At 45.9% G+C, this 144,179-nt stretch overlaps 1 long non-coding RNA gene across 1 annotated transcript; it reads right to left on the bottom strand.

Moving 5' to 3' along the window:
* Positions 1 to 30,316: 30,316 nt before the first annotated feature.
* On the bottom strand, positions 30,317 to 115,933 carry LOC146833858 (uncharacterized). Its single transcript, XR_014960277.1, has 3 exons — positions 115,896 to 115,933; positions 42,978 to 43,076; positions 30,317 to 30,334 (listed from the first exon to the last, which is right to left on the bottom strand). It is a non-coding gene; the product is annotated as an uncharacterized LOC146833858 (long non-coding RNA).
* Between the last annotated feature and the right edge of the window lie 28,246 nt (positions 115,934 to 144,179).

Consider the following 144,179-nt stretch of genomic DNA (forward strand, 5'->3'; position numbering starts at 1 on the left):
ATTAAGGATGAAATTTAGTCTCTTACCCTGTGACGGCGGCCTCCGGACTGACCTCCGCCTCGTGGATTCAGCAGAACATTTAATCAATGATGGCATCTGCTCACTGGTCTTATTGTACATATGTGAATATGTTTGGGCAGGGGTCCTTGACCTTCGGCAGCAGTCTGGATTGATAAACCAATCTCTCATATGTGGTTTACCAAAATGTTGTTTGGATATGAATTTATCTTGAAAAAATGAAAAGACAAGAGGCGTTTGGCAAAACAGGAACAAGTTGATCTTATTTAACGCAGCGGCCGGGAGAGCAGCAACAGAGTCCTGTTGAAGACTGTCTCGATGTACAAAGGTTTTGGCTGGCATTATATACAGTTCTTGAAGTACAATAAACCTATTACATGTTCTTGTAGAACATTTCAATCTGGGCCTAGTCATGAACCATAAATTCAGCCATCTGATAAGAGGGCACAGGTGACTATCGATTTTGTTGAGATGCAGTGTGGGCCAGTGTCTATGTGTCCAGATACCCGACATGGAGAGCGCGTGATCACTGTGTGTAGCATGCATATTGTGTTCTGATTGGCAGAGTGTTCCTAACTACATGGGCATCTGTGACTTTGTTGTCTTTTGGGTACGTGCACCTCTGGCCAAACGTGTTTCATTGGGGCCTATCTCCTTGGACCTTTTGTAGTGTAGCTAACTATCTGTGGGATCGATCTTGGTTTTCCCTATTGGCGCATTTGTTCTGGGGCTAAGTGTAACACCACCTGTGACCTATCTATTGATAGGCTTGGGTTTGGGTTACTGGGCATGTGTGACCACTTATCTCTGACTTAGGGTTGATGGGGAAGTCATCTCTGGTGCATTCAACAGTAAAGATGCAAGTTTGTTATTATGTGTACATATAACAAGGCAGTCTTTGATATCGTTTTAACCGACATTCTCATTATTATGCATATATGTGTCATGGCAGACATCAACTTTGTTTTTACCGGTATTGACATTGTTATGTGTACATAGATTATTGCGTACATTGACATTGCATTCACTGATATTAATAATTCAACATCCATTAAGTTTCCCTCCTTTTCCAATCAGTTAGAACCTTTTCTCATAATGGGCAGCCTAAGTGTTTTACACAGATCTCATAAGCCTTCAAATTGATGTGAGCAATTTGAGTGGCATTGATTTGCCTCCTGAAAGTCATTCTTGCTAGCAACTGCTGGTTACATTTTCTGATTTGGTGTGCCAAAGAGAAAGTTGATATGCTCAAGGAATGATTTTCTGACATGCTTTTGTGCTTTCTTTGGCTAGGCAAGGCTTTTCTCCGTGCACTGTGAAAGGTTACCGATCGGCTTTTCTTTGTTTACCGGATCACCTATCCTTGTTCAGATCCCTTGTGATATAGTTTCTAAGAGACTGACCTATATGTTCCTTTTGAGTATTACAGAAATCAGAGATACATACAGGGGGAGTGAGGAGTTTTGGAGGGAGTGGTGGAAGGGCAAATAAGACAGCTTAGTAGAAGACAAAAGTGGTCGTGGAGAATGAGAGCATGGGGTTGAATTGGGCTTGGTAGCAACTGGGGTGCACACAACACACCTCTTCAGAGATTCACATAGCATGTGAACGTCCACTTCCAGGGGAAATCAATTAGAGCCTGTTAGCATCGCTGAATTGCCTAACAACTACCGCTTGTAGGATTTTCCAGTACATGCAATTCATCACTCATGAGAGTGGTCCTGCACTTTTGTTTTGTTCCTTTTCCCTATGTCAGTTCCTTCAGTATGCCTTTCCTCTTGTGACATATTGTTTCCTCACTAACCAATTTGCCCCCACAACTGTAGCTTCTTCCTGGGGTTTATGGAACAATTTCTGGTTTTCCAACAGGCTTGTTACATCCCCCAACACTAAGAAACTAGTAAGCTATACAGTACTTAGCACTGTTTATGATCTTGCTGCGAAAAAAAGTCTTTAATGGATTGTTGGATTTACTATTTATTATGTGTTGATTTGCAATGTGGTTCAGCCAATCATATATTGCACCTTTTCCTGCTCACCTTTCTAGGTTTTATCAACTTTTTGAATGATCTCTTTTGTCAGACCCAACATTGTTAGAGTGGTATTCCTCCATACGTTTTGCTATCACCCCACTGTTTTTTGCTGAACTCCTTTTTGTTAGCATTAGGACTATGTGCACATTACCTATGCTAACCAGTGGGAAAGTACTTGTGCTCTCCACCCTAAACATGGAAAATTTGGCTTCCACCTAATTGGCACATTTATTTACTTTTAAGTCATTAGTAAATATTACTACATGCATCCAGGTCATGTAAATGAAATGCTATTAGTGGGCTACAGCACTCAGTGTGCCACCCACTTTTGTTTCAGCATTGTATAACATGTTTCAGGCCTGCTACTGCAGCATGTAGTGCATTTTTAACCTCCTATTTCTACCTCGCAAAAAATACTTTAGGCCTGAAAATGCAGCTTGTGAATGGGGTCCATTGTGTTTGGGTTATGAACCCTAATCTAATCAGCTGAGATGAGTTTATAAATATTAAGCAAGATTGCTATGACCCCTTTTAGTCTTCCTTTTGGTCCTCTTGTTGGCACCTTCAGGAACAGGGTGAAGCTGTGAACAATAATGTTGTCAGAGATCCATGCATCCTGAAGCACAAAAGTATCAGTCTTATGCCACATTCTGGAAACCATAGTAAAGCAGCGCCGGTCCCGAAGCCATTCCACATTTACACATTATAATGCTTCATACTGCTTCAAAGAAGTCTGTGCTGCATGGGGACATCTAAGATGGTGCATAGCCGTAAGCCATTAAGAAGAAGAAACTAGGGCTTCGGCGAAGTTGCAAAGTCTGCTGACTTGCAATTTTTTGATTTTTTGTAAACAAAAAGAACACAAGCTTTGCAAACTACATAGCTTGTGAGGCTTAAAAGATCAGCACATGTTTAGCATCCATTTGTGCTTGCAGGAAATTATCCCTGATTTCATGATGGTCTGCAAGCGGCAGCGGGTGGGGTGCCATCATTTGCCGCCGCCCCATCAGGGGCCCAACCCCTGGCATACACCTTAAGCCATTTACTTCCCTCTGCCAGTTATAGTGACCCATCCCTCTTCCAAGGTCCCCGTGTGTGAGCCCTTTTCCCCTTACGTCCTATCTGAGTGTATCGTAGAGCTCCAACATCCCGAGCTAAGACCCCATCTCACCTGTCCCCTGCCAAATCCACAGTCAAGCCTTAGTGTACACAACTGTTTTTCAGCCACAGGATGTTCAGCCCTTCACCGGTGAATGATCTTGTGGTGGGAAATAAGCCCAATTTCGCTGAAGAGCAGATGGTGAATCTTAAATTCAGTTAAGTCATGAAACTTGTACTTGCTTCCCTAAATAGTATTCCTACAGGTACCTTAATTTGGGGTTGAAAGTGAAGCTTTTACCGTCCTCTAGTACAAACTATAAAGGAATATGTGTGTTTTGGACGCACTCCACATAGATGGTTCATTTAACACCTTTAACATGGCTATTTCGATCCCTACCTCTTTTGCGGAGTCACTTCCTGTTGACAAATCTCCCAACATTTATATAGATCATTGCTTCTTTGAATCCAAAGTGTTGAGTTATTCAGATGAAATATGTTCCTTTAGTGAAAGATAGCTGGATTACTAAGGTTGGATATTAATTTCTGTAGTAGGGGATCTCTGTGTATAGTCATAATCTAGTGAATAGTCCCTCCCATGTGCGTGGACCCCGGAGCAATAAAAAATAATCTCTAAAAGGTGACAAATCATGCAGACCTGCATACACCTTTAAGAGAGAATTTAATTTAAAGACAGATAATGCAGCCTATACCCACAGGCTACACTGTCCAGTACTTCAACTAGAATTCCACCAACATCCACAAACAGCACTGCCTGTCTAGTTTTTCTCCACATAGGAAAAAACCCTGCCTCTACCAGCAAAAGCCTCTGGAATGATAGAGAGGAAGGAGTGGACAGACAAGCCCCATAGGCTGCCATTATGTGGCTTGGAACAGGATACTGTGCCTTTAAGAAAACTTTCCAGTTTTCCAGAACTTTCCCCAGTATCCCAAAATGCCCAGCAGGTCCCATTTACTTTCAGTTCTTTTTTCCGGCTCCTGCTAGCAGGACCCTGGAGCATTGAGCTCTCCCCTTTTCAAGGGTTTAATTGAGATTTTGGCAATTTTTGTCACTTTTTCTTGTGTTTAGTAACTGGTACTGTCAACATGCCTGGCTTGTTCGACAAGTGCCCGGAATGTGGTCGAAAGAAGGCTAAAACTGATCCACACGAGGTGTGCATAGGTTGCCTTCCCCAGTCCCACGTGCCTGAAAGCTGTACCATCTGCCACTCGTTCTCAGCCAGGACCCTGAGGGACAGAATGAAAATCAGGCTTCAAGTTCTGGAGGAACGAAGACTGAAGGCACCAGGTGGGTCTGGAGGGGCTGATTTGGCCCATACTGAGGCCTCTGGGGGGCTCCCCAGGGGCAGGAAGACCAGTAAGCGCTCCCACTCCCCGTCGACGTCGAGGGCGTCGACGGCGACGTCGAGGAGGATGACCACCGTCTGTTCGCCGTCCCCCCAGGGCTCTGGGGAGAAGCGGCGTCGACGATCGCCGTCGAGGGACCTGAATAGGCCGCCGTCGACTACATCGGCGTCGTCGGCGACGACGCCGTCGTCGGCTCCGTCCAGCGGTCGTCGTCGAGATGGGACCCGGCGTCGGCATTCGCCGTCGAGGGATCGCAGCTCGCCGTCGATGAAGAGGAGAAGGAGATCAACGTAGAGACACTTGAGGTCGCCGTCGAGGCGAAGGTCGCCGTCGAGGCACAGGTCGCCGTCGAGGCACAGGTCGCCGTCGAGGCACAGGTCGCCGTCGAGGCGCAGGTCGCCGTCGAGGCGACGATCGACGTCGAGGAGAAGATCGACGTCGAGGAGAAGATCGACAACGAGGAAGAGAGAGTCACCGGGATCGGTGTACTCGGTGGTGTATACGCCTCCTCGGATGCCTCCGTCGCCGCCTCCTCTCCCGCCTCCGCCCCCTCCTCCACCACCACCTCCACAAACACCTCCACCACCGCCACCTCCACCACCGCCACCTCGGCCGCGGACGCTGCCTCCGCCGCCCCAGCCTCTGTCGCTGCCACGCACCCCTGTGGTCGGTTTCCCTTCCACGGTACCCGACTCCGCCGCAGGGGACCCCGAAGCCACGACGCCCACGGTCGCCTGGACCAGCGAGACCGGCGGACAGGCCGAAGCCAAAGCGGTCGCGCTCCCGCTCTCACAGGAGGAGAAGATCACGGAGCCGTGGACGGTCCTCGTCGGACTCAAGACGACGCCGTAGGAGGTATAGGTCCAGGTCGCGCACGCGCTCCTCGGACAGAGACCTTTCCCCGACGCTGTCGGACTCCCCGGGGACGAGGGTGTCTCCGGTGGACGACTTGGTCTCGTTCCAAGAGGTGCTGTTGCGAGGGGCTGCAAAGTTGGGTATCACGGTGACGGTTCCAACACCCACGACGTCCGTGATATTCGAGACGCTTCATAAAAAACACCTGTCTCGCCCCCTACTGCCTCTTGTACCAGGACTGGTGGAACCCGCCTTGGAGCTGTTCCTTACTCCCGCGACGACGAAGGCCGCTCCTTCCAGGCTCATGAAAAAGTACAGGGCCCCGGAGTCGGATCCGTCATTTTTGAGAGTGGACCCGAAGCCGGATTCGGTGATCGTGACGGCGGCAAGAAAACAACATGCGACCGCCCCGTCCTCCACGGTTCCACCCGACAAAGAAAGCCGCTGGCTGGATTCTGCGGGCAGGAAGGTGTGTGGTACCGCCGCCACCACCATGAAGGCGGCGAGTGCAGGGGCTTTGTTGGGCCGTTACGACCGGGCCCTGTGGGAGTCCCTGCAGCAATATGCAGACCTCCTGCCACGGGACAAGAAGGAGGACTTCTTGGAGACGGTGCGCGAAGGCATGCTGGTGTCGAACCAAACGATCAGCGCAGCGGCGGACGTATCTTTATTGGCCGTCCACGCCTACTGTCATGGCGTCCACCAGCGGCGCCATTCGTGGTTGCGCCTGACGTCCCTCAAGCCGGAGGCGCAGCAAAGAGTGGCCAACCTGCCCTTCTCGGGGGAAACCCTGTTCGGGAAGCATGCGGACGATGAGATGGCCCGCATGAAGGCTGAGGCGGAAACCCTGACGGCCGTCGGGTTGGAGAAGGCCGAGAAAAAGAAGCGCCCGTTCCAAAGGAGGTTCGGGTCGTCGGGCAGAGGGCGTGGGCAGGGCTCGGGACAGCAGCAGCCACAACAGCAGCAGTTCCGCAAGCCCTTCCAGAAGCGCCAGAGGGGTAGAGGAGGCCAGCAGGCTACTACCACAACCAAGGGCCCTGCCGGGTCTCGGCCCTGAGCGGTTACTTCCCCCTCAACCGTTACCCACTCCAGTGGGGGAAAGCATTCAATTTTTTCCGGCAGAGTGGAGAAAAATTACTCAGGACAAGTGGGTGCTGAATATTGTTTGCAATGGATACAGTCTTCGGTTTATCAGCCCGCCTCCAGCGATTCCGCCGGTCAGCTCTCGATTCCAGCTGAGGGAGCTCCAGGCGGAGGCAGACATCTTGTTGAGAAAAAAGGCGGTAGAAGAGGTACCTCTGTCTCAAAGGGGAAGAGGTCTGTACTCTCGGTTCTTCCTCGTTCGCAAGAAGGACAAGAACGAGTTCAGGCCCATTCTGGATTTGCGGCAGGCAAACAAATGGATTCGCAGAGAGAAGTTCCGCATGCTTTCGTTGCACCAGATTTACCCTCAGCTGCAACAGGGAGACTGGCTCTGTGCCATAGATCTACAGGATGCGTACTTCCATGTGCCCATAGCGAGGAAGCACAGGAAGTTCCTGCGATTCCAAGTCGGCGCCAATCACTATCAATACACAGTACTGCCATTCGGGCTAAAATCTGCGCCCAGGACCTTTTCGAAGTGCATGGCGGTGGTGGCGGCACACCTGCGGAGGAACAAGGTGTTTGTCTACCCGTATCTGGACGATTGGCTGATCAAGGCATCATCCTTCGCGGAAGCGCAAGAACACTTCCGATGGACGTGCGAGCTCTTGCACAAGCTGGGGTTACACGTCAACATGTCCAAGTCGGTCACGACTCCGGTCCAGTGCATACAGTACCTGGGGGCCTCCATCGATACGCGGTCAGCAAGCGTGTCTCCTTCGGAGGAGAGACGGTTATCACTCCTTCGGAAGGCTCAGGACCTCAGGACTGCTCCATCGACGACAGTGAGGAAGGTGTCGTCTCTACTGGGATCAATGGCCTCCTGTATCTTCCTCACGCTCGGCTACACATGAGACCACTGCAGGAGTGTTTGGAGGGTCAGTGGGATCAGAGGACAGGCTCTTGGGACGACAAGATACGTCTGTCGCTGCATGCTCTTCAGTCTCTGAAGTGGTGGTGTTCGGCGGAAAACCTCCTCAAGGGGGTTCCCTTCCACAAGGACATTCCCACGACGAGTGTCGTGACGGATGCGTCTCTCCAGGGCTGGGGAGCGCATTCCGGGGACTTGCAGATTCAGGGAAAGTGGTCTGCTTTGGAATCGACGTACCACATCAATTTCCTGCAACTCAGATCTGTCTTCCTGGCACTGAAGGCCTTCCTTCCGTCCTTCCAGACCAACTCGCTGCTGATACAGACGGACAATACAACCACGATGTATTATCTCAACAAGCAGGGGGGGTCGAGATCGCGCACTCTGTCGCAGGAGGCGCAGGCGATCTGGCGCTGGCTGCTGGCCAGAGGACTGACGATTACGGCCACGCATCTGCCAGGAGTGCAGAATGCTCAGGCGGACGCCTTGAGCAGGCTGATTCAGGAAAACCACGAATGGGTCATAAACGACGAAGTACTAGGAGAAGTCTTCGCAAGGTGGGGGACTCCAGACGTAGATCTGTTCGCCACCGCCGAAAACAGCAAATGCCGAGACTTCGCATCCAGGTACTACCAGCGGGGGACGCTGGGGAATGCGCTATGGATCGATTGGTCGAACAGCTTTCTGTACGCTTTTGCACCCATTCCCCTGATTCCGGCGGTGCTCATCAAGTTGTCCCAGTCCAGGGCGCGGATGATCCTGATCGCCCCGGAGTGGCCCAGGCAGTGGTGGTTCACGGACCTTCTTCACCGGTCTCTCCTTCCTCACATGCGGTTGCCGTGCAGGCCGGACCTTCTCACGAAGTTCGGGGGGTGGATGGTGCACCCCAACCTCTCGTCTTTGAGTTTGGCGGCATGGCTCCTGAAATAGTGCAATATGGCCATCTGAATCTACCAGACGATTGTATGGACATTCTGAAGGAGTCTAAGCGACCTTCCACTAGAACATCCTATGCTTACAAGTGGAAGAGGTTCTGTATCTGGTGTAAGTCCAAGAACTTTGATCCGACAACATGTAAGGAAGATGTCATCCTTCCATACCTTTTACATCTGGCGCAGTCTGGCCTTAATTTCCATTCCATTAAGGTTCATCTGGCTGCTTTGACTGCTTACAGGAAATGCCCTTCACAGACTTCCTTCTTTCAGATCCCTGTGGTCAAGGATTTTTTGGAAGGCTTGAAGAAAGTGTTTCCTCCCGTCAGACTTCCCTCGCCTTCCTGGGACTTGAATGTGGTGCTGTCCAGACTGATGAAGGAGCCTTTTGAACCCATTCACAAGGCTTCATTGCAGCACCTATCCTTGAAGGCGGCGTTCCTAGTGGCCATTACATCGGCCCGCAGGGTGAGTGAACTTCAGGCATTATGTTGTCAAGAACCTTATACTGTATTTCATGCTGCTAAGGTTGTGATGCGTACTCACCCTAAATTTCTTCCTAAGGTTATCTCTGATTTTCATGTCAACCAGACCATAACTTTACCTACGTTCTTTCAGAATCCCTCTTCGCCAGCGGAAAGGTCTCTCCATTCCCTGGATGTTCGGAGGGTGTTGAAATTTTATCTGGATAAGACCAAGGATATTCGTAGGTCTGACCAATTGTTTGTTAATTATGGCTCAGTCAGGACTGGTCTTGCGACCTCTAAGCAGTCCATTTCTCGGTGGATTGTGTTCTGCATACAATTGTGTTATCAAAAGGCTAATAAGACCTTAGGGGGTAAACCTAAGGCTCATTCCACCAGGGGCAAAGCTGCCACGACGGCTTTGCTGCGTAATGTTCCGATTGCGGAAATCTGTAAGGCGGCCACTTGGAAGTCGGTCCATACCTTTGCTGCGCATTACTGTCTGGACACGGATGCCAGGGCAGATGCTCAGGTTGGGCAGGCTTCGCTGCGAAATTTGTTCGCACAGTAGTGGTAGTGTCTTGTGTTCTCTCCACCGCTTTTGTTGTGTGGGGATGGGCTTGCCATTCTATTCACTAGATTATGACTATACACAGAGATCCCCTACTACAGAAGGAGTAGTTTCTTTTCTGTAACTCCAGTTCTGTAGTAGGGGTATCTCTGTTATAGTCATAAGCGCCCGCCCTCCTCCCCGGTGGAGAGATACTTATTCATATGTAGAATGCTACAGGTCTGGCGTGCTACGCCTTCAAAAAGAACTGAAAGTAAATGGGACCTGCTGGGCATTCTGGGATACTGGGGAAAGTTCTGGAAAACTGGAAAGTTTTCTTAAAGGCACAGTATCCTGTTCCAAGCCACATAATGGCAGCCTATGGGGCTTGTCTGTCCACTCCTTCCTCTCTATCATTCCAGAGGCTTTTGCTGGTAGAGGCAGGGTTTTTTCCTATGTGGAGAAAAACTAGACAGGCAGTGCTGTTTGTGGATGTTGGTGGAATTCTAGTTGAAGTACTGGACAGTGTAGCCTGTGGGTATAGGCTGCATTATCTGTCTTTAAATTAAATTCTCTCTTAAAGGTGTATGCAGGTCTGCATGATTTGTCACCTTTTAGAGATTATTTTTTATTGCTCCAGGGTCCACGCACATGGGCGGGACTATTCACTAGATTATGACTATAACAGAGATACCCCTACTACAGAACTGGAGTTACAGAAAAGAAACTACTCCATCTCATTCTATCGTGTGCTCCATATTCACTTGCCTTGCTAATTTTGTACTCCATGTAATGCTCTAGATTGACAAGAGGATCCTGGATGACATGAATCGTCGCAATCCGAAGTACCCTTACAAAGATACTGTTGAAAGCCTACTGAAGTTCATCAGAAACATGGGGGCTCACTACCAGGAAAAAAAAGAAAAGTAAGCAATGAGCGTGTGTTTGCGATAAACTTACCCAACCCTCTGACAATTTGTGGTGTTGGGTGGATGGAATTTACTTTGATTGTGTATTTCTATGATTATCAGTACAACTGGAGGTGTGAAGTCAGGAGATGACTTCAGTACACTTTTTCTCCAGCAGTTCAAGTTAAGATTTGTTTCATGGTGACTAGTCATAAGATTTTCCTATATGAGCACCATCATGGACACGTGGTGCACAAATACTATTGCTCCTGTCCTAATCCGAAATTCGTTTATTTGCCGAAGGACAGCAGTACATGCTTCAAGCAATCAGTACATCACGAACGTACAGTGTGTTCAGTCATGTCTTAATACATCTCAGTAGAACAAAACACTATGAAAATGGGCCTTCAGATTCTAATCTTTTGACCCACCCTATATGTCTTTTAGACATGGAGGTAAAACTCTAAACAGTGATCCACAATCTGAAAAAGCATGGGCAGGAGACCTCAATGCGCCATCCAGATTTAGCAAATGAGACACATAAGCTTCTGAACACTGTATGTGAACGTGGTGATCCAGCGGGTTACCAACCGTAGGTAGCATATACTCACCTGGGCCCATAAACACACATTCACATTGGCTAGTATATACCGCTGGGGTCAAATTTATAATGCCTTTTTATGAGAATCATTAGTTACCTGTAATATTTTAACTAATCTTTCATTGATCAAAAGGCTCTTTCCTCTGGTCCATGGACCTATTAGTTGGAAATAGTTGATGGTGAAATGAAATTTAGATTTTATATTTCTTACCATATTTGAAATAACCACAGACTTGGGAGAATTTTTTTAATGTGTATCTAGTTAATTCATGTGAGCCAAAACAAGAATACAGTACGTACTCCATTTCTCCAAGGAGGAAAAAGTCATTAATGTCAATAATCAGTCACCTAAATTAGAATGAAATTTCACAGTGACAGTATTTCAGAAAGGAGAGGATAGAGAGAGCAGTACAATGACATACTACACAGATATATATTTACCTAGGATGGTGTGGAAACCAACCCCTTGGCCAAGGAGCTGGAAGGCTCCCCTGGGAAAGATCAGGTGACAAAGACTTCAGGGCAGGTTTCAGGACAAGATTCAGGACAGGATAGATGACCTGTTCCAGATCCGACACCTGTGTCGCACCCCTCTCTGGCACTATCTTCCTCCTCGATTCTTCTGTGATCTTCTTCTAATTATTTGCCTTATTTCACTCCTCGGGGGCATATTTGCAACAGGCAGCGATAATTATCGCTGACCTTGTATACCGCATTTTTTTCTATCGCTGGAATATTTCGCCAGGCTAGCGTTGTATTAACAACGCTTAGCGCCATGGTGATGTATATTCCAGCGATAGCGCCCTTTTCCATGGAACATCGCTGGTTTTCCAGCGATGTTCCATGTAAAATGGCGATATGCTTGATGATACGACCCTGTGGTCCTATCACATGAATCCACCTCCAATGTTAGGTATGCCTTAGTCAGGAATTTAACAGACGTTAAATTCCTGCGTTAAGGCATACTTAGCGCGATTAAAATAATCGCTTCCCCACATTGTAAATATCGCGAAGCTGCCTTCCCGATATTTACCCATGTTGTTTCCACAGACACGCCTACTTTACATCTCATTAGCGATGCGAAGTTAGGCGTGCTGGAAACGGGAGCAAAATCAGCAAAACACACAATAGCGTATCTTTGCTGATAAGGCGATAAAATTATCGCCGCTTTTCGGCCGAAAACGGACGCAAAAGCGGCGATAATTTTTTTGCGCCGCATTGTTAATATGCCCCTCGGTTCTTCCGCAATGTTCTTCTAACTAATTGGCTTAAAATTGTAAGTCTGCAAGTTGATTCTTCTTCAGCATTCGTTCAGCTCTCGGACAACATCCCAGTCTCTCAGCATTCTGTTCTTGCTGCGATTAACTGACTAACTAAACTACCTCAATTATACCTTTCTATGCTCATGTACCACCCATTAATGTTTCAACTTTATGCAATTTCTAATTCTGATTGGACAGGCAAGGGGGGATGATCATCACACCATGCTAAGTTTTAATAATTTTCTTTGGTTCTCTGTTTATTTTTCCCACCACTTAATTCGTATTCCCAAGCTTTATTTCCCACCCGCATTTCACATCTTTATCAATATAAATGAATACATACCAGTTGTCTGTAGAGTATACAGGATGTCCAACAGGGTCCCAGGACATGTTACAACGATGGCCTTGGACGGGTTTCAAAAGACGACATCACGGCTTCCCGGCTTGTTAATACTGCGCCTGCGTAAAAGTCACGTGTAGCGCAGGCTTCACTCTCTCTCAGAGGCCCAAATACGAACTAGAAGTGAGGTCAGAAAGAAACATATTAATTTCAGAATAAAATGATTTCACTGTATACCACCTATCTCTACTCTAATCCCATTTACTTATAATAGCTCTCCCCGCATTAGCATTTAGTAAAAAAAAGCTTATTTTAGTTTCAGGAAAGCAGATGCTTAGCATGTGAGCTTTCAAGCAGCCACTTTTAGAGCAACTGCGCAGGTGCAGAAATTTCGGAATCTCCACTCCGGAGTTGTCTGTGATGCAGCCTGACCATATACTCTTAAGTGCATTATAACTAAACGGTAAATGCTAACTTTGGAATGGCTGCACGGAAACATGTCGAGTTTGGTGTCAAACACCTTGGAATCATACCCCCCACACCAGTAACTGGTGTGGGAGTATGATCTCACCCTTCTAGAGGGAGAGACAGGCCAGGACCGGTTTACCTGGTACCTGCTAACAGAGCCCTGGCATCACAAAATGGATGCTGCCAGCCACAGACACAAGTCTGGCCTCCTGCTGCAGACCGAAACTCCGGCAGGGGAGGCCTGGACAATAGGTTTCCTGTCACAGGGAGGTGTTACCAACTCCCAGACAGGCCTTAGTGGATTAGGGCTGGGTGGCAGCACTCCAAGAGTGCTTTCAAGTCTGTACTGGGGGCACATTTGGTGTCCCTGTGCATAGTCCAGTTCAAACCGGTTGCAGGGGCTTCCAGCCCCTGCTCTTGCATGAAACTGGACAAAGGAAATGGGTGTAGCCACCCCTCTTTCCTGACCCTCCCATAGGTGGGTCCCCAGAGTATGTCCAACCCCTTCCTTGGGAATAAGAAAGGAATCCCTGGCTACAGGACTTTAGATTACACTTGGACGAAACTCTGATACAGAAATCCCGGAACTTCGACGATCTACACGACTAGATGACTGAAGAATCTCCCTTGGAGTAAAGGTGTTACTCCCCTGCTTGGCAGGCACCAAATACGCATCTGTCCGGTCCGCATCTCCGAAGCTCCCGCCGGACGCCGAAGAAGTTGCAACACTGGAGGTGGGTTTCCATACTTCCCAGAGGGTGACCCGAGTCCCCAGCAAACCTGAGACCCGTAACCCTCGTGGGTACCATGGAACCGGAACCCCGGATACGTGCGCATTTGCAAGTGCATCAGCTTCTCAACGTCCTTTGAGACTGTGCATTGGGTTACTTGTAGCCCAGACCCCGAACACCTTTTTCACCGAAGATTGCTGGCCTACACTCCACGAGTGTTCCGTGAGCCCACCCTTTGTGTTTTTGCTCGAGGCTCCTTCGCAATCCCTGGTCCGTTGACTGGTTGGTCCCTTTGAAGGCAACTCTTACTTTAATTGGGCTTCCCTGGTTGCTCCAGACGTGCCCTGACTCTCCATTGCTTGGGGAGTCCCCAGAACCTTGCTAGTCCTCACCGAAGCATCTTTCCTCTTCCTGCGTGGGTTGCTGTTGCCAAGGCTTGTTGTGTCCAGTCCGGGCACTGATGCTGCAGCACTCGACATCCTTTGTGGGACAGCTCATGTCCAGCTCCTGGTTGTCCTCGACACCTCCTGGTCCTCGTGGCTGAAGAGGCAAGCTTCCCCTCTTCACACCTGAAGCACCCAACATCGGTGGGCATTCGACTATCGTGCCCCTGGTCACTGGCAAGTGACCCAGACTCTGTCCCCTCTGCTTTCAGGTTTTTCACATCTTTGATCCAGGCTTGCATCGCTTCAAACACTTCTCATCTTCCCTGCACAGCCCTTTTCAGCAAGCTGCCATTGAAAACGACGACGGGACGCGACACCATTTGACACCTATGTACCCGGCTTCCCTGGGTGAGGTAACACGAGTACTCCGGTGCTCCCGTGGGTGTTGGCCCTAGAACCATCTAAGTCCAAAAGGGTTTGTTCCTAGTCCACTCCTAAGTGTCCATAAACTTTAAAATTCTAACCGCCACTTTCCCCATAGAAGCTAACCGGAGCTCGCGGCTTTGTTCTCACACTGCACACGTCCCCCATGGGTCCCCTGTGTCACTACCTTTTGTGGTTCCTTGGGGCCCCAGTGATTCTACAGGCTCTAGGCCTTGTGTCTAGTCAAGTCGTGGTTCTTATACCATGTTCTTAATATATGGTTTGGTTCGCCCCTGGGGCCTATCATATATTGTGCTAATTTACTGTGATATTTGAAGTGTAACATATATGCTTTTGCCTCTGGCCTCATAAAGAGACTAGTAGGGTGTGTTTAGAAATAAATACATATATTTATATATATACCTGTGGTGGTCTCCTTTCATTTAGCCACTCAAGAGATTATAGACTGGTAAAACAAGCTGCTTTACTTTCCTTCAAGACTTAGCCTGAAGGCTGCTCTCCATAGCTACCACTAGGATAGCTTTTAATAAAGGTTGTCTTTAACCTATCATCAATAAGGGGTTGTTTGGACTGGTGCAAGGTGCCCACTATAACTAGTGGACAGCATATTCCAGGCCAACTTCTCACAGTGGCAAGCTCATATGTTAAAATCCATAGGTTATGAAGTAAAACATAAGCTAAATAAGTGCCCAGAGAGATGATGAGGAGCAGAGACAAATGGATGGAGAATGGTCAAATCTGCCACTCGTTACAGGGCATTGCAACTCAGATTCAAAGTAGATACCATTTGCAGTTGTTCTGAAGGGTTTTTACAGAAACTTAAATTGAAGGTGCAGAGGTCATTCCTTAAATTTAATTCACTTTATTTGTTGCTTATGCTCTACTTATGGATGCTCAGTTTAATACATTGTTTAAGCTAGTGGGTGATGTTTAATAAATGTTGATACATCAATATTCTTTCAGCAAAATATAAAATGGGTAACAAAACAGTATCCTTTTAGGGTAACTCTCTTCATGACATACCCGGTTAAGACTTATGATCACTGACAGATGGGATCTTAGGGTAATCAGATGCCATGAGCTAGGGGCAAGGGATTTTAGTACCTAAGGGCCTGATTCACAAAGTTAACTCACCCTTTTGATAAAGTTTACACTTTGGAGTAAGTTTACTACTTTCTGTATTCACAAATTTCGAGTGTAAACTTACTACAAAAGCATAAGTTGCATGTCTCCACCCCCACACAAGCGAGCAATTGGCTTACTCGTGTGGGTGGGTGATTTCCCTTCCTAAAAATCTCCCTAAATGCCTTTTCCTCCTCCCTTATCATATCCCCTTTTGTAGTAAGTCTGTCAGTTTTCCCACACACTCCCTTCAGTCCCACCTACATTTACTACTAAAACGTATACTTACGTGTGCTGAGTTCCCTGCTGCGACTGCAGAGTCTCTGCATTCTTAAGTATAAGCAACGCAGAGTCTTAAAATCTGCACATAGTTTGTGAATTGCAACTTGTAGTACGTTTTGTAGTACTGCAAAACATACTACAAAGTGCAGTTTGTGTATCAGGCCTTAAGTCTTCAAGATTCACCTGCACATGTCCCTTCCATTCATCTAATCTTCACTAATGTTCTCCTTTGTTGAGCTTGGTCATATCTCTCATTCATGTATGCAAGCAGTCATACAATCTTTGCTCGTTATTTAGGGTTTTGAGAATGTCTTTGTCGCTGTTCATCACAGTCCCTCTCTCCCCTTTCAGCATAAAGGAGATCATGAAAGACCCCGGTGAATACTTCCTGAATTTGTTTCCGGATCTGACCCTGTACATCTATGAAAACATACGAGTCTTGGAAGACAAGAAACGTTTGCTGGACCCCTATGGGATTTCCCTACCGACATAAGCAACACCAGAAGAACATAGACTATTAGTAACTAACAACATGATATGAAAAGCTTCTTTCAAAATGTAGGTGTTATTTACTCCTGGTTATTTATCGGTAAGTCAGGAGAAAACCACACATACTCACCAAAAATATTTCTTAATCAAGTCAAAATTCTTTGCACATTGCTTAATCTTCCCCTGATGAGCCTGCAGTCCAGTATGGGAATTTTTGTGTACAGGAATGCTAAACAGCATTTTAGACTGCCTTGTGCCTTGAATCTCAGAGAGTAAAATAATATATTGATACCCAAAGAAGCTGGCACACCATACTGTCTGCGGCCTGCTGATGCTATAAATAGTACATTTGGCGGCAAAAATAGTAAACACTCCCTCCAGAGGCCCACCAGATCAACACACCAATGTTTTCAGGTACCAACTTATTTTTAGATTTTGAAGGGAAATTTCGAGAGGAGGGGGTTCTGGACATTTTGATTACAAGTCATTGTTATCTGGGGTGTGGGTTCAGTTGGTTTAAAGAATGCAAAAATTAACTATAGCTCCCAGAATGCATTAGATTGTCATATGAAAGCCTAGGGCTGAAAATGAGTTGCCCTGGACACATGGAGCGAAGAGGACAGCTTTAGGTGGAGGTGGGATTTGCCTATTTTGCTTTCGAGGAACCTGTGTGTGGGGGTGTGTGTGTCTGTGTGTGCGTGTGTGTGTTCTGTGTGCATAGATATCACTGCACCTGTATATGCATTGTTGTGTGTGTGAGAAATAGAGAAAGAAATGGCTTTCACTCCCTTTGCTGTATCTGCTCTGTGCGGGTGGAATGCTTGATTGCTGCTGCACATGCTGTTCCTGGTCTGTTTGTGGAGGAAACTTGTGCTGCGATTGCATTTCGAAAGCTGCCCATGTGTGACGGCAGTGTTTGTCTTTTAATGCTTCTTTACTCGCTAAAGACTTTATTTCTATTGATGTCTCAGCAGAAGTTTACGGAAGCCGTCTTAGTTAAGATTACAGTTATCATAAATCTTGAAAGACTCAGCAATTCTGCATCGGGTCACAGAAAATCCAGAGCGATTTACATTAACAGACGTTTGGTGGTAGTCAAAAGCAAATACATGTGGTAATGAAATGTAGGGTATTTCCTGTTCCATCACAAAGTTCACATAGTTTCTTGAACTGTTAACCTAGGGATAATACACATCTCCTTACTACGGTAATGTTATCGCCACACTTTGGTTTTATCTTTGCTTTTAGTGTGCAAGTTTAGAGGGGGGTTAAGGGGGGTCTCAGTCCTGTACATGCTGGGAAAGTGAAGGGAAGCTTTTCAGACCTTGGTCAGGAGATCGGAAAGCAAACAGTGGTTACTGGGTCCCCCTGTGGTGGCTGATGTCCTGGGGTATGCTCTACTATGGTTCTGCAAACTGGGATAAGTACAACTGTCTCCACATTTGACTCTCATGATAGCAAAGGTGAGAAATCCAAGTCTTCTCAGGGAGGTAGAGTGGGACACAAGAGCTCAGAAGTCAACCAACAGACACAATAAAGGTACTGCCCAGTCAAGTGCTTATTGTTTTGTGAAAGAAGGGGTTTTAATCTTACAACAAAATTAAATATTACACGGGGAGCCCATCATCGCGCCACAGAAAGCCTTGCTGCTCAGGGGACTTGAAGCCCCAGCCTGCCTTGCAGCAGGAACTGCCGCCAACGACCCCTGACCACGCCCAGAGGCGCATAAATAGTGCTCGGGGCTCCCACAATGCGGAACCTGCACTGGCGTGCCCGGGCAAAGCCCAGCCAAGGGCGGGCCTGTCTGTGCCCGTCAGAGCCAGTGGGAGGCTGGGCTGGGCCTACCCTCTTGGTCTTGCGGTCCATGTGCGAGCTCCCTGGCAATGTGATCCGATCCTAAGAAGATTAACAGAGTTTCTTCTGCATAGTAAGGTTTTTTTCCTTGCTTGTGGCTGTGACTCTTTAATTGCAAAATACCACCCTGTAAAATGGCTAAAGGGAAGCAACAGGGGAATAGGGAGGAGACACCCAAGGTCCTCCAAAATTCCACACTTGATTGCGTCCTGACAAAGGCTGCTCCAGCTATAGACACAGAAATTCTGGCAGTCGAAATATGGCTATCCCTCACTACTCTGAATCAAGATCTAGTACACAGTGGGGTGTTTGTGGACACTGATCCTGGTAACTCTGAACGCACACAAATACCAGCTGAACCACCAGTTGAACCCCCACTACCTACCCTGATGTATTTTCCCCCACATCATGTCTCTTCATCATCTGGCTCGCCTGTCAAAAGGAAGAAAATCTGAAACACTTGGAGCCCTTAGCGGGTGCAAAGTCCAGGTCTAAGAAAAAGCTGCAGGAACCAACACAAGGGACTAATAGTATTCATTCTGTACCAGCCACCGTGCAAGAACCTCAATCTGCTTCTGCAGTTACCTTAGCCCCATCTCTGCAAGACCTAGACTCTTTGGGCCAGATGTACGACCGTGGAAATAGCGCCTTGCACATGGCGAGTTTTTTTTGTCTCGCAATTTGCAAGGAGCTATTTTCAATGTACAACAGTGTATTTCACACTGTTAGCAATTCCCAATGGGGTTGCAAATTGAGAGGCTCATGAATATTAATGAGCCTCTCGCAATTTGCGACCCCATTGGGAATGGCAGGCCCTCCCAGGTATGGTGGCCTGCTGGGCTCAGCAGACCACCATGTCTGGGACTGCTTTTAAATATTACAGTTTTTTTTAATGCAGACCGTTTTTCCTAAAAAAAACATTTTGAACCGTTTCGTTACATTTTTTAAGGGCAGGCAGTGGTCCCTGGGACCACTGCCTACCCATAAAAAATATTTTCCTCTGGGGGACCCCTTCCCTTTTACGAGTGCATTACCACCCTCTTGAAGAGGGTGGTAATTTGCTATGTTTGCCCCCACAATTAAGGACCCAAAATATTCTTACATAGAGTTGCGCTCGCTATTAGGAAGGGAACGCCCCTTCCTTATAGTGAGTCGCAAAAAATTGCGACTCACAAAATAGGGTTTGTACATGCCCCATGCTGTTTTTGCATGCACAAACGGGTTCGCGAACCTGTGTGCGCATGCAAAAATGGTCATGCATCTGGCCCTTTATAAGATCGGTTTGAAAGATTATTATGTAATAATCTTTCACCTATATTGTATAGTTTTGACAAGCTCGAAGACAATGTGGGAAATTTAATGAAATCTGTTGCATGTCTTCTGGATGGGGCAGGAAAAGATAGAGCATCACACCCTGTTTGCCCCATCCTGGGGGAAACATATGATCCTAAAGGTCTCAATAATAGGATGGGGAACCACAATAATAAAACCCAACAATTAGTCCCTGTAGACACCCTAGGGATCCCTGGGTCTGTTTTGGGGAAAAATCAATCGAGAAATGGAGCACTGAAGCAAACTAATCAATCAGTTGTGAGCGAACAGGTCGGTGGTAGATCTAGGTCTAAAACTCAGAGCCCCAAAACTAATGCATAGGGTAATGGACCTTCGAGACAACTTTTTTGTCAGACAAAAGATGTGGCATATACACATAATCCATTAACTGAGCTAAGACTGGATCTTTCACCTGATTGCTGTTCATATATTGCAATCTTAACTAATGTTACCCTGCTTAAGGGCAGTTCACAAGAAACCACTGGCCAATTGAAAAATAAAGTATGTTATTGGCTATTCCAAAACACAGAGTACGGAAATTCCAGTTATCATGACATTCTGTTGGCGAGAAGAGTAAGCTGGGTTGGTCCTCTATGTAAGTCCCCTCATGGAGATTGCATTGTGATAAATTGCTGAAACCCTGATCTCGCAGGGACTTTAATCAGGAGCGTGAGAAATCAATCCAGATGGGGCCCTGAATATGGGATAGGCATAAGGCTGCTAGGTTTCTTCTACAGACATCTTAAACCCAGTGGCCCAGTCACTTCACAAAACGCCCGAGTAACACGGTATGAGCCCGAGTAACACAGTATGAGCGGATGAAGAAGGAGCAATACACCTTTGTAACTAGCAATAGATATGAAGCATTAACAGAATCGGATGAACTGGATTGACTAAAGTCTAGTAATTTTGTTTCTTTGGGAGCCAAGGTACACCTTAGGCCGACAATTCTGTGGATGATCAAACATCTTTCAGCCCCAAAGGATTAGTGAATTGCATCCCTGCTAGCCCACCTGAGATTAATGCCTCTACCATAGACCCACCAAGAGATACCCTCCAAATAAGACACCCACCGCAGGGAAGTCCAATCGCTGATTCGCAGTTGAATATCATATCCTGGAATATTGCAGGGATACGGTCTAAACTTAATGATCCAGAGTTGGGTAAATTAGTGGATAATTGCCACATCTGTCTGTTTAAAGAAACATGGTCAACAGAACGGATCAACAGGGTGGGTTTTGCCCCATTTAGTCTAGAAGCAAGACAGTTATCATTTGGTAGACCTGCAGGTGGGATGTTGATCTGGGTAAAGACGACTCTTGCTTGCAAAATTAGGCGCCTAGACATAGACTCACAGGAGATCCTTGGTATTGCTTTGGTCTCATTTAAAGGGGATATCCATGTTAGGATAATTAATATATATAATCGGTTCAAAAGCCCCCATGAGCCCTCTGAAACTATGACAACACTCATAAACTTCCTTGAAACCGCTAAAAATGAGTACCCCCTTATTATAGCAGGTGACTTTAACACAACGTATGAGCCTGTAGAGTATGCTCAGGAAATAGTTCAGGAGGAAGAAGAAGCTAGAGGTATCAAAAGGCTTCAGATCCCAACTCTTAAAAGATGTACCAACGTTGGGCAGCAAGTTCTGTCGTTCATTCTTGCATATGGGTTGCGTGCATGTAATGGGAGGACACACTCAGATACTAACACAGATTACACCTTTAAGAGGGGGAACGCCAAAAGCAGAATTGATTTTATTATGGTAGACCTTGATCTTTGACCGCAAGTTAGTGATATGACTATCCTCAATCGTGAGGGTAGTGACCATAGTGCATTGCTCTTAAATCTCTCTGGGCTCCCTGTTTTGCAGCCCCAGGCAAATCAAGTGAAGGCACCTGTTGTAACGACCAACAACAACAGGAGAGTCAAGTGGGCAAATGTAGGTACTGATGGCAAGTTCCACCCTAAAATTTACAAAGAGGTGGCTCAGACTTTAGTGAACATGAGCAATCCTTACATAAATGATGATACTATTCTGGTCAGCTATCAAGATTTGTCGAACGACTTATCGCCTTATTTTAACAGTCAGGGAAGGTCACTTTCGTTCAAACGTAATAACGCCCCAGGGTACAACGAGGAATGCAGGCAAGCAATATTAGAACTATGGTGGCAGTAAAAGTAGGGATACGGCCTGACATTAATAATAAAAGGAAGCTATATTAGAGCGCACAAGTAGAGGCCAAGCGGAGCTGGGTGATAGAACATTGGCGTATCGTAGTGGAGGCATCCAGGCAAAATGATTGTCGGTTATTCTGGCATCTTTTCTCTAAAGGGGTAACTCACCAGGTAAGTGAAGAAGATTTGTACATTCAGCCACACATTTGGGAAGAGTACTTTCAGGCATTATACTCTGAGAAGGATTGTGAGCTTGCGGGTGGCATAGTGGAGCCAGCCGGGGTCAGCAATGAAGTGCTGGACGCTAAAGAGGTAGTTAGTTTCTCTCTAATGGAGACTATGAATGCAATTAGCTCACTACAAACCGGGAAAGCCCCTGGGCTAGGTAGACTACAGGGAGATCTATATAAATCTGAACCTAAAATATGGGGCCCCTTGCTTCACTCAGTTTTTAATGCCATTGCACATGGAGGAGATATTCCGGCAACCTGGAAGGGTGCCGAAATAATCCCAATATTAAAAAAGGGGAAATTATAGGCCCATCAGCCTTATAGATGTGTCCCAGAAAGTCTTCAACTAAATGATTTTATCACACCTCCATAATTGGATAGAGGACAATAGCATACTCTCACATTTACAGGCAAGGTTTAGAGCCTCCACAAGCACCCTAGATCAGGTGTTTTGTTTTCTTTTGCTTATATGGAAAGAGGTTAAGCTTAAGAAGGGCCATCTTTATGTTGTGTTTGTGGACCTCAAAACGGCATTCAATTCCATTGACCATGATGGAGCGCTAAAACCCAGGTAACGGGGAAAAGAGCGAGACCCTTACCAATATCCTCCCTGCGTCACACTAGCTCATTCACACATGCAATCATTGGTAGCGCCCATAACACCAACACTCATACTTCACTGATCCACATACACGCAGGAGGAATGAATGGTTCAAGCGCTGGACATGAGAGGAACACCTTATAACCAATAGGAAGGAAAAGTTATATACACATCTATACATTAATACCCTTTCGCCTACAGATCTCAATCCTAATCATCAAGACACTCCTCTCACCTGGTCAATGGACCAAATAGTTGGATTGGTTGATGGCGATTTTAGAACCAGCTAAAACACATTTTAAGATTTTGATTTTACCATTCTCAATAATCCCACAAACACATTTCTTGTTAATCAATATCTGTTTATCTAAAATTTCATAAATGTTAAATTCGCATCTGGAAAGTTTATATTGAGCTTTCATATAAATCGCAGAACATCATATTTACCTAATCTGGCTATCTGAAGTCCTCTAAATCAGCATACGCAAATCTGTCGTCATTCGTCAAAGCAGATCAGAGTTCAAAGTTCTTGGCTCAGCATGCTACAGTCTCAAAGATCGACCAAAGACCAGAGACGTGCGAGCATCTGTCAATGCCCATAGAGTTTAGGCAAAGTTCGCAGTCGTCAAAGAATTGGGCAGCATCCGGATCATCAGGGATTCAGGGAAATGCAGCAGTCACCCTAGTAGTAGAGTTCAAGTAGCGTCACCGTCTTCGCCAAAGCAGAAGTCCATCGTCAGTCGATAGCTAACCCGTCAGTCCCTCTCTATTCTACCAGCGATTTTTATAATAAAATCAAAGTAAGAAGATACATTTTCATCAATTTTGTATGGTCGTAATTGGTTGGTTGAGATCGTCCGATGAATTTTTAGCACAGTACAGGGGGTGAGGTCACACGTTCAGTCCATTCTGGTTTTTTGTAAAAGTCTATTGTATTGTGCCTTGGCCGTCGTCCCACTGTGGCCTTGTTATAGTACAGTGGGTTACAGGTCATGAAGAGGCTGTAAGCGTCTTTGTCGCTCCTGCGCACTTCGCTCCGCGCCTCGTGTGACAGTGGCCACTTCGTCGTGTCGTGTCAGCGGCCATGTTAAGTTTAGGCCCACATGTTAACTTAAGCGAAACAAACACAAAAAGTAATTAATGCATAGAAATAATGAATCTAATGTTAACCCCTTACTAATCCCTCTATGTGTTTGTATTTATCTAGCGTATAGCGACATTTAAAGCATTTATATTCACTCTTTTGGTCGTCCTTCTCGAGCACCATTACAAGACATCACAAAAGCAACATTTATCATGCAGTATTCTACTTACTACATATACTACTGTTAGTATGCGTACAGATTTTAGTCATAAAGGTTATTTAGCCATGCAAAATGCAAATCCCACATGTAATTCGTATATTAATAATGTTGATTTAATACACATGCAAACTCATTTAGTAATATTATAATTAATAGATTATATAATTAGTCTATTCATGAAGAATGGGGGGGGTATACAAAATTTTGCACTACCCGCTCCATCAACCGCATTAGGCTCTGGACTGTTCTGAGGGACTTGGGACTCTCCCCAGGCCTACTCCAACTTTTAATTTGTTTACATCATGATAATTACACTAAAGTCAGGTGGAACCCCGATGGAAGCTTGACCAATAATATACAGATCAAGAAAAGAGTGTACCAGGGGTGTGTGTTGGCCCCAACTATGTTTATCGTGTACATGAATGAGCTCATAAGAGATTTGTATGACTGTGGAGGTGACACGCTCAAATTGGGAGGCAAGCTAATACCGTCCCCTTTATTTGCTGACGACACGTTGCTTATATCAAAAACCCCAATGGGCATTCTTAATGTTTCAAACAAATTTGCCACAGCTTGTAAAATCCGGGGCCTTAATATCAATTCCTTGAAAACAAAGTTCATGGTTTTTAATCCTTACAAATCCAATAAGGGGAAAGTGAGGCTCAACGCTCAATTAGTAGAACAGGTCAAGGACTTTGAGTACTTGGGCGTCAGAATTAGTGACAACCTGGCATGGTCTCTCCAAATCTAGAAAAGTGTCTTGACCCTTCAGCACGTGGATTGTGCAATTGTAAATAGAGTCAAACGTTCAGCTTTTCACCCAATCTCTCCCACACTAGAAATTCATAGGGCCAAAGGTTTGGGCGCGGCTCTTATGAGGCTGAATTGTGGGGTCTTGAGTATATTAACCAACTAGAAGTTACTGAAAATAAATTTTTAAGAGCCCTTTTAAATCTCCCAAAGAACACACCCATATTACCCTTACGCCTCGATCTTGGTTTAAAGTCCATTTCCCATTTTGCTGTCTTGAAGTACCTATGTTTTGGATAAGACTTTGGACTAGCAATACCCAAGTACCAGTAAAGGATGCTGTGGAGGAACTATTAATCCTCCAAAGGAAATCCGATCTCTTGCCATTGTTTAAAAAAGTTAAAGAGTGGTTCTTTAAGTTGGGTCTGGGGAATATGTGGGACGACCCGCAGTCTATTACCAAAAAAATTATACCACAGCTAATAATAATGTACTGGAACTTTATTGATCTTTCTGGCACTGAGTCCAGGTCACTTGGCACTTTAACCATAAGTTTTCGAAATGTAAAAAGCTGTATTAACTTTGATACTTACATGGACGATGTTGAACCACCCCAAGCACGAGCGCTTTACATACAATTAAGATTCAGCACCTCACCCCTGAATGCTATGAGAAGTAGGTAGGCGAACACTAATATAACCCCTATGTGTCTGTCCTGTAACTACCCTATAGACACCATTGAACACTGTGTGTTTTTTTTGTCCTATATATACTAATCTGAGGAAAACATGGATCATTCCTGCATGTCGTCTGTTGTCATGCTCTTGTCCTTCAGATGCTCTTCGTGTATTTAGCTCTGATATGACCAAATAGCTTTTTTTTACTATATCTAGATATCTTCTCTATGCCTGGTGGCAGAGGTCTAAAGTGTCCACTTAAGCTCCTCTACAGGTGTTGTGGATACCCATAGAGAAGTCTCAGACTGAGGGCCGAGTGCAAACAACGATGTAGGATAAATGTTATAGCTCCCCTTCTTTTAAATTGATTTTAGTAATTTTATATTTCTAAAAACGCAAATCTTTTTAATTCATGAACTTGTGCTAAATTTATAAATCCTACTTTTGGATGTCACATATGACTGTTTGAATGTTGTTTAATTTTTAACATTTTGTATGTATTTTTTATTGATGAAATTATTATGCATTTATTGAGTTTTTTTGTCTTGTGTATGATCATGATATTGATCGAATAAATAAATAAAAAATATAAATATACTACTACTTTTTGATAGGATTCACAATTACAGGGTTCTAAACTCAGCTGCCGTCTTTAGTATAGTGATGCAGCTCCTCTAAGTACCCTCCTCCGGTTCTAGGAGCTGTCTAAAATCTACTGTTCAACAGGATGAAGTGGGAAAGGCATTAATTAGGCATAGGTGCAGATAACTTCTGTTTACCCTAGAGGTTAGAGGTGCAACTCAGTTCAACAGTTCTCATCCTAGATGTTCATTTGGGCAAAAAGTCCTAAGTCCTCATGCCCCATTCCTCAGTGCACCTTTAGCCAGTTTTTTCAGTTCACAGACTACGCTCCGCCTTACATACTCAGTGATTGTTGCAGCTCTAGTTGTTTGGCAGGACCAGCTAGCACTCCCACTCTGCACAGCTGTAACATCTAAGTGCAGGTGCCTCTCTAGCTGCCTTCCTTCAGAAAAAGAATTTCTAGAGGGTTTCCGCATAGCAGGTCCTGAGCAGCGTCACAACTTCTTTGGCATTTGCAGTGTGGCCAAGTGCAGGAAGGCGCCCAGACAGAGTTGCCTCAGAGCTGATTAGTCAATGGTGATGAGTCTTCAGTAGGTGCAGCCTCCAAGCCTAATTTATTATTGGCAAGAAACGTACAACATAGACAGATTTATTTTGAGTTGTAACTTTGCTTCTTAACATATTTGCTTGCATTTCTTACGGCTTCCATTGGATTTAGCAACCTTTTAACAAATGTGTGTACTGTACTTAAATTATGTACTTAATCCCGTGACATTTTTTTATTGAATGAGTTATTCATGTGCTTTTATTATTTGCCTGTCAAATCGAATAAAGTTTATGATTGATTCATTGAATAATTGTTCCTCCTTTTATCAGCAACGCTGAGCCTCTTATCCAGCATTGGTAGTGGCGGTACCAGTTCTCAAATCCTCTGTGGACTGCTAGTGGTGCTCTTATTTGCAATATCTTGGCTACTCCTGCTTCCCTCTCTGTGTTCCACACATTGGGAGCTTACTGTGCCTCTTCTCCTGCACCTTTTCTCCTCCTGCAGGGCCAGGTACTCTACTTCCTTCTTTCAGCACACAGACAGGCTTCTAGGCAGTAGGTAGTCTGTCATCTCCTCCAGCAGAAAGTCAGACTTCAGGTGATATGCCCTCAGTTCTCGGAGACTGACTGTCATGCAGACACCACCACTGGTCGCATAGTAGTTCTTTGAGTTCTCTTTGGATCACTCTTTTCCTTGGCCATGAAGAACTTGGAACAGGAAAAAAGTAATGTGGTGTTCAGGTTGCTCATTGAATACAGCGGCAAAAACAACTGTTGATGGACAGAATGCAGAACAATGTCATACATTCACCCCAGTACAGAGATCTGGGCCTAAATCCATCGTTTTTTTGCTCACCATGCCATTCCAGTTTGAACCCAGCCATATGCAAATCAGTCTTGACCCTGTGCCTCATGGGAACAGTCCAGCCCGAACTGCCAAGCCAGGTCCTCCCTGGACTGGAAACAAGCATCCTAGGACCGGTTTCGGAGTTTCACCCCTCTTCAGCCAGGATAGCTTGATTCCAGTGGCATAGAGAGCACAGGACTCACGTCTGAGCATACCCGTCCCACTCGGGGTGACAAATGCAAAAACAACAGTTGATGGACAGAATGCAGAACAATGTCATACATTCCCCCCAGTACAGACCACTGCTCATTGAATACAGCCTTTATGCTAGGTGGAGGCTTTACAGTAGCCATGGGACTGGCTCAATGCAGGAACTTCCAAACTAAGGGCACAATGGATGTGAGATCTCGGTATTTGGCTGCTATCAGCCTTCCTGTAGCAGAGACAGACAAAAGGGCAGGCTTGCCTAGAAGCTTCCTCACCTTGAACAACATAAACTGTAGCCCCACCCCTTACTCTACCATCTACCAAATGGAGATGCTCAGGAAAAAATATTCTGCAGCCTTTTTACCAACAAGGTCCTCATTGAATTTCCAGAGGTAGCGCTGGCTCCATCCTCCTCGCTTCACTGTCTGGATCTCCAACTTCCGGCCACAGGAATGCAAGCAATTCATTTCCACTGTTAGAGGAAGCTATGTTTATCATCCTTCCTCTTGCCCCATGCTAAACCAGGGGCATGCAAACTGGATCCCACTTGGACCCACTGCCACTTCACTGCAGCCTCCGTCTACACCAGATTGTGTAAAAAGCAAGCTGAGAGTCCTTCCAGCTGATTCCTGCATGGCGAGTGTTAGTGGGCAATTGGCGGGGACACAGGCAGGGATATCACCATCTGTGTGGCTGTAAGTCAGCCTCTGCCTGCCAAGTAACTGGCAACTTGGAGGAGGAAAGTGGACCTGTTTCAGAGGGATGCTACAACCTTCTTTTGCTGAGGTTTCAATTGTGGGCTACGTGTCTTCCACTGACCTCTGGGTGTCCTCTAATTTCTTGTTTATCAGGGTCTGGCCTGACACGCTCAAATTCCAACACTACATTCTATCTCTCAGTAAAAGAGGTACTTAAAGGAGGTCGAACAGGGGCTGGTGACAGGAGGAAAGTGAGATGGAGTGAAAGGGAAAAGAGGACATACTCAGAGGATATGATAAGTACAATGTTACACAAGACACAGCAGCTGAAACACCATCGATTCAATGCAGTTGTGATAGAGACATCCATGCCATGTGAAAACACCCCATATTTTATTTTATGATTTCGAAAAGTACTGTCAGAGTCACAAAAAATGAAGAAGCAAATCTCCTGTGTGGCTGGCTGAAGGGAAACAAGGCTGGCTTGTCACTTTGGCACAGAAGCAGCACTCCGGTTTCCTGTCGCTGAGTGTTTCGGTCGTTGATCAAGAGGGCTGCAAAGAGAGGGCGAAATGCGATATGATGTCAATTAGACAGAACATTGCAAGAATCTTCTGTACAATCTACTTTACCAGGTCCAAGGCTACTAAGCCTATACTAACATGAAACTAATACCTATTCCTGTATTGTCATACAAAGCAATTCTTGGAAGACTAGTCTTATTTGAATTATATCCTTTCTTTATAACCCGCCCACTTATGCAAGTTTTTCCCCATACTGGCTTTGCCCGTGCACAGATTTCTCCTGATTGCTGCAGAAGGAATCTATGACCGGAGACACTGGTTTGGGAGTTGTCTGATGCAACTGGGAAGCAGCTGTGCAGGGCTCTATCTCCCACCAGGATACCACTCTGCCCAACTTGTGATTGAGATCTGAAAGGCGACAGCTTCTTGACTGCTTTAGTAAAGTACCAGGACCGTAAGGATGGTACTTTTCAGAGTCCTGCCATTCATGATGAGCTTTGCAAGGAGTGCAACTACTCTAGAGGGCCAGTTTTAGCTGGAAGACGCTTTAGTAATTTGGGTCTGTAGTGTTAGCAGAGGTGGAAGTGTACCTTCTTTGAACTCCCCCATATAATTCTCTTAGAGCTGCCCTGCAGCATGTGCAAAGGAAGTGGTCTCCCAAAGTAATGCCTGGCAGCCTCTGCTGGGGGAGGGAGGGCACCAACAAGACAGTTTCTGATAAGTAGTTTCAGCTAGGCAAAGAAGGCAGCTCCTGCAGTGGTGTATGACAATCTTAATATAAGATAAATATTCCTCTCTTTAGTTTCCTGTTATTTCAAGAAAGGAAGGAACATAGTACTGTGTGCACAGCCCACCCACTTATTCAGTGAAAGTAAAATACTTCATGTTCCACTCCTCTGAAGCATCAGCCCTGGAAGAGTGATATGTCACTGCTTGTTGTGTAGCACCTGAAGAATGGTTACCAGAATCAGAAGTAGGATACTTGCACTTGTACCCCATAAAATGATCAGGGTCAAAGTACAAGGAGCACTTCTTGCTGTCCCTTAGTCTCAGTATTATAAGGCTGATACCACTTGTTCTGCCCTGCCGCTTCCGCATCTGAAGACTCATGACTCCATAGCACTGAAATTCCCTGTTAGCAACGGATGGACAACTTGTCGCCAGGACTGACTTCTATGCAGCACTGGAAGGATGGCAGATTTCAATTTTCATACCCTAACCCCAAATATTAACCCCAAAATGCATGGAGGCTCTTGTGATAATTTCATTGAAGACAACAAAGTCTGAAGGATATGTATTTGGTCAAAAAATTGGAAATGGGTACCTTTCCCTGAGAATGTGCTCTCTAAGATCCAGGGTAAAGATGCTGAGAGCAATATGTGTATTACCTATGTCTGAAGTGGGTTTTGGATAATATGAGTAAGAACCTGAGTTGCGCAGTGAAGCAATAGACTGTTTGACTTGACCTCCCTTGGTACTACCATGAGGTGCTAGATCCATATGGAAGACAGCTCCCCTTAGTACAACCCTACTGGTGAGCCTTAGGACTAGGGTAGTTCTTTGGCATACCTTGGTGGATCCGGTACACAGATAAAAGATGGTTGTTTCTTCCCTGAGATGAGGCTGGTCTGAGTAGCTGAAACAGAGAGCAAAGATCAGGCACATCAGTTGGATTCTGGCTGAAAAAAGATGTTATCTGTCACTGTCTTCACACTGTGTTGTGGGAGGTCCTCTTTACTGTTGCGTAATCAATGGATCAATGGGTCACAAACCCTAAATATTATACAAACATTAACCCACCACTGCACAGCCTTATCAAATAAGAATTGGAGAGATGTGTGAGATCATGCAGAAACAAACTGAAGGCATTATGGACTAAACTTAACAAGGGCATCTCAGTGTCACAATTTTATGACATCTACATTATAATTATAAACTTACCGATGATTCCAGAATTTCGAACCAATATATGCTTATTTTGCCTAATTAATGTTTCTTTCACCAACTGATCCGAAAGTTATACAGGTTAATTGGTGCATCCTCATGCTGGCGACAATGTGGCGCTGTTAAACTGCCAAGGGATGTGGATGTGTGTTGCTATAAGGACTGCTACCCCTGCAAATAAGGATCTTGTGCCACAACCATAACGCCACTGCTGAAGTCTAGCATAAGGTAGATGAACATATGAAGTTGTATAAGTTACACAGCCCAGCCTTTACTGGCAGTTCTGAACAGGAAACATGTATGTTGGAAGGACTGCGCCTAAAAATGAATGAACTTCTGACATAAATTGTCCAACAGCCATAAGACGATGTGCCATCTGTCAAATATTTCAGTTGGCAAAACCAACTGTGGTTCCACCATTGGAAGCATTGAAATTTGCCCACCTCTAGGATCACTGAATGTAGCAGGTGACCCACAAGATTGGTGGGGGGAGCTCTAGCGATTTCCAGTGGGACCCCTGCTCTGCCAAACTCTAAATGGGGCCCTAAGTCTCTTACTCTGCTGGTAAGAAACTGTTCCTAGAGTGAAATCACCAACATTCTTTTGATAGAGTGATGGGTTTTCAGTGGTTAGAAGTGTTTCAACTGTATATGCACAGGCAGTAGACCTTGGAGATCAAGGCCTTACATCAGAATCCACATCTTGGTGCAATATGACCACTCCAAGCTCCATGAGACTGTCAGTCTAGTGTTTAAGACCACAAACGTCCGGCACATCGGAATATGAAACTCATCAATTCAATTCATCTTTTGACTTTATATTTGCATCCATCCAAAATCTGCTAAGAGCTTCTGCTTAAGAAACCACTCTCTCGATCCTTATTAGGGCCACGCATGCAGACGGAATGAGTCCCTGTAATGCTCAGGAGACCCCCACATTTAGCAGAGGAATAATTGTTTGCTGACCATGGCGTATTGCATTATACTTCTTTACGTTTATGTAAATGAGGTCCCATTCTTTTCCAAATGATACAACACTAGTATGGTCTACCAATATTACCCATACAATCATTCTTACGAAGTATCTAAACCATCATACACTTTGGCTTTGGTTTGCTACACACCGAGAAGCAGAGAGGTCCAGAGGTGAAAGGTATTATTTATCGCTATGATGGTCCAGCACTTCTCTGGTCATAGGATCTGCATAAATGGCTTGCCATCACCCTCCCTCATTAGAGCCATCCTGATCACAATGTGCTCTGATTGCCCATCTGCTTCCGTCTGAGTAACAAACTGTCAAAACTAACTAAGTGAAACTAGTGTAACATTCACATAAAAAGACAGCAGGTACCTCTGACTGACTATATTTGCCTTAAAAAATCATAAATGGATTGAGAGTTGGTGCTGTGCTATGTGCTCCCCTGAGTTAGAAACAGCGAGAAACTTCCTTTCATCACTACTCTCATCATTTTGCACATGAATAGAAAATATGGTGGTCTTGCAACTGGACTGTCCTGTGAAATGTATTGGACAAAAGACAATCTACTTTACTGTGTATGTGACCTGCCATTGGCTGTATAAAACATGATATCATGACATTGGCTTAAAAGATTTTCTGCAGAGTTTGCCAATACCAATTCTTTTTGTCTGAGAAAGATTTTGGACTTAAGAGCTTATGAACACAACTGGTCTTTGTTCCACTCTTAATATGACCTAGAAATACCTCCATTTCACGAAAAATTAGCATACAGCTTATGAAGAACATAAATGGCCGACAATTGTATGTGAGGGTATTTTCTCCCCAGCTTGGTTTAACCACGTTCCAGCAATTGTTTGTCAAGACCCTCATAATGGATAACCTATAGAATACAAATAAAACCCTCTTAAATTGAAAGTTTTATATTACATTTGTGGAACTGAGTGTTTTGTAAGGTACAGGGATTACCAATACTATTAGGCCAGTACCAATGAGGCCTTTAAGTCTTACCATCATAAAACAGTACTGAAATATGGACTGACTTTGTGGTTAAGCATACAATGAGGAATCTAGACCAGAGCTCCTAAACTTTGTTTTTGCCATTTAATCAGTAAATCTTTTATAAATGGGACTCCTCTCCTGAACAGAAAGAAATCTGAGCCCACTTTCCTTCTATCAGACCATCCTGAAAATATCTGAAGTAAAAATTGCTAGCTCAAATAGTTAAAAATCAGGCCATGAGGGGCTATAACTGTTCCGGGAGATGACTGCAAAATCTTCAGATAAGCAAATACTGTATGATTTAGCTTCATGGTTAACACCAGTGAAAATTAATATAGCAGACTCAGACCATTAACCTGTGCAGAATACCTAGGTGCTGCAACCCATTGCTGCATCCTTTAACTCAACATATAGTAGTTTATGAGATACATTGCCCCCTGCCTTCATTTTAACAATACTGAAAGACACTGAGGAGTGCAATGACCATATAGGAACGAGGTCAAACTCTGAGTTCCTTTATAATGTTGTGTGATTTATAATATCTATTTAATGTATGTTAGAGAGTATTTTATTCCTTATGATAACTGATCACATAATTATCCTTTTCACAAAAGCTTCAATCCTTGGTATCTTGGGTCTTCATGCAAAAAATATATTAAGGTTAAAGACATAAAGAACTAAAGCAAAATCCGTACTGTGAAATGAAACATACCAAAAAGAAGATAGTAGTTTGTTTCAAAAGCATACTGCAGTCAGTTTAATGTAAATCAGAATGATTACTTACACAAAGAGATTCTTTCTTTCCTGGAATGATCTGTGCGCAAAAGATAGACAGATTGCCATATCTCCTTTCTGTTGATCACTGCTCATTTTAGACAAACAGATCTTAGCATAGGAAGGAAAAGCCAGCTCTGCTCTTCTTGTTTAAAATGCAGCTACACTGATGCTACACGACTGATCCTTTACCCTGGCTGCTGGCTCTGAGATGCTGGCATTATAGCGTCACAACAATAACTACAATAAGTTAGTACACTTAAACAGCAGTGTCATTTTCTTTCTACAGGTGACTAGAGAAGTCACAACTATATTGTAATTAGGAAATTCTAGACAAGTTTTTATAGTGAGGTTGCAGGCTGCCATGCATTATAAACATATGATGAATGGACAGAAGGAATGTTGGTATGCTTGGCTACATCTGTCTCTATTTTCATATCTACACTATAATAGTAATCTGAGTAGATTGCTTTGGGCTGGCAGTAGAACGATGAAATAAACAGTTAACTTACTTGGCACTTAGAGGTACAGTCCCTTCAATTCTTCTTAATAAGTAGCAATAGTCAACTATCAATAATCGTATTATATAAGAAAGTACTCCTTCCATACAGTATAAGGATATTGCAAATCACCGAGGAACTACATTACCGTAAAGAGGACCAAGGTCAAAGACTGAGTTCCTTTATAAGGTTATGGAACTCCAAGTTAACTTGCAATATCCTTGTCATGTACGCCCTGGTTTACTTCATCTCATATAATACATGGTCACACCATCACCTTTCTAACAAACAACTTAAAAACCTTGGTATGTAGCTTTTTCATTTCAAAGAGCGAGTATGTTTGCAAACATGAAGAATAAAAATAAAACCTTTAGTGAATAATTAAGCACATTAAATTCCTGTGAGATATTTGTGGCAAACAGATATTAGAAACTGTGAAATACAAGCCAGGTTTTTAAAAATTTAAGCTATTGAAATAGAGAAGAAGAAAAGTAATATACTGTTTTCAAGTTTTACTAGCCGCCCTAAACCTCTTGACATACTCCCTGAAACCTGTTGAAAGCCCTGCTATAACCCCAGCACTGGGCGCAGCCAAACAGATCTTACTTCCCTGCTGGGGTTCTGAAGAGATCTCAACACACCTCAATTAGCTACACAAACTTTGGGAATTGGAGAGACTAGAGAAGTTGATGGCGGTGGAGACCCATACACTATCCTTGATTGAAAAGACCTGGGGGCCATGCACCCGGTAACTGTCAGATGAATGCAGAGAATTGAAATGCCTTTCATACTGACAGGTTCTCTGACTGACACATTCAGATGGTGAGCCCATCTAAACTAGCTATTTGTGGTCGTTTCAGTCACTCACACTTCGCCCTACTCCCATCCTATGACTGGTGTCCTGTTCCCTCTTCGGGTAGTCAACGCATCCACCTACCCTTCTCACATCCTATCCCGTTTGTTTCCCCTCTGTTCTGCTGGTTCGCCATGCCCAAATGCTATTGGTTAATCAATGCTTCCCCACTGGTCATTGGATGGAGGTGAGCTGATTGTTGTGTCTTGTGCTAAATAATAATAAAAGAGATCTTAAACTTAAAAAATGTCACAAACTACCAGTGGCATGAGCTGGACTTCTCTCCTCCCAAAGGCCACCTCAGCAGAGCTACAGGGCCTTCTGAGAGAGCAAGAGAAAATAACAAGCATTTGCAATGCAATAGGTATCGCTTTCACGCAGGTTTGAGCTTTTGACATTGCAAATAAAAATGCCTTTAATTTTTGTTTAAAAAACATAAATAAAAGGCATTGTCATTTACAATGCCAATAGCTTAAACTCGCGTAAATGCGAGACCTATTGCATAGCAAATGCTCGTTTTGATAGTTGCTGCCTAGATTTTAGATACCTACATTGCTCAAAAAGAACTTAGCCAAATGCTGAACACTTCAGGTATGCCAAAAAAATAAAAACACCTGGTCGCTAAAACAAACCTACTCTCATACCTCATTGGTTATGAACAAAGCTCCTTCTGCCATGTAACGACCTGATAATCTCTCCCCCTAGGTTCCTACCTGGGAAATCTAGAACAATGAATGGGAGCTACTACAATTCTCCTGAACAGTAACATTCACTTATGGTGACTCATAAGGCTAGCCCCTTTCAAACCATTGTACAGTAGCAACAGGCTTCTTCTCTTGACCCTTCTTTGAGAAGTCAGTCTCACTTTCCAACCATACTTGGATGATAAGCTTAGAGAGGAGTCTTTTTGGGATGAAAATCTTGAACTCTAAAATTCATACAAAGCTGGTTTGAATGAAACATCTCAAGACCAAAGCCCTTCATCTAAGAGCCCATCTCTAATGAAATCATGGTCTTTTCCACAACATGCCAAGACACTGGGCTCAACTTAACTAGTGCCCTTCTCTAGCTAGGTGGATATCATGACCACGCACATCATCTTCCACTTAAGGCAACCCAGATTACCCCCAAACTATACAGACACTCCAAGATAAATGCCCCAAGGTTGACACTGTAACTCAGACACAAGTAGACTTGCAAATATCTACAACGTCAACCTCCTTGAACAACATCCACACTAAAACAATCACTTGGGCTCTGTAAAATGAGAAAATATAAAAATTGCCAGTATATCAATATATCAGTTGCCACCACACCCCGGGACACGATATCACCACCACTATATATATGGGGGGATTACGTCATGTTTAATTAAGTTACTGCTCCTCTATTTCTTAATTAACACTTATCCTTTACTTATTTATATTACTTACATTTATAATGTAATGTCCCACAGTGCAACAGTGGAGATTTAGCGTCCCAAGAGCAGTGCACTTTATATACTCCATATGTTAAATATTATCTGCCAGACTGAAAATTGTCTGCCCCAGATTCCAAAACACAAAGCTGATGGAGGAATCCGGCACAATAGCAGGCCCACAGACAAATTTCAGGCATTTTTATTAATTTATTCTCCATTGTTCTATAGCGTTTCTGGACCAGAAAGGCGTTAGTAAGGTTTACATGTTTTAATAATAACTTTCAGATGTAAAGTACTACTGGGTTTCTCTACAACGACAAAATGCAACCGGACTGCCTAGCAAAAAGGGAAACAAAGGAACGAGCAAATAAATAAAACACTTGTTGCTGATAAGGTGAGGTCACTAAATGTACAGCCTTGTGCGTGAGACAGCAAATTTTAAACTGTATTCTGGCGTGTATTGGGAGACATTAAAGTTATTTTGGCACCGGTGAAATGTCAAATCTTCTATTTGTTTTAAATGTGACAGGCTATAGATTGAAAAACTGTCCCGATCAGGGCAAGCGATGACTAAGGAACGCCAGCTAAGACGGTCAAAGTAATCGATAAATGACTACCACATGAGCAGAATTTTTAAGTTTTCAGGGCTAAAAACAGGTTATGAGTCTTCCAGTACATGTTAGCAGAAGAATCAGAGGATGGTGGAAGGTGTTTGAGACCAGTGGCTCATTGAACATAAACAGGAAGGCCAAGGAGTCTACCCAGTTCCCAGGTGACTAGCTCACTCATTTTTTTATTTTACAAAGTTTTATATAGCGCAAACTTGACCCGAATCAGGTATCAGAGGCTTTACATAGCACCAGTTGCATTACATGAGGACACATTCATTTTTGTTAGGCACAGGGAGATTAAGCGATTTACTCAGAGTCACAGGATGTTCAGCGTCATTGCCGAGACTCGAACCCAGTTCCTCAGATTCGAGGTCAACCGCCCTAGCAGTTAGGCCAACTATTCTCCCAAAGACTCATGTCTTAAACTTACCAACAAGTTTAAAGTCTAAACCAGGAACACCACTTGTATTTAGCCTAATATGGAATTGTAGACTATAACTCCTCAGAAAATGTCTAAAGGGTCGTGTCTCACACAGCCCTAGGGAGAAAATATCCAACCAAACTATTTAGAGATAATTTCTTCCTGCTTGGGCCTCTACCAACCACATCAATGGCCTGCAGGAACAGATAATGCCCGCAACCAATGGGCAGCGGTCAGCTCCTCTCTCTAGTCCCCCTTCTTTACTCCCCTAGCTATCTATCTTTGCTTGTGCAAGGCACACGCTACTCCCCTCAAGCAGGTCTTTAGTTATCACCGGCACAAATCCCTAACTGGAAAAAGCTAAATAGATCAATAACATTGGAGTCTCATATGCCCAAACAGCAACAGTCTTCTTCACACCTTTGTCGCTGCATCAATTCAAACAAGATCATACTACAGACACAGATACCAGATCAAAATCAGCCTATAAGTGAACAACACATCACTTCCAAGTGAATGCTTTGCTTCTGCAGTGCAATTGTGTTCCCCACAATAAGATAAGCTTGCTGGATTCATGAGGAAATTACAACTGATAACACACTCACTGATCCAGGAAATCCAAATTAAGTAGCTGTGAAGAAGGTTCAAGGCAAGTAACATCAACTTGAAAACCCCAGACTGCACCATTGTCCACACACTTTGATTGGCACTGCCCACTTGACAATCCGGACCCGGCCTCTGGTTTCCCACCTCCCAAACTGTTTGCATCTGCTGACCAGCACAGCAAATGACAGCAGCACCATGACCCACTTTCTGCATGGCCAGCAGCACTACCACCATTAGCCTCACCCACAGACTAGTCAAACTGGCATCTGGTTGCTCAAATTTTAGCACCGCTCAAATCTAGACTAATCCAGTATCAGGCTGTGGTCCCACCTAATGTCTAATGTTATTAGTCAGTATAGAGTCAAAAGTAGTCTTTTACTGTACAGATCTCAATAAGGGGGTTAAAATATTTTGTATGCTCTTATCCTCCTGAACAGTTTAGTGCTCCTCAATACCAGCATAAAACCCCTTCACCCCAATGCTGTGAACATTTACATATCACACCATAATTTTTTTTTATTAAAAGTGGTGCAATTTTAGATTACATGTCACTCAACCCTAAGGAAACACCATTCACCATTGAAAAAAAGTATATGCAATCAGGTGCGACACATCAAAGTGACAAATAAAAAGAGCATACATTCAATTAGGCCAATACTATCAATTTAATGTTTCGAAAAGTTGTTTTTTGCCTTCAGAACCTACTAAAGGTACGAAATAAGCTACAAATTCCAAACAGTTCCTGTACAACATGAGAAACATATCACGAGTCCTGCAACCTGCCCTCACTAGTCATAAGGCACGTTTTCTCCTCCCATTGCCATATCATAATACAATATTGACAGTGTATACAACTGAGAATACGCATGGAAATGCCCCCCTACATTCAAAGATAGAAATGCAGCCAACCTCCAACGATGAGAAACTGACTCAGCTATGCAAACATTCAAACCTTTGACACAACTAACACACAGATTACAGCAGTGACTGGTCTACCCAACACAGAAGAGTAACTTAGATGATGTGATGGATTCCTGCACAACAAATACGGTAAGAGGAGTTTTTAACGACATAAAATATATGGTGCAAATGAAGATATGGAAAAGAATAATGCCATGTATCAATGGCAAGGCAATCAAACACCACGAGCCAGGCACACCAAGGATGAAAAAATTAAAAAAGTAAAACACCAAACGGCTTTTCGGTCACAAAAAGAGAATACCGGCGATGTCGACTCAGCCTTCCCATCCTTTGCAGTTTAGTTAACTGAGCAGTAATAGTAAAACCTATTATTTGTAGGGCTTAAAAACGAAAAAAAAAATACAAGAAGGAACTTAAAAAGGTTAATTAAGGTATTTGGATATCCGATCCATGGTCATTCAACCTTCCTCACATTTCCGCTAAAGTTCTATCACACCCTTTTCCACTCACTTCTCAAACCCATACACACACACACATATATGCTCACACCTATTCACACTCATCTCCTGTTGATTATCTCAGCCTCACCCAGACTTTCACTCGGAATTCACGGCTGGCAGTCAATTTCAAATCTGACATCCACTCTCACATCTGATATCCAGCCTCACAAATGACAATCAGACTCACAACCGATATGTCAACCTCTCATTTTTAATCCACTCCCTTCTTATCCCAACAACATTATAGTATTTATTTCGCACTTTTTGCGGGCCTGTGGACTGGTGAGACAACTACGAGAGGCAAGTACTTCTCATTTTCACATGCAAATACCTAATTCAATGAATGTGCATCCAAACTTTCAGAAGGAGCTTTCAAAATAGGAATGGAATATGCGAGCCCCTGCAACAAGCTGTTGCCTTCGAAAGCCACAGAAGGATGTCCGGCTTAGCTTGACCTGTGACTGACTGAGCCACGGTAGCCTGTGCTATGTTACATTTTAGAAATAAAGCACTAGTTAAACATTTTGTGGAAATAAACACTAACTTCTCCTTTTTCCATTGAGAGCACAATTACAATTTTAGAAAAATAAACAGCAGGGTAATAAGGTGTGTCTTTTTCTGTGTCATTGAAGACTATAAAAATGTTGTTACTTTTTAAATAATCTTTAACAAATCCCACCTTCATCTTCTAGTTGCGAAGCTAAAAATCTCACACACAAAGCAATTTACTATAAGAGACGGTTTGTATATATACTTAAGTAATGATTATTTATTCACACGCCATCCTGCTTTGTCAGTCAGTCAATTTACAAGGTCAGAAAAAAAGGCACATTAATTAAGAGACAGTTATCGTCTTTAAGTTGCAAGTTTCTTTTTACTTGCAGATCTAAATCAGCTCGTAAATAAAACAAGCCCGGCGGTCGGGGGAGCGTGGCGCGCGCGCGCTTGGGGTCGTGTGCGTCTGCGCTTCTCAGAAGCGCGTCCACAGACCCCAATCGCAGCACGCACCCCGGTCTGTCTCCCTTGAGAGGTATCACGGTAACAATAGTTCTCGTTGGCGGCAGCGCTTCGCGCTGCAACGCCAGCGAGACCTAAAAAGGACTGCCAAAAGAGTGGGAGATAACCATCTGATTTAACACTCAGATGCTGATATTCACCATTCTTCCTTAAGCAAGTCTCCATTCTCCAACATTGGCAGGAGCATGTGCTCTACTGTATAAGCATCTCATTTAGAAATATTACCTCCACCATCATTGAAGACGAGCTGAAATGTCAGTCACTCCTACTTTTCATGGCGTTCTCTGTAACAAACCTGGTCTCCAGGGTTCAAGATCAGAACATATGAGACATATTCCATGCGTTTTAGGTCTATTGTGGGGCTGTACAAGGGAGTTTTGGTCAGGAATGAGGAATTCCTTCTCAGCTATGTATCATTGTTAGACCTGGCACCCTTGACCATGGTTTCCCTGACCTTTTGCCTTCAGACCTTCTGATGTTGCTGACTTTGTTTTTGCTGGCCTTAGGGTTCTGTGCAATTTACCATTGCTGACCAGTGCTAAAGTGCATGTGCTATTTTCCTAAAACGTGGTAACATTGGTTTATCCACACTTGACATATTTCATTTACTGATAACTCCCTCTTAAAGTGCACTAAATGTTCCCAGGGTCTGTAAATTAAATGCTACTAGTGGGCATGCAGCATTGGTTGTGCCACCCGCTTAAGTAGTCCTTTAAACATGTGTCAGGCCTGCCATTGTAGAGTCGGTGTGTGCAGTTTTAAACCTCAATGTCGACCTGGCTAGTTAAACCTCTTGCTAGGTTCAAAACATTTTTTTTAATACACATCAGTCACCTCTAAGGTAGGCCTTGGACAGCCCAAGGGCAGAGTGCAATATATTTAAAAAGTAGGACATGTACTTTTAAGTTTTACATGTCCTAGTAGTAAAAAATTCTTACATTTGTTTTTTCACTACTGCAAGGTCTATCTCTCTCATAGGATAGCATTTGTGTTACCTTATTATGGTTTTTAAGTGTCATTTCCTTGGGAAGAGATAGGAACCATCAAGTTTGGTGGCTCTGGAATCACAATTTAAAATCACAACTTTTGGGGAAGTCGGATTTTAAATTGCAATTCTGAAACTTCCAATTTTAGAAAGTTGGCATTGTCTTACTTTAGCCATTTGGTGACTGCTGCCTGTCTTGGCTTACATGTCTGGGGTGGATGACAGCTGGGTTTTGTGTGTTCCTCCTAGATAGCCACATAAAATGGGAGGTTAGATGTGACCAGAGAGGCCATCCTGGCAGGATAGGAGGGAGGAGCTGGGCACAGCCTCACTCACACCTGAATAGACTATGTCATGTCCTCACACAAAGTGCTGCATAACCCCCTGTGGTGAGCCAGCACTGGAAGGACAGGGACTCAGTGCACTTTAAAAGCATGTCTTTGAAGTCTCCCCTCCCTCCCTGTATAATTACTGCATCTCTGACACCACCACTTCAGTATACTTCTGGACCTGTGGATATTCTGCCACTAAAAATGACTGCTATACTTCTGAAAGGACTGCAACTCTACTGGACTGCTACTCTGTAGGCGCTGCTGCTGTGCTGACCTACAGCCCTCTTGTCCGAAGAAGAAGAACTGGACCTGGAACCATCTTAAACCCAGGAACCTAGAATGGCTCAAAGGGCTAATGTGCTGGCCTCCTGATCTGAGCTTCAGAGATGCAAAAGGCTCTCCACTGACTTGTCTTCAATGATCTTCTGACCCCCAAGAGGCACCTATAAGGTGCTGGTCCCTTGGAAGTGGTCTTTTTGCTCTTTAAGTTAAGCTTGTGGGCTCTTTGCTAACGTGAAGGGGCCCATCTGCTCTGGAACCTTTTTGCTTGCCCGCAAGCGGCGGCAAGTTCATCTCTTCACGTGGCAAGTATTGCTGCTTGCAACTGCAGGGCTCCAGCCCATCCGTCTGTGATGCCCAGCTGGCTCTTTACAGCCCGCCGACAATCGCCAGCGATGCTCTCCTCGCTCCCGCTGAAGTTCTTCCCTGCAAATGGGAATCTTAACATAAAACATGAGTAGGTGAACTTTCAGCTGGACTAATCTGGGACTGTATCTGACCCACGTTCCATCGTGGTCAGCCTGAACTTTTGGATTTGACCCAGTTTAGCATGACCAGATATCCCCGGTTGGTGCTTTATGCTTTTAAAAGCTATTTTACAGTTTAATCTTTAAAAATTCATAACTTCGGTTCTACTTATTGGATGTTTGTGTTGTTTTGGTCTTGGTTTATTTATACAATTAGGCTCTATTTTTCTAACTTAGTGTAGAGTATATTTGTGTGTTTTTGTTCCTCTGTTTTACTGTTTGAAATGTTGCACATATACTTTACACATTGCTTTTAATGTTATGCCTGACTACTCTGTGCCTAGCTACCAGAGGGTAAACACAGGTTAATTTAGGGTGTGTTTGTTACTTACCCTGACTAGGATTGTGGTTGCTGTTTGACCAGGGCTCACACCCCAATTATCCAAAAACCCTATTTCTAACAATCATGTATTAGTATTCTCCAACGAGGTGCTAGGTCGCTGTTGCTTGATTAAAACTAGGTCAGATATAATAGTCTGATTCAATGTATTGAATGGTCTCTCCTCTCACCCCTTTTCCTCTTCTCCCAAGCCCTAGCCTACCTGTATCAAGGCAGTATGCCTGTATAGGGCTTGCCTGTATTGGTTCAGGTGTTTTTTGTCATGCACTTACTTGTGGTCTTCTGGTCATCGTCCTTTGGTGTCAGTGACTTATGAGGTAGAAGCAGTTCAATCCCCCGCGTCAGAGTGAAGCGAATAATAGGGTATTCTTCTGTTAGGGAAAGAAGAGTGAGAATGAGCATAATACCCTCCAGAAAATCAATGCAGCAGCAACTCCCTAATCATAACTATCTGTGCATTTTGCATGTTTGTGATAAATGAATTTCTAGTTTATAATAAAACCACACAATTTATTCGGTTTTTGCATAAAACCATAAAATTCAGATAAAACTAAATATATAAAAAGGTCTCACAGTAGACAAATCTGCTTAGTGACATCAAATACTATTTAAATAGATAATAATGTATATTTAAAAAAAAGATGAGACAAGAATCCTACACAGTCGGGATATGGCCTAACAATGGATATGAAAACACATTCCAACCAATCCTTGTAAGCCACTGACATTTAATCACAACAGGCTCCAAGCCTGACAGGTGCTTTAAAAAAATTAAGAACATAAAAATCAGTGGTGTCAGATAATATTTGTAAAAAGGTGAAGGCAGGTCGAACCTGCCTGAACTCAAGCTTTTTCAGAAAGGGGACAATAAAAGTATTCCTGGGTACCTCGTTATATTTACAAAACATTATAAAATGTCCTGTGGAGACTTCCCGTCGCAGCAACAGGATCGTAGTTTCTGACCCATACTAAACCTGCATTGCTGTGTCAAAAGGAGGTTAAAGAGATCAAAACGGAACCTAGTCAATAAAAATAGGTCGTAGACACTTAGAGGCCCCAAAAGACAGGGTTCAGTAGATTGCAGTTTTCAGGATAACAAATCTATGTACACTAGGCTTTATTAGCTCCTGATCTTCTCTGTCTAAGGTCCTCTGTCTAAAAAAGGACTCCCTTGCTCAGCCCAGGTCTTTCCTGCTGGCTAACTCTGGGTTGGAAAATAAGTAAGCTCTTCCCAAGCTCAAGAAACAGCCCTTTATATATTTGAGCCATGGGATGTGGTGGGCTTGGTCAAGGGCCATACAATCCTTCAGGAGCAGTTTGTTTGAAGTTGTTCCCTGACTCAGCCAGATCTTTTTGATTTCAAAAGAATTTTATTATTTTAAGGGAGCAAAAGGACATAAGATACAAGCAAAAGTGATACAATTGATATTAGACAGGGATAAATAATATGATAAAATAAAAATAAATAAGAAGAAAAAACAACATTAACAATCATTAATCTGCAGATATCATATAAATAAATTAAGTAAGGAAGACAAAATTGATACTCTGCAGAAGTAATTATCAAAAGTATCACCATCAACTAGCAAAATAGGGATGAGAGGAAGAGAGAAAGGAGAGAAGAAAGAACGGAGAAAGTAGGAAAGAGATGAAGAAAGAGAAAGAAAGACAGAAAGGAGTGAAGGAAGAGGAGAAGATTTCCAAAGGATTCATCCGACACACAAGACAACAGTGACCAAGCAACATTAACCAGAGAAATCAAAAGGATATTGATCCACCAACCCCTTTGAAACCAAGTCCATGTATGTATCTAAGGCTTTCCAAACACCAGCAGATATAGAAGGAGAGAGATGAGCATGATCCACTGACGTGTGAGCACTTCGTAAACAGGAAACCCAAGCCCACCAAGTATGGTAAGAAACTGAAGAGAACGATTTCCACTCCATGAGAATTACTTTGACTGCAATAGTCAATAAAAGATCCAGCAATTGTAATTCCATGGAATCTAAAGGCAAAGGGACCTGGGCCGCCAACGGACCTAAAAGAATTAATGGAAAAGAGAGTTGAAACTCAATATTAAAGATAATCATGAGGTGTTTGTGAATTAAATCCCAAAAGGGTTGAAGAAGGGAACAATCAAAGAACATATGTTGAAAATCGCCTGGTAAGAGACCACAACTCCAACACAGATTATCTTCCTTGAGATTTATCGCATACAAACGAATGGGAGTCCAGTGAAAAAGATTAATAGAGAAAAACTTAGACTGCATTAATGAGGGGGCGATTTTGTTACGAAGAGAAAGTTTAGCAATATCTTGCCATGTGTCTGAAGAGATATGATCGGTAACACTATGATCAAAATGATGTAGCCATTTTTGCTGTGCGACAGTGTGAGAAGGAAGTATAGAGGATGATAAGAATTTGTAAATCCTAGACGCTACATGGCCAGTTCTGATCCATAATTGAAAAAGTGTAATCGTCGGGGAGGAAGGATGAAGGTGCACTTTAGCAAGTGCTACCTTTATCTTAAGAAAGGTATAAAAGTCTAAGTTAGATAAAGAGAATTGTTGAGCTAGGGAGGAGAAAGGGAAAGGGTCATTATTGGAGTCATAAAGATGTTTAACAAGTGAGATACCTTTCCCAGCCCAATAAGACATCAATTCTGAATCAATATTAATTTTGATTTTAGAATTCCGCCAAATAGATGACCATCTAGTTTTATGCAATGGAATTACCACTTTCTTATCAACCTTACAAACTGCAGCAATAGTGTCTAAAATAATAGACCGAGAGAATGGAATAGAAAGGGTATTTGTGGTTAAAAAAGAGGCAGTCGGCAGAGCGACTCAGCCAGATCTTTAACCACAAAATCAGAGGGCGAAAGGCCAACAGGTCAGAGAGGTAGGACACCCCCAGCTCTTCATGGACCGCTAGGTTTGAGGTTCCCTGGGGCACACATAAAAAGCGTTTTAGGAAGCTATTTTCAACCACTTGGAGTACTTCCTGGGCGGTATAGTCCCAGATTTCAATACCATAGGAGATTTTAGCGATACACTTTGCCTGATAACATAGTCAAAATAAAATTAATAATTATTTAATGTAATAAAAATTATGCAAAATATACCGTTAGTAATTCATTTTTGCAGAATGCAATATTTTACATATGCAGCAACATTGCACTGTGCCCAACTGCCCACTTTTATGAAATGAAAAAACAAATGCTGGGATATTTCTTCAAACATAGAAGTAGGACTATAATTTTGCACCAACACTGAGAAACATAAATACTAAATTGAAAGCACTCACCAACATGGAAAATACAGGCAATAAGGTATTAAGGGGATATTATATGCAGCTTGCAAACAAGTATCATCTTTGTTAAACTGCTTTCTTCTAGTGGCTGCTTGCTAACTCTACACTAAAACAAATGTACACATGCCTCCCTTTGTGTTCAGTTGACACTTTCTGAAAACTGCAAAATTTACTGAATCTTGCTAGGGCAGATGTTGGAAAACTCGGATAGTCCAGCAAATGTGGGAATCCTGGTCACCCTACATTTTGCCCATGCTTTAAAAAGTCAGTGAAGCTGGAATTCATAGTATAACCTTATATGAATTAGGGGAATTACAGCCTTGGTCTCCATGTAAAGTGGGATCATCATACATTTTATATTTGAATGCAGCCCCTAGGGTTCAGGTGATATAAAGTAGATGAACCTCATTAAACAATGTGATGTCAACGACTTAGGGAAAGTGGATGTCCCAGGTCCTGCTTTACCATCCCAGCTAATATGCAGTCTTTGATCCAGACAGATGAATACCCATAATGCAACCCTATGTCAAGCCAAAAAGAACCAAGAGACACTCCTCATTAATTAGAGCGGTGCCTGACGGAAGCTGATGGTATCATGATGTCCAAAATTTTGGTAACCTACAAAGAGCCATTTGCTGGGGTCAGTCATAACCAAACCCTCAATACCTTCCTCCCAGGCAGAGACTATGTATTGAATCACCTCTGTGGTGGTGCCATTGCCATCCCAAATAATGATGACCTAGAAGCAGGCCAGGTCGATGGGGAAGGCACTTCCAGATCTTCGATTACAAGGGCTGAGTGACTATGAGCTATGTGCAGGGCCTCTACGGGATCCTGGACCACTACTACTACTACTGTGTGGGAGGTTTACCAGTACACAGACAGGACACTCTGGGGCATATTTACAAGCCCCTAACGCCACCAGAGTGTCTCTTTTTCTGATTCTCAGGTGGCGTTACTCCCAACCCAATATTTACAAGGGGCTGTTAAGCCCCTTAACTTGGCTTAAAGCCACCTTGCAAATATGACCCTTACGGCAGCAGTCTGCTCCCGAAAAGGAGTGGGCAGTGGGTGTTGCTGTGGGCATTCCACCGCAACTCCCATTTCTTATTGACACTGCCCCATATTTACAAGTTATGGGGCAGCACCAAAAAAAGGCCAGGAGATACCTGCTCTTAAATAGGCGATACAAGGACAAATGTTTTATTTCTCCTCGTATTTTGATCTTTTCAGAAAATCACCTGTATAGATCATGTATGTGCAGGAAGATGTCTCTTCCTACACATAAACAATCACCCCTGCAGTGCAGGCACCCTTGCAACATGGCGCAAGGGGGCCTGCGCTGGCGCTAGGCAGCCTTTTTAGCGCCAGCACTAGGGGAAACGCAGGGGTGCACCATATTTTTGTAAATAAAGTACCTCCCTGCGTTTAAACTATGAAGGAATGCGGCGTTAGCAATTTTGGAGTAACACAGTGCTCTGGCATTTTTTTGTAAGTATCCCCCTCTGTTTTATAAAGGCCGACAGAATGTTCCTTGTATGGCGAGAGCAAAATTGGGTGGGCAGCAAATGAAAACGCAGAAGCCAGACAAGTCATCAACTTCCGCATTGTCATGAGGAGGCAGGCCTACATCAAATTACAAACTGGGCAGCCTCCGGTAGCGAATTAATGCAGAGCAGACCACCCATGTCAAACAGGATGACTTTAGAAGCCATCCTTGGGTCATTGGATGATCATCCAACTACATCAAAAGCTTAGAAACTTGTACCTGATAGTTTGAGAATGACATGGAAATGACTATCTGATGACTTCACAAGGTTCAGTTGTTCCTGATGATTTCAGGATGACTGAAAATGAGTATCTGATCACTTTATACGATGAGTTGCTCTTGATGATGTGAGAATGATTAGGTGATTTCTTCAGAAGCATATCCAACATTTTGGTTTCATTTTTGTCGTGAAAAACTTGATTATTGGATGATTTCATAGTTGTTTGCTGCTTCTTGCACAGTTAATACATTAAGGTGCCGATTCCGATCCTGGAAAACCCGGGTACGAATGGTCGTACGGAGCGTTTTCTCCGTACGACTCGTACCCGGGAAATCCTCCTTACAAACCAGCAAGTACGATTCATACAGAAATACCATTTCCGTACGATTCGTACAAAACTACGTGCGGCTAAAAAATACCCACAATTCCGATCCGGGACATCGCGTATGTGACGTGCGGACGGAGTCAGACAGCGTTTTACGGACCAGCAAGTACGATTCGTGCCTACGTCACTCCACGCGGCTCATTTTTTACGGCAGCCAAAAACTCCCGGTAAATTGAGGACAACGTGAAGAAGGAGCACCTGTATGCGACGGACAGCCATGGACCCCATCCTACGTGTAATCCCGGCCCTCCTAGCCTACGACCTGGTGCACAGAAACCGACGCAGACGCCGCAGAAGGTCAGAACAACACCCATGGTCAAAGGGGGGGGCAAGGGGCATGCAACTTAACCCCTACCCAAATTATACCACATATATCATGTACATACAGTACCTCCAGAGTCTGGTCACTTCGGGGGGCGTGTCCACCAAGCCCTGCGTCCCGCCACAATGTAAGTGGACGTGGACGCGTCCCGTCACCACAACAATGGTGGTACGGCCCGTACCCACGCCCTCAGAGCGTCGGTACGGGTCGTACCACGCGTACCCCTATGTCACCCCAACAATGGTGGTCCGGCCCGTACTCACCCCCTCAGAGCGTGGGTATGGGCCGTACCCCTATGTCACCCCAACAATGGTGGTACGGCCCGTACACACACTCTGGGGGCGTGGGTACGGCCCGTACCACCATTGTTGGGGTGACGTAGGGGTACGGCCCGTACCCACGCTCTGAGGGCGTGGGTACAGGTCGTACCACGTGTACCCCTACGTCACCCCAGCAATGGAGGTACGGCCTGTACTCACGCCCTCAGAGCGTGGGTACGGGCCGTACCCCTACGTCACCCCAACAATGGTGGTACGGCCCGTACACACACTCTGGGGGCGTGGGTACGGCCCGTACCACCATTGTTGGGGTGACGTAGGGGTACGGCCCGTACCCACGCTCTGAGGGCGTGGGTACAGGTCGTACCACGCGTACCCCTACGTCACCCCAACAATGGTGGTACGGCCCGTACCCACACGTGGGTATGGGCCGTACCCCTATGTCACCCCAACAATGGTGTTACGGGCCGTACCCACGCCCTCAGAGCGTGTGTACGGGCCGTACCCCTACGTCACCCCAACAATGGTGGTACGGGACGTACCCACGCCCTCAGAGCGTGGGTACGGCCCGTACCCCTACGCCACCCCAACAATGGTGGTATGGCCCGTGCACACGCTCTGGGGTCGTGGGTACGGCCCGTACCACCATTGTTGGGGTGACGTAGGGGTACGACCCGTACACAAGCTCTGAGGGCGTGTGTATGACCCGTAACACCATTGTTGGGGTGACGTAGGGGTACAGCCCGTACCCATGCGTGGGCATGGGCCGTACCACCATTGTTGGGGTGACGTAGGGGTACGGCCCGTACCCACGCTCTGAGGGCATGGGTACGGGTCATACCACACGTACCCCTATGTCACCCCAACAATGGTGGTACGGCCCATACCCACGCCCTCAGAGCGTGGGTACGGGCCATACCCCTACATCACCCCAACATTGGTGGTACGGCCCGTACACACGCCCTCAGAGCGTGTGTACGGGCCGTACCACCATTGTTGGGGTGACGTAGGGGTACGGCCCGTACCCACGCCCTCAGAGCGTGTGTACGGCCCGTACTACCATAGTTGTGGTGATGTAGGGGTACGGACCGTACCCACGCTCTGAGAGCGTGGGTACGGACCGCATCAAGTGTTCCCCTAGGGCACCAGTACATTAGTGATACAAGACGTACACACGCCACAAATGTTGTCATAGGGCCTGGTGCAGCATCTAACCAGTATATTGGGGTGTGTGTATGACCAGGAGAGCAGTGTACTGCACCAAGGGTGCAGGCGGGTGGGTGGGTGTCTGCCTAGGATTCACATCAGTGGACAGAGACATGTGAGGGGTGGGTGCCTATCACTTCCAGCAGTCGACAGAGATATGTGAGGGGTGGGTGCATATCACTCCCAGCAGTGCCCAGACATGTGAGGGGTGGGTGCCTATTACTCCCAGCAGTGGACATAAACATGTGAGGGTTGGGTGCCTATCACTCCCAGCAGTGGACAGAGACATGGGGGTGGGTGCAGAGGACTCCCAGCAGTGGACAGAGACATGGGGGTGGGTGCAGAGGAGTCCCAGCAGTGCCCAGACATATGAGGGGTGGGTGCATATCACTCCCAGCAGTGCCCAGACATGTGAGGGGTGGGTGCCTATCACTCCCAGCAGTGGACATAAACATGTTAGGGGTGGGTGCCTATCACTCCCAGCAGTGGACAGAGACATGGGGGTGGGTGCAGAGGACTCCCAGCAGTGGACAGAGACATGGGGGTGGGTGCAGAGGACTCCCAGCAGTGCCCAGACATATGAGGGGTGGGTGCATATCACTCCCAGCAGTGCCCAGACATATGAGGGGTGGGTGCATATCACTCCCAGCAGTGCCCAGACAAATGCGGCGTGGGTGCACATAACTCCCAGCAGTGCCCAGACATATGAGGGGTGGGTGCCTATCACTCCCGGCAGTGGACAGAGACATGGGGGTGGGTGCAGAGGAATACCAGCAGTGGACAGAGACATGTGAGGGGTGGGTGCCTATCACTCCCAGCAGTGCCCAGACATATGAGGGGTGGGTGCCTATCACTCCCAGCAGTGCCCAGACATATTAGGGGTGGGTGCCTATCACTCCCAGCAGCGCCCAGACATATTAAGGGGTGGGTGCATATCACTCCCAGCAGTGCCCAGACATATGAGGGGTGGGTGCATATCACTCCCAGCAGTGGACATAAACATGTGAGGGGTGGGTGCCTATCACTCCCAGCAGTGGACAGAGACATGGGGGTGGGTGCAGAGGAATACCAGCAGTGGACAGAGACATGGGGGTGGGTGCAGAGGACTCCCAAGCAGTGCCCAGACATATGAGGGGTGGGTGCATATCACTCCCAGCAGTGCCCAGACATATGAGGGGTGTGTGCCTATCACTCCCAGCAGTGGACAGAGACATGGGGGTGGGTGCAGAGGAATACCAGCAGTGGACAGAGACATGTGAGGGGTGGGTACATCATCCTCAGATGACCACAACTCCATGGGTGTATGAACGCATCCCCAATGTGGGACTATGTTGAGAGTGCCATAACAACACATCACTGACAGCAGTGTCCCACTCCCATGAGGATGGATGTCCTTCCCCCACTGCATGACACACCACATGTGTGTGTGTGATGACAAATGACACATGCATACCACCCCTGGCGTATGCAGCACAATACACACACTGAGATCATGCCACAAGACTGTATAGTCATGTTAAAGCCTACTAAACTAAGAGAGCCAAAGGGAACACACACTGTCACGCACATTCCAGGACTGATAAGAATGTACAGGTGCTGGGACAGCCACCAGGTTGTTGTCTCCCATGGAAGGAATAGGGTGGAGTTCCCACAGATACAATGGCCACAATTGTGAGTCAGGTGCCCAAATACCCTGCAGAACAAGTAACATATGTGTGCTAGGCGGGGAGTACACACATGCATAGTGCGTAAAAGGGACCATTTCTACATGAAGGCATGGCAACATACTCTATACACAAGTACAGTGACTACCAAGGATGGCACAGACGATGCAGGCGGAGACATTGCTCAGCAGGCATGGCCATAGTTGAAGGGATCCGTCACCCACCAAGGAAATGTAGACACAGGTCAGCACAACAATTGTGCAACTCCCTGCAGGGAAGATGTCAGGTGCCACAGAGGAAGGAACACTCCTTGGGACAATGTCTCCAAACACAAAGAGCATACACGACCAAAGAATCTTTGCAGAGACCTTGTGATGGCACGCAGATACCAGGGTCCACCCCATGAGCAGCAGACTACAACATTTCCCAGACACCTAACACATTATCACCACCCCAACTCAGGGAGCATCAGCACCAACATCAATACCAGAAAAGCAATAGTGTTCAAAGGAAAAACAAAATGCTTCATTCAGCATGAAATTAAAACGTATAAAAGGACACTATTTACAAAGGCCATAGGCCAGTCCAGATGCGAAGTCCTGGGGGGGGGGAAACATGGCCACGTGTCTCCCCTAGCTTGCCTGCACATTAGACACTTCATGTTCATCCACTGGGGGGGGGGGGCATCATGTGGGGAAGGCCCAGGCACCGCAGGGACAGGAGGGGGAAGGGTAGGTGTTGTGGGTGCAGGGACGGATGACTCCACCACAGGGGGTGGGGCAGCGGCAAAGGTGGTGGATAGTAGGGCGCTGCACACTTCCGCAAGCTCGTCCAGCGTCTCCCCTGCACGCGAAGAAACCACAGGCCCCATGGAGGGGGGGTTGGAAGGATGTGTTGCAGCACTACTGGGGGAGGTTGTGGACGGGGGGGGGACTCAACTCCCCTATCCGTGGAGTGCCTTGCCCGTTTGCGGGCTGGTGAACCAGTGGGGCTGAGGCCCAGCACAGCCAAGTAGGTCTCCTTCTCAGATTGTGGGGCAGGGGAGCTGAGGGGAGTGACATTGGAGGGACTGGGGCGTGAGGAATGCGGACTCCGACTGTGGCTGCGTGTCTGCCTGTGTGCCCCAGACCCAGTGGGTGTGCCTTCTTCCCCCTGAGTGTGCGTGACAGGAGGTGTGCGCTTGCCCTTCCGTGTTGGTGTGCTGCATGTGTCTGGTGGGGTGCGTGCCTGGGAATGTCTGGGTGTGCTTGGGACTGGCATGGGAGTGGGAAGTGTGGATGGTGCAGGGGTAGGGGGGGACGAAGCGCTGCAGGAGACTCACTGCTGCCGTCAGTGACGAGTCCATGGACCTCAGCAACATCCGTTGGTCAGACATCGCTGATGACATGCCCTCCATGTACGACACCATCTGTGTCAGCAGTCTGGTGTGGCCATGGAGGACACTCAGCAGCGATGTCTGGCCAACCTGCAACTGCCGCTGAATGTCCACAGACTCGTCAATGAGGGCAGCAGGGGAGACAGGGGCAGGGGGTGCAGTGCCTGGCACGAAGGGGACATGTTGTTGCCCTACACGGACAGAAGGGACCAGAGCAACTGGGAGGGCGGTGATGGGAATGGAGGGGCGGTGACAGATGTAGTGCTGCTGCCAGCTGTTGGAGCAGCCTCCGCCCCCTCTGGGAGTTCAGCCTCGGACCAGTCAGCGTCGTAGTCGGTGTTGGTACTAGACAGGTCCTCCGCCTGACTCCCCTCGCCCTCCGTGCCACTTGCTGCGCCAGACTCGCCAGCACTGGTGGCACCGGTGCTGGATCCCTCCTCCACGTCTGTGCAGGTGTCTCCCTCGGTGTCCCCCGATGATGCTGTGGGCAAGGTGAAGAGACAGAAAATAATCAGACACCTGTATACATATGACACATGAGTCCAAACAAAATAGGTCACAGTGCATATCATGAAAAGCATCATGAGTAACATCTAGAATACTCCACACATATGTAAGCCCTGCACTCCCCAGTTGGTTGACCCATCATGCCACTTGGAAACAATGAAAATCAGGACACAACAGCAAATAACTTCATATCCAATTAGACAGAGGATATGGTGTCTGGGAATTGTTGAGCACAGCCAGACAATGAAGGCATGCCACCTCTTGTTCACTGTGAAAGAAACAGTATTGGTGCACCCAAGGGCAAATAACAGACGCCAATGCTGAAGGTGTCCCCACACTCAGAGACCTGTGAGTAATTTGGAAAGCCAAAAGAAATACATTGTGAACCCTTGGGAATCACAACACTTTACACAATCGACGTGTTTGGAATGTGTGTATGTGCCACTTTTTGATCAGAACACACATGTGCCTGTATAACAGAAGTCACACAAGGAGGTGCACAGAAAACTACATTTACACAGTCATTGTATGAGCTGGCAGCCCAAATCAAATAATCCACTGTAAAGAAGAAATGGGGTATTAGTAAGTATATATACATGGCACCATGGTGGTCTGGATGACTTGACACTCGTAAGTTGGTATCATCAACAACCAAGGACTTACCCAAATGCAACCACACAGTGGGAACATGTATATGTATAATCTCTAAACAAATATTTTTCAAAACTGTGCCTTTGTTTTTAATGTGCCAGCGTGTCCCAGAAAAGTGTAAAGGTCGTGTCTAGTGCACTTCCTTGGGAGACATCTGTCATGCAGGCACATTATTGTCATTCACCACAAAACATCAAAGTCATGCATATCAACTATTGAGACATGTTGACAACTGTAGTGAGTGCCAACGTACAAGACTTCTTGACTAACAACTTGAATCATGCCACCTGTCACATGGCCATCCGTACCATCATGACACATTTGGCAACACATCTGACCCACTACCTGTCATGTGGAGTGACACACATGTCCAAACACAGGACAATGCATTAGCTAATGGCCCTGCAATTGTGTCAGAACAAGGAGCACCTGCACTGAGGAGACACCCTCATGGGAACCAAGATTGTCCACACAGATGTCAGCACACACAGACCAAACTACGTAGCATCTGGACCACACACCATTGCCAATAATGGATGAGCAGGAACCATGTCTTTTAACTTTTGACACATGCTGCAAAGCACAAACATTAAACCCTGCACAACATGACTGGGTCACTGCATGTTGAGTGTCTGTTCAGACAATTATCACACACAGGTCAGAACTGGCAAGGAGACATAAGGTTTGGACATGTAGGCCTTGCCCGCACAAACCCCCCCTACCTGAGACAATGTGATTGAGACAGAGCAAGTACTTACACCTCTTAATCTGGGTTTACTAAAATGTGCATCAAGAACTCCTAAATGTACTCAACATCACCTCGTGAGGCTGACCACACATATTAGTGACAAACAACCATCATCAGATAGTTGTACATAGACACACAGACACTGGCCAGAGTGAGTATGCACGAGCCAAATGGGGTCACCCTGTACAGTGGACACATGTAGCACACTTTACGTAAATACAAATGAGGCCAGGGAACAATGCCACAGAGGCCAACCTATGCTGAACACACCGAGAATGTCCACAGTGTTGGATGACACACATGATTCCTAGGAAAAGGTGTCTGAGGGGACTGTAGTGGGCACACTGCTCGATGGTCCTGGAATGATCTGACTGTAACAGGAGCAACCGTCCTGGCACTATGCATATCTCCCACTCATGCACATCATGTCTGAGGCCACAACATCGGTCATGCATGCTGCAAGTCTGTTCATTTTAAGCCTCACACTCCTATGTTGAGACTCAGCATCAGTGCCAACAATTATGGACCCCCAAATTACTGAACAGGACAGGGCACAGGCAAGGTACCAACACATATCACAGACCACCCACACACATGATGCAGCAAGCATTGTGCACTTGGATTAACTGGCAGCCTATATGACCATGTGCAAGAGTGATTACACACAGACCAGGGAACACATGTCAAGGAGGGGAAGGGAGGTAGAACAGCCCCGGTTGACTTGGGGCAACAGGATATGCACTGCACATATAAGCCCTGGCAGTGTATCCATGTGACTGAGCAGTTCCTAAAGCTGATGACACACAACAAACACACATGTACCTACCCCCTCCTTGCTTCTGTCCCTCCTGTAACCGCCTATCCATGTCAGGGAAGACCACCGCCAGGACACGCTTCATCTGGTGGGTCAGTCGTCGGTGCCCGCCGTGGGGGCGTGGAGGTGAGTCCCCCAGCAGGACCCGGGCGATCCTCCTGGTCCAGCACCGGATGTCCTTCCAGCGTTTCCTCACTTGGGGTAGGCGCCGACAGCGACCCTCCACCGACATCACGGCCCTGACGGCCCGCTTCCAAATTCTCCCCTTCTCTTAGGCGGTTACCTGTGAGGATGACAAAGTGAGACAACATCACTACACCTGCTCCATGTCACAGAGACACACATTTGAACATCTTTGCTTTTTTGAACAGGGCATAGTATGCTGCCAACTAATAGCACCTTTGTCATAGGGACATTAGCCTCTGGGGAAGCCCCAATGCACTACATGGCATTGAAAGTACACAGGTGGCATGAGGGGTGCGACACACTCCCTGATCATGGCTCACACTGTGCATCACAAGCAACACAAGGCTGATGGACAGCACCTCAAAGCAGTCTCATGCCCCAGGCCACTGACGTAACCTCAGCAGAGTAGACAGACACACACAGGCACAGATCAATCACCTGCCATTGGCAACAGCGGATACAAACCTCAGTCTGCACATGTGCCACTTGCCTGGTGGGTGTCACAGGTGTGGGGCTAGCTCAGCACGTCAGACACACAGCACAGCTTCCTTCTCACATCAGATGGGTAGAGCATTTGCCTCCTCCATGCAGGTGTGGTGCAACACTCCACATAGACACTCACCCACATGACAAGGAACATTCACACACATCAATGTCCAGGGGGCGTACACATCATTTGGACACTCTCACCACAGCTCCTCTCAACTCACACACATCTGTGGGTACAGTCACCTGTCACACCGGGGGGATCACTGAATCACATTAGAACTATAGAACAAAAATGCCCAAGAGGATTAGCCAGGCTGAATGTGCCATGCACCATGCATTGATAGTCACAGTAAGCACAATGCAAGTGAGGAGTGCAGACATGAACTACATCATGCTCTGCATGAGAGACATAAGGCATCCCCTCCCCCCGGGACCCACTCTAAACAACATTGCATGTCTGTCACACCTGGACACAATGCCAGAAGTGACAGTCACAAAAATGGTGCACAGTCAAAGCTAGTGGAGTCAGCACTCACCTGCTCCCCTGGTCTTCCATACAGGCTGGGGTGCTGTGGGAGGATGACGTCCAGCAACGCCTCATTCTCCTCCTGGGTGAATGGCTGGGCCCTCTCCACAGACCTGGACATGGTGACAGAGGAAGCAATGACAGCACCAGTGGTGTCCAATGACGTGTTGTGCAGGCAAGTGCCCTCTCATGGGTTCTGGCTGCCTTATATCTGCCTTGCTGGGCTGTTTCATTTACAGGAGTACAGAGTGATTGGTCAGACTCATTTGCATCCTACGTTTCCTCCAATCCCTTTAAACATACACCAGTGAGTGCCTTTGCATGGTTCAAAATTTGAGCATCATGTCAAGTCAACAACCACTTTGCAACATTGTATATTGTCTCCAACCGACTTTTGCTGGCCACCTGATGACAAAATTTGAACAGGAAACTCGGTCTCCATGACAACCAGCATGCATTTAGGCCATAATACTTGTCCCTCATGTGTCCCCTATGTAATTTTACAATCCACACACACGTACCCCTACGGCACCAGTTGCACAGTGCGTTTGACACATACGTGTACAAACTGGCCGTACACGTACGTGTACGACCAGTGTGTACACGTACGTGTACAACCTGGGTATACACGTATGTGTACGACCAGTGTGTACACGTTCGTGTACTAGTACACGTACGTGTACACACTGGTCGTACACGTACGTGTACACACTGGTCGTACACGTACGTGTACCACCAGTGTGTACACGTACGTGTACGACCAGTGTGTACACATACGTGTACTACCGTTGTACATGTACACACTGGTCATACACGTACGTGTGTACGGTCCTTACACACACGCGTACTCCTACGCCAACACCAATATAGTGATACGTACCGTACACATGCCCTCAGAGCGTGTGTACGGTGCGTTTCACATCTTCCACTGGTGATAGGAGGTGCACAGGACAGGAATGGAGGTCTCAGACTCGCACAAGGCTGTACATCAAGTCATTGTCAGTGCAGTCCTTCTTGTGCAGGGCCTATGTGTGTCAGGCAGTGATATGGCACATGTCTCCTCATGTTTTTGCACAATAGATGTGTGATGACCTGTGTACAGATGGCATGTGTGATGGGACACTAGGTGGCACACTTCCCCTTCACATTTTGCACATGTGTGCATGTAGTACAAACGTGTCAAACACTGCATCACTGGTATGGCACAGTCACCAACACCCGCAACTGTCCCCTGATGCCAGGGACACTGACACCTGACATCTCACTACCAGCGTGGCCCGATGTGACTATGTTGTGTGTGTCATGTGTTCCCATCAGCTTGCTGTTGGTGTTCTGTCAACTGCATCTGCTGTTGCTGCATCCAACATGTGTCTGTGCGTAGATGGCCATGGCACACATATACGCACACCATGCCACATGTGGATTCACACGTTGCGTGTGTCTGTATGCTTCGAACATGTTATTTTGACATGAGGACATATCTGCGTCGTCTCCATGTCTGTGTTTTCTTTTTTCACGTGTACCCCTTCATCACAATGTGTGTGAGCTGCTAATTTTTAATGACATGTGCCCTGTGCGTCTAGCTTGCCGCCAGCTGTCTGTATGAGATGACATCCTTCAAATGCAGATATGTGGATGTATATCACTCCTGTGATGTCTCTGGCTGTTCACTTACACTGGCCCACAGCTTGTTTCAGTGCATGTAATGTGGAACTTGACAATCAACGGTTGTAGCAGGTTCTTCGTAGGAGTCTCATCTGGCTGGCATTCGTGTCCTGTATGTATTGCACAGACCAGACTCTGTATTTCGCAGATGTGTATTAGCTGTTGAACATGTGCTCAGTTTATTGACATTGGTGTTGTGATGTACTCACTCTTCGTTATTCCTTCCAAATTTCTGCAGGGCACCGCCTCTCCCCCGACCAATGCCAGACTTGGGTGCCATGAGGGAACGTGACTGCATAAGACGCTACCGCTTCTCGCAAGAGTTGATTGAGCACTTGACCGCCCGGCTGGAACCACACCTCCAACCGCTACACAGGTATCCTACTGCACTGACCCCCAAGATGAAGGTGATGGCAGCCCTACATTTTTTTGCCACCGGTACGTTTCAATTCACCATAGCTGATGTGGGTGGCGGTGAGCAGTCTAAATATCGAGTTTTAAATTTCGAACTACAAGTATATCGAGTTGTAAATATCGTAGGTAAAGAATATCGAAGTCAAGAATATCTATGGACAGAATATCGACCCCAAGGTAAGTATTATCGAAGTTAATAATATCGAAGTCATTAATATAGATGTAAGTAATATCGTAATCAAAAATTTCGATGTCAAGAATATCGATATTTTATTAGTGTAATGTATTTTAATATGTATTTTATTTGTATGTTAAAGATTATTGTAATGTATTTTAATACATTTAAAAATAAATGTTTAGAGATTAATAATTATTTAAAATATAATTTAGCGTTTTAGTATCAGAGCGGGTTGTGGGTTTATAGGGGAATAGGGTGGGAAGTAATTTAATTATAATTAATTAATTAATATGTATTGTTTAATTGGTATTTATGATTAATTAATTGTTAATTAATTACTAATTGTTAATTAAATATATTAATTGATTAATTAATTGTTAATTATTAATTGTAAATTAATTTTATTAATTGGTTAATTATATAAGTTATAATTAGTTTAATATTAATATTTATTTATTGGTATTGTTAATTAATTAATTATTAATTACTAATTAATTGGTGATTTAATTTTATTAAGTGATTAATTGATGATTAAATTAATTATGTGAATTTTTATGTGTAGTGGGTTGTGGATTTATAGGGGAATAGGGTGGGATGTAATTAAACTCAAATAATTACTGATAATTTTTATTTATTTGTAATTAATAATAATTAATTATTAATTGGTATTTAATTGTTATTAGTACGTTAAATATAGTAAATATAAATAATTTATTATTCCATGTTATTTGTTGTTATTGCTAATCAATGTATTGTTAATTAATAATTAATTTGTGAATAATTGTAATTTGGTAGTTAATATGTATAAATTTGTAAATAATAAGTATATTAATTATAAAGAATGTATTATTAATTGTAAATAATAGATAAACTGATATTTAAATGTATTGTGTATTTTGTATGTGTAGTGTGTTGTGTGTTAAAGGGGGAATAGTGTGGGATGTAATTTAAAGTTATTTATATAAATATTTATTTTAAATAATTGGTATTTAATAATACATATTTTGCAAATTAATTATTAATATGCTATTTTTTTATAACTAATTATTTAATTGGTTATTATGTTTATAGAATCCCTATGCTATCCAGTGCTTTCCCAACTGTTTTACTATCTGGAGTTGGAATAGTAATTTTTAACCCTACGCTATCCAGCGCTTTCCCTACTGTTTCACTTACTGGAGTGGGAATAGTAATTTGTACCCCTACGCTATCCAGCGTTTTCACTACTGTTGCACTCTCTGGAGTGGGAATAGTAATTTTTACTCCTACGCTATCCAACGCTTTCCCTTCTGTTGGACTCACTGGAGTGGGAATAGTAATTTTTACCCTTACGCTATCCAACGCTTTCCCTACTATTGCACTCTCTGGAGTTGGAATAGTAATTTTTACCCCTACGCTATCCAACGCTTTCCCTACTGTTTCACTTACTGGAGTGGGAATAGTAATTTGTACCCCTACGCTATCCAACGCTTTCCCTACTGTTGCACTCTCTGGAGTTGGAATAGTAATTTTTACCCCTACGCTATCCAGCGCTTTTCCTACTGTTGCACTCTCTGGAGTTGGAATAGTAATTTTTACCCCTACGCTATCCAGTGCTTTCCCTACTGTTTCACTTACTGGAGTGGGAATAGTAATTTTTACCCCTACGCTATCCAGCGCTTTTCCTACTGTTTCACTTACTGGAGTGGGAATAGTAATTTGTACCCCTACGCTATCCAGCGTTTTCACTACTGTTGCACTCTCTGGAGTGGGAATAGTAATTTTTACCCCTACGCTATCCAACGCTTTCCCTACTGTTGGACTCACTGGAGTGGGAATAGTAATTTTTACTCCTACGCTATCCAACGTTTTCCCTACTATTGCACTCTCTGGAGTTGGAATAGTAATTCTTTTCCCTACGCTATCCAACACTTTCCCTACTGTTGCACTCTCTGGAGTGGGAATAGTAATTTTTACCCTTACGCTATCCAACGCTTTCCCTACTATTGCACTCTCTGGAGTTGGAATAGTAATTTTTACCCCTACGCTATCCAACGCTTTCCCTACTGTTGCACTCTTTGGAGTTGGAATAGTAATTTTTACCCCTACGCTATCCAGCGCTTTCCCTACTGTTTCACTTACTGGAGTGGGAATAGTAATTTGTACCCCTACGCTATCCAACGCTTTCCCTACTGTTGCACTCTCTGGAGTTGGAATAGTAATTTTTACCCCTATGCTATCCAACGCTTTCCCTACTGTTGCACTCTTTGGAGTTGGAATAGTAATTTTTACACCTACGCTATCCAACGCTTTCCCTACTGTTGCACTCTTTGGAGTTGGAATAGTAATTTTTACCCCTACGCTATCCAGCGCTTTCCCTACTGTTTCACTTACTGGAGTGGGAATAGTAATTTGTACCCCTACGCTATCCAGCGCTTTTCCTACTGTTGCACTCTCTGGAGTTGGAATAGTAATTTTTACCTTTACGCTATCCAACGCTTTCCCTACTATTGCACTCTCTGGAGTTGGAATAGTAATTTTATTCCCACGCTATCCAACGCTTTCCCTACTGTTGCACTCTTTGGAGTTGGAATAGTAATTTTTACCCCTACGCTATCCAGCGCTTTTCCTACTGTTGCACTCTCTGGAGTTGGAATAGTAATTTTTACCTTTACGCTATCCAACGCTTTCCCTACTATTGCACTCTCTGGAGTTGGAATAGTAATTTTAACCCTACGCTATCCAACGCTTTCCCTACTGTTGCACTCTTTGGAGTTGGAATAGTAATTTTTACCCCTACGGTATCCAACATTTTCCTTACTGTTGTTTTTGTTGGAGTTGGACTAGTAGTTTTATTGTGTCTGATATTTCATATGTTTTGTATTATTTTTGCTATTGTAATATATCATTAATAATAAAAATGATTCACATTAAAAATATTGATTATTATTTGCTATATGTAATTATTAAATATTTATTAATGTTATTATTTTATGTGTATAGATGTATTGGTAATTTTTAAAAACATTTAATAATTCATACGTTACAGAAATTATTAGTAAAATTAATTATTAAGTAAGTATATATATTATATATTATATGTATATGTTTAATTAAAGTTTTATTAAATAATATATATTAATTATACATTTTAAATATTATACAATATATTTAATTATGTTTATTTAATTTCTAAGTATAATTTGGTTTATTTTACATATATTTTTAAAGTAAAAGAAAAACTATATTTTTAATAACGATATTTTTGACATCGATATTTAATTTTCGATATTTTTGTACTTACCATGTTGTAGATAGGATGTCGATATTCTTGACATCGATATTTTTGTTGCGATATATTTGTAGGTCGATTTTCTGTCTGTCGAAATTATGTCATACAACCGTGGGTGGCATGTCCCAGACCATGTTCAGCCGTGTCCTGCATGATGTTATAGAAGCCGTGTTGGAGCACCTGGATGAATTCATCCATTTTCCAACTCGTTAGCAGTTGACAGGTGTCAAGGGTGAGTTCTATGCCCTGGGAGGGATGCCCCATGTAATTGGGTCCATTGATGGGACACGTGGCTTTGGTACCACCACAGGCACAGGAGGTAGCCTATCGAAACCGAAAACATTATCCCTCCATTAATGCCCTTGTGGTGTGTCTACCTAACATGCTGATTTCCCATGTCTGTGCACGTTTTCCAGGCTCAGCACACGATGCCTACATCATGAGGCGTAGCAGGGTGCCAGAAATGATGCTGCGGCTGCACAACAAACGAGCATGTCTTGTTGGTGGGTATACTCTGTTTGTCCTGTATTTAGTGGTATCTTTGTATCTTACTGCATCTCCTGACCCACTTCTTTACATGATGTTTCCATGTAGGGGACTCTGGCTATCCCAACATGCCATGGCTGATGACGCCTCTCCGCAACCCCAGAACAGCTGCAGATCACCGTTACAACAACACCCATGGGCAGACCAGACGAGTGATTGAGAGGACGTTTGGCCTCCTGAAGAGCCGATTCCGGTGCCTTCACAAGACAGGCGAATCCCTCCCATATGCACCGGTGAAGGTCTGCAAAATCTTCATCGTCTGCTGCATGCTGCACAACATGGCAGTGGAGAAAGCTGTGCCACTCATCCTGGATCCGGATGAGCAGGATCATCCACCTGTGGAGGATGAAGGGCTTGGTCACGAGGCAAGTGAGGAGGAGGAGGAGGAGGAGGACATCCGGAGTCAGCTCATACGCAACTTCTTCTCATAATGGTGAGTCCCTGGGTCTGAGTGTGCATGCTTTGAGCCTTGTGTGGCATGTCTTGTGATGTGTGTGTCCAGCTGACTGTATGCTAAGTGACTTAGAGGTGTGTTCTGATGTGTCACTCGAGTGATGATGTCATTCCACACATTGTAGCTGAGACAGTAAATTTAAAACTAGCATGGTGACATTATTCCTGTAGAGTCAATGACCATGCATGCGGTTGACTATCTTTTCAGTGACTTCTTATGTGTCTGTCATCCCCAGGAAGTTGTGCATGCTGTCTGCTCGTGGCATCGTTGGGCTCCTGCTATTCCTCATGAGTATTGCAACGTGTGCTGAATCAGCGTTACATGCATGGACATGGTGAAAAGTCTCCTTTGGGTAGGATTGTAGCAAGGCATTTTGGGTGTGGTAGTTGTTTGGAATGTGTGGGCACTGCTCCTGTGCATGTTTTGTTACTATGCATACATGTCGACTCACCATGGGGCACCTGACATGCAGCATGACTCCCATTAATTGATAGTCACCCTACGTGAAAGTCATCTGTAATGGGATAGTGGATTGTGAGGAAGGCATCAATGTGTGTGAAACTTCCCTCTGAAACATACGGGAGGCTACGGGTGGACATAGTGTGGGACATCCCCATAAGAGGCTCAATGGGGAATTGCAGCCTCTCCGTGTGCAGCAGGGGTTGTTTGGCTCACCCCCTTCACTTGTGTGCCAGTTCAATGGATTTACAGCATCTGTGGTGTGAAGGGTGTGTCCAGTGTAGGTCCCACATGTTCAGCCAAATGACCTGTGAGTCTGTTCAAATTGATGCATTTCCCTTAGTGTGGGCCTGAGTAATAAAGGTGTTCCTCACCCTCCAAGGTGCCTCATCTCTGTCAAAGCAGGTCTCTTGCCACTGTGCATGCGGCATCTCTGGCATAGTTGTCAAAGATTGTGCATCTGAGTCTATGTGTAGATTAGCAACATGCATGCTGTTCTTCATGGATTAGAATCTCTATTGTGCATGAAGTCCATGGTTGTTTATGTATTTGGGCATGTTGGTCCCCACAACAGGCCCTCAACACCTGCTGAGGGTGTGTTTCCTGTGCGCAGCTCGGCCTTCAGTTTCCTCATCCGGTGTCAGTCATCTTTGGTGATTGTGCATCCATTGTCTCTGGGTGTGCCATGGAAAACCGGACACTCCTTCCTTTACATACGCCTGTTGCAGTTGGCCTTTCTGACATCCTTGTCTTTGTGTGCAACTTGTGGCATATTTTCCAGGACATGCCGCCTGCTGCTGCAGCCCCTGCAGCAAGGGCACACAGAGTTTCCGGATTTGGCAACACACACGCCTCAAAGATGCTCCTCCCTTCCTCCCTCCACCCATTCATTTGGCTGTCATCAGCTTGTCTGTGCCACTGTTGCGGCCACGCGGTGCCAAAGGCTGGACCGTCTGCACATGCAATGTGCACATTGCACGACCCTCATGTCCTTGCATGACCCACATCACACTACAGTCTGATGTTGCAGCCACCCTCCATGCAATGTCCATCCGCATATCTACCGCCTGCTCTCAGGCATACACTAAGCGCACACACAACACCTTTGCATGATGAGTGTGCAACTCTGACTGCCTACACAACGCTGCCATGCCTTCCAGGCCCTGTCACACCAACCAGGTCATGTCCCTCCTACTCCCCACCGGCTCTGTACCCCAGCATGGCCATGTGCGTGGGACTCAAGGCTTCTGCATGTAGTATGGTGTCGTCATCTGAGAAACACATGGCACAGGTATCATCTCTCAGCGTGTCAATCTACAATGTGTCCAGGACCCCCCTCACCACCATCACATGCGCACAGCACCTCATCATCAGCTCGTATGCCATTGACAGCCAGTGCTCCTCACCCTCACCAAAGACGCCGGCATTGCCAGTTCCAATAATCAAGAATGCAAGAGATCCATTGATGAATGGCTGAACATCAGCCACCTGAGCCTGGACTTGTACAGGACTGAGGTAATCATCTGTGGATTGTCCCCTTACAGCTGGGTCAACTGCTTGTGTCCCACCTGCAAGAGCCCTGCACAAGCACCCAGTGGGCACGCACACAAGATGGTGTGCATCATGTATTGCTCGCTCACATTTGCCATGGTAATCACCAGCATCTGTACCTCAGGCTGCAACACCCTCTGCATTATGCACATGATCCACAGATAGATCCACTCCAAGGAAAGACAGACCATCCCCCAGGTCCACAACAAAATCCGTGTCAAATACTGCCCTGCCCTCTACGGAGCAAGTACATCCAAAGTCCCGGGAAACTAGTACACATCCAGGGTGCATCTGCACACCTCAGCTTCAACATCCCGCGCCCCAGCCACATCACTGTCCAGCAGAGATAGCTGCAATGGATCACTGTGTGCTGCAGGATGACCTTCAGACTCCCCACCCACACTCAGGAGGCAGGCCACAACCCCAACCCAAAACCAACCTTGTACCACTGTCATCCGAGACCCCGTTGGGCCATCTCCGTGCATCCAACCTTGCCCTGGCCACCATTCTTCACATCCACCGTACTCCAGCATGCAGGACATAGTTCTCCCACCTGGGAAAACATACCTGGGACTCCCTCCCCGGGAACCTCCACATGAGCCATGACCTCTTCGCCTTAATGATACTCTTCCAAATAGGTCTGTCCGCACAGTATTGCAAGCCCACCCTCAGCAGCTTGAGGCCATCACAGGTGAGTATTGTGCTCCATGTCTGCATTGAATGATACATTGTTACCCATGTGTGTCCTGTACCAGTCTCAGATCCCAGGGTATGGATGGGTGGAGTTAGTTCAACACTCAGGCATAGTTAGACATTTACACACACATATGTTGTGGACTAATGCAAAATGACGGCAACATCTCATAATACGAAATTAATCTTTTTATTTGCGGTGGGGTACGTGTTTTGGTAGATAAAATAAGGTGCTCTATCGGGTGCATGGAATCCAAGGTTCACAGGGGGAGATGGTATCCTTGGCATTAGAAGTCATCAGAGTCCAGACCACAGTGTTGGTCATCATTGGTCAGACTGTGACCAGCAAGTCCATGTGGCAGAGAATGTCATTGGATGTGGTGCTGCTGTTGCGTCAGAGGGCCAGGTGCCAGGCCAGGTGACCTGGGAGATGTGGATGGTCCGCTGCCTCTCACGGTCTTTTCCGTGGACGACCCACCTTCCTCCGGGGACCCTCAGATGCAGACCTTGACGATGCTTGGGACACTCCGTCGGACGAATCCTCCTCCTCCTCCTCCCTCCCTGTGGCTGGTGCTGGTCTGCGCCTGGTGTCACAGGAAGGGTTGCCCATGTTGTCGGCGATCCGACGGAGTGAATGGCTTATGTCCCTTTGCACCGCCAGGAGCTCACCCAGTCTTGCCTCCATCCGTCCTTGGTGTTGTTGTTGACTGGCATGTTGCTCGGCCTGCAGGTTCTTCATCTCGTCGAGGGTCCCCTTCATCTCTGTGAGGCTCCTGGTGTCACGCCGGTATGTGTCCAGGATGTGGCGTATGTGTGACATACCGGTTCCCTCAGCTGGCTGGTCAGGTTCGCGCCTCCGCCTGCCTCCACTCCCACCACCCCTGCCCACATGAGCCTGCCATGCCGTTGTGGGCACATCGGGTCTACGGGACCCCTGAGGGATGGCATTTGCGGGGTTGCCTGCCTCCTCCTGGGTGCCCGGAGAACCTTGTCCCTCCTGGTCAGACTGGCTCTGTTGTTCAGTGCGAGCAGGGCTCCTGGGTGTCTCCTGGGATGTGGCAGGAATGGGGGTGGTGGTTGGCACAGATGTACCTGAAGCAGGTGCTGCATGGGCTTGGGCACCAGAGGGTCCAGGTTGGTCGGGGTCATCCACGGAGTGGTGAGAGTCGTCGCTGCCGGTGGGATCATCTTCACGCGGAGCCTGGGACTGTGATTGTTCCCCCCCCATTGTTGGGGGGAGATCCATGACGTTGCCCTGTGTGTGAGAGAGAGACAATGTCAATGCTGTTTCATGCGACATCCATGTTACATACATATTCAAGTTGGCACCGTTCCTCCAGGTAGTTGGATGTGCCTAGCATTCCTCTCAATGTCCACTTGTGGATAGGTATGTTGCGGGGACAGATTGATATGTTCTCCTGAGTGTTTCACCTGTAGAATTGTGGCTAGGATGCTTATTTGGCTATGGATTGATCTTGTTGTGTCACATGTCCATTGTGAGAGTGGATGACTCCGTTGCCTGCCCCAGGGGTGTGTGCTTGTGTAAGGGGGGGGGGGGGTTGTGACCGGGCCTGCTGTTGTGTGTAGTGTGATTTGTCATTGGGTCTCCCAGGTTATGTGTCTGTCCCCTCATGGTGCATGCTGGCATGACAGTGAGTGTGAGTTCCTGTGCTAGATATCTGAGCTAGTGGAGTTGGTGTTTGAGTGTACAGTGGTCACAGGAGGGCCTTGTGCTGCCTACAGCAGGCCCAAGTGTCAGCTACCTTGTCAGTACTTTGCCAGTCCCTGTGCCTTGGGCATAGTGCATGGGCATGTACCTAGGCCATATGGGCTGAGGGCATTGGTGTCTGCTTCTGAGTGTCACAATGTGTTTTGTGAGGCCCACCCTCCCAGCATCCCGGATATCCAGTCTTGGGTTTGTGGTTCGTGCAGCCTGGGACATGGCATGGCCTTGCTTTGTGAATGGGGCATGTACATGTTAGTGGCATGAGCGTGCTTTTTGAGTGTGGTTGTGTCCAGTGAGGGCTTGGGGGTAGTTGCGTGCATTTGGTGTATTTGGGGTGTGGATGCCATTGCCCCCATGTTACGTAAGTAGTTTGTGTACTCACCAGGCTCTGCGACTCCTTCGACTCCGTGTACTCCCACCGGCGGCAGCAGGGCCATCACCTTCTCCTCCCAGGGATGGTAATGCACGGGTCTGCGGGGCAGCCCACCTCCAGTGATGTTGCTCTGGGCGTATTCCTCGTTCATTTTCCACTTGACTGCCCTGCGCAGATCATACCACCTGGCTTGGCATTCATGCCTGGCCCTTCGGATGGGCGCAACAGCATTCACCTTATCGACGATCCTCTGCCACAGGTTAGTTTTTTGGGCTATGTTGGTCTGTCTGACCAATGTTCCAAAGAGCTGTGGCTCGACTCTGATGACTTCGTTGACAAGGAGGTCCAGCTCCACCCTTGTGAACTTTGGATTCTTGTCTGTGGGCATGGTGTGGGGTGTGGGTGTGGGTGTGGATGGTTGTGGGTGTGTGGGTGTGAATGTGACGGTGTGTGTGTGAATGTGAAGAGGGGGTGTTTATGAAGGAGGTTGTGTGAAGGTGTGTAAGTTAAGGTGTAGTTAAGGTGTAAGTAAGGTGCAGTTGTGTGTCTGTGGGGTCTGGCAGCAGTGGGTCTGTTGCAAAGGCTCATGGGTTGTGTGTGTGGGCCCTTTTTATTGGTCCATTTGTGGGTGTGGCTGGGTTTGAATTTTTGTTGGGTGTGTTATAAGAGGTGGTTGTGATTTTGGGCCTCTGTTTGCCTGTTTGGATGTGCCAGGTCAGTCACTGAGATGTATTTTGTCATGTAGACGTGTTTTGTGGTGTTGTGCGAGTCGAATTGACCCTCCTTGTGCTGTTTTACAGTGTCCTGGTTCTGTACGAGTCTTTTTCGCGTAGGTAAGGTCCGTACATACGCGATGCTGGGTGAGGGTGCTGGGGTACGGTTTTGGGGTATGGGGCGTACAGGTACGGGGCTGGGGTATGGACCTGGGGTGCGGCACGTACAGGCACTACGGTCCTGGGGTACGGTGCGTACAGGTACGGGGCTGGGATACGGGCCTGGGGTGCGGCGCGTACAGGTGGGGAGCTGGGGTACGGGCCTGGGGTACGGTGCGTACAGGTATGGGGCTGGGGTGCGCGCCTGGGGTGCGGCGCATACAGGTGGGGGGCTGGGGTACGGGCCTAGGGTACGGTGCGTACAGGTATGGGGCTGGGGTACACGCCTGGGGTGCGGCACGTACAGGTGGGGGGGCTGCGGTACGGGCCTGGGGCACGGTGCGTACAGGTACGGGCCTGGGGTACGGGCCTGGGGTGCGGCGCGTACAGGCACTACGGTCCTGGGGTACGGTGCGTACAGGTACGGGGCTAGGATACAGGCCTGGGGTGCGGTGCGTACAGGTGGGGAGCTGGGGTACGGGCCTGGGGTACGGTTCGTACAAGTACGGGGCTGGGAGACGGGCCTGGGGTGCGGCGCGTACAGGTGCGGGGCTGGGGTATGGGCCTGGGGTACGGTGCATACAGGTGCGGGGCTGGGAGACGGGCCTGGGGTGCGGCACGTACAGGTGCGGGCTGAGGTCCGGTCCTGGGGTACGGTGCGTACATGTACGGGGCTGGGGTGCGTGCCTGGGGTGCGGCACGTACAGGTGGGGGTTTGGGGTACGGGCCTCGGGTACGGCGCGTACATGTGCGGGGCTGGGGTACAGTCCTGGGGTATGGTGCGGAGGGGGGGTACGGTGCTGACATACGGGGGTACGGTGCTGACATATGCGGGGGGAGGGGGTGCTGTACGACTCGTATCCGGGCACAAGTTTACCCGTGTACATGTGTGCTACTGCGTTCCCTCCGTACGGGGCCGTTTACATGCGGTTGTGTATTCGGACGGGCGGTACGGATCGTACTTGCACGCTCGGACTTCTGTTTTACGATTTGCACATAAAAATGTCCGGCTCCCTCTCGTACACTTTTCCCGACGCTATTCGTATGTATTTTTAACGTACGAATCGTACTTCGCCGGTTGTAGGGCACTTGTACAAATCGTACGTAAAAATATACGGATACAAGTCGTACGCAAAAAATTTTTAACGGATCGGAATCGCCACAAGAGTGTTAAAGAAGTCTTCTTATATGTGCAAATAAACATGGCATGTGCTTCAAAGAAAAATGTGTAAAATAAATCACTTATTGATATATTTATTGTTTTTAAATTTTCATTTACAATAATTGGTAAAAACAAATATCTTGTTTAAAAATGCTCCAAACATTATATTAATGATAAAGCAGTTGGTCCACTTTAAGCAGTGCAGCTGAAATTAAGAGGTAAAGGAGCATGAATTTATGCAGCAGGACAGACAATTATCTAGGAGGGCAATACAACTTTTGCAAACTAGGATTGCAAATTATGCACCACATTCTGAAGCATTTTGCAATAGTGACATTTTCACTAAGGGCATGTAACGTTACAAATTCAGGGGATTTGCAACTCTGGATTTCTTTTGAACGTCGCCAAATGTGATGCTATAAGGTAATAACATGATGCGACAAGGTAAAAAACATGTTTTATCTTCAGCAGGAAGCATTCTTGCTTCTGCAAGGTTTGCCGGGGGGGCGTGGGGGGGCTGCTTGGAAGTGACAACCACATTGTGGAAAATCCCACAGGAGAGAGAAAGTGTCAATCAATTACGTTCTTGTTTTTTCTTATTTTATGGCAGCTGCGATTAGCCAGCAGTTGTATCACTTTGTCCAGGGTGACTCTCAAGGTGAACTCTTTTTGTTTTGTTTTGTACGTGAGGATGACCAGTACTCTTCACCCTCTGATTCATTTGAAGGGCTCAACTGTTTGGAGTGATTGCAGTACTGGCTGGAGTGCTCACTCGGATGGCTGGCAAAGACAATTTATTGGTCTTGTCTAGTTTTCAAAGAAAGTGATCTTCAGTGATTGGTGTTTTTGAGTGTATATTTACATGGATTTTTGAGTGGTATAATGTCCAGACGAGTGGAAGAGAAGGTGTATGGGCAAGCGTTTACAAAGTTAATAATTTGGATAAATAAAAAGCATATGGATGTATGAATGGGTGTGTAAAGAATGGGTATGAAAGAGAATGAGTTGGGATCTGAACTGCATGGATGTCTATGAATGAGAAGAGTTACAACAAACAAATGATGGACGGAATGCTGACAATGCAGACATTCTCCCCCAGTCAAGAGATCTGGGTTAAATCCATCGTTCTTTTGCCCACTACGCCACCCCAGTTTAGACATGGCCATATGCAAATCAGTCTTGACCCTGTGCCTCATGGGAACAGTCCAGCCCGAACTGCCAAGCCATGTCTTCCCTGGACCGGAATCAAGCATCCTAGGACCGGTTTCTGGCTATCAGCCGTCATCAGCCAGGATAGCATAACTCCAGTGGCGTAGTGAGCACGGGTCCCACGTCTGGGAATACCCATCCTACTTAGGGCGAAAAGGGTTACAACAAACAAATGATGGACGGAATGCTGACAATGCAGACATTCTCCCCCAGTCAAGAGATCTGGGTTAAATCCATCGTTCTTTTGCCCACTACGCCACCCCAGTTTAGACATGGCCATATGCAAATCAGTCTTGACCCTGTGCCTCATGGGAACAGTCCAGCCCGAACTGCCAAGCCATGTCTTCCCTGGACCGGAATCAAGCATCCTAGGACCGGTTTCTGGCTATCAGCCGTCATCAGCCAGGATAGCATAACTCCAGTGGCGTAGTGAGCACGGGTCCCACGTCTGGGAATACCCATCCTACTTAGGGCGAAAAGAGTTACAACAAACAAATGATGGACGGAATGCTGACAATGCAGACATTCTCCCCCAGTCAAGAGATCTGGGTTAAATCCATCGTTCTTTTGCCCACTACGCCACCCCAGTTTAGACATGGCCATATGCAAATCAGTCTTGACCCTGTGCCTCATGGGAACAGTCCAGCCCGAACTGCCAAGCCATGTCTTCCCTGGACCGGAATCAAGCATCCTAGGACCGGTTTCTGGCTATCAGCCGTCATCAGCCAGGATAGCATAACTCCAGTGGCGTAGTGAGCACGGGTCCCACGTCTGGGAATACCCATCCTACTTAGGGCGAAAAGAGTTACAACAAACAAATGATGGACGGAATGCTGACAATGCAGACATTCTCCCCCAGTCAAGAGATCTGGGTTAAATCCATCGTTCTTTTGCCCACTACGCCACCCCAGTTTAGACATGGCCATATGCAAATCAGTCTTGACCCTGTGCCTCATGGGAACAGTCCAGCCCGAACTGCCAAGCCATGTCTTCCCTGGACCGGAATCAAGCATCCTAGGACCGGTTTCTGGCTATCAGCCGTCATCAGCCAGGATAGCATAACTCCAGTGGCGTAGTGAGCACGGGTCCCACGTCTGGGAATACCCATCCTACTTAGGGCGAAAAGAGTTACAACAAACAAATGATGGACGGAATGCTGACAATGCAGACATTCTCCCCCAGTCAAGAGATCTGGGTTAAATCCATCGTTCTTTTGCCCACTACGCCACCCCAGTTTAGACATGGCCATATGCAAATCAGTCTTGACCCTGTGCCTCATGGGAACAGTCCAGCCCGAACTGCCAAGCCATGTCTTCCCTGGACCGGAATCAAGCATCCTAGGACCGGTTTCTGGCTATCAGCCGTCATCAGCCAGGATAGCATAACTCCAGTGGCGTAGTGAGCACGGGTCCCACGTCTGGGAATACCCATCCTACTTAGGGCGAAAAGGGTTACAACAAACAAATGATGGACGGAATGCTGACAATGCAGACATTCTCCCCCAGTCAAGAGATCTGGGTTAAATCCATCGTTCTTTTGCCCACTACGCCACCCCAGTTTAGACATGGCCATATGCAAATCAGTCTTGACCCTGTGCCTCATGGGAACAGTCCAGCCCGAACTGCCAAGCCATGTCTTCCCTGGACCGGAATCAAGCATCCTAGGACCGGTTTCTGGCTATCAGCCGTCATCAGCCAGGATAGCATAACTCCAGTGGCGTAGTGAGCACGGGTCCCACGTCTGGGAATACCCATCCTACTTAGGGCGAAAAGAGTTACAACAAACAAATGATGGACGGAATGCTGACAATGCAGACATTCTCCCCCAGTCAAGAGATCTGGGTTAAATCCATCGTTCTTGTGCCCACTACGCCACCCCAGTTTAGACATGGCCATATGCAAATCAGTCTTGACCCTGTGCCTCATGGGAACAGTCCAGCCCGAACTGCCAAGCCATGTCTTCCCTGGACCGGAATCAAGCATCCTAGGACCGGTTTCTGGCTATCAGCCGTCATCAGCCAGGATAGCATAACTCCAGTGGCGTAGTGAGCACGGGTCCCACGTCTGGGAATACCCATCCTACTTAGGGCGAAAAGAGTTACAACAAACAAATGATGGACGGAATGCTGACAATGCAGACATTCTCCCCCAGTCAAGAGATCTGGGTTAAATCCATCGTTCTTTTGCCCACTACGCCACCCCAGTTTAGACATGGCCATATGCAAATCAGTCTTGACCCTGTGCCTCATGGGAACAGTCCAGCCCGAACTGCCAAGCCATGTCTTCCCTGGACCGGAATCAAGCATCCTAGGACCGGTTTCTGGCTATCAGCCGTCATCAGCCAGGATAGCATAACTCCAGTGGCGTAGTGAGCACGGGTCCCACGTCTGGGAATACCCATCCTACTTAGGGCGAAAAGAGTTACAACAAACAAATGATGGACGGAATGCTGACAATGCAGACATTCTCCCCCAGTCAAGAGATCTGGGTTAAATCCATCGTTCTTTTGCCCACTACGCCACCCCAGTTTAGACATGGCCATATGCAAATCAGTCTTGACCCTGTGCCTCATGGGAACAGTCCAGCCCGAACTGCCAAGCCATGTCTTCCCTGGACCGGAATCAAGCATCCTAGGACCGGTTTCTGGCTATCAGCCGTCATCAGCCAGGATAGCATAACTCCAGTGGCGTAGTGAGCACGGGTCCCACGTCTGGGAATACCCATCCTACTTAGGGCGAAAAGGGTTACAACAAACAAATGATGGATGGAATGCTGACAATGCAGACATTCTCCCCCAGTCAAGAGATCTGGGTTAAATCCATCGTTCTTTTGCCCACTACGCCACCCCAGTTTAGACATGGCCATATGCAAATCAGTCTTGACCCTGTGCCTCATGGGAACAGTCCAGCCCGAACTGCCAAGCCATGTCTTCCCTGGACCGGAATCAAGCATCCTAGGACCGGTTTCTGGCTATCAGCCGTCATCAGCCAGGATAGCATAACTCCAGTGGCGTAGTGAGCACGGGTCCCACGTCTGGGAATACCCATCCTACTTAGGGCGAAAAGAGTTACAACAAACAAATGATGGACGGAATGCTGACAATGCAGACATTCTCCCCCAGTCAAGAGATCTGGGTTAAATCCATCGTTCTTTTGCCCACTACGCCACCCCAGTTTAGACATGGCCATATGCAAATCAGTCTTGACCCTGTGCCTCATGGGAACAGTCCAGCCCGAACTGCCAAGCCATGTCTTCCCTGGACCGGAATCAAGCATCCTAGGACCGGTTTCTGGCTATCAGCCGTCATCAGCCAGGATAGCATAACTCCAGTGGCGTAGTGAGCACGGGTCCCACGTCTGGGAATACCCATCCTACTTAGGGCGAAAAGAATGAGACGCAGGTGCACATGGCCGTAGGTGGGGTGGGGTTTTAACTGGGATGTGATAGATTGATGGAAGTAATCGTAAAATGATCAGGCATACTAAAAGGGCATTGTTAGATAAGAAATTACCATTTTCTGTAACTCATAATCAATAAGGTGCAAATGGTATCTTGCCTAGAGGACAATGCTCCTGTAAAGGAAAGTAATGGGCTTTAAGGAGCATCTGATCATTCTGAATATTAGTAATGTAGCAAATGTACCATGGGCCCTAATGCAAGCAAGATAAAAGATAGGCATATATACGCGTATGGTGGGCCCCCAGGCACCACACCCTTTAGACCTGGTGCAACTGCAGCTGATGCGCTGAGAGCTGCTGCCTGATGCAAATATTCTGTGGGATTTGATCTGTCATTTGTTCTGGGATGATTGCTGCAAAGCTGTATCTCTGTTATGAGTATGTTTGTCGGGTACTGTATTTAGGCATGATACTTTCCTTATAATGACATTGATCGGTTGTTTTGTGTGTTTGTGCGATATTAGTTAATTAATGATTAATTACATAGATTAAAGGTTTATTCCCTGTTTTAGGCCGTGATAATATTGCAACAATGAATCGGATTCCAAATGCGTCACAGATGGAAAACAGTGGGAGAGAGAACGCAGGGGCTTTAAAGAACTTGCAAGAATTAAATAAAGGTACAGTGAGTGGTGGATTAGAGGCACGAGGTGGAATCATACTATCAGCCTTGGTAGTCGGCACCTCAGCCTTTGAACAAAGGGCCCTGGCACTTTATTTTTCAAATTAAACACTGGCTACTATCAAAATATGTTTGACTGGCAATCATTTGAAATACAGATGCAGACAATAAAAGAGCTCCCTGATAATTAAAGTGATCTCTGCGCTATTTTACTGTATGTTCTATCTGATAGTGACTTCTAGTTGCAGATTTCAAACCTTAGATGTTCCCCCAGGTGTCAGTCTGGATCCAGAGATTTTTTTTTAACAGTGCCCCTGAGCACAATGAGGTGGCGTCAGTTGACTCCGAGTGCATCATCGGCATTGTGCGCGCCGGACATGACGTTGCGAGTCCTATATATGCGCCAACCCTGTGCACTAATGTCAGTTCTTTTCTTTCCATGCCAGTCAATGCTGATCAGAAGAAGAGCTACCCCTCGGTCACTTTTCGAATGGCCTTTCTTAGACTTTTGTCGACGATGTTTGAGTGTCTACAGCCCTGGTGCATCGAGGATTTCTTCTCGTAAGACCGGGTTCAAGCCCTGTGGATCCTGTCAGTGGGAGAAAACCATGACTGATCAGCGCCTCATGTGCATTTGGTGTTTAGAACGTAACCACAACCCAAAGTCTTGATCTGATTGCCGGACCATGAATCCCAAAGCTTTGAGGGAGTTGTCCAAAAAGCTCCTGGCTGCCTTGTGATCGGTTCTGCGTCACTCCCGCTCTCGGTCGAGAGAAAGGTCCCAAGAACGTTCGCAAAATGCCCCTTCATCTTCATCCCACTCCAAGTCCTCGGGACGATCAGGTAAGTCAAGGCACAAGAAGAAGTCAAAGAAGCACAAGCATTCTTCGGCTTCACCCCTTCCATCGCTGATGCAATAAGGGAAGGAGAACATCAGCACTGTTGACCTCCATCCTCGGAACCTGCGCCTGGGTCGGCTCCATGCCTCCTCGATTTTCTGGGAGCCGGAGTGACCCCTGCTTAACACATAGTTTTATGAGAACATTCACCTCATCTTTGGGCAGTCCAACTCCGCTGGATTGCCTTTGGGCCCCACAGGGTCAGGAGGGACCCCATTGGGTTCTGCGCTGGTGGCTTCGGCCACAGCCTTGGCTCCAGGTGGTATCCTTGGATCCGTTCCTGGATCCGAACCAGTTTCAGTCATACCATCTCAACCTTTCCTGACACCGATTCCAACGTTGACGCTCCCACCGCTGCCTGTGTCCTCATTCGGCATCGACCCCATCCTTGTGACTCTGCCACAGAGCCAGATCGGTGTAGCGCGACGTTGACTCAGAATTTGGCAGGCGCCTTGGCACTCTGTCGGATCTTGACCCTTATTCTTATGGTTTGGAGTATGAATGTATGACGTTACAACGCATACATTTACAACGCATGCCTTTACAACGCAGTTTTTACATCGCAACATCCTTTACAATGCATACCACTACAACGAATTATTTTAAACTACTTTTACAATGCATTCCATTACATCGCATTATACCTTTACAACGCATAGCATTACAATGCATACCATTACATTGCATTTAAGGTAAGCGTTGGATAGTGTAGGGGTAAAAATGACCATTCTAACTCCAGGGGGTGCAACTGTAGGGTAAGTGTTGGATAGTGTAGGGGTAAAAATTATTATTCTAACTCCAGGGGGTGCAACAGTAGTGTAAGTGTTGGATAGTGTAGGGGTACTACACGTTGTAATGGTATGCATTGTAATGACATGCGATGTAATGCCTGCTTTGTAGTGACATGCGATGTAGTGTCATGCGTTGTAGTGACATGCAATGTAATGGATGCGTTGTAGTGACATGCGTTGTAAAGGATGTTGCGATGTAATGACTGCGTTGTAAATGTAGTGCGATGTAATGGTTGCGTTGTGAAGGTTGTTTCCCTTGGAGTACGGCGATGGATGGGAGGGGGTCGCTGTACCCTTTAGAATGCAAGCTCCAAGACCCTATGGACTGGTGGATGGACCTCGGTGAGGCCAGTGGTCTGGATACTTCCTCTGACACTGGCATGCTTTCTCCCACTTCTGTGGCTATGGAGGAGGGAGCGTCACATTCAATGGTGGTGCGAACAGCGGCCGAGGTCCTTAGTCTCAAGCTACCTTCGGTGGCAGTCAAGACTAACCTACTGACAGTGGTGGTTTAGCCTGGGGCTTCATCCTCTGAACCTCTTTTTCCCTTTAATGAAGTCCTTACTGATGTCCTACTGGGTCCCTGGTCCAAACCCAACACAGGGACTCCTGTGAACAGGACAATCACCCGCCTGCCGCCATAGACCTGCTCAAAGTGACCCAGCGTTTCTGACGCAACTCCCCACTCCTGAGAACTTGGTTATCCATGCCTCTATGTCCCATGGCGCATTCCCTTCCACACCCCCAGCTAGGGAATCCAAGAGGTTGGGCCAACTTTGGAAGCAGACGCTTTCTTTCTCCAGCTGGTCATTGCTGTCCTTGAACACCACATGCCTTTTGGGACGTTATACCCATACTATATGGGACATGGTTGTGCAAGTGCTGCCACAGGTCCCGGATGAGGCCAGGCCATTCTCTCCCAGGCTGTTGCTAATGGGAGAGATGGATCAAAGTTCACGTTCAGATCTGTGCTGGACACAACTGACTTACTGGGCAGAGCGGTTCCATCAATGGTGGCCTTGAGGCGCCACGCCTGGTTGAGGATCTCTGGCTTTTCAGGTAATGTCCAATCTACCCTTATGGACATGCTCTTTGATGGCACCCGTCTCTTCCGAGACAAGGCAGACTTGGCGCTCGAGCACTTCAAGGATTCCAAAGCTACAACTAGGTACTTGGGCCTTTTAGCTACCCCTCGTCCCCTTCAGTCTGCTTTTGCCCCATTCATGGCTACGGAAGGGGCACCACACCACGTCTGTTCTACCCCAGCCACCGCACCATGCATGCTGCCCATCCTCTGTGTGGGCGGGGATGTGGGATCCACCGTCCTCAGGGAGCCAGCGGTCTGGCCAGTCCACTGCGCCCCCTGCAGCTGCCTCCAAACCTTCCTAGTCTGATGCTTCCCCACTAGGGACGAGTCAGAGGCAGGATTCGCCATCACCTGCTCCACTGGCAGTCCATCACACCAGACAGTTCGGTTTTACAGATCGTACGAAGGGGCTACTCCCTCCCCTTTGAGGCTGACCCTACATCCATGCCACCATCCTGCGATGATGGCAAATCATTTGGCACTTCTCCGCGAGGATGTTCTGGCTCTCTTGGCCAAGGGAGCAATAGAGAGGGTTCCGGTGCCAGAAGAAGGTTGTGGTTGTTATTCCTACTACTTTCTGGTACCCAAAAAAGGCAAGGACCAGCGCCCTATCCTAGACCTTCGGTCTCTCAATCCCTTCCTAAAAAAAGAAGTTCAAAATGTGAACTCTGGCTCAGGAGACTGGATGGTACATTGGAATTGCAGAAGGCCTATTTTCATATCCCCGTCCTGGCTGACCACAGGTGTTACTTGCAGTTCACGGTGGGCCACTAGCACTTTCAGTTCATTGTGCTCCCATTTGACCTTACCAGTGCCCCTCAGGTGTTCACCAAGCTGATGGTGGTGGTTGCAGCTCATCTGCACAGGTTAAGGGGTTTCAGTCTTCCCCTACCTCAACGATAGGCTGTTGAAGGAGGGCTCACCCCAAATGGTCCAGCTTCAGACTATGGTGGACCTCCAGCATTTCCTGGAATTCACTATAATACTATAAACAAGCTGTTCGATACACAGTGGAGTTTCGGTCTTATCCTCACAACGGTGAGTTCAGGATATTCAGGCTATGATACCGATGTTTCAGCCTCTCCTGGATTTTGGTTAGAATGACTCTGAGGCTGCTGGACCTCATGGCCTCCTGCATCCTGTTGGTGAATCATGCAGGAAAGCATATGCGTGCTCTGCAATGGGACCTAAAATTCCATGGGAATCTCTCCGACATGGTCCAGATCTCAGAGGGAACTGTGCAAGATCTGAAGTAAAGAGTAACAAACTGCAATTGGGTCAGAGGCAGATCCCTTTCCCTTCCCCAACCACATCTGACAGTAGTGACAGCAGCCGCGGCCCATGCAGGTAAGAGTGGTGAGGCCGGGGGTGGGGGGATTTTTACAGATGATGACGAGAGAAAATTAATGATTTCTTTAATTTTCCCTCATCATTGTCTGTCAAAATCCCACCCGGCCCCACCGCTCTTACCTGCATGGGCCGTGGCTGCATGACAGATGCATCAATCCTGCGATGGGGCAGCCACCAGTATCAAAGGCATCTTGTCTCCGGCTGGAGCCTGGACTCAACATCAACCTTTTGGAGCTTCGGGTGGTCAGACTGGTATTGAAAGAATTTCTTCCCTCTATCAAAGGGAAAGTAGTAAAGGTTTTCATGGACAACACCACTGCCATGTGGTACTGTAACAGACAGGACGGAGTAATGGACCCTTTGAGCTGACAATGCCTGCTCGATCACTAATGGCGTCTCCATCAGCTGTGGGGAAAGCCTTGGTTGGATCTGTTCGCCTCCACAGAGAATGCACAATGTCAGCAGTTTTGCGCGTTGGAGTTTCCAAGGTGCTACTTGCCCATCAACGCTTTTCATTGTGAGTGGAGCTCAGGCCTCCTGTATGCCTTTCTGACCATACCACTTCAGCCTAGAGTTCTCGAGAAGATCAAGAACGACCGAGCCCAAGTAATCCTTGTGGCTCCGGACTGGGCGAAGAGTCAGGTATCCTGAGCTGTTGAGTATGGCCATCGATCCTCCCATCAGACTGCCCCTTCGGGAGGATCTTTTGTCACAGCAGCAGGGGAGAGTTCGCCACCCGAACCTATCCTGTTTCCGTCTTCTTGTGTGGAGATTGAGTGGCGGTAGTTAACAGCTTTTGACCTTCCACCCGAAGTCTGTAACATCATCTTGGCAGCCAGGAATCCCTCCACCAAAACGGTATACCTATTGTTGGAACAAATTGTGGCATGGTGTGGATGATCAACTCTTCATTGGTTATGTAGGTGCGAAGAAAGGTTGGGCTGTACAGAAGGGCACCATCTCCAGGTGGGTTGATTTCAGCATTAAACTGTGTAATTCATTGGCTAAGAAGCAAACTTTGAGTGTTTGCGCACTCATTCTAGAGTAACAGCTGCAGTCACTGCATTAGCACGTGGAGTTCCAGTCCTGGACATATATCAGGCAGCAATGGGGCATCCATGCACATATTCACAAAACACTACTGCATGGACAGTCAAGTCTGAAGGGATGGGTACTTCCCCGTTCGGTCCTGCAGGACTTCCTAGTATGATCTGGTTCGCAGACCCACCCCCGGGGCTGGTATTGCTTGGGTATCCATTCTAAGGTAAGGAATCTGCAACTAGAGGTCTCTATCAGATAAACAAGTTACATACCTTTGGTAAAGCCTTATCTGCTAGAGACATATTTGAGTTGCAGATTTCTTACCAACCCACCCATCCTCCCTGCTCTGCAAACTGATTTCCAGGGCAGGGACTTCCCTTTCAGAGCCCTAGGTGTGATGCACCAGTTGTCAGTGTTCTTCATGACTAGGGCTGCTGGTGTGGAAAGTCATGAAAAGAAATTGACATCAGCATGCTGGGGTGGCGTCTATATAAGACCTGGGACGTCATGTCCAGTGCGCATGACGCCAATGACGCACGCAGAGCTGATAGACACCACCTGACAGCGTACAGGGGTACTGCGCGTGAAAAATCTCTGGATTCAGACTGACGCCTCGACGAAGTAAGGAATCTGCCACTAGAATATGTCTTTACCAGATAAGGCATTACCGCAGGTAAGACATTTGTTCTTTAAATTGATGTAAATGTGTATAACAGTCCTGTCCTTTGTTCAGCTATCAATTCAAGTTGCTTTAAAATATTCACCTCTAGCAGGTGGGGCCTAACCACCTACACGCTATACACCTACACCAATCACTCTCTGAGACAGTGATTCACTCTCAGCTAGGCAGTACGGGCAAAGACAACGTCTTGCCTTTCGCCCCTCTGGCCAGAGGATGTACTGTGATTACACCTGGGACAGGGAGTTACCCAGAACACTGTCCGGGTGGCTCACTACAGCAGGCATAATAAATGAGAACATGGCCCTCAAAACAGAGGGGCAGATTTACAAGCCCCTTGTGACACTTTTACGCCGCAGTTGTGTCACTTTTGTGAATGCGCCACTATGCAACATATTTACAACGTGACGCATCTTGTGAGATGCGTCACGTTGTAAAGCCCTGCGCTACATTATACCTGCGTCAGGTGTAATGGATGCAGGGTGGGCGATCCGTTGCAAGGAAGCCCCGTATAAATGACGCAGTGAAATCTACAAGATTTCACTGAGTCACTTTTACGTCCCTGCTGCATCAAATCCTTAAAAATGCTTCAAGCAGGCGTAAGGAGTGACACAGCATATTAGGTATAGGGCACCCCTGAGCAGTGCTGGAGTTGTGTCGTGCTTGCGACAAAACTCCAGCACCCTTATGCCAACAGATGCGTCACGCATCTGTCTATCCTTGTGCCACGGTGCGCCACATTGTAAATGCGGCGCATCTATGGTGGCGCAAGGGGGTTTTTGAGTCATGCAAAATAACTGGCGCATCCCTGCTAATATGCAGGGATACGCTAGTTATTGTAAATCTGCCCCACAGTTTCTGTAGCGTTCTCATTCAACTTTTTTATATATGCTACAATTGCAAACATATTCTCAGCGTACCGCCAAGCACCACACAAATCCCTTTCTCTTCCACCAAAATCAAAACCTTTACTTAACACAAAAAGTTTTAGGGGCTACGCGTGGGTTAAACTAAAAACAGATAAAAAGAGGAGTCCATTTACAAAATGTTCCTTGTTATGTGTCTCCTGATTTTAATTTACTTCATAGAGCATACCAAGGCTAACATAATTGTATGCACAGTTAAATGCTAGACTGTTCGCCGGTACAAAGTTATAGTTAAGCAGACATTACTCCCAACCCCCTGGTGTGCCCTTGAAGGGATTTGCACATAACCCTGAAGCACCCCGCTCTGTGAGTTTTTCAGCGGGGATCCTGACACCTGGTGGGGCCTAGCAAATAACTGGTATGCACACAAGTAGTGAGGGTATTTCCTCGTCCTGGTGTATACGGCATCTGAACCACTTCCACCATGATGCAACTTTTATTTAACATAATCCACGTGACTTCAGGCTATACCACAACATTCCAGCATAGCGGGGACCACTTGGAACCACCCCTGCAATACATTACTCAGTATCTCCTCCCATGTGCAAGTTGCATCACTTGCGTGACACTACATTCCTCCCTTATTTTAGAAAAACCCAAAACCACAACAGTAACACATTAACAGTATTCCAGTCACCAGGTACTGATATCAAAGCCACAAACCACAGCTAGCATGACACCGGTTCAGCAATAACTCATCCTGGAAAACTGTAAAGTTACCTGGAGTCCCTCAATAGGGACCTACACAGCATGGTCTTTCAAACGAGAGGAGGGTACTGGATTGCTCCTCAGGCCACACCTTGTGAGAGTGTCACACCTTCTTGGCATGACTGCGGGTGCACTACTTCCTTGCTCTGTAGCACAGCCACCTGGGGTGTTCACCTCCCTCTCGGCCCTACCTGACTCAGCAGGGCTAGGAGATGGTACCTTGGCCACAGGACCATCATTGACATCACCCGTGTCAGCGTCAGCCATCTCCACCTCGGGGCTGACAGGATTGGGTAAGTAGAATTGTTTGAACTGTGAAATGTTCCTTGCCACTTCCTCATCAACATGTCTGGTGGCCACTTTAGTGCCATGAATATGGGTAATAGTAGAAATAAGAGCATTCAAACTGCAATCTGAATTTGCTGCCAGGCCATCGGTCTTTCACTAAGACCAAATCACCTACCTTGAGGAGAGACAGTTTAGCAGGGCGACGTTGACTAGCACTTGCATTGGCAGCTCGATGTTTGGTCAGGAAGTGCTGATCGTTAACGTGGCTAGGGAGCCACTCAGCATGATGTGAAATAGAGTCTTGCACCACCCGTCCCATATTCAAGAGGATCCTGGTGGAATGAGGCGTCTGGTGATACTCACAGAGAAAGGAATATATGGCCCACTCATAGGGCTTTGATGGCATATGCAATCCATATGACCTTGTTTAAAGTTATCATAAAATGTTACCCCTCCCTGTTCGCTTGCGGCCAGTGAGGGGTGACCTCAGTCAGTTCTCAGTTCTCGTAGTAGTCCATGAGTGGCCATGATTTTCTCCAATTTTGGTAGTAACTCATGAGCTTCTGGATATTTAAAGTAGTCATCGAAGATCAACATCACAAATCTTCCATCTGGCAGACTTCCAAAATCAAGTCTAACCACACCCACGGTTGGTTCGTTCTTTTCTCCGTTATTAAAGGGGATGGGGCTGGGGACCCTCCAGTGGCCTGGCACCAGGGACAGGATTGCACCATAGTTTCCAGTTGCTCATCCATAAGAGGGAACCACACTTTTGTGCGCAGTCAGTTCTTGTTCTGGACCATTCCCTGTTGGCCACCGTGAACGAGTTGCTCAGCTTGAGTGGTGAGGCTGGCGGGATTACAAGCCAAGGCCCATGAGGCCCACGAAGGAGGCACACATCTGGGTCAGTAACTAGCTCCTGACGAACATTGTAGAGGCTCTCCAGCATGCGTTGGGCTTTGGGTGTGCACTGGACCCACTTCTCTGTGAAGCGATGCCACTGGTTGCTTCTGACTACTTTCAGCGTGTGTTGCAAGCGCTCATCATGTTCAGTGGCTTGTCGTATCTGGTCCAATGAGATTAGTAAGGGGCAGGACCTGTCAGCTCTGTACCTGACATATTCCTCAGTCTCATTGGCTTCTTCTTCCTCACTAGAGGTGGCTGCTTGTGGATGCCTTGACAGATAGTCAGGTGGGGTGGTGGTGCCCGGATGATATTCTACTTGACAATTGTATTCTTGGAGCAGAAGCATCTGTTTTTCAGTTCTGGGTGGGGGCTTTGATGCCATCCCTCGGAAAAGCGCAAAGAGTGGTTTGTGATCCGTCGTGACTAAAAATGATGGACCATAAATGTACAGATGAAAATGTTGGCACCCTCAGTGCATTGCAATTGCTTCCTTCTCAATTTGCGAGTACCACTGCTCCTTGGTCCTGCCCATGGTCAGAATATCGGCAGGGGATTTGCCAGATTCTTCTAGGATGCGCTCCTGTAGTTTGCTGATGCGCATCCTTGGATTATCCAAACTCAAATTTCTTCTCCTTCATCAACAAACACACATGTGCTTGCTAACTCCTTCAACCTTGTTTAGAATATATCAATAGACTCCTCAGACTGTTGCTTAGCCTGATGGAAAATTAATCTTTCATAGTCCCGGTTGGCCGAGGGCTCAAAGTACTCATTGAGAGCTCTTATGAGGGTCCTGTGCATTTTCAGGGTCACTTCTGGTAGTGTCTTAGAGAATCGGGGAAGGGCCTTGCCTCTCAGGTGTAGAATCATGGCTCAATTCCTGTCATCATCCACCTCAGTCGCTTCAAAATACAGTCCTACTCTTTCTACCCAGTCCTTCCACCTAGATGCTTGCACGGACAGGGCATCTTCGATGAGGAATGGCTCAACAGGAGGAATATTTGCCATAATGACACATCCTGTGCCATTCTGAAGCACTTATGGGTGGTGAGGATGACAAACTGGTGGCTTCTCCCTGTCTCTTTTGAGTACTCTGCTTGAGGAGAGACTTGCTGGCGGATGGCTCCGTTGAATCAAGGGGGGCAGTTAACTGGGCCTCTCTTGCTGGGGATACATTCACACTGTCTTTACAAGGCTTGCAAGTGTTGAGCTGCACTCTCCTTGCTGCTGCTAGTCTCTAGGCTCACTGCAGCATCCTACCGGCACCCAATAACGTTTCGGAGGTGGACAGTCTTGGTACAGCTGCACAGCACTTCCCATGGGTACACGCAGAAAGAGCACACACTGTGGCTCTGTCTTCCAGGATTCTGAGCACTAGAGCCTACCAATAGACTCCTGTGGGGCTTCTCCTTTCCAGCCTGCAGTAACTTTCTAGCACACAAGTTATTTTGCATGGAAAAGTGCCCTTTTCTCAACACAAATAGTGCTTTGCCTTAAGGGGGCTTACTTGAGTGTAACTTGGAAATCATACCAGTGTCAACACTCAGATTTGGACACAAAACCATATCTACTATGATGGGCAGACCAGGCTTTTAATTTAAAAATACCACCTCCTTGAAGTAGGCAATAAAAAGGATAATAATTTCATTTCTCCAAACAATTCACACATTACATGTGTGTAGCAGTACACAACACTCATGCAATTTATGGAATGCTTCTGAATTTGTGTAGGCATTAGAATTTCTACTGGAAGTGGATCTTTCCAGTACTATACTCCTAAGTTCGATAGCACACACTTATCTCTGCACCTTGGTTCGAAGCTGAGTGTCATGAAAGACAGCCTTTTGAGTGCACCAAAGCAAAGGATGGCAGCAGCAACAGGCCATTTTTTGGTCTCAGCTGAGGCAGCACGCCTGAGCTGTCTCTTCAAGATCTATTGTATCTTAAGCAAACCACAAAAAAGCTCCTTCACAGGGTTAGAAAAATAGACAATAGCCTCATGAGTAAATCAAGACCAAAACAACAAACATCCAATGAGTAGAACCAGAGTTATGAATATTTAAAGATTAAATCAAATTATAGTGCTTAGAATCATGAAGCGCCAACCGGGGACATCTGGTTGAGATAGACCTGGGTAAATCCAAAGTGCAGGCTGACCGTGATGGAGGGCAGGCCAGTTACAAGACTCAAGCAGGTCCTGCTAAAAAAGTACCTTGGATGCAGGAAGCGCTGACCTCGATGCGAGGAGCACAGACGGTGTCGTCGATCACATGGATGCAGGATTCGCGAGGTCGATGATGGCTTTGTCAACGAACTCCTTTTTGATGCAGGTGATGCGTTGGTGTTGGGCTGAACAGTCTGTCATCTTTGAGCCATGCAGTCCGTTTAAGCAATGTTGTCGAGTGGCAGGTGCACCGGGGTCGAAGGGCGATGTGTCGGTTCTGATCGGTGCAAAGTCATTGATGCGCTGGTTTTGAAGGATCAGCACAGCAGAAATCTCCTTTCAAGGGCCCAGAACTGGTTTGGCATCACTTGGCAGGGCAAGACTGGCAGATGACAGAGTCCAGGTGTTGTTGAAGGGTTGAAGGAAGTCTTTGATGGCCCTGAACATGAAACATAGGGCAAGCCAGCAAGCCCTTGGAGTAACTCTGGGTTCAAGTGAAATAGGTCCAACCCTTGTCCTCAGCAGGGCAGAGAACAGCAGGTAGCAGGGCAGCATCGCAAAGAAGAAATGCAGTTGTGCCAGAGCAGCAGTCAAGCAGAGTGGCAATCCTTGTAGCACAACAGTCTTTACTTCTGCCAGCGTTCTTCACAGGTCCAGTAATGCACTGTCTTGGTAGGGTCAGAGGCCCAGTATTTATACCCAGCTGTGCCTTTTAGATGGGGGGAATTCAAAGAAGGGTCTTTGAAGTGCACTCAGGTCTTTTATTCCCACCCCTGGCTCCAAACTAGCAGTAGGGGGTAATCCGCCCATTGTTTGGGAAACAGGACACTGCCTATTCAGGTGTAAGTGTCAGCTCCCCCCCCCTTCCTGCTCAGGAAGAGCCATCAGAATGCAGATGAGTACTCAGACACACCTAACCTTTCTGTGTTTGTGGCTATCTAGAGGGAATGCACAAAGTGTAGCTATCACCTAACCCAGATGTGTGTTGGAGATAGGCTGCAGGCACACAGAGCTTACGAGTAGAGAAATTCCTACTTTCTAAAAGTGGCATTTCTGTAATAGTAATGTTAAATCCAACCTTATCAGCAAAGAGGATTTATCAATACCATTCCAAAAACATGAAACATGATGTAGTGGCTCCTTTCTAATCTGAAATTACAGCCTGTTAAGGAATTCCCAATGTTAACCTTTGAGAGGAGTAGGCCTCACAGTAGCAAAAAATGAATTGGGGTGTTTGTCACTACCAGGACATGCAAAACTTATCTGTACATGTTTTACCTTTTATTTGCACAGCACCCTGCCCTATGGGCTACCTGGGGCCTACCTTGGGGTAACGTATGTCTAATAAGAGAGGAGTGTTAGGCTTGACAAGTAGTTTTAAATGCCAAGTCGAAGTTACAGTAAACTGCACACACAGACCCTGCAATGGCCGGCCTGAGACAGGTTTGAAAGGCTACTTGTGTGGGTGCCACAATCATTGCTGCAAGCCCACTAGTAGCATTTAGGTTACAGGTCCTGGGAATACGGTATACCACTTTACAAAGGACTTACAAGTAAACTAAATATGCCAAATTTGTATATACCAATGTTACTATATTTAGGGGAAAAGCCCATGCACTTTAGCACTGGTTCGCTGTGGTAAAGTGCACGGAGTCCCAAGGCCAACAAAAAGAGTCAGCAAAAAAAGGCGGTTAGGGCCACCATAGAGACACTGAACTCCCAATATGAGCACACAATTTAGACCATAGACTCTAATCTCCTGACCCTGGGCTCACACCCCTTCACGCTGGAGCCCAGATTACAAATCCAGACAACGAACAGATAAGCCTAAATTCGGAAATTTGAAACTATGTCTTGGCCTTCCAAGACCCTGCCCTAGCCCCAAACAATACTTCCAACCAAGGCCTGACCTTCATTGCAGACTGCACCCAGACACCAGATATGGTCCCACAACTTAAAAGTCCATACATTTGGATCAGGAATCCACATATATCCAAGCAAGCCCTGGACAGGCACTCAGGGAGACCATTCTGCTTATGCACCCAGGATAGACACTAGTCCACTCACAATTTTCCCTGTTCTCAAATTCAGAGCTACCAGGGTATCCCATGTCAATTGTGAAAAGTTATTCCATATGTGGTTTTTTGTTTCTTTGTGGTATGTCAAGCCATGTTTTTTAATGACTAAAACAAAAATAGTAACCAAAATGTGAATGTCAATAGGTTACGTTATTAGCACCTGACCACATAAACTCCCAGCTTCCTTGACCCTAAATTGCTCTCTAGTGATATTCAACTACCTATTATTCTACTGTCCCCAATCACTCACCTACTCAGCAGGAGTATGCTCACAAATTTCACCTCTGTGACCTGCTCATCTATAGCTGCTCATAGTTTCACAGCTCTTAGCCCTAAATTGCCTAAACAAGAGACACTTGGCCACTAACTCAGCTTTCCTTTCCACGGTCCCCTTTCTAAACTGCATTATAGATTTGCTTACCCACGAACGCTCACATAGGAATACTAATTCATTCAAAGCATCCTGTACCTTTCATAAATTAAATGTTTTCTCTACCCTTTATGACTCTCCTAGAACCTGTCAATTACATATTTACATATATTTACTTACATAGTCATTTACTTCGGTCCCCTCAATTGCCCAGCCACATACAGCTTTCCTCACCTTAGATGCAATTACTCATAGAAGTCCTTACTCATGCATTTTTTTCTATTACCACTTGTAGCTTATCACACCTTCTCATCAACAGACTGTGACTCTCAGCTTCTCTTTTCCATGGGTGACAATCGTATTGATACAGATCTTTTATTCCAACTGCTTGCCTATTAACATATCCATTTTCTTGCAAATTCCAAGGACCTATGTATTTCTTCAAATCAAAAAAACAATCATAACTTCCTATCACTCCATCTGTCATATATACAATCCCAGTTATTCTCGGCTTCCACCGCCCTCAACAACTTAACTACAGACACTCCACCAATCACAGCTTCCTGCAGTCGATCACCTACAGCCACCTTTCTACTCACAGCTGCCTCGTTTGCAAATTATCACCTACACCCACTCATTTACTGTTTTCTCAATCTTAATAGCTCACATAATATTTCCTGACACACTATGTATCAGGTGTGCAAATAATTATTTTTTTGATAACCAATTTTATTGATTTTGAGAAAAGTAAAGAAAAATAGAAACAAACAATACAGCATGTCAGGCATTGGTGCAACATACGAATTCAAGCGCATAGTACAGGTACAACAAGTATGGTTGAAGTGTTCTCTCTTCCTACGGTGTAACAGTGGAACTCCACAGATGTGAAAATGGCCTTCAGTCCAGCACACCTAGCCATTTGTCCCAGATTTTCCGGTGTTTGGCCGGGCATCCCCTGGTCTCGAACAACGCCCGCTCCTGCACGGCACACCAATCCACCCCCCAGCGCCTTTTAGTCAAAGAGGGCGGGGTGGGGTTCTTCCATGCGGCTGCTATGTCGTGCTTGGCCACCACTAGCACTGTACCCAGGAATGCCTTGTCTGCCCTGGACCCGTCCAACCCATCAGTAATGCCCAGGAGGATGTTCAGAGGGTTGTGTGGCACTTCCCATCCCAATACCTCTGCACGTTCTGCCTCTAAGGAGGTCCAGTAGGAGGCAATGTGGGAGCATGACAAAACTATTTGAAAGAAATCCACAGGATCCGAACCAAACTTCGGACAAGCCGGGGTGGGGATCAGGCCTGCTTTGTGGAGGCGACTGGGGGCGAGGTAGGAGGCATGCAGGTAGTAGAGCAAATAATTTTTATGGTCACAAATACTATGATTGTGAATTTTCAACTTCAAAAATGTTTTTCCCATTTACTAATACCACTTTAGAAGTTGGCAAACTTTTACTGACTGCTGAAATAGGATTGCAACCCTGAATACCAAATCGTTATTTTGAAAGAATTTGAGGATGGGGGGGCGACCTTTTCAATCACTATTTTGGTATGAAGTGTTTCAATGTTTTGCAGTCGTAAACTAGTTTTAAAACATTGAAAAGTTGTTGTGTCAGGCATTGCAGGGGTAACCCATTCTCAGTAGGAAGGGTTCGACTTTAAAATGAAAAAAAAAAAGTTTATTGGGTAATTAGAAGCGGTCTAGGGACAACTGCCACCTCTTACACAAACTTTCAAACAAAAGGCTAAACTTTTGTTCTTAAATGCAGCGCCATTTCCTTTAAGGAAAATGGGCTGCATCCAAAATAAGATTTCTTTATTTAAGTGGGATCTCCGATGACATGGTAGTGTGATGACCCCAGCAGGCCACAATGGCAGTGAAGGCTACTAATCGGAGTGAGTCACAATTTGTGACCTATCTCATGAATATTAAGGCAGTAAATTAGATTGTTAGTGTTACCCACTAGTAGCATTTAGGTTACAGGTCCTGGGAATACGGTATACCACTTTACAAAGGACTTACAAGTAAACTAAATATGCCAAATTTGTATATACCAATGTTACTATATTTAGGGGAAAAGCCCATGCACTTTAGCACTGGTTCGCTGTGGTAAAGTGCACGGAGTCCCAAGGCCAACAAAAAGAGTCAGCAAAAAAAGGCGGTTAGGGCCACCATAGAGACACTGAACTCCCAATATGAGCACACAATTTAGACCATAGACTCTAATCTCCTGACCCTGGGCTCACACCCCTTCACGCTGGAGCCCAGATTACAAATCCAGACAACGAACAGATAAGCCTAAATTCGGAAATTTGAAACTATGTCTTGGCCTTCCAAGACCCTGCCCTAGCCCCAAACAATACTTCCAACCAAGGCCTGACCTTCATTGCAGACTGCACCCAGACACCAGATATGGTCCCACAACTTAAAAGTCCATACATTTGGATCAGGAATCCACATATATCCAAGCAAGCCCTGGACAGGCACTCAGGGAGACCATTCTGCTTATGCACCCAGGATAGACACTAGTCCACTCACAATTTTCCCTGTTCTCAAATTCAGAGCTACCAGGGTATCCCATGTCAATTGTGAAAAGTTATTCCATATGTGGTTTTTTGTTTCTTTGTGGTATGTCAAGCCATGTTTTTTAATGACTAAAACAAAAATAGTAACCAAAATGTGAATGTCAATAGGTTACGTTATTAGCACCTGACCACATAAACTCCCAGCTTCCTTGACCCTAAATTGCTCTCTAGTGATATTCAACTACCTATTATTCTACTGTCCCCAATCACTCACCTACTCAGCAGGAGTATGCTCACAAATTTCACCTCTGTGACCTGCTCATCTATAGCTGCTCATAGTTTCACAGCTCTTAGCCCTAAATTGCCTAAACAAGAGACACTTGGCCACTAACTCAGCTTTCCTTTCCACGGTCCCCTTTCTAAACTGCATTATAGATTTGCTTACCCACGAACGCTCACATAGGAATACTAATTCATTCAAAGCATCCTGTACCTTTCATAAATTAAATGTTTTCTCTACCCTTTATGACTCTCCTAGAACCTGTCAATTACATATTTACATATATTTACTTACATAGTCATTTACTTCGGTCCCCTCAATTGCCCAGCCACATACAGCTTTCCTCACCTTAGATGCAATTACTCATAGAAGTCCTTACTCATGCATTTTTTTCTATTACCACTTGTAGCTTATCACACCTTCTCATCAACAGACTGTGACTCTCAGCTTCTCTTTTCCATGGGTGACAATCGTATTGATACAGATCTTTTATTCCAACTGCTTGCCTATTAACATATCCATTTTCTTGCAAATTCCAAGGACCTATGTATTTCTTCAAATCAAAAAAACAATCATAACTTCCTATCACTCCATCTGTCATATATACAATCCCAGTTATTCTCGGCTTCCACCGCCCTCAACAACTTAACTACAGACACTCCACCAATCACAGCTTCCTGCAGTCGATCACCTACAGCCACCTTTCTACTCACAGCTGCCTCGTTTGCAAATTATCACCTACACCCACTCATTTACTGTTTTCTCAATCTTAATAGCTCACATAATATTTCCTGACACACTATGTATCAGGTGTGCAAATAATTATTTTTTTGATAACCAATTTTATTGATTTTGAGAAAAGTAAAGAAAAATAGAAACAAACAATACAGCATGTCAGGCATTGGTGCAACATACGAATTCAAGCGCATAGTACAGGTACAACAAGTATGGTTGAAGTGTTCTCTCTTCCTACGGTGTAACAGTGGAACTCCACAGATGTGAAAATGGCCTTCAGTCCAGCACACCTAGCCATTTGTCCCAGATTTTCCGGTGTTTGGCCGGGCATCCCCTGGTCTCGAACAACGCCCGCTCCTGCACGGCACACCAATCCACCCCCCAGCGCCTTTTAGTCAAAGAGGGCGGGGTGGGGTTCTTCCATGCGGCTGCTATGTCGTGCTTGGCCACCACTAGCACTGTACCCAGGAATGCCTTGTCTGCCCTGGACCCGTCCAACCCATCAGTAATGCCCAGGAGGATGTTCAGAGGGTTGTGTGGCACTTCCCATCCCAATACCTCTGCACGTTCTGCCTCTAAGGAGGTCCAGTAGGAGGCAATGTGGGAGCATGACAAAACTATTTGAAAGAAATCCACAGGATCCGAACCAAACTTCGGACAAGCCGGGGTGGGGATCAGGCCTGCTTTGTGGAGGCGACTGGGGGCGAGGTAGGAGGCATGCAGGTAGTAGAGCAAATAATTTTTATGGTCACAAATACTATGATTGTGAATTTTCAACTTCAAAAATGTTTTTCCCATTTACTAATACCACTTTAGAAGTTGGCAAACTTTTACTGACTGCTGAAATAGGATTGCAACCCTGAATACCAAATCGTTATTTTGAAAGAATTTGAGGATGGGGGGGCGACCTTTTCAATCACTATTTTGGTATGAAGTGTTTCAATGTTTTGCAGTCGTAAACTAGTTTTAAAACATTGAAAAGTTGTTGTGTCAGGCATTGCAGGGGTAACCCATTCTCAGGAGGAAGGGTTCGACTTTAAAATGAAAAAAAAAAAGTTTATTGGGTAATTAGAAGCGGTCTAGGGACAACTGCCACCTCTTACACAAACTTTCAAACAAAAGGCTAAACTTTTGTTCTTAAATGCAGCGCCATTTCCTTTAAGGAAAATGGGCTGCATCCAAAATAAGATTTCTTTATTTAAGTGGGATCTCCGATGACATGGTAGTGTGATGACCCCAGCAGGCCACAATGGCAGTGAAGGCTACTAATCGGAGTGAGTCACAATTTGTGACCTATCTCATGAATATTAAGGCAGTAACTTAGATTGTTAGTGTTACCCATTCAGATTCCTTATTTTGTGAACTGACCTAGTTATACATAGGTGAGGTCTCAAAAAGTTGGAACTCGCAACACATTTATGCAACCACATTATTAGTTCATCTAGCGCCTCCCATAAAATCCACCACTCAAAGCTGCTTAGAGCATTGTTAGACTTGTCTTTTTCAGTGGGTTTTCCCCCTGACTTTTTGCTTTTTGGCCTCCTGTTTTTGACCCTGTTTGTGTTGGTTTTAGGACTCTGTGCACTTTACCACTGCTATTCGGTGCTAAAGTGCATGTGCTCTCCTGGTAAGTTGTATCATGGATTGGTGTTTCCATGATTGGCATATTCGATTTATGGTAAGTCCCTCGTAAAGTGCACTGTGTGTGCCCAGGGCCTGTAAATCAAATGCTGCAAGTGGGCCTGCAGCACTGATTGTGCCACCCACACAAGCAGCCTTTCAAATGGTTCTCAGACCTGCCACTGCAGTGTCTGTTTGCAGTTTTGACTGCCATGTTGGCCTGGCTAGTGCACCCACTTGCCAGGCCCTAACCTTCTCTTTTATTACATGGGAGTCGCCCTAAGATAGGCCCAAGGTACCTCTGTGGGTAGGGTGCAGTGTATGTGAAAGGTAGGACATGTACTGGTGTGTGTGACATGTCCTGTGTAGTTTGTTTTTCACTATGGAAAGGAAATCTGTCCCATAGGATAAAATGGGAGGTACAGTGTAATATCTTACAAGTATAACTTCCCATTGGGACGAGATAGAGAAATGGAGTTTAGTATACCTGAACTCAGAAAGTAAAACTGCATCTTTTAGTAAAGATAATTTTTATGTTGTGTGTTTTGAAAATATCACTCTTAAAAGTAGGTATTTTCTTGCTTAGTCATCCTGTGTGCCTCTGCTAGGTTTTGGGGTTAACTGTACGGCTTTGATGTGACAGGGGCTGGGGATGTGCATTCTCTTCAGACAGCCACTTCGAGCTGTGTCCTGCCTTTCCTGGATGAGGCAGGGCTGGGCTGAATTTAGAGTAGTGGGAGGAGATTTCCTTGCACCTGAATGAGCCTGTTCTGCCTTGGACAATGCTGTCTCCACCTCCTGCCGGGAAGCTGGACCAGAGAGGGCAGAACTGGTTTGGGCTGAGCACATACACTCTCTGCCCAAAAGAACAAAGAGAAACTGAGTGTAAATATTGGGGCTCAGACCCCAGGACTTTAGATTATTGCTGAACTAAGGAACCTGCCCGGAAGAAGAGCTGGAAAAGCTGTCAGAAGGAACTGCCACTTTGCTGCGTGCTCTGCTGCTTGCTGCTTCTGTCTTGGGCATGGAAAGGACTGGATTGTACTTTCATCATTCTGCTGGTAGAGTTTTCTCCAAGGACTTGAGGTAGAGCTTGCCTCCTGTTGGAAGTCTCAGGGAGATAACAGACTTCAGAGAACTCTTTGGAGAGAGGAGTTGGCCTAAGGGCTAGGGCGGTCGACCTCGAATCGGGGGAACTGGGTTCGAGTCTCAGCAATGACGCTGAACATTCTGTGATTCTGGGCAAATCACTTAATCTCCCTGTGCCTAACAAAAAGGAAAGTGTCCTCATGTAATGCAACTGGTGCTATGTAAAGTGCTCTGATACCCGATTCGGGTCAAGTTTGTGCTAAAAATCTCACTGGAATCAAGGAACCTGCCAAGAAGAAGAGCAGGAAGAACTGCCAGGAGGAGTTCTGCCCCTTTGCTGTGGTGGTGCTTTTTAGGTCTCGCCTGAGCCAGCGAATGCGCTGTCTCAGGCGAGACATTTTATATACGGGATTTCAAAGTGCTACCAGCGCTGGCCTAACGCTTGCGTTCCCGCGAGCGTGCACGCGCGCAGCCTCCAATCACTGCTGCGTGCGCACAACTCGCGTGCTTACCTCACAGCGCGTCCCGTCCTCGCGATCGCAATCACTTTCAACATTGATCGCGATTACTTCCGCTTTCACGGCACTTTTACAGCCGCGCGGCCAATGCTTGTTTACTTTTAGTTGTCTCAGTCACATTTTTTGTTCAGCTAAATAGTTTCGAAGAAATGATAATCGGGGGGAGTTCTAAACACTGCCTTACATGTGGATACAACGTTTCCACCTCGCCGGTGTCCCGTCACCCACTGCCTAACTCCCGCTCCTCTTTGTTTTTCATAGAAGGCATTTTTTTCTGCCCGTTCCATCAACACCTTTATACGGTTCTGTTAGTGAACAGGAAAGAAGAAGTCAGTTTTAAGAGCATTTTCCCTTTTTCGAGCGTCTGACTCTAACAGAGGCTGTTTTTCGGGGTGCGTCTGGGTTCTCTTTGGCACAGACTTGCTCTTTAGGCGCTGAAATGGTCCACAGATCCGATGACGGCATGTACAAGTAAATAAGATTACAATGCTGAAAAGTTGCCGAATGCACTTTAAAATACCCCAATACTTGTGTTTGGGAGGGAGGAAGTGAGCGTGCAGTGATGCTGCCCGCGTAACGTGTGAGCTTTTTTTTTAGACGATACACATTTTGAGACTAACAGTGCTCCTGGATACATTAATTAGCACTCTAAACATGGAAGATACGCTTAACGTGGTGCGCTCGCTCCCGACATAAGCTGCGAGACAATTTACAAACACACTTTTTACTTGTTAAATGTGCAGTATGCGCTATTCACATGCTTTTATATGAGGTAACAAAGTCTATATATATATATATATATATATATATATATATATATATATATATATATATATATATATACATTATGCTTTTTATATTGTTAAAGGTGTGGAAGGACCAACAAGAATACAGCTTTGGAAATCTTGAATAGTTTTACTAGTGGAATACGATCTACTGATATTAACTTGACTCTTGCAACACCCAGCTCTGCTTTTAAATAGAAGGATGTTGCCAGCAGTGGCTGCTTGCCTGTTAAGATCTCGGTTAGAGACACTAAGCGAGTTACCAAACCTTGAGCCTAACATGGCATTGTTTTGGTTGGACCTGTCGATCCCAAATCCCCTGAATTATGCTGACCCTCATAATTGCTACGCCATCGTCCCTTTATAGCAGACGTTAAATCATTAGCATTATTTAAAATACAATTATGGTATTTATTTGGTATTTAAAAATGGAGTTTCAATTCAGAGTAACAGTTGAGCTCCAAACTACTTTTGTTATCTGCTTTACTCCTTGATTACAGCTGTGGGGTGTATTTTCTTCTTGCAAGTTGCAATAAATATTTAAAAATAGTGGAATATTTTCTCATCATGTGCCTAAAGTTAACACCTTTCGCTTTTGAATACATCAATTTCTACATTCATTGCCAGCCATCCTGGGGATAGGCTCCATGAGGCAGTGTAAAGTGAATAAGGCCACAACAAAAGCTATCAGTACCCTCCATATCTATTCAGAGTCGGTGCAAATATTGTCAGGTGTACCGTGTCTTCGATCACCCAATCTCTATGATTAAATAAAAGAATATTGCAAGCTGGTTATTCAGCCAGTGGGGATGACTCAGTCGGATACCTTTGCAGTTATTATTTTTGAAAGACCCTTTTACTTTATTGCTTTGTATTTTGATTTGACATATTATTTGTAAAACTGGTCTTAAAACAGCCATCACCGCAGTATTGTGATGTATTTTATAATGACGCCAAAGAACCAGTGTATTTAATATCAAAATGTACTTTTTATAAGCAATTAAAAAAATCTTCCTTTAACTAAGGGGTCATCAGTTGTTGACCAAAGGCCTACGTTTTGAATAACCTCCTTAAGGTTATATAGGATGTATACATGAACTTTGGTGATTACCGGTCTATGGTCTCGTAGTTTCGTTTGTCAAGTCAATTTTCGGGACTTTTTAAAACCTGGTTATGTAGCTATGTTGAAATGCTCTGGCCCTGTTTTTTAGGTCGAGTCTGGGCAGCGCATCTGCTGCTCTGGAAGGCATGCTGTATTAGAGTATGACCACTCTCCGCCCATATTTTTCATTGGCTTGCATCATTGTCCTTTGTAAATGCTGGCTTCTGATTCATTATTAGGCTAGTTAGTCCCTCCTTAGTACGCCCCGTCTTCATTTGTAACCTTCCATGAGGGCTGGCCCTTTTACTTCTGTTGTTACACAGGATGTCTTATTTAGTCTGCAAGGACTATTTTCTTTAATGCGTTTCTCCTACTGCAGGCACAACATGCTTTCCTGCAACATTCAGCGTGCTATGCTCATTTTCACTATTACAAGCAGGCTGGGACAATGGCGGCCGCTTCTTTAAAATTAAATACGTCTCTCAGTTACAAGAGTTTGAGCTATTTGTATTGTAAATGATTTGTGTGTTAATTATCAAAACAGATAAATAAAAGGCACTGTCATTTACAATGTCAATGGCTTAAACTCTCGCAAATGCGAGACCTATTGCATTTCAAATGCTTGTTTGGGTTGGCCTTCAGGTGCTGCTTCTTCCTCGGGCAGTTAAAGGACTAGACTGAACTTTCCTAAACTCCAAGTGCTTGAAACCGAACTTGCCTCCTGTTCAAGAAGTCTCAGGGATACCGTGGGTTTCAGTTGCCACAGAGAGGGAAAGCAGCCGTTACTGGCTCTGTGTCCTAAAGGCACAGCAGAGGGCACAGCCACATCTCGCACCACAACCCTGGTCTCACCGACGACTGCCGCCACCGAGCCGCTGCGTGCACCGTGACCTGTGGGCTTCGCACTCCGCACCGCCTCACTTTACTTCTCTGCACTGGTCTCACCGACAATGTGACTGCATGCTGACCTCGACACCCATGACCGCACCATTGTTTGGGGGCACAGCTCGTAAGTCACACGACGTACTGCAACACGACGTACGGCTCAGTCCCACACCGCCATCTGGGCTGACCAATGACAGCTCCCACCAACAGGCACTGTTGCTTGCATCGTGATCTGTCAGCACAACCATGAGCACCGCCTCACTCTGCACCTCAGCCCTTGTCTCACTGATGCCGCTGAACAACCATCACCGAGCCTGTGCCTGCACTGCGACTTGAGGGCACCACACGATGCACCGCAATTCTTCACCTCCTAACCACGACAGTTGCCACGACTTGCCCGCACCAATGTGATCGGCTACAGTGAAAAGGCACTGCTTATGAGTCTGCCAACAGGACGGCCATCGCGGTTGGATGGAACTGTTGGAGTCTATTGTTTTGAGCACCGCGGTAGCACTGGACGGAGCAACTGACTTCAAGGAACTGTATTTTAAGGTTATTGTTGCAAAGTGCATATTTAAGTACTGTATGTTGGATTTTTATTGTTGTGGTCTTGTTTTGAATATATACAGTATTGGATATTTTTCTAAACTGGTGTGGTGTCCTTTTGTAGGGTTTTCACTGTAATACTGTTGGTTATGTGCAAATGCTTTGCACTCTGCCTCCGAGATAAGCGTGACTGCTCGTGCCAAGCTACTAAGGGGGTGAGCAGGGGTTATTTCAGTATGGTATCCCCCTTATCCTGACTAGAAGGAAGGGTCTCCAATTGGACAAAGATGCAAACCATTGACAATTAGAGATCCTCATTTCTAGGAAGCATCCATGCCAGTTTTCATAATATACCTTATAGCCTCTTGCCTCACCACTGACCATATCCTCAAAACTAGTTCTCATCTGAGTGGAAAAGAGGTGCCATCCAAATATTGAAAGTGCAGAGGTGTGACATGCGTGAGTTAACTGAGAAGTTTGGAGCTGGTGATTGTAGTTCACTTAGAAGACCTGGACTGGAAGGGATACAGTAACTGAATTCTGCTGACGTTCTCCACAAACAGTTGTTGAATCATCATGGAGGAGTCAAACTCTATCCTAAGTTTATATTGGAATCTTCAATGAGTAAATCTCACACCCTGTTGTTGTAACATAATCATCATAGGGAAACACTCATACATCCTGAAGTTGTTATTGAATCATCATGAAATAATCGAGACACCTTCTGAAGTTGCCACAGAATCATGTCACAGTAATTCATGTTTATCCCTGGGGTGCCTTGGAATAATTTTAGAGTATCTTGTTCTCAACTTGAAGTTGTCACAGATTCATCCAAAAATATCCTGCACTCATCCTGAGGTTGTCCTGGAATCATCCTATTGTATCTTCATACTCATCATGAAGTTGTCACAGAATCATCCTAGACTAATCTGTACTTATCCTGAAGTTGTCAGTTAGTATTCCTAGAGTAGTAAACAATTGTCACGCATATTCAAATAAAGTAATGAGGACACCATTTTGGAGTGGCCGTTGTGATGACTCTGCTGTCATCTCATTTAAATATTTCACCCTATACACATACTTCAGGATAGTTTCGGATTACTTCACTGAATCATTATTGAAATAGCATTGCTGGAGGCATCAGGTGACTTCAAAATGGCCTCCAGGAAGATCTTACTTTTTGACATGGGCAGTCACAATAAAAACCTTCAATTTTGAATCGGACACTTGTGAATTTAGATCAGTCTATAAATGCTTTTTTTCAATATATACGCTTACTTGGAACTTTCTGATTCTACCTAAATAGCCTCAGCCTGGTAGTCTTTATTTCTAAAACCTCACCTTTGTAATTGCTTTTAAATGTTTGATGTTGGAATAAACAGAGACTCTAGCAGATAAATGACCACTAGATGGTGCCACAGACTAATTCACTGAAACGCATAGGCCTGTTTGTTTGGATTTATAGTTGCCAGGTACAGACATTGGGAAAGCCAATATGTCTGACTTTAGTTGGCTAACATATTCAAACACAGTCAAGCACAAATGTATGCAGACTATTGTGTCATGTCTTTTTGCCTCTGCACCATGTTCTATATTCCAGGCTGTCGTCTTGTTTGCCACCAGTGCTTTATGCTTTGGGAACAAATGGTCGCAGGCCTGCAATCTCGGTGAATAAAACAAGCATTGGGAAATCCAATTGCTCTCACCTATTCCAGAGCTATTGGCTTTGACAGTGTGTTTTAGCCATCTTGCCCACCGGTGTGGCTGTTGTTCAGCATGTCTAAAAGGTTGTTGCATAGTGGAGAGTGGCTTAGAGTGGAGTAGAGGAGAGTGGAGTGGCACAGAGTGGCATAGACTACAGTTTTGTAGTGTGGCTTACAGTGTTGTGGATTGGCGTAGAGTGTTGTGAAGTGAAGTAGAGAGGGGTAGAATGAAATGGAGTAGAGTGGAGTAAAGTGTCAGAGTGGAGTGGCATGGATTGAGTCAAGTGACGTAGAGTGGCAGGGCTTTGAGTGGAGGGGCATGTGGTAGATGTCTTAGAGTGGAATGGCATAGAGTGGAGTGGTGTGTAATAGAGTAGAGTGGAGTAGAGTGTCTTAGAGTAGAGGGGTGTAGAGTGGAGTAGCGTAGACTGGAGTGGCATGGAGTGAGTAGAGTGGCATAGAGTGGAAGGGATGTGAAGTAGAGGGTCGCAGAGTGGGGTTTTTTAATATTGGAGTGTCATAGAGTGAAGTGTTGCAGAGTGTAGTAGAGTGGAGTGGCATAGAGTGGAGTATGGTGTGGAGTACAGTGTTAAAGAGTGTCATGGAGTAGAGTGCCATAGAGTGGAGTAGCATATAGTGGTGTGAAGTGGAATAGTGTGTCGTAGAGTGAAGGAAAGTGGTATAGAGGGAGTTGCGTGGTGTCTGGTAGTGGGTCATAGAGCAAACTAAAGTGGTTTGGCATAGAGTGTAGTGGCTTAGATGGATGGGCATAGAGTTGAATCTCACTGACTGGAGAAGTGTAGAGTCGAGTAAAGGGTTAGAGTGCATTGGAATAGAGTGTCATGGCGTAGAGTGGAGGGGGTGTTGTAGAGTAGAATGGCAAGTTCATAGAGTGTCATCAAGTGGAGTGGCGTGTTGTAGAGTGGAGTGGAGTGGCGTGCTGCAGTGTAGTGTGGAGTGGCATGTCATAAAGTGGTGTGCCATGAGTGTCTTAGAGTGGAAAGGTGTTGAGTAGAGTGGTGTTGAGTGCAGTGGCATTGAGTAGAGGAGAGTGGAATGCTGTGGAGTGACGTGGAGTGTCCAGTGGAGTGGAGTGGGACGCCGAAGAGTGGAGTGGAGTTAAGTAGAGTAATGTGGCATAGAGTAAATTGGAGGGGCATAGAGTGGAGTAGAATGCTGTAGAGTGGAGTGGTGTAGAGTGGAGTAGATTGGAGTGGAGTGGCATAGTGTGGAATATGCATGGTGTGGTAGCGCACTGCCATTACAGACAGCACATTTTCAGTTGAAATGACCATTACATTTCCACAGACATAACGTTTTACTGATAAAATTATATAGCACACAAACGATAATGTGCGGAAATGGCATCAACTAGTGTACTGATTTGTTTTGATTGGTTTAAAATATTTTTTTCCACCACACCTTAGAATTACAAGACAATGTGCTTCATTTGTGCATTCCTAATTCTGATATATTCTGAAATATCTGCACAGCTCATTTGCAGACTTTTAAATTTTGTTGTGTGCTAGAAAAAAGTCTTTACATTTACAGCCCCAGTAGCCAGCAAGATTGTCACATAAATCCTCTCACTTTCATGTCACAGAAAGAAAATTAAACACCAACCTCACACGGAAGACAGAGACTAACATTTCACCTTTGTCTTTGGATGCACAGCAAATGTGACCAGATAAGAACAAAATGTAAAGGTGAGCACTCAGGAAAGAATACAATAAACAGGCTATGCTCCATGGGTGGGACTTATTCAACCTGGACAGCCTAAAACAAATAAAGTCAACAAATAAAAAGCAAGCAGCTGTGAGTTACAAAACCTAAAGCCAATGGTAAGCAATTGCGGTATGCATGCCCAGGGAAGCTTTCAGAATGTCTCCAAGAAGTCTTTAACAAACCAGACAGCTGTGCCAACTGGTGGGATTTGCCCGAAATAACACATAGGGGGATATTCTCAAGAACGTGTGATAACCATCACAAAAGTTACTTAACGCAACCTTCAACATTGCAGGCTATGGCGGGAAACTTACGCCGTGTTAACCAAGTATTCATAACACGGCAGTACCATGCGATAGCCACCAGATACAGCGTCAAATAGCCGCATTATAATCAACCCCACTCCACAAAAATGCGAAACACGATCGCAAAAGAAGCTGCGATGAGGCCAAGCGCAATACAAAAAGCTGCGAAAACCAGCGGCAGGCCTGCAAATCCCACGCGTCTGGCGGGAAAATGCACTATAAGAGCAGAACAAGAAAAACACACCAGAAACAGTCCAAAGTGCGCAGCAACATTGATGCACCCTGACCAAGCGCAGAGGCCGACGCGAACCCCACAAGCCCCACAGACCTCCAGCAAGGTACAACGGGGTCGGAGAAGGCCAGGGAGAAGAGGGAGAGGAAGAAGGGGTGCAGTCCGCAGGAAAACAAGACCAGCGTCACGGAGATGACAGAACACAACCATCAACTGACCCACAATCAGACTACCTTGAATGCAGCCGGAGTGTTGAGGAAGCCAATGGAGGAGGCCAAGAGGCACTGGCATGACGTGAAAACCTAAACCATGCACAAAGACACCACCAACAGGAAGGCAGCAATGGCAACAGGAGGTGGAAGTCCTGTGCCACAGGAGGAGCTAGAGGAAATGGAGGCCAGTCATCAGTGTGGAGAAGGGGCAAGGAGGTGGGAGTACGGACACAGCTTGAGTGGACCTGACACAACAACAACAGGGTGAGTAACGACCAGGGACTGGGGGACGGGGGGAGATGGGCACAATGGCACACATGCACAATTAAGTAAAGCACACTGCACACCCACAATGACCCAGGATCATGTTGCTTATCCCCATGGCACACTGCAGCACACACACATAGCAATCACAGCACATCCCATGACAATGTGGCACCAAGTAGAACACCGATACTGCAGAACAGGGGAGTGAGGGGACACAACTGGGTCCGCTCACACGCAGAAACAGGCCAATCCCTTTTGACAGGGCCGGGAACTGTGATATGCATATGTACGGGTACAACCTCACATCCGTCATGTAGTCCAAATGTCCACTCTCCCACCTCAAATTGCCAGCACCGCCCAAACAGTCACAATGTACATTGCCACACAGTCTGCATGTCAACAAGAACAATGCACCAACATACATGTCAACCCAATGTCAACATGAATCTCCCCTTCACATTGCAGAGGGACAAAAAACACCTCCAGCAGGTCAGACCAGACAACCCATCAGTGATGCCGGAAACGGCCACCACACCTTTGACACCGACTCCCTACAACAGCTCATGGACATCTCAGGCAACCCACCCCCAGGACCAGGGCAGACAAGCTACATAGAGGAGACCACAGCCCCTGCACAGACCACACAGCAGGATGCACCCGGCACCACGGCTGGCTCCCAAAACTTCACCGAGGCACACATCGGATTCCAATGCCAGGTGTCAGAATGCCAAAAGGAGGTGGCCGAACAGGTGCGGGTGTGGTCAGAGCTCATGGAAGCCGAACTGGACCACATACGTGGGTGTCTAAGTCCCATCAAGGACCACCTACACCCCACATAGGAGACCCACACTGCGACAGAGACACATGCAGATGGACATGCCCAGGGGCAAGCACATATCAGTCACACACCCACGTTGGCTCTGCGCACGACGGCCCAGTCCACTCCCCTTACGAATTGAGTGGGTGACAACAAAGCTACATGTCCAAGCTCTGACCTGCTGCCTGCGGTGACATGTCTGCGTCCGCTGTACAAAGCACAATGTAATGTCGTAGGGCCCGGGGCCCTCATGCATACATCAAGACAACAGGGACACATGCATATATCATGTTGAACTGGGTTACGGGCACGTGCGCCCGGCCCCTTTATTGGCAGGGCCACATGTACAGTGACGCCTGTGCTGGATGTGTGTGTGGTGAGTATAAGCCAGCCAGCACAAAGTGTTTGTTGCTGGCAACAACTTGAATAGTGGACACCAGTGCAATGGAAACAGAAAACACCTGCATAACAGAGTCAACTGCTGATGCTGAGCAACATGGAGGGAGCCGGAGCAAGTACAGAGGTCACCCAACATACTAACATTATATTGTCCGTGAGTTGCAGTGCACTGAGGTTGGGGCACTAGAGATGAGCGCGCTCATGTGAAGAAAATGTCTAGGATTGTGTCCCTTCGGGTTATTCCTGATGCAGATGCAGTGGGGTGTGTTAGACCTGCATCAACTTCCTCATCAATGTCCCAGGTCTCCCACACTGCCTGAGGTGACATTGCTGCGCAACCTCTCCACAGCACAAAACTCAATCAGTAACGATCCATGGGTTGCGGTGCACTGAGTCAGTGGCCCCTGGAGTGCTGAGCAGGGGATCAGGAAGATGAATCCATCCACGACAGGTCTGAGCAACTCCGTTAGTCTGCCAGTACCACTGTTTCGACTCGGGCAGATGGTGGTTGGAGTTGGCCCTGGCGATGGTGGTGTGTGCCTCCTGTGGTCATGCGACATCGGGCCGGTCAGAACTCGAGTTGATGTGTGAGCCCTGGTGGTCCGCAGTTTAGGCCGGAGGCAGGGGACATCGCAGGGCCAGATGCATATGGCGTCAATGACCCCAAGACCACCGTCACAGAGGTCATCCGATATTCATTCAGACAGATCCCTGACTTGAGCTGCACAGAGTTAGTGGCCTCGGATGCACAGCGGCCGGCACAGGCACAGGCACACCGCCACGGGAAGGTGTCTTGCGGTCCACTGAGGTAGGGCCATGCAGACTGAGCGGGTCCTCTTTGATGTTGAAGGTGAATGTGGCGGAGGGTTGCGGGGGACTGTGAAAGGTGTCCTCCAGGGCATGATGCAGGGGGCAGAAGCTATCCGGAAGCAGCAAATGGAGGATTGGAAAGCGACAGCATCGTTGCCACTACCAATTCGGTATCCGCTGCATGAGGAAGAAAACTAGCCCCTAGTCCATAGACTCAGCCGCCACCAGAGTTCAACCAGAAAGTGTCCATGGCTGTTGGGGAACAGACTTAGTGGCACCGGGGCTGAGAGGGGATGCAGTCTGCGATGATGCCGGTACACTGATATGAACTCCGGCATTGCCAAATCAAGACTCTGTGACCTACTGAACCGCAGTGTAGGCCGGGGGCAGCGGTCAGCAGTGGGCCACGGCCACGTGCCGTAGGCTTGCGATGCACACAGTTAGTGACATTAGGGTAGTGTTCGATCACCTCCGTAACAATGATCCTTTTTTCCTCCCAAATTCAACGCGTCATCCTCTTAGGCCTCTCCTTGCGTGCAATGATTCGTACTCTGTCAGTGAATAATCGATGTTCAGTTCCAATTCTGTGACCTACTCGAGCGGAGCGTAGGCCGAGAGCAGTAGTCCGCGTGGGCCCACAGAATCTTGCGGCTACGATGTAACACTAAGACCTGTTGGCACCACATCGAAGGGTGTATAGTGACCTACACTCAGCCATGATTAATGTGCTCTGCCATGGTGTAATCAAGACTCAGTTCCAAAAGTGCGACCTAGTTGGCCGCAGTGTCGGCCGGAGGCAGCGGTCAGCGCGGGCCAACCGCTGTCCAGCCATCTCCTCCTGGATCTCTCACACACGATGTTGGAATGGCATTTGTATTAGATTTGGGGCTGACAGGTAGTGGCACCAGAGCTGGGCGGGTGTGCAGCCAGCGAGGAGGCTGTGTCCTGCCTGTGACGGACTGCAATGGATTAGTGTGAGGCCTGCAGGACCACAGTACAGGCCGAAGCCTGGAGTCAGCAAGTGCCCACAGACACATTTGGTGGGAGTCCTATGCACAGACTTGGTGGCACCACATCGGAGGGAGTATAGTGACATGAACTCAGCCTTAAATCATGTACTCTGCCATGGTTTAATCAAGACTCAGTTCCAAATGTGTGTCCCACTTGTCCACTCTGTATCCTGGTGGAGTACGTCAACGGGAAAGGAGTTCCGCGGGCCTGTGTTGCAGAGGCCGTGATGGTCCAAGGAGTCTGCCAAGGTCAGGGGCCTCGGGCTTGGAGCTTGCACCAGCATGTGGTGGGCCCTCTTTGGCACACGCCGGTGTCGGCAGGTGAGCAGTGATGCCTGGATGCGCAGGGGCGGCCATGCTGGCTTCGGGGAGCAGCGGTCCGGGGTGCAGGAGGCGCACAGGATCCCAGGCAACACCGCTCACGGCGTAGGCCTCGTGGCGGGGTGAGAGGCGCTGCAGGGCCGTTAGGCATTCCGGAAGAGGACCATGCCCAGAGTTACGTGCCTTTTATTCACAGCCCTACGCTGGCCTGGCGTACGCCGGGCCAGCCCACTCCACTCACGCTTACGGGGGGGACGTCACAAGCTACATTTCCGCTATCTTCGCCACTGGCTAGGGTGACATGGTTGTGTCCCCTGTCCACTACACTCCAAACACAAGCGGTGTGTGTCGATATGGATATGTGTGTGGTCTGCATACTTCAGTCTGGCCAGCACATCCACAGCACACTTGGCATTGTGTTCATTCTCATTCATTGGTCCCTTGCCTCCTTCACACATGCCTGGTCCCCACCTCTGCCGACATTCTGCTATTGTGTGTCCGAGGTGCCATGCCATTGATGGCTCATGTACATGGCTGGCCCAGGTTCCCACAGTGAGTTGTGCTGTCTGGTGGGTGTGCATGTTGTATTTGAGCTTGTGACGTGTGCATTTCCTGTGTTGTGTGTTGCATGACTGTGGAGTTGAGGTTTGTGGTGTGTGCATTTGGTATTGACCAATGAGCAGTGCATTTCTGTGGGTGCCATCCTGGTGGCGCAGGTTGATGATGGACTGTTGGGAGGTGCATGTATCATGCACACTGCCTGGGTGGTTGGCGGCGGCGTTGGCGGAAATTCCCCGGTGGTCCACTATTGCCTGCACATTGGTGGGATACGTGTACTTTCTGTTGCGCTTATTGTGTGCAGTGTTGCCAGAGACCACTAGTAGGACATGTGTGCAGTCACTGGCCCCCTGACACGTGCGGAAAGCCAGCTGTGGCGTACACGCCTTGCTTGGTTTATGGCTGTTCCTGCGCAGTGTGTGTGAAGTATAGATGTGGCTGGTTGTTGAGAATGCTGCGGTGTGGTGTTGTCGAGGCTTTTTGCTCAGGAACGCCTACTCTGCATGTCATTAGCGATAGTTGCCGGGGTCATCTGCGGCGATGTTTTTTGCGGCTGCTATCGTGGGTAAACTGATGCTATGGGCTGTTATTACCAGCTTGTGAATGGGCGATATATTTATTGCTACTTTGGCTGTGATAAAGTGCCGTTAACTCGGCGATAGCTCCTTGAGAATATGCCCCATAGTCCTGAAAGGAAGTGGAGGTGAAGCCTTGTAACTTGGAAGTCCAGTACTGGAGACGTTGTGTCAGATGACATGAGTCACCTGGTGTGGCAGGCTGTTTGTATGGACCATTCAAGTGAGCTAAATGACGATTCTCCAATTATCATACAGAGAGAATCTTGGGATCAGATTTAAACAATTAAGGTGAGACAGTGCAAGAAAAAAAAAATGATAGGTACCTTTTACAGCTCTCTACAAATACTGAAGGTAGTCATAGAGGGAAGGAGAGAGAGAGAGAGACATATAGAGATATAAACAAGAGGAAGAAATTAGGGAGAGGAATGAGAAAGTGAACAAAGGACAGAAAAGAGAAACCTAGAAAGACAGATGGGAAGACAGAGAAAAAGGTGGAAACCAGAGAGGAGGTGAAGGTGGCAGAGAGAGGATGTGGGTCAGGAAAGATAGGGAAGGATAGGAAAGAGAGAAAGAGAAAGTTACAGACAGAGATGGTGCGGCACAGATGTAAAATTGAGGCAACAAACAGAGAAAAGAGGAAGGGGGAATGGGAATATGGTTATAAAGAGTGAGGAAAAGATTAGATACACAGAAGAGAAGAGAGCAGCCATGGAAATAATCTCTGGCAATGTGGACTCAGTCCAGTCCCACATCTACCTTGGGGACTTTAACCTTCACTGGTCTAACACTAATGACCAAGCAGTCTCATGCCTCAATTCCTTCTTGAATGACCACGAATTGATTCAACATTGTGGCCAGCCTATTCACATTAAAGGGGAAAATTTAGACCTCATCATCTCCAAAGGTCATACCATCTCATTGGATTCCATCATGCCATGTGATTGGTCAGACCATCACATCATTTCCTTCCATATCAACTCTGAGGTTCATCAGAGTAAGGCACAAAAAAACAAACCAAAGATTTGGAAAAGGGACCTCAGAGATATCAACACAGCTGACCTAACAACCCGCTGTAATCGGGCCCTCTCTCCCCAATTGGACATACTTGAAGTCCATGCTCTCACAGACTTCTACAACTCTTCTATTTCCAACATCATGGATTCTATGGCACCTGCAAAAATATCTAAACCTTGGTTCAATGGCAACCTAAACTCAGAACGTCGCAATCTAAGGGCCATAGAACGTTCCTGGAGAACCACTCCATCTGCGGACCATCTAAAAAAACTTAGAGCAGCAAGAAGTTCGTATGACAAACAAATCAAGACGGCTAAGGCGGAGTATTTCAGATCCCAACTTAACCAAGCGGCTAATCGACCCAAGAAACAGTTTGAACTGGTTAAACAACAATCGGTGGTAGCCCCTAAACCATCGGCCTCGGAAGTTAGACCTTTTTTACTGAGAAAACTAGACTTATTAACATGGATCTGGAAACCAGGAGGGCTCTACTGCTACCCAATGAACCGGCAACCCCACTGGCCGTACTAGACAAGACAGCACCATGCAGCTGGGGTATCAAGAACAACGCTTCCTGGGACACCTTTACCCCCTATCAATGAAAATGATATCAAAAAGGTTCTTCGGAGTATCAACCCATCTAATCACTTCAGTGACCCATTACCACCTACCATCTTAATTAAGGATGAAATCTCCCCATTCTGGACAAAGATCGTCAATGCATCTCTGTCACAAGGCACGATCCCAGAATGCCGAAAAGAGGCTCAGGTAACACCTATATTAACAAAAAACACAGCTGACAGTACAGATCTTAACAACTTCCGAACTATCTCCAGCATCCCCACTCTAGCCAAACTCCTTGGAAAATGCGTCCAGTCACAACTATGTGCGCACATCGAAAACTTCCATCTCCTGGACCAACACCAATCTGGCTTTCGTAGTGGGCACAGCACTGAATCAGCTCTCACCCACGTGATGGATGACATCTTAATAATGCTTGATCTAAATGAATCCTGCCTCCTTATCCTACTTCACGTTTCCTCCGCATTTGACACTGTCAATCATGACAACCTCCTATTCATTCTGGGGCATAGGATGGGCCTTTCTGGTCAGGTGCTGCATTGGTTCTCGTCCTTCCTGCAGCACAGGACCCAAAGAGTTAAAGCGAACCACTCTCTCTCCCAGCCATCCCCAGTCAGCATGGGGGTTCCCCAAGGGTCCTCCTTATCTCCCATTCTCTTCAATTTGTTCCTGAAACCATTAGTTAATGTTCTAAAATCTTTGGACATTCGCTTCCATATGTATGCAGACGACACCCAACTCTATCTGAAAATCTTCTCCCCAGATGATATCAATTCACTCAACTCCACCCTACTGACGACCCAAAACTGGGTAACTGAGAACCACCTACTGCTAAACACCTCCAAAACAGAATTCCTCCTCATTTCTCCCCCGAAACATACTCCTAAAATCAACCTATGGATGAACCAACTCACCGCCTTCAACTGCTCCCCCCACATAATCGACTCAGCTAAATCTCTAGGAATTACCCTGGACAAGCATCTGAATATGAAGACTCACATTACCAACGTGTGCAAGGGAGCTAACCACCTTCTGAGAACTATCAGGAATCTCAAACCTTTCCTACCTCAAGCAGATTTCAAGCAAGTGGTCCAAGCGCTTGTCTTGCCGAGACTTGACTATGGCAGTGCTACGCTATCTGTCCTCCCCAAATACACTTTGGCCCCCCTAAAGGCTTCACTTAATGCGTCGGCTAGATTGATTACGGGCACTAAGCGAAAGGCACACATCTCCCCGGTTTTAACATCTCTAAACTGGCTACCTTACGAAGCTAGAATTCAACTGAAGATTGCCTGCCTATCACACAAAGCCCTCCACTTCAAAACCCCCATCTACCTTGCACAAAAAGTAGAACTATCCGGAGGGGGTAGACTGTCAAGGAGTGCAACATCCCTCCTCTTAAAACCACAGATCTTCCGCAACAAGCCTTCTCTGGCTCTGTTCCGAAAATTTGGAACTCTCTTCCACCTGAAATTCGGAGGATCTCTTCCAAGGATGCTTTCAAACTGGAAGCAAAAAGATTCCTCATGAATAAGTTCTTACCTTAACATTAGGGACATTTGTTAGCTCTAAGCGCATCGGACATACCATAGGTTATTATCTCTGTATATGTTTATTATTTTGTTTTGGTTATTATTCCTGTACTTGACTATTGTATTTACTCCCCTTAAGTCATTATGCCCCATCGTCTAGCCCATTCTTCGTTCACCCAGGTGTATAAAGGATCTGGTAGGTGTTCACCATCTGATTCAATGCCTATAGACTCCCCATTTGACTCATGTTTTGATTATTGTTTTGGTATTGGTTTTTATTCCTGTATATGATTATTGTACTTACTCCCCTTATGTCACTATGCTCCATCATTTAGCCCATTCCCCGTTCACGTTTATAAATGTTCTTTTATGTGTGCACTATTTGATTCAATGCCTATTAGATTCACCATATTAGACTCATGTTTTGATTTGTTACCTTCCTTTCCCTCAAATTGTAAATCGCTCTGATATCCTTCGGGATCAAGTTTGCACTATATAAAACTTTATAAATAAATAAAATAAAATAAAACACGAAAGAGAGAGAGGGAGAGAGAGAGAGAGAGAGAGAGATAATAAAGACAAGATGGTGAGACAGAGACAGGAGTTAGAGAAAAGAATACAGAGAGATACAGAGATGGGGACAAGGGAAGAGGAAATGGGTGAAAGTGTTGAGGCTCTGGATGTAACATGCATGTTAGTTTCAAATACCAGTACACATGTTCATCTTTGCAAAGTCTTTGTGCTGTGCAAATCTATGCAATATGATGCAAATTGGCAGAGGGTATTTAATATCCAGCACAAAATGTGTTTTGCACTGAAAAGGTTTGTGCTGCTTTGGATGACTTTGCATTAAACAGGCATTAGTGGGGCGGATTATGACAAACATCCTTAGGTTTTGATGCAAAACCCTATCTAAGAAGCTTGCCAGACCACAGTTTGAGGTATATTTACAAGAATTGTCGCATAGCGTCAATTTTTTTACCATTGCAGATTGCCAAATCCTAATTCTATGTTTGAGAAGTATTTACAATACATCGCTACATGGCGTTAGGATCAGCTGGCGGAAGGGAAAAATGTCACTAACGCGAACATCAAGGCGATAGAAAAATACACGCTAACGTGAAAAAAGTGCTGGCCGGCCAATTAGCGGCAAAACAATTTACGCTAGTCAGCCCAGCATCACTTTTCAGCTTCTAGAGGCAAAAAGAGCTCACAAATACCCCTCTAAGGAAAAAAAATAAAAGCACCGGAATGCAGAATGGAGCAACCAGGACCAAGTTCAGCAGCGGTCAAGAACTCCCACTCTAACCCACCCAACAGCCAGGACGACAAGCCAGAGTCCCAAAGGCAGAGGAAATGCAGATTCAGGGCCTCATTTATGATAAGTGGTGCAAGATGAGGCAAAACAGTGATGCGTCACTTTTCATTGCGCCATCCTTCACAGGGGCAAAGGAAATGCAGATTCAGGGCCTCAGTTATGAAAAGTAGCGCATTGTTGGGGAAAATAAGTGATGCGTCACTTTTTATTGCGCCATCCATGCAATACTATGGATGCACCGTATTTACAACAATATGGTACAGCCCTGAGTTTTGCCCTGCGCTGGTGCTAATTTCTGCTGCCTAGCACCAACGCAGGCACCCGTGCACCATAGTCGCAGCCCAGGCTCTCGCATCCACTGATTACACTTCAATTTGTAACTGGACAACCCCAGTGACCAGAACACCACATCCATACTGGAGAACCTTGACAACATCGGACTCAAGTAGTTAGTCACCACACCGACACACACAGCCAGACACATGCTTGACCCTGTTTTTAATGCCAACCGGAACTTCACCTATAGCCACAGTACCGAACTCCTTTTCGCCAACTACCATTGCGTACATTTCGCCTTCACCACGCCCACGGTACACCACCACCCTCATTGCCTCCCCTCCCCCCTTTGGAACTGGAACAAGGCCACTGAAGAACGTCTCTTAGACTTCTTCAGCATGATCACTCCGCCAACACCAACAGACGCCAACACCGTAGCGCACAACCTTTACCAATGGATCTCTAACTGCGCTGACACTCTGGCACCACTCAAAAAGACACCAGGCAAGCAACACTCCAAGAAAGCCAGCTGGTTCACTTTCACCCTCCATGAATACAGACACACCTGCAGATGACTCTAGAAGAGATAGAGGAACAACAAAACCCCGGAAACCCACGCCACCTTCAAATACGCCTCGACGCACACCATCTTCACCTCAAAACCACAAAGAAAACAGCCTTCCAAGACAGAATCAATACCAATGCACAAAACAGCAAAGAACTCTTTGCCATCATCAAGGAGTTTGCCAGGCCCAACAGCGAGACCACAGACCTCTGCAACAAACTCAGCACCTTCTTCCACCATAAGATCAGGCAGATCTACGACAGCTTCAACACCCAACACCCTGCCACTACACCCTCCACCGCCGCACGCAACCACTCCAGACCCCAACAGATCGTGCTCAACTGGACACCGCTCACCACAGACTACACACTCAAGACTATGAAGAGCATCCACTCACAAGCTACATCGGATCCCTAACTGTACCACTTCTCTCATAAAGCAGCCGCCTCCATCGACCCCCCCAGCTTCGCTGCACCGCCAACTTCTCCATTGAAACTGCTAACTTTCCTGACGACTGGAAACACACCTGCCACACTTGGAACCCCTCCCACTCGTACGGATCACGCATGCAACCTCAGCATCATAATAGACTCCACACTCACAATGAACCCCCATCAACGCAGTATCATCATCCTGCTTCCACATGGTCTGCCTGCTTCGAAAGACATTCAGATGAATTCCCACAGAATCCAGAAAGTCGGTCACCTACACACTCATCCCCAACAGACTTGAATACGGCAACGCACTCTACACCGGCGTCACCCAGACACAGATCAGAAAACTACAGAACACCCAAAACGCCATTGCCAGACTCCCCCCAAGGCCGCCCCATGAAACAACACCTCCAACAACTCCACTGGCTCCCAATCAACAAGAGAATCACCTTCAAGTTCCTCACACATGCCTACCAGGCTCTCCATGATGCAGGACCAGTATATCGGAACCACTGCCTCGCTTTACACATACCTGACAGACAACTCAGCTCCGCCCAACTAAACCTGGCCTCCATCCGACGGATCCACAAGACCAGAACCGGGGGTAGATCCTTCTCCTACCTCGCCGCCAAGACCTGGAACTCCCTGCCCATCCACCTCAGGTAAATGTGTCATTGACCCAATTCAGGAAGGACCTCAAGACCTGGCTCTTTGACTCAAACCTCCACACCCAGACAGATCAGCAGCCCCCCCCAGCGCCTTGAGACCCTCGTGGGTGAGTAGCCACGCTATATAAACCCCTGATTAATTGATTGATTCCTGCACAAAATCAATCGTCCCCGTAACGAAGGCACCCTTGCACGATAGTGCAAGGGTGCCTGTGTTGGCGTATGGGAGCCCATTGCACACCGGCGCTGGGGAAAAGGGCAAGAATGCACCTTATAGCTATGGTGCAATCCTGCCCTTTTCTTTTGACGCAGGGCAGCACAGCAAGATACCTTACGGTGCTGCCCTGTGCAAAAACCTCATAAATGAGTCCCCTATTATACAAGTGTGTTGGCGTAATTTTTGAGACCAGGTAATTTCTGTGGACAAAACTGCAGCTCATGTGACTTAGCAGCAGTTTTTCTTTTTCAGCCACGTACAAGGAAATCCTTGTAAATATCGCTTTGTGCGTTTAGCCGGAGTATTTTCACGGGAATGCCTACCTTGCATCTCATTTTTGGTAAGTCAAGCTAGAGGAAGTGGGGCTGTGAAAAATGTATGTTAACGCTGAAAAACTACCGAAGCCACCAAGTGTGCCACCAAGTTTGTGGCAACTCAGAGATAAAACAAGGCCGCTGTAACATCAATAAATTGATGCTACTGCAGCGTTAAGTCTTTGTAAATATACCCCTCTGTGTCAAAAACTAACTCCTATTTGGAGCAGTGGTTAACAAGAAGTAATGCGTTTATTTCTCAAAGAAAGATGATTTACATATGTGCTGCAGGGCACAGCACATATGCAATGCCTGTGATCCCACAGAGTTTGTCCAGGCATGGTCATTTTTACTGGAAGGTTATTCTTCCAGTCCAGATCCTTTGCTAGAGAGCATACACTCACTTCTGTGTCATAGTGTGGATCTGTTCATTGCGCAAGGTTCAAGGGATGACAGCAGCAGCAGCCCAATCGAGTAGATATGGCTCTGTGCTGTGTTAACCCCCTTGCAGTAAATGTAGCTGCTGTGCTGAGTTGCATGAAAATTACTAATTTAGGGCCAAGGCTCCTACTATCCCCACAGATACTGGAAACAAAGGTACTGTAAAAACATACTTACGTGATAGCTGCAGACTCAGTGATGCCGATAACCATGATATACGTTTCTGCTCTGTTTATTACCAAGTCGCCTTATCAATGAAAATAGTTTAAAGTTGCTTGCGCTGCATACCGGGTGCATCCTTGGCAAACCCCTCCTTAAAAGTAAGGCTAATCTGTTTTAAATCGATTTAATGTCAATGTATTACTTTATTCACAGTTGCTGCGAATAAAGCAGGATACAAAAGCCCACCAAACTTGCAAAACCTGAGCTAAAATATTGCAGATTTTGCCAATAATTTTAGAGAGAGAATTCCCAAACAATAATATTTCTTTTAAGCTGCTGGTTACCTCCTACAGACCAAACTACTGTAGTCTAGTCAGCGGCGGCTGCCATAAAGGAAGGGTGGTGAGGCGGGTTGGGTCACGTGGGAGGCGTCACACGGGGGAGAATACAATATAAAAAATAATTCTAATTTACCATTTGCTGCCGTCCGCTTCAGCGTTGCTTTTCGTCACGTGGCCTCTCCTCTTGCTGCCTGCTGGTGCCAGCAGACCCTGGGACAGACTCCCTGTCCAATCCCCGCGCTCCAGAGCAGCACAGGGATTGGTCTGAGCAGGCAGGAAAGACTCCCTGCTCAGACCAGGGAGTCTGTAGGGTTTCTCCAGCCCCGCTGCTCAATGCAGCTGGGCGAGAGAAAACCGAAGTGCTCATGTGTGTTTTGGTCGACATGAGACGGCCGGCCAAACACACATGAGGACTTAAGGAGCACTAGCACTCCTCCTCCCTCTCCCTTGCCTCGGCCCCGCCCCTTCCAACACTGCTGGCTAAGAGCTGGCAAATGTAGATTAAAACGATGCACGAACATTGTTTTATTTTACATTTGCTAGATCGGAGCCAGGCAGTGGGGCGACACTCCTCTGCCATTGTGGAGGTACCGTCACTGAGTCTAATCTTGAACATTTCTTCATCCCTCACACTGCTAAGCGCTACATCCTATAACACGATAAAAACACTTCCGTGTTAATCACACATAACACGGAAACACTTCCCACACAGGATCAAAACAAAGACAACACACTTTCAGCCACATATCCTATGTGGTGTAGTGTGCCACCATGTAGGTAGGCACTTCAGTGCCCTACATAATGTCAGTAAGCGCCTTATAAATGTCGCCGTACAATACAACACAACACAGCCATGGACCTTCCAGAAATTAGAGAAACATGATAACCGCTAGGCGATGTGAAGACAACTTGTCCCAGTCGAGTACTTTTGTTCTTTAGCTAAAGCATGCTGGTTGCTCTTTCCAAACCCATTGCTAATAGGGTTCTGCCATACCAGTGGACCACAACAGTTTAAAAACCTGCCAATGTCATAAATTAGAGCTTTGTTTAAAAAACACACACTACCACACGATGGCAGCATTGTATATGGATTGGAACATCTCCCCCGTAGTCTGTTTTTTTAAACAGCTATTGTGAGTTGACTACATGTGCAGACATGCAGATAGACTCGATTCAGGCGGAAGACTCCCAATTTCTGAAACCAGAAAAGGCCTTTATTTCAGCTGTCGCCCGCCTGAAGATGCCTCTGCTTCAAAAGAAGTCAAAGGGGAAAATCTATTCTCCCAATTATGTTTTTCAAATCTCCAACTTTCCTCTTATACAATGTAGGCATGTATGCATGGGCCACAGGCAGACAGCTGCAGCTTCTCTGCTAAGGCGGAGGAGCGTCGCCCCTCTGCTTTGAAGCAGTGAAAGAAAGGAAATTACATAAAATGATACTAACTCAAGATTATTATAATTTTATGTTTTCCTGCTGCTGCAGGTTTGCGGGTGGGACGGGCTGCTCTGATGACAGAGGAGCAGGGGGAGGAGTTGTTTGCCCTTTCCAAATATGCATGAATGTTCTCCATGCAGGCTGCACTACACCCTGCGTGAAGAACATGCCTAGGCTCCCATTTCCCGGCTGAGCGCCGAACCACGGTGCTCACCCCAATCACAGTGCAGCATTGTAGCATTGTGATTGGCTCAGGGGAGCCTGGGTGCTTACCAATCACAATGCTGTATTTCAGCATTTGGATTGGCTCAGGGGAGGCTGGGAGCTTCCTGTTCTGGCCCCAGGAGAGAGATGGTGACAGAGACACGGAGAGAAGGGGCATCAGGTAAGTGTTATATATTCTTTTTTAACCCCCTTTCCACTCCCCACGCCCTTACGATCTGTGCCAAAGGCCACTGCAGGTAGGGTGATGCGCGGGTGGCCGATAGGCTGGCCTGACAGGTCAGTATGCGGGCCGGTATTTTGGCTGTTTGTGGGCCTGCTTTATGGTCTGCTGAGCCAATTGTTACTGTTGGTTTCCCTGATGTTATCAAAAGTATTGTCAGAGGCAAGCTCAATCCTTGCAGGCATCCATACCTTGAAAAATACATTCAGCGTGCCTTTGCAAGTTCAAAACTGTCCCCATTTGCAAACATGGGCCACATAAATTACTAATGGGGAGCCACTTCTATTCTGGTGCCGGGCCGATTTTCTGTCCCAGTCTGATCCTGATGGGCCATCTAACAGAGATTGCATCTAGTCTTTGAAGAAAAAAACTGTGAAGCATATTTACAAGGGGATATTGCCAGCAGACCATCACTGTTGGGTACGTTCTGGTGGCGAGATGTCTTTCTCCATATTTATTAAGCGACGTTAAGCCAGTTTTGTGGGCTTAACGCCGCCTTGTAAATATGGCCCTTTTACACGCATCACTTAGCGTGAAAAGGGTATGCAAAGGGTGTTGCTGTGGGTATTCCATCATAACACAGATTACTTTTTACGCTGCCCCAGATTTACAAGGTGCTGTAAATCTGAGGCAGGGTCAAAAATGAAAGCCATGCAAGACCAGACGTTAGAATGGCGAAACGAGGAGAAATGCATTTATACCTCCTTGTTTTTGCTTTTTCTATATGTGCTGCATTCTGCAGCACACATAGAAAGAGCATGATGCCATTAATGATTGTTTATGTGTGAGAAGGTGTTCCTTCCTGCACATAAACAATCATTAAATAATGACGATTTGCTATCTGTATATGTGCCGCATTCTGCAGCACACAGAATTAACAAATCGTCATTAGTGTTTGTTTATGCTCAGGAAGGGACACCTTCCTGCACATAAACAATTATTCACTGCAACGCAGGCAGCCTTGCACTATGGTGCAAGGGTGCCTGCGTTGGCACTAGGCAGCTAAATTTAGCACCCGCGCTAGAGAAAACAGAGTGGTGCGCCGTGTACTTGTGAATACGGTGCATCACTGCGTTTTGAAAATGTCAGAGTGCAGCGTTGCCAAATTTTGGCGAGCTCCGTGATTCGATATTTTCTTGTGAATATGCCTTCCATGAGTAAATTACAGTCTAATGAATTCATTTCTCATTCCCTAAGATAGAAGGTCAAGCTGACATCTGAACCTCTGACCATGAAGTTAACATTTGCTTCGACAACAAGCGTCCAAGCAACTGAGACATATGGACATTTTGGACTACAAAATGATTAAACATTTTACCTAAGTTCCAGAGTTGATACATCCACAGTTCGTTTGAATAATTTTTCTTCCCTATTAACCCTTTACTTGTATTATGTTCTGTAATCCATAGGGCCAGATTTGTCAAAGATTTTGGCACCTTACCAGATTACCCATGAGTGGTAGACCTGGGAATGTGTCAAAATGCTACGTTCCCTGGGGAGGCGTAAAAAGAGGAAATCTTTTTTTTTCTCATTGTTTTTTCCACTTTCTACATGTGCCGCATTATGCAGCAGAGGTAAAAAGAAGAAAAGGCCCCAAAGGATTGTTTTTGTGCAGTGGCCCGGATTTACTTTCATTTCATGCAACGCATCGCAGCAAGATACGTTTCTGCACTCTATTGCGAGAAAGGAAGAGAACAGAACTGCGCGAGAGATGATTTTCGAGGTCGTTCATAGCATAAAATTATAGACAGGTAGAAAGTTTATGATGGGGAGGTTTTTCACCTTACGGTTCTGAGTGTCATAACAGACAAATTGAGCTTCACTACACTCTCATTGGCTAACTGATGTCATTTGGAACCTCTTTGTGAAAAACATCTCTGTTTGTCAATGTTACCAGCCTACAATTCGAAATTTGTATACAGGGCCGATGATGTTTAGTTATAGATCAGTTGCACTTTTAATTAAAAAGGGAATTCTTGATTTGCTTATATGTTTTCACCCCGCTGATGGAACTGCACCAAATTTGTCAATCATTTTGTATGAGCATCTGCGATCTAACATAGAAATGTCCGTACCGATCTGGGCACTGGAAAAAAGAATCAAACCCATAGAAATATTACTTTTGAAGCCAAACCATTTAACAGATGTACACCAAACTTGACAAGAAATTAGAACTTTACTGTGACAGTGTGCTTTCCTTGTTCTGGTCTAAATCTGTTCATTAATTTTTAGACATAACCATTAAAACGTTACTGAGCAGGCTTTAAAGGGTTAAGTATTTTGCACCTCTGTGCTCTATAAAATCAGGATTCTAAAAAATTACAAATCATGTAAATCTCATTTGAATTTTTTTCTCAAATGTGGTTTGCTGATAAATGGTATTCATCTTTTTTCTGCATCTTGAAATTCTCAATTGTTTTTTTAAATCTTGATTTTCCCGCTGTCGCTAAAAAATCAATTTTAAATCCCACAGCACTGAAAGGGGGGGCTTCATGAAAGGTGCCTAACCCCACAGGATGTTTGGGGGTCATCTGGAAGCATGGAAAAGGTCGATGAAGATCTAAGAAGAGAAAACACGATTCTACAGCCATATTACGAGACTGCAAAATGGCACCATTTTGTTTCAAAATCCCCAATTTTCTGACAACCGCAAATTCCTACACAATTTTTGTTTTAAAAAGTATCATTACATTTGAAAAAAATATATGGGACAGGAAGCCTCACTGCGCAGAGTCAAGGGATGTGTACAGTGGGGGTAGGTGTTGGAGCGGGTACTACAAAATTTTGTATACCCCCCATTTCTGCATGTTCATATTAATCCGAGTAATCTATTAATTAAAATAATATTAATCTGTTTGAAGTGATATCTAATCAACTATATTAATGAAAGAATTACACTTGGGATTTGCATTTGCATGGCTAAAATAACTTGTATACTAATATATGTACGCATATTAATGGTAGAAAATTAGAATATTGCATGATATATGTTGCTTTTGGTGACGTAATTGTAAATTGCACCAGATGACATCGTTGGGTGAATATAACGCTTTAAATGTTGCTATCATGCTAGATAATTACATACACATAAGGGGATTAGTGAGGGTTTAACATTTTATTAGCTATTTCAATGGTTTAATTACGTTTTGTGTTTGTTTTGCTTAAATTGACCCATTGGGCCTTCATAAAGATGGCTGACTTCGACTTGATGGCCTTAGTCACCGTTCCACGAGGTTTCGGGTGAAGTGCGCCTGCGCCACAGCCAGCAACAAGTGGTCTCGTCATGACCCCATGCAAGATGTACCCATCAAGGTCGCACTGGGAGAGTTGCCAAGACTATTAAACAAAAGACTGTCTTTAAAATCGGAACCAGCAAGTGTGATGACCTAACCAAATAGACTATGTGAGAACTTCACCGAACGACCCCTAACCCACCAATCAGGACTGTCTAAAACTGATTTTGTTACATCTTGACATTAAATTTATTATAAAAGATGGTAGAATAGTGAGTTAATGAGAATGCTGACGCTGACGGAGAGGACGATGACACTGCTGGACAGCTGTTTTCCTGAATCTTTCACAGACTGAATTGCTGCCTGACTTTGATGAATTAAAGACTTTTCACGACTTGATTGACTTAGAGGACGACTAATAGCCAGATTAGGTAAATATGGTGTTCCGTGGTTTGGTTTATGATTTATTAAATTTGCGATTAATTAGATAAACAAAATTATTATTCTAACAAACAAATGTGTTGGGTGATTTATTTGAAGAGATTAGAATAAGATTAAATGTAGATTAAAGAATTGAGTCACCAAATATCCAATTTCAACTAACTGATCTATCGACTAAATGGAGGGAATACCTCGAAGAGCAGAGTTTATTAAAGGTATTCATTGTATGTTAATGTAAATTAAGTTCTTTAGGTGAAAAGGTATTCCTTTCATGTCAGCGTTTGGAAAATGTATCTCTCCCGTGAGAACGGATCAATCAAGTGTGAGTGTTGGTGTTATGGGCCCCACCAATGAATGTATTGAGTGAATATGCTAGTATGATATTTGTTCTGTGACGAAGGGAGGATTTAAAATTCCACGCTGCATCATAGGCTACTGAGGAGGGGTGGGCACAGCCATGGGGACAGCTTGTGCTGCGCATGGCCAAAGGCCATACACAGTGGCGAGTGGCTGCAAGGCCTGACCTCAAGCTCTATCCTGCAACAAAACACAGCTGCACATGCCTGAAGGTCATGCGGAGCAGGAGTTGACCACCTGCAGCAGGTTGGGAAAGAAGTATATTTTAAAAAACAAAGAAATTCAGTTAAAAACAAAGTTATGGCTCTGGCTCAAATGTGCATAACCACTAAAATTTGCCTGTTATGGTATGTAAAACACATAATGCACTCCATAACTCACATAGCGAAAACACAAAACAAAGCACCAAACACCCATTAAAGATTGACTAACAAGAGCAAAACTTGTGGAGGACATGAGGCGGAACTGACCTACATTTTGTGAATGACCCTCCAATCACTTCTCATTCAAGATTTTCCTGCTGTTCAAATAAACAAATCCAAAGACTATAACAAGTTTCTGACCACAAGAAACGACCAAGCCTTTGTGCCCTGAGCCCTCTGTGCACACTGAAAGGTTGTGAACTGTGGCGGGGTAGGTTAAGAGACAGGCGCCGACAGCAGGAAAGACCCTGCACCCAACACCCACAGAGCACAGCCGAAGGAGGTGCGCAGGAGTTACCTGATGGCCAAACCCTTTTACAAACCTCTAGTCACAGGCTTCCTTTCTCATGATCTCAGCCTACAACACTTGTGTATTTCTATTTCTTTTATGAAGTCAAGTGATCTCTATTGGAAGACAATGTGTAAAAACCCATAGATGTTTGTTTCTCCTTCACTTATGGAGTTTGCTCCAGTTGCAGTTGTTGGGTAAACTTCTGGTTGACTGAATCATTGAATTCACAGACTAGTACATTTCTGTTGTTAATAAACCATTTCAGACTTTTATTGGCATTTATGAAGATTTTAGTTAACAGTCCTGGACCCTTAGTGCCATGAGGTGCCAGCAGTTGATCAGATGAAGAGTGAAGCTAGACCAGACTCTGTACAACAACCCCAGGTGCCACAGAAGTTAGGTGGAGAATTCTCCAGGGGAAACTTGGGTTTGGGATGCATGGCACGTGACTCATGGTCCAGGATAGACAGCACCAGCACACTTTGAAATTTTAAAAATGCCAAGCCTGATTGTGTATATCAACTGTGTCAGAACCCTTTTAAGAGGGCCAGAGGGCCATTCGGCATTACGGACTCTGTATTTTCCTTCGTGCCTAAAGAAGACAAGGTCCAAGGACAGACAGTGTCCAGTTCTCCTGTCGCTGGCAGCTGCCCCGGCTCCCACCCCACCACCACCCATCCTCGCCATGCCTTGCATTAGATTTGATGATATTTTAATTACACTAAAACTGCTCTTCACTGCAGCATCCCACCCTCCATCTACCCCTATCCCTAATTCAACCTCGCTCAAACGTCAAACCGACCCCAGGCCCAGGGGACCCAGTCCAGAATAATTTATTTATGTTTACTTTAACAGAGATGGATCACAGTAGTGGATGATGATGTTTGTACTAGTTACTACAAACAGTCTCAGTCACCACGACGAGCGGTGCGGAGCAGGGCAGCCAGAGTCCAGAGAGAGACACTCTCAGTACTGTAGTACACCGCCACAGAAGACAGTGCGCACCTCACGTCACGACTACGATCAGTGCGCACCTCACGATGAGTCACTCACGAGACATAAGCCACACGATGACGCCCACACGCCACACCACAGTGATTGGCCATAGTTGTGCCGGCTGCGCGCGGTGTCTCTCAGCCAATCCAGAGATGCTGCCTGCATTAGCAGTGCCTGGATTGGCTAGAGAGCGCGGATAGGGTTCGCCCATACGAGAGACCGGGGGCTGCTGCATGAAGCAACCCTCGGCCTCTCGGGTCCCCCTCCCTCCTCTCCTACAGTGTGGCTGGCTGGCTGAGACAGTGCGCATGTTCGGTCTGGTCATAAAAATGACCAAGCCAAACTCGAGCATGCGCAAATGTCACAACTTGTGAATCAAAGCAGTGCTCACCCCCGGCCCCCACCCACCCCCTTCATAGGCCTGCCCATTGCCTCGGCTCGGGCGTGTCCCGACTCCCGGCTGCGCTGAGTGACTGAGTCAAAATGCAATTCAGAATTCATGATTGCTTGATTGCTTCACTTCCAGCAGTTGCACCGCACCGCAGCACACCGCACGTGCACGGTTAGTGGGACAATGCCCCAGCACCCCAATGGACGCAGTGCGCCTGATTACTGGGACTAACCGTAGAGGGTGAAGCCTTTCACTCCTTAGGAACCCGGTCTAATATGAGCTCTGAGCAACTGAGCCAAGCACCCCTTCAGCACTCATAGTGGTAGCGTGGGTTTTGCAGTCCAAGGCTTCTTGGGGAGGAGGTAGGTGTAGGGCTAACACAGGCTCACATCTCATAATACATCCTGCAACCAACAAAAAGGATTGTCTAGTCCAATCTTGCTTTTATTAAAAATGGATTGTTTATTTAGCAACACAAAGTACAACACAGAACACCACCAACAATAAAACATTCTTACCAAGGCAGATACACAAGCATTAGTAGGGTCAGCTCTCGAGCCTCACTCCCCCTTTAAGGATTGTTGTTATTTGACATTCACATAAGGCAACATCCAAGTTAGGCCCCACTAGTGAGTTCAAGTCTTAGAAGGTATGTGAGGGCTCTTCAAAAGTCAAAGCTTTCCTGCACAGTAGCACATCAGTCAAAGCCTGATGGCCCCGTAATCAGTCTTACCCACTCAGCTGGAGTGGTGATTCAGAGTTTGAGGTCATGGTGGCAGATGTCCACGGCGCACCTCTGGTCATGTGGTTAGTCTTTCTCTGGTGGCAGGTCTTGGGTGCTCCTTGACTCGAGGAGTTGAACTGTTTCTCTTTCCTTCGCGATGCGACCTGTTTCTCCATCACAACCGCACAATGGTTCTCGGCGATGGCCCTTCCACTTCACCATGGCCTCCTCCTGTCATAGCGGGGTAATATCAGTGGGGTCATATCAGCGTACACAGGATGACAGCCCCTTCCAGGCTACAGAAATACCCAGGCCGACAGCCCTCTTTTTGAACTAACAGTGCACAAGGGAGACTGCCCTCAGCCTTAATCACAGCCCCCACCTCCTATATGGGGGTCGTGGGCCGCACCAACAAGGCAACAGCCTTTTTCACGTCAGAGCACTGCGCAGGGTGGCAGTCCTTGTCTCAACACAGTGTGGCACCAAGGGAAATGACCCTTGTTCTTTAGTGTGGCCACCCACCTGGCAAAGGGGGGCACAAATTGTGCACATAGGCAGACAGCCCGATTGGTACAACAGCCCTCACGTACCCGTGAAGGTCTGCCTGATTAGAGCAGTGGTCCCAACTGGACGTCCAGGTGATTTCCTTCTCACATGGTCATCTGATCTTAGATCAGGCAGAAGCAGGTGCTCCAGGTGAGTGTTCTTGATTCTCTTGGCTAATGTTCCCTCCCCCAGCCCAGGAGACTGGTAGACCCTCATTCTCCAGTCCTGATCACAGGTGAGATTAAACCTGAGCTCCTTCCCTGTGATGTACAGCTTCAGTTTGACAATTTGGGATTCTTGAGCTCCCATTTTTATAATCCATTTCCAGACACAATGGTGATTTAGGGTCTGTCTTTGAAGTTTGTGTACTGGTGGCGGCCTACTTTGGAGTGCCCACTCCTCTGCCTGTCTCCTTCCCCTGAGAGCAGTCTATCACAGCAGGAGCACTAAACACAGGCCATGGTAGTAACTAGAAGATCATACCTGGATCTTAGCTTCAGTAATATATGAATTAAAAGATTACAAAGGTTCCCTGATCAGTCCATCTCCTTCTTGACATGTGGCAGGGTCACTTCGACGAATGACCTTTCTTTAGAATCACAGAGCCCCTTTTGAAGTGTGCGAAAGCTCCTGGCTCTTTCTTCCTTCCGTGTGTGTCCCATCCAGCTCTCTGGAATGCAGCAAACCACAAATCTGTCTGGGGACCTCCACGCGTTCATCCAGCGCTCCCTGGGGTCCCTCATATGAGACCCGTAGACCCTCAGGCACCGTTCCACACAAAGCACTCATGCACCCTTAGCGCTGCATGCAAGCATGCGTGTAGCACTTCAAGTACTGTGCCACTTGCCGAGTGCACGTACACACAAGCACAATGTACTTACTCCTGTGTGCGCTGCCTCCATGCACTGTAGCACGTTCTGGCTCAGGTATATACCAGCACAGTGCACTCCAACATGCACATACTGTCTCCATATACTGTACCACACACTAGCTCATGTACATCCATGCGTGGTACACTCCAATATGCATGCACAGTCGCCCTACATCTGTCCTTGTAAGCCAAGGTTGAAACAAGCACACAGCAGAAGATCTTTCTATGGGTCGGTCTGTAGATTCTCTCCCATGACACAGGTCAGAAGAGCTGGCCATATTACTTAATTACTTTACCATAAACATTATGCTGGCACCACTGTACTTGTGCTGCTCTTCTCTCGATAAGGGTGGTAGTGCATGGTGCACCTCTCCCAGTCTAACCAGACCACGATCTGTGAGACAGTCCTAGGTCCTGGTGCACATGGATGATCCTTGTACACCCATGACCATAAATGTGTTGCTAGGGATCCAGACATCACTGCGGCTGAGGCACTCAGGGCAGGGGTTATCGTCTGCTATCATGCAAGGTATTTTTCCATACCAATTGACTGCAAAGTGATTTGTACTGAAATTTGAACTGCCATCTTGTCAATAGGCGATGGGATATACTGGTGTAGGTATGCATAGTGGGGGTCCTGGGATATTAGGAATTAGAGGTGTAGGTGAAGTTCACATGAGAGCAGGAAGCTTTACAAAAGTAAAGGGAAGCAAGGGTTGCCTAGGGCTCCTAGTATAGGCCCTAGAGGATAAATGTATGAATGTAGCAGGTACACTGATCTAGCCACCCTGAAACCTCTGTGGGCCCTAAAAGGCTGTGACCGGTGGGGCTCAGAATACAAGGGTATCAGCGTACAGACATGAAAGAACTTTCCTACTCCCTCTACAAGAATAGATGGAAGAGCTGTTAAACCCGCCCTTACCCTACTATGCCTTCTACCCCACCCCCACTATTGAATCTGCTGTGGCACTAGACTGGAAGTCATCTAATTATGAAACTGGGTACAACTGAAGGTGCAGTAAGGAAATGGAGGCAATGGTTGATAAAGCTGAACCATCAGTATGGAGTAAGCACGTGCAGGAAGGCTAAAGATTGGGTTAAGTGCACTAGAGGTGAGGATGAAAAGTGTCTTCCAGAAGGAGTTATCATTGAAATTACGCACTGGAACATCCTAAAGAAACATTGAAAGATCCTAAGTATAAATCTAGCCAAACAATTTGGCTGCCTTCTAAATGTGTATGAGGAAGCCATGAAGTAAAGCAAGAACCTCAGATAATGGGATTTAGAGGCATTCATGTAAAACTGAAATATCAAATTATTCACTTAAGAACGAGGTTTTGTGCCCCACTGCTATGCCTCCTCATATGTTTCTCAAAACTACTTAAGAGCACTCAGACGTAGAAGAAAAGGAGGAGGATATATTAGATGTTCTGAGCTTCCCAAAACAAGCATGAGATGCTAGAGGTGCAACTCTTTAAGTGGACCACCAGAGAGGGCAAAGGCTAACTGGAAACAGGGAGTGTGTTGATTACAGGAAGCAACAATCTGATGATGATACGAAAAGTGGACACAACAACACCTCCCTTGCCACTCATGATGTCATTTTATTCAATACTCCATCACCCCATCCAAGGCTACATATCATGGTGAACGGAATCTAAATCCATCTATTTCTAAAGATAGGCTAAGAATCACTGCAGCAGGAAGGGCATGAGAGTTTGAAACAGCACCCCAAGGTGACTGACATACTCCTTAAATTAAGAAAGAGGACAGCAATAATCCCAATGACATTACCTGAGTCAACCAGATACCTCCTAATCTTGTAAGAGTACCAGACCATGGAGGAGGTGGCCATTTCAGCGCTTATGTCCCCTGGTCCCCTGCTGATCTAGTGAGTATCAAACAACAATTCTCTAACATACGTGATAACTGCCAAAGATTCTGTGAAGACAACTAACTGTGCTGATGTATATATAATATATCAAGTGAAGTGTAAGATTTGTTATTATAAAAAGCGAATTGGCCAAGATAGCAACTATTAATTAATCTTGTCTTATTGTTGTTAGGGATGCACTGTTGGATTATTTTATTGAAGTATGACTTGTAAATCAAAACCAGCACAAATAACCAAATAAAGGTGATATCCCTACTATCATGATCATTTAAGAGATGTCTTGGATCACTATTCTGTTATTGCTAATGTTATCGGAAATGCTCAAGAAGCTGTTGAGATGACTTCTGATCAGGGTTCAGCACACAAGATCAGTTGCGAACCATCTGCATCGAACAGCAACCTAAACATCTTTCTGACTTGTTTCTGTTGCAAATCATTGTGTTACTGTAGAAAAGAGGAAAGCAAGGCTTTACTGAATCTAAACCTATGAACTTACAAATACAAGGTGCACTGGCGATGGCCACATGACTGAGGTGGGACAGGAGATGGAAGGTGTGGATGAAGACATGCGGGGAAGGGGAGATTCTTCTCTGCCTCGTGATTCTTCATGTTTCGTTTGTTGGAAGTTGGCTATGGGAAACGAGGTTGCCCTAAATTGTCCATGGGCTCATACAATTAGCCAGAACACTCTGAGTTTGCCCAATTTTCTCAAAATTAATATCCTACCTTTTAGGACAGCCTGAGGAGAGCCAAATGCAAAACAATTACATGGGGTCGGTAGGGGTTATGTAGGCAGGGGTGGGGGTAGGCAGGCAGGGCTCCTATCTTGATACGTTTTTTATAACAACATTTTAAAAACTCTTTTATCTGCCTGCTTTTTTGCTTTCAAACAAGTTATTGTATGGTATCAGAATATTGTGCCTAACCCTTGCCATACGTTGGACGGCCGGGAGCCGTCCAACATCACGGTGGGCGTGTGTGTCAGACAGCTCCCGGCCGTCTTAACACCCACCCATGGGGGAAGTGCTGTCACTCCCCCCGTGGGCCCCCCTTAATACTGTCCCACCGGGGAAGGCAGTGGAAGCCCTTCCGCTGCCCCCCCCACGTCATCTAATTACGTCAGCACGCACTGCTCGCCGACGTCATTACATGAAACTAGACACACTGGAAGCCATTTGCTTCCAGCGCGTCGGCAAGAGAGGAGATGAGTTTCTCCTCCGGAAGGGGGGATTTAAACAAAAGAGGCATTGGGTGAAAGAAAAGGATTTTCCTTTCCCTTGATGCCTCTCTTGAGCATTCCTGCTGCACGATCGCGTGATCGTGCAGCATGAATGCCCACTTGACACCAGGGATTTATTTTTTTATTAATCAACCGTTTGCGGGGAGCGGCCCCTTAAGCAAGGCTCGCTCCCCTTTGGGGCCAATGTTTTTGGCTGTTTCTGCCCCCCTGGGGGCAGATCAGGCCATTTTTTTTATCGTGCCCACTAGACCACCAGGGATATATTTGTGGGGAGTGGCCCCTTGGGCAAGGGTCGCTCCCCCTTGGGGAGCATTATTGTAGCCATTTCTGCCCCCTCTCCCCCCCCCCGGTGGGAAGATCAGCTGATTTGTAAAAATTCTGTGTGGCCCCTTAGGCCATCAGGGATTTCTGTTTTTTTTATTTTTGGGGAGCATTATTTTGGCTTTTTCCGCCTCCTGGGGGGGGCAGATTGGCTTATTAAAAAAATATGTTGGGTGGCCCACTAGGGGGAAACAACTTTTACATCGTGGATTTTACTCCCCGAAGCAAACACAACGCAGTCGTTACAACGACTACGTTGTCACAACGAGCTACCTTTACAACGCAAGTCGTTACAACGAGTTGCGCTAGATGGCGCTCTAAGATAAGGAATAGTAAGATTTACTATTCCAACACTTTCCCCAGTGTTGCACCCACTAGAGTTGTAATAGTAATTCATACTATTCCTAAACCCAGCGCCCAATCTAGCGCAAGTCGTTGTAACGACTTGCGTTGTAAAGGTAATGTGTTGTGACAACGCAGTCATTACAACAACCGCGTTGTGTTTGCATCGCGGAGTAAAATCTGCGATGTAAAGAGATCTATTCCCCACTAGGGCACCATGAATTTCTTTTATTTTTGGGGGATATTTGGGGAGTGGCCCCTTGGGCAAGGGTCGCTTCCCTTATGGGGTGATTCTTCTGCCAGTTTCAGCTATATGTTTTCAGGCCCATCTGTCCACAAGGGGGGCAGAAGCCACTAGACACCAGTTTTTTATTTAAAATGTTGTTGGGGAGCGGCCCCTTGGACAATAGTTGCTCCCCTTTATGAGGGGGATTATTGTGGTCATTTCAGCCCTCTTTGGAGGCAGATCAGCCATATGTTTTTAGGCCCATTGTTCCCCAAGAGGGGCAGAAGCCACTAGACACCAGGGTTTTTTAAATGTTGGTGTTGGGTAGTGGCCTTTTAGGCAAGGGTTGCTCCCTTTTTACCGGGGTGAATATTTTGGCTGTTTCTGCCTTATGCTTTTAGCTCCACCTACCCCTTAGCTTGGCTGGTGGATTGTGTGTGGACTGGTGCATTACTTGCAAATGTGAATGTAATGTTTTATTTCTCCTTTTTATTCTAGTGCAAAGCTTTTGATTTTTGTTTGCGGTTTCAGCAGTGGTTGTTCTGCAGTTTTCCGTAGTGGCATTTATTTGGTAAGAATTTTTTTTTTGTAATGTTTACTCCAAATGAGTAGTATTGGCATGCATGAATGAATTTTTTGTAAGTGGTGTCATAATGGCAGCATATTTTTTTTGTGTTTTGAGCTTGAAATTCTTTGCAATGTGTTTTGTGTTGTCTTATGTGTAATTTTCTTTACTTTTTCTTTTTTGTGGGATATTGTTGATCCTTACTGTATGTGTGCAGAGTAGGTGGTGGTGAGTCTTGCTGCTTCTGGCAAGTGATTGGTATAGTTTTGGAGTATATAGGTTTCTGTGATAAAGCCACATGTTGTTTATTACTTATTTTACAAAGTGTTTGTTGTTGTTGACTTGTTTGACAAGTTAGTTTCATTAGTCAGGATTATGGCTAGCCGTATAATTACTGCTCAGCAGGTGGTTGGTATGCTTATTTAATCTTCCTCTGACCATGATTATGAGACTGAGGGAGAGGAGGGAGTGCAAGATTCTGACAGTGAGTTTTCTGTCCAAGAGGAAACGTCTGATGATGAAGCTGCTCTCAGTCTGGATGAAGCTACTCTCAGCGCAGATGAAGTGCCTGTTTTAGAGGAGGACACTGATATGTCGATGGTGCAGCAAGAGACATCGGAATTGCAGCCCAAGGCTTCCTACTGGAAGTGTTGATCCAAACATGGTTCTGCTGGTGTTTCCTGCCTTTAGTGGTGATGCAGGGTGTGGAGTGGATTGTGAAAATCTTTTGCCTATACAGTTTTTTCAGTTGTTTATGGATGATGTGATGCATTTTTGGCTGAGATTCTTGAGCAGACTATTTTGTATACTGAACAGTTTTTAGGGACAACAGTGCCAATTTAGGCCCCGCTCTAGAGCTACCCTTTGGACTCCCACAAATCTGGATGAGATGAAGAATTGTTTGGGTTTGATTTTTTTGATGGGCTTGATAAGGAAGCCATCCTTGGCTTCATATTGGTCTACCAGTCCCTTGATGGGAATAGCCATATTTCCTGCAATTATGAGTCGTGATCGGTATTTACTTTTGCTTCGGATGCTGCATTTTGTTGATAATGCTTTGGTCTTGCCACGATCTCACCCTAACTGTGACAGTCTTTTTAAGATTCGGCCTGTTCTTGATCACTTTGTAGATCAATCTTCAGAGTTCTATACTCTAGGGAAAGAAATAGCTGTTGATGAGTCTCTGGTCCTGTTCAAGGTCCGTTTGGTTTTTAGGCAGTACATTCCTAGCAAGAGGGCACGTTATGGAATTAAGATGTATATGTTGTCTGAAAGTAGGACAGGATATGTCTATGTCTATTCTGGGTGTACACTGGTAGGGATTCCACTATTGATCCCCCTGGTGGTCCATCCACTTATGGAGTTTCAGAGAAAATTGTATGGTAAGTTGCTAGAGGACTGTTTAACCAAGGTCACCATTTGTACCTTGATAACTTCTACACTGCTGTGCAATCGTAGTTGTTCAAAGTGGACACCCTTGCCTGTGGCACAATCCGCTTTAACCGTAAATGTTACCCAAAAGAGCTTGTTTGCAAAAAGTTTCAGAGGGGACTGTGCAGTGCCTTGTGTAGTGAAGAAGTGCTAGCTGTGAAATTTGTAGACAGGAGGGATGTGTACATGCTGACTACCATCAATGATAACAATACTTCATCTGTGGCTGTGTGGGGTCAGGGTGCTGAAGTGAGCAAACCTTTGTGCATTGTAGACTACATTAAGCACATGGGTGATGTCGATAGAGTAGATCTGAGGTTGGAACCTTACACTGCTTTTGGTAAGGCTTACATTTGGTATAAGAAGTTGGCCATCCATCTCTTCAATTTAGCAAATTTTAATGCTTTTGTTGTGTTCAAGGAGTAATATCGTGTGTCAAAGATGACTTTTGTTCAGTTTCAGGAGTCTGTGATAAGCAGCCTTGTTGTAGTGGAACAGGCAAGTGTTCCTAGAGTTGGAGTGGTAGAGGATGTGGCTAGATTGAAAGATCACCACTTTCCTGATTTAATTCCTCCCACGCCCAAAAAAACAATCCCTGTAAGAGATGTAGAGTCTGTTTGCGAAGAGGTATGCAGAAGGAGAGCCGCATGCACGTGCTGATTGTTCTTCTATTCCTGGGCTGTGTGTGCCCACATGTATCAGATTGTCTCACACTCAAAAGAGTTTTTGGGAGCAACCGTGGGCCTAATAGTGTATTGCCTGGTCTGTATGGTTTTATATAGTTGTTGTTCAGTTTCACGGTTGGCATTAGAATGATGTCTTTAGTTACCGCTGTTGTGTTTGTAGTTATAGTTGTGTTTCTAGTTCCAATTGGTTTGTGTTTTCTTTCTTGTCTTGGCTGGTGGTGTGCATGGACTGGTGCATGACTGATGGTGTGCAAGGACTGGTGATTGGCTGGCGATGTGCATGGGCCGGCGTTTCCCTGGCGGTGTGTGTGGGCTGCACTTGGCTGGCAGTCTGCGTGGGCTGGCGATTGGCTGGCAGTGTGCATGGGCTGGTGTTTGGCTGGCAGTGTGCATGGGCTGGCAGTGTGGGTGGGCTGGTGCTTGGCTGATGGTGTGCATGGGCTGGCATTTAGCTGGCAGTTTGTGAGCAGTGACTTGCTGCTGGTCATTACACACTCTGCTACTCAAACACCACTGCACACACTATCTTAACCACCAGCCAGTGTGATTGCTGTGTTAGTCATGTGGGGGTATGAAAATGATGGGCCCTTGAATTGTGCTGTCTGTTGATATGAATGTTGTAATGAGCTGGACCCGTAGCTGGTGGTGTTAATGGTCTTGTGTGTCTGTGAATGGCCTGTAAAGAGGTTGGTGCCTTGCCGTGGCTTTACAGCTCACGAGCTGTGAGTCATTGGTTCAGGTTTTCAAACTTTTAATTATTAACAGTGCGTTTCCTTTTTGTGAAATCTCTTGTTAATAAAATATACATTTTGAACCTTTCACGCGCCCTCGTGCCAAATGCAACCAGTATGTGTGTGTACTTGAGGAACAGATGGATAGGGAGTGATATTTGTCTCATCTGTCTTTATGTGCTAAGTTGTAGTCTGTCTCTAGGCAAAATTTACCAACTTTAGATACTTCTGTAAACCAAAAGAAATGGGGAGTGCTGGGTGCTGTGCCTCTCATGGATCCCAACAAGTCTCCAGAGTAAAATGATACCTCACTTGTGTGGGTTGGGGAAGGGCCTGTGACTAGGAAGAGCAAAAAACATAGGAATTGAGGGTATAACCAGCAAATTCTAAGCTCTAAATTTTTTTTCAAATACGTTTTTAACCAATTCTGCATTGGACACCCACACAAGTGAGGTATCATTTTAATCGGAATACTGAGGGGAACGTTGTTAGGTAAGACATTTGTGCTGGCATGGTGATTACAAACACAAATTTGTGGACATTTTTTTTTCAGCTAAATTTGAGGTTGCAGGGTATTCTGGGTAGGAAAACTTAGGGGAATCAATGCAAGCCATCCCTCCCTGGACTCCGCCGAGCATCTAGTTTTCAGAAATGTGTGGGTTTGGTAGGTTTCCCTAGATGACTGCCGAGACCCGGGCCAAAAACCCAGTTGCCCCCCTTGCAAAACCAGGTTATTTTGTGAGAGGTAAATTTGAATTCTCCTCAATATGTTTTGGGCCCTTGCCTGATGGGGTACTTGGGCCACCTACGCGAGTGGTATACCATTTTTATCAGGAGACCTGAGGGAAGGCTGGGTGGTAGGAAATTTGTGTCAGCCTGGTGATCCCACAACTTTCCCACACAGAAATTTGAGAAAAAAGTTTGGGTTTTCATCTAAATTTGAGGTTTGCAGGGGATTTTGGGTAGGAAATGTTGGGAGGTCCACACAAGCCATATCTCCCTGGATCCCCCCAGGCGTCACGTTTTCAGAAATGTGTGGGCTTGGTAGGTTTCCCTGGATGGCCGCTGAGCCCGGGGCCAAAAACCCAGGTGACCCCCCCTTGCAAAGCCAGGTCGTTTTGTGATAGGTAATTTTGATGTCTCCTCAATACGTTTTGGGCCCTTGCCTGCCGCGGGTACTTGGACCACCCATACGAGTGAGGTACCATTTTTATCGGGAGACCTGGGGGAACCCTGGATGGTAGGAAATTTGTGTCAGCCCGGTGATCCCAGAACTTTCCCACACAGAAATTTGAGAATTTTTTTATTTTTTCAGCTAAATTTGAGCTTTGCAGGAGATTCTGGGTAGGACAATGTTGGGGGGTGCACGCAAGCCATACCTCTCTGGACTCCCTGAGGTGTTTAATTTGCAGAAATGTGTGGGTTTGGTAGGTTTTCCTAGATGGCTGCAGAGCCCGGGGCCAAAAACCCAGGTGACCCCCTCTTGCAAAAGCAGGTCGTTTTGTGATAGGTAATTGTGATGTCTCCACAATATGTTTTGGGTCCTTCTCTTCCGCGGGCACTTGGCTCACCCACGTGAGCGAGGTACCATTTTTTCGGGAGACCTGGGGGGAATGCTGGGTGGGTGGAATTTGTGGATCCACGCAGATTCCAGAAATTTCCATCACAGAAATGTAAGGAAAATGTGGTTTTTTTAGACAAAGTTTGAGGTTTGCAAAGGATTCTAGGTAACAGAACCTGGTGAGAGCCAGACAAGTCACCCCATCCTGAATTCCTCTCGGTGTCTAGGTTTAAAAAATGTATAGGTTTGCTAGGTTTCCCTAGGTGCTGGCAGAGCTAGGGTTAAAAATCCACAGCTAGGCACTTTTCAAAAAAAGGGTCAGTTTTCACTGTAAAAATGTAGTGTGTCCACGTTGCGTTTTGGGCCGTTTCCTGTTGCGGCCACTAGACCTACCCACACAAGTGAGGTACCATTCAGAAGGCTTTCAGGAATGTGGGGTGGGTGGAATTTTGGGGATCCATGCATTCCAGAACTTTCCATCACAGAAATGTGAGGAAAATTCATTTTTTTTTTTACAAAGTTTGAGGTTTGCAAGGTATTCTGGGTAACAGAACCTGGTGAGAGCCAGACAAGTCTCCCCATCTCGATTTTCCCTGTCCCCATCTCGATTTTCCCTGGGTGTCTAGTTTTAAAAAATGTATAGGTTTGCTAGGTTTCCGTAGGTGACAGCAGAGCTAGGGTTTAAAATCCACAGCTAGGCACTTTGCAAAAAAAGCATCAGTTTTCACTATAAAAATGTGGTGTATCCACGTTGCGTTTTGGGCCGTTTCCTGTCGCGGGCACTAGACCTACCCACACAAGTGAGGAACCATTTTTATCCGCAGACTCCGAGAAATGCGGGGTGAGTGGAATTTTGTGGATGCACACAGTATCCAGAACTTTCCATCAAGGAAAGGTGAGGAAAAAGTGTTTTTTGACAATGTTTGAAGTTTGCAAGGGATTCTGGGTAACAGAACCTTGTGAGAGCCAGACAAGTCACCCCATCCTGAATTTCCCTTGGTGTCTAGGTTTACAAACTGTATAGGTTTGCTAGGTTTGACAAAGTTTGAAGTTTGCAAGGGATTCTGGGTAACAGAACATGGTGAGAGCCAGACAAGTCGCCCCATCTTGGATTTGCTTGGGTGTCTATTTTGCAGAAATGTATAGGTTTGCTAGGTTTCCCTAGCTGCCAGTAGAGCTAGGGTTCAAAATCCACAGCTAGGCATTTTGAAAAAAAGGGTCAGTTTTCACTGTAAAAATGTGGTGTATCCACGTTGTATTTTGAGCCGTTTCCTGTCGCTGGCACTAGACCTACCCACACAAGTGAGGTACCATTTTTATTGGAAGACTTTGGGGAATGCGCAGTGGGTGAAATTTTGTGGATGCACGCAGATTCCAGAACTTTTCATCACAGAAATGTGAGGAAAATGTGTTTTATTTTTCAAAGTTTGAAGTTTGCAAGGGATTCTGGGTAACAGAACCTGGTGAGAGTCAGACAAGTCTCCCCATCTCGATTTTCCCTGGGTGTCTAGTTTTAAAAAATGTATAGGTTTGCTAGGTTTCCGTAGGTGACAACAGAGCTAGGGTTTAAAATCCACAGCTAGGCACTTTGCAAAAAAAGCATCAATTTTCACTGTAAAAATGTGGTGTATCCACGTTGCGTTTTGGGCCGTTTCCTGTCGCAGGCACAAAGCCTACCCACCAAGTGAGGTACCATTTTTATCGAGAGAAATATAAAACTGTAGAGCAACTGTTATTACCTATTGACTTTCGATGCATTCTGCTTTCCAAATGAAAGACAATGTGTAAAAATGAAGTCACTGTGAAAAATGTCCTATAATTCACATGCTAGTATGGGTACTCACAATTTCAGAGATGTGCAAATATCTACTTTTTCTAAACTCTATATTTTGTTCCAATTTCAGAAATACATAGGTGTCTTTCATACCGATTTTTCACTGTTTATATTTTCCCTAATAAATTGCTATATTCCCGGTACACAATAAAAAACCATTGCAAGATGCTGCTCAGTTATTGGCTCTGGTTTTGTCGGGTACTAGGTGAACCTACAAGTCCTATGTATCCCCACAACCAGAAAAGTCCAGCAGATGTAACGGTATTTTGCTTTAAAACATCTGTCATACTTAGAAGGAGTTGCAGGTGAAAACGTTGGCACAAATGGCAGTTTTTTTCAACTCATTTTCAATGTTTCCTATTTTCCTATTTTCAACTGTTAGTTTCTATAAAGAAAAAAACCTTGAAGGAGCTACACAAATGACCTCTTGCTGAATTCAGAATTTTGTCTACTTTTCTGTAATGTAAAGCTTCCCAGGATCCATTATTGCTTTCATACCCATTTTTACCATTAACTGGAAGAAGGTTAAACACACAAAAAATAGCAAAAATAGGCTATGTCCCAGTAAAATGCCAAAACTGTGTAAATAGTTTTTCTGACAAAAACAGACTGTCAGTACCTGAAAGCAGGGAAGATGGTGATTTCATCACCACAAACCCTTTGTTGATACCATTTGCAGGCAAAAAACAGATGCTTTTATTTGCAGCACTTCTTTCCCATTTTTCAAATGTTGGCTACTTTCTGGGCCCCATCCAGGGGAATCCAGGGGAATCAGCAAACTCCGGGTACCTTTAAAATGCCCATGATGCTGGAAGAAAAGGACGTAAATTTGGCGTGGATTCCTTATGTGGTCAAAAAGTTACAGGGGCCTAAGCGCAAACTACCCCACATAGGCAAAAAAACAGGCTGACGATATTTTTGTTGTTGACAGTCTGACACACAACCTACTATTTCAATGCAGCTATGAGGCTTGTAAAAGTTGAGATCAAATAAATCGAAGATGGGAACTGCTTAAGTCATAGACTCGGAAAAAATTTATTTGAGGACAATCTTTGACCTCGGCCAGCTAGGAATCAACAATTGTGCTCTACTGCAGAGGGTGCCAACCTTCGTTAGCCGGCAAAATTGAAGCAATTGGCAAATTAATCAGGAATAAGGCCGTGCAAGACCTTACAATACCTTTTAAGTAAAACATAAAAATCTCATTTTGACCTGGACAGCAAGAGAGGTTCAATTCAGACTTCTTTGAATGCGTGAAACAAAGTCAAACTTGGAAAACCCAAAGAGTATCTTAATAGGTCTGCTCTGAATTGCTTGAAGCCGTAAAGAAAAATTGCTGTTCAGTACTTAAATAATTGATCAAGTATTATAAAAGCCTACAAAATGCATTGGCTGGCAGAAGTGCCATTCCATGCCTAATGCCCTTGAGAAGACCAATCTTTAAAAGGTTGTAAAGATGACAGCCATCTTCACAACAGTGTACTGGGGATAATCCTAACTGTAATAGGCATTAAAAACAACAACAAAATGTAATAAAACTAAATTCTAAAAACCTTAGGGGCTTACTTACATGCCCCTTGCGCCACTGGTGTGTCACTTTTAACATGGGAAAAAATGATGCACCGGCTTGTAAACAAGCCCCTTCGTTTTCTCTAAATTCAAAGGAGCAGATTTACAAGCCCTTTGCGCCACTTTTGCGTCACTTTTCCCATGTTAAAAATGAAGCAGAAGTGGCGCAAGGGGCTTGTAAAACTGCCTCAAAGAGAGGTATATTTTTGTCAGCCGTTTCTTATGTGCAGTCGAACACCTTGTCATAGTGTTCCTACCTGCAGCATCATCACTCATATCCCGTAAAACCTGAGTGCTATTGGCGTCCATCAGACACTGTAGCCCATAAACCCCCAAGGATGCCCACCAAAGAAACCATGTAGGTGTTGAGAGGGGGGAGGTGCAGACCTGAGCTCTGGAGTGCACCACATTTCAAGGAACATGTTTAGAGCCACAATGATGTAGGTGCTCGTGTTGCTGATAATTTGTCATGGAAATTGTGACCATTTCAGGGTCCTTCCTCTCACTTAGAGAACATTTTCCAAGTGGGCAAGAAGTATGCTGTGGTCCACGTTTGTAATGAATACTCTTCCTTTGTGAGAATGGCAGTGGAATAACTTCGGTCCTCCAAGCCTTGATGGCTTGGACCATGACTCTGCCTACAGCCTGCGGGAGGATTCCATTGCTTTGATTGTTTCTGATTCCACCTGTAACAAGAGACATTCTCTTGACTGGTCTTTGTGTATGAGGGAACAGTGACTCCGCCACCTTCGCAAAAAGCCATGTGGTCAAATCTCGTGCTAGTTCTTTTGAATTGCACGTGTCCTTTAAACTAGGCATCCTTCAACAACCTCTTTTCTCTATCTAAACCATGGTCTCGACTATAGTCTCTTTGGGCTGACTCTTACCGACTGGTCCTCCCACATGGAGGGCCTTATTTACAAGAAAGTGACTCAGCGCAGTACCGCAAGCCATTTGGCTGCACTGTGTCACTTTCAAAGCACAGAGATGCGTCATATTTACAACAATATGTCACTTCCCTGTGCTTTCCCCTGCACTGGTGCACAATTGGCTGCCATGTGACAACGCAGGCACCCTTGCGCCATGGTGCAAGGGTGTCTGTGTTTTAGTAGAGATTGTTTTTGTGAAGGAAGGGTCTGACGCATTCCCAGGTTTACAAAATATTGTAAATAAGGGAATACGGCAGAATCCATGGGTGTTGCGTGGGAACACGCACAGCAACACCCATGTCACACCCCTTTCACGCAAAGTGCTGCGTGAACAGGGGCTGTATTTACAAGGCCATGAAAAGCCACGCAGGGAGGCTTTCCGTGACCTTGTAAATATGGATCACCACACTTCGCTGCCGGTGTGTCAAAAAAAGTGACGCACCAGCGGCGCAAGAGGCATGTAAATATGCCCCTTAGTGTGGTATGTTCACTATTGACTAGATCTATGTAAATATATGAAGCTCATTCATATTAGTACACAGCTTTAATACTAGAAGCACATATCCCACGTACCATCCTACTGCTGCTGAAGCTACAATTATTACCCTTCCTAGACCCTCTGAGTGGATATTGAAACTTCTCTATTCAGATTTATTAGTTTAAAGATGATTTTCAGTCAGTATAATTTACTGCATCAGCTACTACTCTTCTCTTCCTTTCCTAGGTCATATGAATTTACAAACATTTACATAGAATAAAGAAAAAATGTGTTAGATGAGAGACCCCTGTTCTTTTATAATAGTACATACCGCAGGTCATTTGATAGCCATGGGTTTCCCTTGCTTCCTAAAACGTTGAGTGGCAGAGTGAGCAAAAAAATGATGGACTGGCATATGGCCAGAGTAACTACAGAGCTATGGTTGATTCGAGTTTTCCACCCATCAGCTATCTTTGTGTTTTTACTTTGAATTGCTTCAAATCAGTGCTTCATTTGAGCTGGTGCTTTCCAGTGCTCAACACCAGTGCTTTTCATGAGCACCTGTTAAGCCTGGCAGTTTGGGCTGAACTATACCTACTGGTGTGCTGGTTTAAATTTGGTTACTGCTTGTCTGGAGTGGAGCAGTTAGCAACAAAGGATGACTGGAATGTGGCTCAAAGTAATTATCAGTGCCTGAGATTAAATTGTCTTCTTCCCATTACATTTTCTTTTAATTAGAATACGCCATTTTTCATCAGAAACTGATTTAAAAAATTGATGGCAGGCACACTTACCTGTCCCCTGAATCCGGCTACTCTGCCAGCAGCCCTCTGGACGAGCAACATCAAGCTGCTTTGCCAGCATTCTCTTCAATTCTTGCCTGTACCTGTCGAACAAGTCCACTGCCTTCTTGCGACAGAATCTGAGGCGGGATCAGAAAAGAATGGCAAACAATTTGATTAGAGCATCAAGAATAAAACTGGGGCATTATTCGATTCATACGTGTGGTTCACTACAGGTCGAGAAGGTGGCAATATATTGATTTGTTACAGAAGAAGGGTGACCCCTTTCTTCTATCCTCCCAGCTTCAGCTAAAAGGAAGTATATAAGCACTGGTTGCAATGAAGACTAACAACATTAGCACCCCCTCTCTCTCAAGTCAGGTTACACCATAAAGGATGAAGGTGGAAGACAGATTGTGAAGTGGAAAAAGACCACGCAGTACAAGTATCTTCCAGCAGGTGGCATGATGTGAAACACAGGTCTGGAGAGCAATCCACTCTCTCCTGCACTTGTCTGTCTCAGTGGGGTTATTGTGGTCAATAGTGTGTTTGAGGACTGGAGCAGAGGAGTTCTCCTGCCCCACTGCTATCATTGTGTCCCCATTCAAGAGGCATTAAAGGAGATGCCGGAAGTGGAAGTTATTAGGAGCAAGGGGCAAGGAGAGAGTGCACTGTAGTGTATGGACTTACCTCTTCCAATAGTACAGGAGAAGGGGCAAGATGGTGAGAATTGCCGAGTGAAAAATGGAGCGTTCCACAGAGCCCTTGGAGGCCATATCACATATCATGTCCTTCTGCGCCTCAGAGATGTTCACCTGTGGAAACAGAATAATAACAAACTGTAGCACTATGTTAAATAATCATCCTGGCCTGTAGGCCCCCCCTGTAACAGTATCATGTCTTACGCAGCTCTATCAATGCACATTTAATGTAACCTCTAGCTCTTTCCGCTGTCCCTGTACTGACCCTCACCCATCTCTTCCAGTGCACCTTACTAGTCCTTTGGCACTCTGTTGGGCCATAGCTTCTCTTGTAAAACCACAGTAATGGACCCTATGTCCTTTCTCCTACCTTGGACCTAGATTGAACACAGCTCTTTCATTGTACCTCAAATAGCATTATCTGTCGCACTCTTTGATGCCTTGGTGCTGGCTCTCATGTAGCTCTGTCAATGCTCTTCACTCATTCTGACCAATAGCACTCTCTCCAGTACAACTCTTGCAAGTAGGGGTGGGCAGAAAACATGGAATTACATAAAAACTCTGCGAGATTCCATGGAGTTCCACGAGCGGGCGGGATCAACAAATCGTGTTGATTTCTCAGCGCCGAGACCTTGTTATGAGCTGCAAAATCAGCGCAAACGCCATGACGTGGTGCTCCAGAGGGCACTGCTTCTTTGCTGCCGCTCAAGTGGATTTTATACTTGAGCGCACGCTTCCTCACCACGAATGGTCACAACTGCCTGCGACTGCCCGAGTAGAGAAAATAAAGCAAGCATTTTTTGTTTTGAAAGGAAAATGGGTTGCATTTAAAAAACAAAAATGAAAAGTTTTCTTTTCATTTTTCAAGACCCGGTGTCGTCCTAGTGCCAGAAGATCGCGCTAGGGACGAGAATTCCCACTCATGCTTGCCAACTTATCATTGGTGAGCCTCATGTAAGAAAAAAACTCTGCCACGCGGCAGATGACGGAGGTTTTGTTCGAACTCCACGTTGCAAGTGTAACACGGAGGGGCCACAACTCAGCAAGCTCCGCCGGAGGAGCTGATTTTATCGCCCACCTCTACTTGTAAGTTTACCTAAAATGCATAATGCTTCCTTTATGCTTTGCTTAGACGAGGCCTTATGTTATGTGCTGTCAACAAATGTGTAGAGGTCATATTTGCCACTGCTGTATCATCTTATGGAATGCCTTTACGACTCTATGGTACAAACTGAAAAAAAGTATGATGAAGAGATTGACAACCACATGTAGCAAACATTTTTTGCGTTCTCAATCAGGCTGATTCTCAGAATGTAACAAACCTTATGTTTTTTCGATTCGGTAACCTGTACCGAATTGCAAAATGGGTTTACAATTCGGTATTTGGAAGAGGTGTCCCTTCCAAATACCGAATTGTAACAGTATGTATGAATGTTTTGTGACCGTGAATGCGGTTACAAAACATTTGCAATTTACCACCAACTTCAAGTTGGTGGTAACCTGTTCCCAAGGAACCCCTTCCTCTTTTGGGAATGGTGGCTAAAACATTTTTTAAGAGCAGGCAGTTGTCCCATGGACCACTGCCTGCTCTTGAAAAAAGAAAAGAAAACTTTTCATTTTTGTTTTTTAAATGCAACCCAATTTCCTTTCAAAACAAAAAATGCTTGCTTTATTTACAAGCAATCATGGACATGGTGGTCTGCTGACCTCTGCAGGCCACCATCCCAGTGACTTTAGCGATTCCTAGGGGGTCAAAAAGTGTGACCAACATTATTAATGAGGTAGGTCATTTCCAATTGAAGCCCATGTTAGATGTGAAGGACATCTAACATGGGCTTCAATTGGAATTTCATAGAGCATATTATCAAGCCCATTATCGCCATTTTAGCGGCAGTTTTCGGCCGCTAAAGCGGCGATAATTTTATCGCCTGTCTTGATAATATGGCCCCTGGTTTCATAGCAAGTTTTGGAATGTTGTCTTTTGGTTCGGAGAATGTGTGTCTGTACATGTGGCTGTGAGTTTGTCTGTGCAGTTTGAAAGTGAGACATGGAATTGCCCATTCAGAAGGGTTGTTCTTGAATAAAGAAGATTGACTGCTGTCAGTTGTGACAATCATATCGACAATAATCTCTTCCCTGTGGCTATATCATGAAGCTGTGTGTTCGCACATGATGCACCTCTGTGCCTGTGATATCTGTGACTGCATTTTTAAAGTGCCTACATTAACCTCTCGACGGTGCATCTGCTGCCAACAGCACAGCTTGAAACACTGAGCAGTGATTGCCGTCTCTATTTCAAGCTGTGCTGTTTGCACAAACAGAGGTTCAGAAAACAATTGAGTAAAAAGCAGTGTCGGTGCCACTGTTAGGGCATTGGAGCATATCCCACTCATTGTTTTGACCCATAGCCCCCCAATAAATGTATTAGTAACCTACACTACAAATATATATTTTAAAGTGCTTCTGCAGCATGAAACTGATGATTGAGTGCTCCTGAGGTGGGTCCTGGAGAGGCCAAGACAGTGCAGGCGTGAGGGGCTTAAAACTACAACAATATTGCTAGTCAGACACACGTACTAGTACCCCAATCAGTAGCCAGCTCCCCTAAGTGCGCATGTCGGGTTGGACTGTAGCCTTTCTCCAGCCAGCCCGACATGCGCACTAGGCCTCTCTCAGAGTCCCGGCAATGGTGCACATTAGTGAGCCGGGGGAGACTCAAAGTCGCAGCCCTTCGGTTTCAGTAATGAGTGATGAGTTTCCCTGCCCCAGCCAATCCTGGTGCTGCTGCAACAGTAGGAGCAGAGTCAGGATTGGTTTGGACTGAGACGCGGCAATGATACTATGGGCCTCTGGACTCTGCAATGTGCACGTGACGTGAAGCAGTGCGAGGGTAGGAGGAGGCTCTCTCTCTCCATGATTTGCATATGATTTTAAGCACCCATTCACCCCACACATACTTTCGAAAACTTCTAAA

Source organism: Triturus cristatus, chromosome 4_2, assembly GCF_964204655.1.
Source record: "Triturus cristatus chromosome 4_2, aTriCri1.1, whole genome shotgun sequence".
Classification (NCBI taxonomy): Eukaryota; Metazoa; Chordata; class Amphibia; order Caudata; family Salamandridae; genus Triturus; species Triturus cristatus.